Here is a 144179-nt window from a genome sequence, read left to right as displayed (position 1 = left end):
CTTAGTACAGTCATGCTAAGGGAGTGTGTGATGGATGATGCCAGTAGACCTCTCTTGCATCATTGTTCCTAATGCCCCTTATTTCTCAAACTGGTTGAAACCTGCAGCCAGGGAGGAGTTTTCGCACTCCCCTAGCCATTTACTCCTCCCCTCTCCTTCTTTTTTGCTCTCCCTAGCCAAGGCTCTCCCTCTTTCTCTTTGCTCCCCCTCTCCAACTCTTTGCCTCCTTCCCCTCTCTCTTTTGCTTTCTGTGTCCGTGTCGCTCCCTCTTTCTCTTCCTTGCTCTCCCCCTCACTTTATCCACCCCCTTGTACTGTCTCCCCCTCTACCACTCTCTCTCTCCCTACCTCTCCTTCCCTCTCTCCCTCTGTTCTTAGTGTCGTGCAAGACCATACAAGACCAAAGTACATATATCCAGGGAAACCTCCCTGTCATAATGAATCCAGTAAAAGCAGGAACGGTGGAAGCGTGGAACTTCAACAAGTTCTCAGTGTCCAACTGCACCCTAGCTCCCTGAAGTGTGCCACATTTTTGGGGGGTTGCACCTCTGAACCCTGCCCAGATTTCTCTCTCTGTCTCTCTGTCTCTCTGCTTCTGTCTCTCTGTCTCTCTGTCTCTCTGTCTCTCTGCTTCTGTCTCTCTGTCTCTCTGTCTCTCTGTCTCTGCCTCTCTCTCTCTCTCTCTCTCTCTCTCTCTCTTTCTCTCTCTCTCTCTCTCCCCCTCTCTCTCTCTCCCCCCTCTCTCTCTATTTCTTTCTCTCTCTCTAGCTCTCTCTTTCCCTCTCCCCCTCTCTCTCTCTCCCCCCCTCTCTTTCTCTCTGTTGTGTCTCTGCTTTACAGACTGCAGTGTGAGGCGGCCATTTCCTAACCTTTCAAAAGCTTAATTGAGTCTCTTAATTATAGGCCCTGTCAGGCCCTGTCTTTTCCCTCTCATCTCTTTGGAAGTTCCTTATCCCCTCTGAGTCATCAGTCAGCTATGCCAGACAGACAGAGCCCTCGCTGGCCTGGCCTTGTTCCGGGAGTCAGTGGGTTAATGGCTGAGCAGGATGGGTCCATACACAGCACCTTCATCGGACAGAGAGACAGATCCTCAGTGTGGAGATGACCCTCGTTGGTCAACCAGATCAGATTGAACTCTGTTTTATTGGCCTCCTCACTCTGTGGAATGGGGTGTGGAGCTTGATTTCAGCAGAATTGTTTACTAAAATGAATAATGCAACCAACAGGTCCAATGCATGAGTCATAATGCATTATAAAGCGTGCCCTAACCACATGTACTTTCCATGTAAGAAAAGTCCTAGAGTCTAGAAAAAGACGTCACCTAATTTCACCGACATATTATGGTTCTCATGATAAGGCATTATAAAGGCACTTAGATGCTTATAACAAGTAATAGTAACTGTTAGCTTTAGGTGCTATGTCCCAATATCAATAACTGTTTGCAATATTTATTGAGCCTCTTACTAATGCTAGCAAACCAACAAATATCAGGTATCAAAATCAGATCAAACAATTGTAAAATATGTCTTTATGCCAGTGATACTCCTCAAACAAAAACCTTTCATTGTTTCGTCATCAAATTATGGTTTAATGATTACATAAATGGAGTGTTTTAATAATTCACCCTCATTGTGTATGAATAAAGTTAATTGAATTCAAACCCCTCTGCCTCTCTCTCCAGCGACTCGTGAGTCGGCGTTCGTCCACGCCATTGCCTCGGCAGGCGTGGCGTTTGCTGTGACGCGCTCGTGCGCCGACGGCTCGGCCACCATTTGCGGCTGTGACACGCGCCACAAGGGGCCCCCCGGGGAAGGCTGGAAGTGGGGGGGCTGCAGCGAGGATGTGGATTTCGGCAGCATGGTGTCACGGGAGTTCGCCGATGCCCGGGAAAACCGGCCCGACGCACGCTCTGCCATGAACCGGCACAACAATGAAGCGGGACGCACAGTGAGAACCTCTTCTCTCTAGTTCACTAACAATAGTGTATCATCTATTTAATGTTGAAAGGCTGATTTTAAATGATATTTTATCTGACAGGCAAGCTTTGATAATCCCAGTCCTAGATCACCTGCTAAACACTTTCTAGTGTTGTCATTGCGAACATTCACTGTTACTTTATTGCTTTGACTTTCATTCAACCAATGGCGTTTCCTGTGTCGTCTTCCCTCTCCCCCATCAGTCCCTCAACGACAACATGTTCCTGAAGTGCAAGTGCCACGGCCTCTCGGGCAGCTGTGAGGTGAAGACCTGCTGGTGGTCCCAGCCCGACTTCCGGGTCATCGGTGACTACATGAAGGACAAGTACGACAGCGCCTCTGAGATGGTCGTGGAGAAACACAAGGAGTCCCGCGGCTGGGTGGAGACCCTTCGGCCTAAGTACACCTTCTTCAAACCGCCCAACGAGCGTGACCTGGTCTACTACGAGAGTTCGCCCAACTTCTGCGAGCCCAACCCGGAGACGGGCTCCTTTGGCACACGCGACCGCGCCTGCAACCTCACGTCCCACGGCATCGACGGCTGCGACTTGCTCTGCTGCGGCCGGGGTCACAACACACGGACGGAGAAACGCAAGGAGAAGTGCCACTGCATTTTCCACTGGTGCTGTTACGTTAGCTGCCAGGAGTGTGTGCGCGTCTACGATGTTCACACCTGTAAATAGGGCCCCCCCCCGCCCCCCCCCCTATTTGGCACTCATCTTGTCTCACCAAAAGAAACAAAAAGACTTACATTTATCGAAAGAAGCTACTTAGCCCAGGCTAGGGGACTTGAGAGCCTTGGATTAGACTTCAAACTTTAGCTGACTAGCCTGTGGATTCAGCTACAGTCACCTGACAGGCATACAAGATGACTTCTTGTTATGTGATGCTGTGGAGAGTCAGCCTGTGTCTTAGAATACTAAGGTAGTTGACCAGAGATAGACTCAAGGTGACTCCATTGATACAAACAGCATAATAAGGATGTCGATGAGGGTAAAGATGATGATGATGATGATGATGATGATGACGATGATGACGACAATGACTACCCTCTCGTCGACAGAGGCAAAGGAAAAGACAGTGGGTTGGGGGTAGCCAAAAGATGACTTACATTACCAGGGAGATTTTTTCAAGCTTTTGGTTTCCCAACACAAGAAAAGAGAAGAGATTGTTTTGTATATAAGCTGCTCTCTTGACAAACACCATATTGGTGAGTTCTCTGTATGCTCTGAGTAGTCACCTTCTTTTAGAGCAGTACAGCACTGTCAAAGCCTTTGGGGCACCATACTATCTATGAACATCATCTTTTTCAAAATGCTCAAGATATTCAGTCATATTCAGTCAAATCTCTGCTCTCCACCCATATTGTAATTTTTTTTAATTTGTATATTACATGTTCATGAGTTTAAAAAAGGAATAGCATATATGAGCATTTTCAGAACTTTGTATGACCACTATACACTCAAAAGCACACATTCTACTCAACATTTGTAGTATGTAGGAGATAAATAACCTTTTGACTGAGTGAATGGATGTTCTATGTTTTATAGTGTTAACCTGTTACTAATGTTTGGGTTAGAATGCACTTGCACCTGAGTGAATGTAGTTGTTACATTGTTTTGTGTTTATGTATTCTCAAATTCTCTGGCTTTTTAAAGAAAAAAAAATACTAGTCTAGTCCGATCGGAAAAAGAACATTAGCACACATCAACCAAACAACATGTTTGAAGAAAGAATTAAGAAAATGGATACTTTGATCCCTACAGCGGTTCATCACTGTCTCATCAAACCCCTGCTACAACTGGAAGCTCTTTGAACAAGGTTGCCAAGAGGTTTGGCCACAGAACAATGATACTGCGTATGTTTTTCCCAAAGACAAATGACTTTCCATTCAGTCTGAACATGAGTTGGACAGAGAGTCCTAACGGAGTATGAAAGGTCAGCACTTCTGTCTCGTCACTGAGGAATATGAAGCTTGTTCTCCTCGTTGTTATCAGTGTTAGTGATTGTCCACCGAAACACGCCACGTCGGGTGACTCAGTGTTGACAAACCATGCTATTTAGTATTTGAGAATTAAACTTTGTGAAAGGGACTTACCCACTAGAATCATTTTTTTGTTGTTTCATGCCTGTGCGTTTAAGGTAAATCCACTATTCTCTCTGTTTAAGCTATTACATAATTTGAAATGCTCCCCAGAAGTCTTCATATTATAACAGAACTAGCAGGTAACACTTTACTTAGAGCATACAGTTATAATGTGTTGATAGCGCATTATAAGACTTGTTATAAACATGTATGACTGAATTATAATGTCTTATGTCATCTAACAATGATCCTGAGCTATTATCAGACATTTTTTGTCAGTTGAACATAAATAACATATTATGATATATTACAAAGATATTAAGGAATCATACAGTACATGCCTATAACGAGTTATATTGTGTTGTGTGTGCCTCATATAAAGTGTTGCCAAATAGCAAATACAGTCGGTGAGAAGTGGCATCATCCTACAACACTAACCAAGCTGTCTTATATATATTGTGCAGTTACTGTAAAACGATGACCAAAACCTGTGTATTTGATTCTCATTTCTGGCTCAATTTTTTCCCTGCAACTATAAAAACAACTCAGCAGCACACATTGACACTATCAATACTTCCCTTCTGTGTATGCTGCTAATTAAAGATAATTTGTCTTTTTGTTTGTTTGTTTGTATGTATGTATGTATGTATGTATGTATGTATGTATGTATGTAAGTATGTATGTATGTATGTATGCATGTATGCATACATGTATTCTTTCTATGAAAGATACCGTTTAGACATAGTTTGAACAAAAATGTGAAGTTTTCTACTAATTCATTTTGCATGTAGACTGCATAGACATATACTGTTCATGTTGTTAACCAAATAGACATAATGTGTTGCCTATGTTTTGCTATTCTGTGTTTTGGTTATGGAATCATGTAATCACTGGTCCAACTGTGGATTCACAGTTATGATTGGTGTCTGCTTAGATGAACTACTGATTGCTTGGACAAATCTGACGTATCTTCTACACCTGTTTTTGTGAGAAGATCAAATACACTACAACTCATCCTTTTTTATTCATAATTTTGGGGAACAAAAATGAGACTACTGAACCTTGAATCAAAAGTGTTGTCATAATGAATTTCATTAAAGGGTATGTTAATTAGAACTGGTTAACAAGGCTTGCCAGTTTACAGTCTCAGGCATGTGTAGCTCATACCATGTTCATAGACTTACAAAACATGACTCATCTATTGACAGTGGAGGTTGGTGGAGATAGAAGTTGGAGAACGGGCTCATTGTAATGCATGGAATAGCATGAGGAATTCCTCATGCCATTCCATGCATTAAACACACGTGTTTGATACCATACCTCATGCCATTCCATGCAATACAATGAGCCAGTCCTCCGATTTCTACGTCCCCCAGCCTCCCCCTAGCACCCCCAAAATGATACATATCTCATGTGATACGACTTCTCAGCCGTGATAAACTACTGAGCAACAATCTTCAATACGAGATGTGCTTTTCTGCATTTATATTTGATTTAATGTTTGTTTGTTTGTTTCTGTTTGTTTGTTTGTGTGTTTGTTTGTGTAGAAATGTGCTTATGTTCTAAACTTTTTGTTATGGTCTCTTTAAAGTTTTCCAAAGTTTTGTACAAACTAGTTTTGCATTTTTATGGATTTCTAAAGTCTGATGTTTTTTATGATTATTTATTTTACCGTAAATGTATATATTAGTAAGTAAGAGTATATATTTGCAGATACATTCCGTTTTCAAGACAGTGTTGTTACTTGTAACACTGTAACAGTTTTACCTCAATGTCTGTTGTATCACTGACCGTACACAGGATATACTGTTTGTCCTACCGTCTGTACTAGATTAATAGATGTTAACTTTATAATAACAAAATAAAATGACATAAAAACATGATGTCACTTTATTTGCAATAAAACTGACTAGCTATCATTATAGAATATTCTGTCATTGGCACGACTCTCCAGAACAATTTTTGATAGTCTCTAAAGGTGCCACTGTGAACAACAAAGCACAAACAAACCGCCATATGCATGATCAGTCCCATTTTAAATAAGGGATAACTTTTTATCTAATTAAGCCATTATATACTCCCTATAAGGTCTACATACATGCTTCAGAAATAATTTGTGGGCAAATGTTATGGAAACAAGTTTGGGCCACATTGGGCCTTGAAAAATATTCTTCATTTAAAATAGGACCGAAGGCAAAGGCAAATAATCCATAATCATTTTCACATGACATCTGAGTCCAGGAGGCTTGTCATCGTCCTCTGACGAGCACTAATCCTAATGATGTCTAAAAACCATACAGCCTTATCTCTACCCATCCATTCTCATGTTGTTTACTCGTGTTGTAAGTTAAAGGTAAGAGTACAAGATGCAGGTAAGAACAGTAAAGGCAGTCACCGCCTCATTCCTTAGGCGTCCCCCAGAAGTCAGCCGATCTGGCTTGTTTTAGCATCCACTGACAAATGATGTTGACTTAAGCACGTGTAGATGTGAAATCATGCTCAACTCTAAAAACAGATGGAGTGGATTGAAAAAATATACCATAGCCCACACACTCCATTCCTTCTCCAGGTGAGGTCACACTGTTTTGTTTTTTTCTCACTCCGAACCCATATCGTGTGGAGGATGCAGCTGTGATATAGGAAAACACTCCCCCAAACACTGTCTCCGTGAAAAAGATAGATATTATCACTTAATGGCAGCCATTGAACACTTATTTTCCATTTGCAACATCACACTCTTCTGAAAGCAGGATCCATTCCAAGACTTTTGGAGCAAACTTTGACACCCTTTATAAAGGTCTTATAATGAGTCTGCAAATCACCAGTGAATCCACAGTAGTCATTTCCCAAGAGTGCTAAACACCGCAGTTATCACATCACTGCCTATCTCTGTACATCACAAGCATCAAAACAATGTCACACAGTTTCAACCAATGAGTAATAACTATATATCATTACTCCTTTATCTACAATCTATCAACATATGATAGACAATGCATTTTACAAATCCAGCAGAAATCCTTTAAAGGGTAACTATGTGGTACCCAGACATCAGTAGCCACTTTGGTAATCTAATAATGAGACAGGCATAATTATTGATTGTGCAGTGGTTAAGCAGAAATATTTGAAGGAATTGTTCACTTTTTGCTAAAAGCACCACATTTGCCACAGAGGTAGCTTTATTTACTTTGAAAAAGTAGCAGGAAATTTTCAAAATGACCGCCGACGGTACCACTATTTTACAAACCTTTCATTTTCAGCGGGTCTTTTTTGTGATAAGATCACCAAGTTTGGCGTAGAGATAGATTTGTGTACCCTGACAAAATGTATGTGGCGACCCTAACACTGGGGGCAACAGTACCTGCCCCTTTGCCCTGGGGGCAACAGAACCTGTTCGTTCTGTTCACAATTCGTATGGTTGACACTCATGTTGTGATATTGGCACAAGATCCATCAGGCAACTAACTTTGGCTAGCATTTGGAACAGGCAATCATTTCAGATACCTGGCAGCCAATGAGATTGCAGATCGTCTCCGTCCAGAAAAAGCACATGCACTCCCATTGTTTTATGCTTTGACAGGGTGTGACACACCGTCAAACTTTGTTGGCCATGGTAAAAACACTGGCCAACACGGAAAGTTTTGCCAGAGCTCACAGAGACATGACTAGAACTGTCCTCATGATGCAATGCACAGCATTGAGAGGTTTGTTATCCACGGTCCAACAGAACCAGCACACGCAAAGATGTCGGCATGGCACAAAAGAAACTCTTTGTGAGGAAAAACAATGTGCAACACATTTCACCAACTAGCGCAGCTCTGGAACAACATGTAAGCAGTCTACCAGGGAGGTCATGCGTGGGGCCAGGCACTATCGCCAGCACCTGCGTTACCTTCCCCAAACAACTGGGGATGTCCCCAAACAGAGGAGAGTCTGTACGAGCCTTTCTGGACCATACTGCCAGAGGCATTCAAAACCTGCTATGAGCCTGTAGCATGCAAGTGCATGTAGGGCTGTGTGAAGCGTTGCCAGTGAAAGCAGCAGCACTTGAACGCACACCTCTATGTGTGTAGGAGGGGGAGTGTTGAAAAACCTAAGAAGAACTGTAACAAAGTACACACACTTTAAAGATACGAAGAAACAAAACGTTTAAAGTTGTCCTTAGATGATGGGGTTGGGTTGAGGGTGTAGTGGTGGAATTAGGACACTCTTTCAGATGTAATTTAAAAAAAAAATAAAAAAAAATTAAAAACATACAAAGTTAAAAGGTTGAAACAATAAAGGTTAAAAGTTGGCACTGTCGGTGGCCATTTAGCTACGGCCCCACAGGTACCAAATCTGTAGTGACTCCATATCTAAATCTTTTTCAGGTACATAAATCCACCTCTGTGCCAACTTCAGTGATATTTTCACAAAATAGTCCTTCTAAAAATGAAAGGTTAATAAAATAGTGGTACCGTTGACCCCCAGGGGTCAAATCTCTGGCCATGTATGTTCATATTGTCAGGGTACAGAAATATACCATTGTGGCAAATGTGGTGCTTTTATCAAAAAGTGAAGGATTTATTGGCTTAACTATGAGGTACTATGAGGACAGAGCAGAGGGATGAATGAATTCACCCAGCTTCTAAAATCTTTTCCCTCAGCATCTTTTTCCTCCCTCAGCAGGTGAGAGTGCTCACATTGTCCAAGGTTGTTGTAAAGATGTGTGGGGATGTCATCATGCAGGCCTAGGTTAAATAACTACCCTAAATTCTCGAGCCACGCTTGATTTAGTTTACGTGGTACAATGGAACCAATGGAATTGTCACACAACTAAGACAGCAAACTGCAAGCTAAATCAAGTAGCTGGTATCTTTCAAGTATTTGGCATATGTGACCTAGGTCTAATATCTTGATGTGTCTACCCCTAACCCTTTTGCAGGCTTTGGATGACCAATCCGACTGGCGTGCCAACCTACCTGTTGACATTCAAAAGGGATGAGAGGCCTCGCTGCATCGCTGCACTGGACAGACGAATGGAGCCTTGGCAGGTCCGTCACAATAACTATCTCAACAGGCAGGCAAAAGTACAATTGATACTGAATAGACATAATCCCTTTAGCTGCCCTTTTCTGTGCCTGAAGGTCATTTTATCAGCCGTGCTGATCTCCTGCTGATGGGGAAGACTATAGATGACACACACCCTGACCCACCATGGATATGTTGGTTTGCAACACCCCTCACACACACGCACGTACGCACGCACGCACGCACGCACGCACGCATGCACGCACATACACACACACACACACACACACACACGCACACACACACACACACACACACACACACACACACACACAGACTATAGCATAATACTTAAAGTGCCAAGATTAAAATCCGGATGAGACCACAATTAGAGTTTGGGAACAGTCCACAAGGTGGGACAATGCTATCGTTATCCCTGGATTTGCAAGAGACACACAGAGAGAGAGAGAGAGAGAGAGAAAAAAACTGCAGAAATAATTTGATTCTTTTGAGAGAGACCCCAGAAGCCAGTTGAGCTCTTTAAGAAACACTAACAGCTGAGAGAAGTTCTCGGTGATGAGAGTTTGAAGAGCGAGAGAGATTTGGGAGGAGACAGAGGTGCAGATTAGGGGAGTTTGATGTGAATAGAGCCCACCAGTGTATGTTCATTCCAGACCTCTGATAGTCTTTCAGACCTGCAACAATGTCACCACCAGAGGCCACAGTCTCAGTACCATCTAACCCCATTATCAGAGAATAAGAATTCCAAACGGAGTGAAAGGTTTACAAAAAAACGATACCATTCTCATTCATCATGCAGATTCATTTGTCTACCTCAAAACTATATTTCAGGGCTGTCATTCAAAGTTGAAGTCATTCGTTAGCCCCGGCGGGGGTCCAGAAATAATTGAAATACAATACACTTCTCTCAGGGGTGGGAAAAAAGAGTTGTTGCCTCATCGAATTCCGTTCTACAAATATGTCCTACTCCTCCAGACAGGAGCAGGTACTCCGACAGGGAGATCTCCTGCTGGTAGCTCATTCCACACCTCCAGTTCCTCCTTCCACTTTTCACACCATCTGAAAGGGGGGTGGGGGGGGGGGGAGAAGAAGTACAAAACATGAAACAGATCACAGGATAGACAGAAACTCAAGCCCCTGCAGCAACACTCAGCCCCTCGCTGAAGGAAATGGGCCCTTCCCTTCAGCCAAACCCCACCTAGCGGCATTGTCACCCAAGTGAGACGGACATTGTTAGCAGATAGTTGCCAGGAGAAGCCTATGTCGTCTCCAGCATGGGAGATTGGCATCCTGACTGTGAGAACTTCGACACGGCCGGACCCCAAGTGGCACCACCCAATAACCATATAAATGGCAGACAATGGGGCTAATTGCAATCAGTGCCCTCCGCCTCCTTTTTATGTCCTGTTTTTTCGCTGTTGAAGGATAGGGAGAGTGAGAAGCCTGAGATTTTCACAATGCGAGTCCCCATGCATTTCAATAAAAGCTGGGTTCTTTAAGGGGAAAGACTGGGGCATGGTGCATAGCAGTGTGGTGCTGCAAAGCCCTCTCTCAAGTGACGGTAGAAGTCACACTTCTCTTTCAACAATCCCCCCATTTCACTCTCCCGAAACCTTTGATGTCCAAACAATGGAATATGGAATTCTTCATGTCATATTTACATACAGCTTGCATTGAGATATATTGGTGATAGCTGTGACTACATCCTATTCAATGTATGGCTTTTCTAAAGTTGGTTATATATTTTTTGGGAGTTGTTACAATTGTATCACTGTAGCATCAGATCGACCGATTGGTAATCTGAACAGGTCTGACGATACATATTGAATACATTATAACTGCATGCTCTAAATAAAGCCCAGACGTTTTTGTTTGATTATCTATCCGTGAAACATAAATCAAACAACTGTATAAACATAAACCAAATCAAGTCGGAATCCCGAACAATCAAACTAGGTGGAAAAGAATGTGGCTATCAAAGTGTTATTTGTGTGTCCTACAGCCAGAACATTTCCAGCAATAATGCATCTACAGAGCCACGTTTTTCACTGTGTGGGCAACTGAGCTTTTCATTATGTAACTGTCTTTGAAGAAAACCTTTTGATGTGCATGTGTCTCGGTCCAATATTACTGTACTACACTTTCACAATACTTCCACCCACCGACGGTTTGAGCAGTGCAATGAGCATTCAACTACTACACCACACTGAGAGACAGTCGATTATTTAATAGTTCCTACAATTATGTGGATGAAACACCCACAACAGTAGAAACGAGGTTTTCAATAGCATGTCAGTTTGTTTTATTGAGAAACACACACAAACACATCAAATTGAGCCCTAGAGGGAATGTTAGAGGGAGCCAGCTCAATTCTGATGTTTCAAGGAGTGTTTGAAATCACATGTTTGCCTGGTTGCAACTGGCTTTATATTCTTAGCGCCTTGCAAGTGATAATCTGTTGCACTTCTGTAATCTATAGCCAAATAACCTATAAGAATACTGACACCTCAATGATGTCCTACACTATGTTGAAGTGAAAATGAGACATGTGTTGCTTCTCACACAAACCTGTTTAATGATAGTTACAGTCATTTATGATAAACAGTTAGTTTATAACTCTAAAGATAGTGTCACTGTCGGCACTACATCTAAAAGTTTGTCGTTGTGTTGAATTTTGTTGACAACATACAGTTAGTTGCTTTAACCCTTTTATAGTACATCAGATCCTCTCCTAGTACAGTATTACCGCTATTGCTCTAAAATACAGCTTTATGGCTGCAGTAATCATGGCAGTATTTTCCCTTTTACGTCTGCTCAGGGAAATGTGAGAAGTGTGTCACCTGCCCTGAATGGGTACGACGGGTTATCCCCTTGGCTTTCTTAGATGACACCCATCATCACGAGAGCTGTGGCACCTGTGAAGCACTCTTATTTCTTTTGAAGTGCTTGTTTGTATTGTTTAGCGAACAAAGGGATTTTTGCCACCTTTGTACTTACAAGGGAACATTAGTCAAACGTGGAGGATAATAGCAGGGGGGTGCATGCTAATGACGAACTGTGAGGTGTGAGTGGGTGTGTGTGTGTGTGTGTGTGTGTGTGTGTGTGTGTGTGTGTGTGTGTGTGTGTGTGTGTGTGTGTGTGTGTGTGTGTGTGTGTGTGTGTCTGTGTGTGTGTGTGTGTGTGTGTATTCATGTCTCCCCCATGTATTAGTGTAGTACTCCCCAGCCCCCCTCTGCCTCATCACTGTACTTGACTGGCACTGCAGAGCAAAATGACTTTCGTAAGGGGAGAAAGGGACACGGAGTGACTCCTACTAGTGTCTCATGGGGGACACAGAAAAAAGGATGAGGTCAAGATTGGAGAGAGGTTTAGCCTCTGTTGTCTGGTGCTTTTGACTTGAGATCATGAGAAGTTGGATTGGACAAAAAAAATGGCTTTATGGTGTCTTATTGTTGCATTAATGGCATTTAGCAGACGCCTTTATCCAAAGCGACTTAAACAAATACATTTGTTTAAGTAAGTGAATCATCTATCCATCAGTCATCATAAGATAAAGTCATCAATGCTCGGACCAGGGGCCATAGGCAGTCTTATTGTTGCTTATTGAAAGGATTATATGCACACCAATTGTGATTGTAGTCACTACAGGAAAATGGAATAATATCATATGCCATTTAGACACCTTTATCCAAAGCGACTTACAGTACAGTGAGTGCATCCATTTGTTGTATGTATGGTCCCAAAAGGAGTTAAACCCTGAACTTTAGTGTTACAGTAGCACCATGCTCTACCAGCTCCCAATAAAACATTTTTCAGGTAACTATTGTCTTATGCCGCTGTAAAGGCAGCATGGTGAGTTGCGGGGGGAAGAGGAGAGGAGGGGGGCAGTCAGGCAGGGGTTGAAAAGAGGTCAGCCAGACCAAGATGGGACAGGGAACAGGCATAATCAGTCAGTCACCTTTTCACCTCTCTCCAACCCAAAGCAGTTCAACAGGTATGACATGCATGTACTTCCTCTAAGTTCACCTTGATGAATGTAGGATAACACATTTTGGTTTATTATTATTATTATTATTATTATTATTATTATTATTATTATTATTATTATCATTATTATTATCATCATCATCATCATCATCATCATCATTGTTATTATTATTATTATTATTATTAACATCATCATCAATACTTGTTGGTCATGCATTGAGCAAGGACCCTGCACAGTCTTGCGGCTGAATAGTTTGATGCTAATTGGCATCAGTAGACTGGAAAGGTAACCTAGAAAATCATGATTTGTCATGATTAGTCATGATTTGTGCTAAAATGCGCAAAATGGCTAACTACAGTATTACAGAATGACTGTATAACTTAGTGAATTTACTGTATATGGAAAGGAAATGTATAGCAATCCTCTATTTTTCAAGGATTTCTACAATTTCAAGGTTTCTGACAATAAGCAAATCTATAAGCAATTTCCTCCACCTCTTGCCTGGCGAGGTCTTGGACAAATATTCAGTATATTCAGAAATGATCAAGGTTAAGTAACATAAATCATTAAATGATGATGTAACTGACATTCACTTCTCAAACGTGTGTAGTATGTGTGTGTGGTGGGGTACACGTTTGTGTGCGTATGTGCACGTGTGTGTGTGTGTGTGTGTGTGTGTGTGTGTGTGTGTGTGTGTGTGTGTGTGTGTGGGCATATGTGTGTGCATGCACGCACAAGCATGCGTGCATGCGTGTGTGCGTGCAAGCGTGTGTGCGTACGTGTCTGTGTGTGTGAGTCAGGGTATATCAATTACAAGGTGACTAGCAGGGGGAGAGGAGAGGGGTTATCATTAGCAGGGACTGGCGCTGGCCTCTGGTAGTTCCAGTAATTACCTCACAAAGGGTGGTGCTTGCCTTCCCACTGCTTTTCCCACACTGCACTGCAGGCTCAGAATTCCAAGCGGCCCCAGACCTGCAATCTCCTTGGTTTTAGCAAGCAAATTACTGACAAGTCCCATTCTTCACAGCACTGTAATTGCATTTTAGTGCTGTTTTTATTGAGGTACCCCCCAGCCCAGTGGCTGCCCACCCCCTTTCAAACTATGGATGGTCAAGGAGGGTGGAGTTTAATATAGATAGCATTAGTCCCGTTTGGAGAATCTACAAATGGGAGAAAGTTGGAATGATTTTGGAACATTCTGGTCTTTTGTCTTGTTAAGCTTAAGTATCATGATCAAAATCAATATCTTCTCCTCAATATGTCATCACTTTCAGTTGTGTTATATTGTATATTGGACATCGATTCAATCAATGTTTTTGTTCAGTGTTTGGTATTGTATTTCAATAATAAATATGTTTTAGAATTGCATTTCTCATTCAAAGTAAAGAGATAGTTCACCCTAAAATAAAATGCTTTTGATCAACTACCTTCAATAAAAGAAACATCAATACACTATAAGACACTTTTTCAGTGTTTTAACTTGCTCTTCCTCGTTTTCCAACACAATGAAAGTGGATGCGGCTCACCTGATGGCCTTCAGGTGGACCCCCTCCACTTTAACCAACCATTTTATTTGCTGGAAGTAAAGGCGTCTGTCTACTCCCAAACATGTTCAGTGCTCATTGGACAATGAAAATGTATCCTTCCACCAAATCCATCCAGTGTATGCTTACTTTAGTGAAGTAATATTTAGTGATATTGAGGGTACTCCCGTCTCATAGAGTATAGAATAGAATATAGTGAGCATGTTGGCTTCTCTACAAGTTTAATCACAGCATGTTGTCTTTCCCACCCCTCCATATCATTCATTCAATGTCCTACTATGTGGAAATCATTACTCTCCATGTCAATACAAGCTCAGCGCAGAGAAAACATCTCATTATGGGACTTAAAGAGATCCAGTTGCATTCTTGGCTCTGTCAAGCTGCTCTTCTTTTCTTCAATATATAGTTACTTTTCTTTTCATGGAGTGGACAAATTCTCAACGTTCCAACGCCGGACAACCAAACAGTTGCCGTTTGAAATGAGAAAGGGAGAAAGGATGGAAAATGGAACGGAGGATTAGAGGATCTAAACAGGATAAAAGGATAAGAGATTCTTGGTGTGATCCAGTTTAGTTTGAAAGATGGAGGGTCTTAACAAGGATTTGAGACTTTAGACTGCTTTGTGCCATTATTTCCCTCCAATGCAGTTTCATCTAAATTGTCTGCAGTTTGGTGGTCCATACAAGCCTGCTTCAACCACCAACTCCTTTACACAAACGCACACACACACGCACACACACACACCCACACACACACACACCCACACACGCACACACACACACCCACACACACGCGCGCGCATGCGTGCACGCACACACACGCTCACAAACACACACACACACACACACACACACACACACACACACACACACACAGCAAGCAGCGCGCAGCACCTTGTTGTACCTATTAATTAGTTGCTCATTTGATTACCACCCTCAACTTAAAAAAAAAAAAAAAAACACAATTGCAAATTTGTTTGCATTGGACTTAGGTTTCTTTCCATTTGTTGTGTTTAATCTTTAATGTCTATTGAGATGCAATTAAAAGGCTGAAAAAAATTACAATAATAAAGAAATGCTGTGTTCCATCTCCCTATTTCCTTTGTTGAAAAGCACAAAGCCTTCAGTTTTCCTAGAGGCTGTGATTCTGTTAGATAAAAGGTTGAATAAAACAAAAGAGTGATTGAATTTTATTCATCAAACATACGTATGTCCAGCTTTACAGACAGCTCGGTAAAACAGCTCCCTTAGGGTAACACTGGTAATTGACCTAATTCGTCTGTGCCATAATGTGTCCATCCCTCTGTCAGTCAAAGCAGGTTGACACCTCTGACCCTGCCCAGAGTGTCAAATGGGTTGTCAGAAGGGTTCAATAAAGCACAAATGACAAGCCCTCTAATGCATTACCGCACGAGCTCCAGCCAGCAATGAGAGGCTATAGCCCTACATAGCCTAGAGGTAGACAGGTGCGCTCTGGAACAACACACAGGACAAAAATGCATCAGACAGCTCACCGGGAGTACAGGTGTTAAGGAGAAGCTCCCTCCGTCAAAACATTGACTTGACGAAACGGTAGATTAAAAATTCATAATTCATGATGATGTTTGAAAAATGATGTCAACGGTGACAATAACAAATAAAACATCGCTGTGGTGCGGATTGCATTTGATACACTGGAGAACGTAACCAACGGGACTAATTCAACTTCATGTTCCCAAAGATAAACAAGGGTTTATCCGCACTACTACAATGACATAGATTGCTTCAGTCTGAAGCTGTTGTGGTAATGCCTTGTGTAATACTCAAGTCGATTATCAACTTGACATACCATGTCTACTTTGTATAAAGGGAAAAATAGCTAACCGTGTGTACCGAACCGTGTGACACAACATAGATGGACATACACAACAAGAGGCAATGACTCTGAGAGAGGTGTCAGTGACAACAAAGAGCCATATCGGACCACCTCAGAGATGTGCTCCAAGCATGTTGGTTCTGTCAACGTTTGGCCTCATAGGGCCCCACAGGGGCCACTGTGAGTTAACCTGTCAGTCTCTGCCCTGAGATGCCTGAACTCAGCGTGCCCGAGACATGAGGAATGAGGGTGGGTTAGCTACAAATCATTTGGCATCGGCATGACAATGGCAGATGCCGTGCCAAGTGAAGGCACCTTTGATGCCACCGGTATTCAATTGGCGCTGGGTCTCTCTCCCTCTCTCTCTGTCCTCCAGTCTCTGCTCCGACATGCTGTGCATTCCAACCAATTATCTAGCCCAAGGTGGAACAGGTTAACACTTTTACCCTTTGATGTCTCCCTTAGTGGGATACAGAGGTTTGATTGAATCAAGGAACAAAAACAGGGTGGGGCATCCCTTACTCATGGCTCACAAGCTGAAACTTCAAACAGAGACTTATGAGGAAAAAAGAATATGTTTCTATTTTGGGAAGACAGGGGGCCACAGATGAGAGGATGGAAGTAAGGATAAGCAGCCTTGGGATTCTGTTCTCCTGCCTGTAGGGGGCAACGTGTGGACCGTAGGGGACAGCACTAGAGAGCACTCGACAGCACTAGTTGCTGTACCAAGTTTGGGTAGATGTTGATTGCATCGTGATGGAATATAAAATACCAGCAAAGTTTTGATATTACAAAAATGGAGATCAGGAGAGGCCTAAGGGCCTAACACGTGTCCATGGGAAGTTGGAGCAGTGAATAAAGGGTGGATAAAATATAGCAAAATGAGGCTATGGGAGGGTGGGGGCGGGGGTGGGGGGGGGGGGGGGGGTTATGTGCCCCATTCAAGAACCAGACCTTGGTAACCTGCTTCCAATTCAACCCAGACATCCTTTTCCCAGGAAATCAGACCCTTTGGCATGGACACAGTGTGCCATGTGAACTCTTACACCTCGCCAATGCACATACATCTTGCGGACCCACAATCCCTTTGGTTTGTACACCGCCCCCCTTCTCATTGGGGAAGGGTGTCCTCAAAGAGCCTCTCCACCATCCGTCACGCATGTCCCGGGGACATCCTGCTATGGTTCAGATGGCCTACATCACCACCATCCTCTTATTCACCATCAATGTGGCATCGAAGTGGGTTCAATTGAGAATGGCAAGGCAATGCTAATGATGAGAAGACTTGTTCTCTGAGGTGTTTTTTGCCTTATTGTTAAAGGGATGGCTAATTTATATGTATGTTTTGGTGAAATATCATGTTACTCTGAGTTGTCCTCTTGGCCAGTAGAGAAAGATTCTCTGGTTCTCCGTTATCTACTTTGCTACCGCAGCAGAGGCTAACAGTTAGCAGTTCTGTCTCCAATAGACAGGATTCCAAAGTCAGTTAGCATCATTTAAATTACCATGCCAAAATTTCCTCAGAGAACCTCAAACAAAGTTTGAAAGGATTTTTTAATGCGCATTCTACTGAAAATAAAACAATTGCAGTCTCTATAATCCATTTGCTCAGAACTGGAACTATTTCCTCTTCGTAGACTCACACACAGCGTCTTTGTTTTGGTTTTGGTTTCACCAGCCAAGCTCTACCCTCGCTGGACGGGCACCCGACCGCGGAGTGATTACTAGCTATGAACAAAAAGTTGCCGGTATCTTAATGGAATCCAGGATGTATATTTGAAAACGGATTATCGAATATTATTGCAAAACTTGTCCTTTGCGATTACATTAAAAGCATGTACAGTACAGGTTTGTCAAAAATTTAGCCGCTACAAAACTTCGTTTGACGTTTCTCTGAGGAGATTTTGCCATGTTATTTCAACAATCCAAAATGATATTTCATTACACTGTCATGATAGCACTCAGCAATTGGTCCAAAATGTCATCAGGTTTTCTTAGTAAAACCTCAAGATGTAAGGACATGGAGAACCTTCAATGTGGTACAACACATTTCCTTATGTGCCCAAAGCGGAGTGCAAAATGTTATGTAAATCCTCTTAACGACCTTTTCAGAGACCCGACAATCGCCGCACAAAGGTGATTGGCAGCCGACACCGTGGTGCACATTGAGCCTTTGCCCCGGCCCGTCTCTCTCTATAGCGCCCCCTACTGTGAGAGGCGTGGGGTAGGGTGCCCAGTGGCAGTTGTTGCCAATAGGTAAAGCCAGCATGGATCCTCTCATGGCAACCGTGTGGGTCGTTGTAATAATGTTCGGTTTGTTTCCTGCCCGCACCTCCTTCAGGATTTGGCCCTTGAGCAATATTACGGCACATCAGGCGCAGAGGGAGGGGTCCATGCTTGTCTGTCTGTGTTCTAGCATGGCTTGGCCCTCTCTCTGCCCATTGTACGGCTCACAGGGCGGCCTATTGGTGGCCTGTTGGCCCCTCCATAATGTGTGTCCATTGTCATCATTATTATGATTATTGTTATTTGCCCCCCCTGGCCTCAAACTCTGTCTGCCCCACCCCAGGAGGGATACACATGGGCTCCATACACAGACTGTCTCTCTCATGTATCAAACTCTTCAGGGCTAGGCATCTGCGACGATGACAAAATCCCCCGTTGACAGACACACACACACACACACACACACACAGTAACACAGACACACACACACACACACACACACACACACACACACACACACACACACACACACACACACACACACACACTGTTCCCCCAAGAGGCCACTGTTCCCAAGCCTCTTACTGAGCGGTTTTATCCTGTCCAGGCCTCGTCTCAGAGGGGAGTGCGGCTGCCCCCTACTGAGTCTCATAGCCACTTCCTACAGCGAGGCCTGTTCAGCCCGCTGGCGGCCGTCCTCCATTCAGCCACTGCCGACTAGCCCTACTCCCTGCCTGGTCACCCATACATTTGCTTTGATTTGGGCATGAATGACTCAGCTACATGAATAACACATCCGAGATTGATGACCTAAGCCACAGACATCGCTTCAAAATTTCCCAAGACATATTTGGAGCATATCAAAGACACTTACTGTCCTGCCTCTCCGGGGCCTAACTGTCAGTTCTTGGGCCTGGGTGGGTTTAAGAGGCCACTGATAGGTGTTTAAGGAAAGTGTGTGTGTGTGTGTGTGTGTGTGTGTGTGTGTGTGTGTGTGTGTGTGTGTGTGTGCGTGTGTTTGTGCGTGTGTCTCTGTGTGTGTGTGCGTGTGTGTGTGTGTGTGTGTGTGTGTGTGTGTGTGTGTGCTTGTGTGCGCATGAGCATGAGCATTTGTTTGTGTTTTGGTGTGTGTTTGTGTGTTTCGTAAGGGGGGGGGAGGGTATAAGATGTACACCTCCTACTGTCTCAGCTGTTATCGTCTGTCCACAAATCAGAACTGTCACTCCAGAGAGATATGAGGCAGAGAGGAAGAACCACATTGTACGGATTCTCCTGCGCTGACTGCCCCGGACTATGGAAGGGTGGATTTAGCAGTGTCTGCAGAACCTCTCCTTCTGAGCCCATGGTATGTTGCAAATGCGCATTATGATATTATAACGATAATCAGCTTGTTTTTAGGATCTCTGCCAGATGGCTATTAGACAAAAAGAACCTGTCATCTAATATACTGCACAGCACACATTGGTTTTAATCCTATCAATCATTTGTTGCTGTTTGCGATACCATTTTTTAATTTTTATATCTACAGTTCACTTAAGATTATGATAAATGTTGTCTGTCTAAACCCTTGTGTCTGCTGTTGTTTGACAAAACACAGCATTTATCTGAAAATATATTTGAAAAGTTGGAAAGGTTTTATCTTTAAACCTAATGACTTGAAGGCTAAGGCAGATTTAGAATGCGACACCCATGATGGTAATGCCTGTGTGCAAGTAAAGCAAAATCACCTTAAACACTATATTCCACATTTACAAAGAGTTTTTTAAGCATTGTTGACAGTGTGTTATTCTAAAGTGATGTCAAAAAAAATAAAAAAAAGGAAGAAGAAAAGTGAGTGCTCTCTTGTCCTTGTGGAACAACATTTCTTATTGAATCGCGTGAGGAAATAAAACACAAATAAAATGTAGATTTAACAGGATGTCATAGGTGTTTTCCCCTAACCCAACCTGTCAAACTTCATCACCTGCACCTGTGCTCTACTCTGTCTGTGACGCCGAGATCTGTGGGGGGTTCGACGGTCATTGGCTCCAGTTGGAAGTGAGTTAACTCTCCAAGTCAATCAGTGCTTTGTTGCTGGATTTGCCCCATTTGGTCTTGTTAACTGCATTTATTTAACGTGGCCCTCGGGCGTGGGTTGGGATGTGGGTAGGAAATCACCCAAACTCTCAGTGGCTGGGAGTCACAGAGTGTGCATTGTTAAGGCCTCTTGTTCACTGCTATCTAGTATTCACGCTCCAGCATGCGAACTCTGAGGACCACACAGTAGTAGGCTAACTCACTGTCTTATTTTCAGATTGTTTCAACTGTTTCACCCTCTTGTCAATTTTTACAGCCTTGTGTTCACTATGTGGCATTGTGGTCGCTGGCATGATGAAGAACCTTAGCTGAGACCTGAATACGTGCTTTAGCTTCCCAAGCCAGTGAGATTTTACATCTTCCACGCAGGACACCTAGGTTTGATTCTCACCTTGGTCAAAATTGCATATTGATTTTTTTTGTCTAAATATGACATTACCAAGGCAGTGTGATATTTCAAGAGTGGCATAGCCTCCTGCATATGAACTTGTGGATTTTTGCATAAACAGTTTTGTTTTTTGGAAAGAGGAATCTTGGATGCTTTTGATCAAATATAGCCTTTCTGTTATTGGTCTTACAGCATGGTTGAACAACCTGACAAATTGTTACTATTATTATAATAATTTGATGCTAATTATTTTAACTTAAAATAAATGTTCTGAATACAGCTACCACAGTGGCCAATTGACAGCATTGAATAACTTGCAGTCTGCAGACACATTTAGGTGGAGTTGATTTATACAATCCCCGAAAGAATACAACATTCTTTTTTTTTTTTAAAAGGACATCTAAAATTGTATCTGAAGCTGATGAAAGGTGGTTGAAGACCGTAATGAACACTATCAACCATTTATGGTTTCTAGTTTCCAGAGAAAAGAGTTACGACACTCTAGTAGCATCACCAGAGGCCCAATTGCCAATGCCTTCTGTACTTCACCTGTAGAGGGCGTTAGGTCACTATCACAGTTACTGATTTGCCTATGAGAGAGGGAATCCCCAAGCACGTTGCACAATGTGACATAGTCAACAGCAGATGAGCTTGTCCAATGAAATGTGTTTTGATAGTGGAGATGAATGTTTTCCAGTGTCACCGCCAAAATGTGTTACTGTGAAAAACACTTACGCTCTGATTATATACATCTGTGTATGTTAACCATTGAAATCATCATGTTTTTTGCTACATTTTGAAATGTTCCAGATTACAAATCTTGTTGGAACTGTCCAGGCATTATAGGGATTCAATGCAAGTGCAGGGCAAGTAGATATATATAACTTCAGTGCCCTTCTGTCGCCATATAATGACATACATCCCTGCCTATAGACGAAAAGGTCATGCACCCTGCCATTACTAGTGATACTCTTGCCCCCTCAAATGTGGCCTACAATAGTAGTGTGCAAGGGGAATGAGGACATAGTGAAAGGCAAATGAGAAAAAGATTAGATTAATTTGGCACGGGCTGCATAATTAGACGGTGAAACCACAACCATTCAAAAGAAAAAGAAACATCTTGCTGAGAAAACACAGCACTCCTTACAAGTGAGGACAACAGTTGCTGCAAAAATATGCTGAAAGCTTTCCCCCAGGCGTTTGGCAGGGCAAAACCACAAATTACGGTTCCGTAGTGAGACGGCATTATGAGCCTTCGCTGTGTGGTCCTCCACCAACCAAAGACCTATCTACCCCCCTGCTGTTCCCTCCTTGTGCTGCCCCCTCTGCTGGGGGGTTGCAGACGACACAGTTGACCCTAGTTAAAATGAGACTTGTTTCACATTTCATATGGTTAGATGTTTTTCTATTACATGGTCTTGAATCACGGGTGGAATTAATCTTGCATATTTATAGAACAAATTAATTCATTGGACATAAATAGATACTCAAACTACAGGCACAGGTTATTAATACATTTATCCCCTCTATTTTCCCATCCATGTCGGCATACATCTAGTAAAGATACTTTCTGTTTTGACTCAAAGCTAAAGCAAACATGTAAATTGGAAAATTAAGTAATCTATAATCAAACATCCTCATAAGTGACATCTTGACATCGTTCTTCTCACATTAGCCTCCATTGTCAATGGACACCTGTTATACTGGGCTGGCACACACAGAGGATATTGTGTTGTGGTATGGGCCTTGTAAACGATCTTAGAGGACGCTGGGTTAGCTAGGTCTCTGCCCTCCACCCTCACAGTGGCAACACAGCTATCCAGAGATCGTGAGAAGACATGATGAAAAGCCAGCTCTTTGGCTGCCAGTTGCCACCCCAACTGCCCTCAGTTGGCACTGCATATCTGCTCTTATGAATATGTGCCATTGTAATATCAAGGGGCATAGGCAACTCATTACACTCTTTACACCTGGGAGGCCAGACACAGCAACCATGTGGCCACAGACGTTTTGTAGTGAGTCACCACCCCTTTCTGAAAACCCGTCGTACGTACGCCTACGAGAATCAGGAAAGAGATTGCATTCATGTGTTATATTTGTCATGATCGTCATGCTTTATAAAAAGTGCCAGGTCTTGGTTCTATTACAGGATCATATTGCTTGGCCTTATCAGACAGTATCCTTTTTATAAGCAAGTGAAGAGGGTTGCAGACCAGAATGGCATGTCGGCCCCTACAACTGACACTGTTGGATAGGCCTATATGGACCTATATACTTCAACTGGTCTTGGGTCTTGTCTGGTTCGGGTTGCAAAACGTTTGGTCTTGGTCTGGGGTTAGTAGACTCCCTCTACTTTTTGGGGGGGTATCACAGCCACCCCTTCCAGCCAACCGTGGTGGAGTGTGACGGGCCTACGTAGGCTCCAGGGCCACTGAAAGCCCTTCTCACCCCGTCCACTCACGGCGCTCCTTTCCACGGAAGTAAAACTGCGAATTCTGACGTGGCCAAATAACAACCGCCATCTTGAGGAAGGAAACGCCTTGAAGAGGAAAGCCTAAAAACACAATTGTAAGGGCAAAAATTGCAGCTAATTTATACACTTGTCCGTTCCGTATAGGACACCGAATGAAGTAGCTTGTGATGAAACCGAAACACGGTCTTTTTTTTACAGGGTTTGGTTTTGCGTGGGGGGTCTAGTTGAGGGGGACAGAGAGGAGAGCAACATGTAAGAGGGTTAGCTCGGCTAACATGAGCTAACACGCTAACGTTACGGTAGCTTGCCTGGCTGGCTGGGGCTCCTTGTTTCACACACACCGTTATTAGCAGCGAAGAGGGGGGGGGGGGATACCAGGAGGTCTGCATCCTCTTTACTAGCAGTGACCTGGTCAGTTAGCTGCCAGCTACTGACTGTAGTTGGTGTCTGTAGCTGTAGCTGTTGTTCCAGTAGTGCAGTCGTGACAAATGTCCTTCTGCACAGCAAGACAACTTCCTGATGGGAGCTGAGTGTCTTCCAGTGTCGATGTAGCTCGTCTGTTTACGCTTGAAAGACGGATAAGGTTTTCAAAAGTGTCCAAAACATGTCAAATAGATCCAAGTACAATGTAAAGGTGTTTCTAGGTTTGTTAGAGTGTGATCTATGCATTTCTGTTGGTTCGATTCAGGACAAGTACCAGTAATTCACTTTTAAAACATGATTCTTGTGATTTTTCCCAATGGAAAATGTCATTAGGTGTGACTGGTTGTTTTTGAAAAGATTTCTAAGCCCAGTTGATAAGATGTTCAGTAGTTATACAGGCCCAAATAGGTTCCTCTCTGGACATTTTAATCAAGTGAAAAATCATACATTTGTGCTTTCAGCATGACAGCACGTAATCTATTGACAAGAATCGACTAACCTTGCAGTGAGAAGTGAAAAAAACCCTCAAAAGGTATTTAGAAATGCTTTCCAATTCATAAGTATAGATGATTATTGCATCTGGAGGTAAAAAAAACCTAAATTATGTTTTATTTTAGTGAATTATACTGTCATACTGAATGACCAATGTTGCGTTACACTGAATGACATACAGCGTGTTGTATCATTGCATTTTAATTTAAAATAATTATTTTACAGATGCAGACACATGTAAACACATTCACATTGTATACACATTAAGTCAGGGGTGAGAAAAAACTTATTTAAAACGTTTATTTCTCTATTTTATTGACTGTTAAATGCACCTGAATTCATTAACCTGAACTCATTTGAAAAACACTTCAAAATTAAATCATGGCGTGTCATTGTAAAACGACATTTTAAAACACTAACTGTAAACCATTACACATTCAATAGATTAAATACAGCATTGTTGGGTTCTCCACCTCTCCCTCCCCTTATAGCAGTAGAGCTCTGCATTTGTCTGAGGAATGATTTGTCTGGCCATCTTGTTTTCTTAGGTAGCTAAACCCAAGAATGATATGATCAGATCTACGGTACTGCGATGTAGACTATGAAAACCTTGATTAAGACTCTTGCCTAACTAGTTTGTTGCCTTCACTCACCTTGAACCGAGTGGCAGATGGTATCTAGAAAGCACATCTAGAAATATAAATGTGGCATCTAGAAAGTTAAATGTGTCTTTCAGCATCAACATTTGACGATGTATGGTATGCATGAATAGATATGAAATGTATTTCTGTGCTTAAATGTTTAAAAACCATTAATAACAAAGAATAAAGTAACTTGTCATTTAGTGTAACAGAAATTGTGATTCAGTCTAACACATTTTTGTTATACCAAATGATAGATAGTTGAGCAATTGCCTGTTCTTTTTCTATGTAAACTATTACCTTAATCTTTAACCTTTACAGTTATTGCTTACATCAAATAACATTGTAAAATACAATTTTAATAGCTTTTTCGGTCGTTGTAATGAATGACATTTGACAAGAAGGGTTTTGTGACAGTTGGAGTGTGAAAAGGTGTGAGTCAGGGGGTCCTTCACAGCCTTCCTTGTCAACAACAATCAATCATAATAAGTCTATACAATTGGGAGCAGTGTAAGTGGCAGATGCCCTGGCATAAGAGTTTTAAATTGACACATTATTCTGTTGTTTCCCCCTTCAGTTTCTCCCCTAGCCAAAGTTGTCTCCACCACCTTTCACGATGGGGAATATGTTTGCAAACATTTTTAAAATGTTTGGCAAGAAGGAGATGAGGATCCTCATGGTGGGTCTTGATGCTGCTGGTAAAACAACTATTTTGTACAAGCTCAAACTTGGAGAAATTGTAACTACTATTCCAACCATAGGTGAGTCCCATAGGTTGTAGCCTCAACCTTTGAGTGTTTGTGTGTCTGAGATGCTGTGTGTAGTTCTGTCGTTATTGTGGAACGGTAGATGCTAAGTGGGATCCTTCGATCCTAACCATAACCTTTTTCAAATCTCGCTTTCGACGGGGTGATGTCAGAGTCGGGTCGTCCCGAGCATCCCACTTAGCATTTACCATTGTGCAATGCTGATACAAAGTTTGTGTTTTTGATGTAATATCATTTGTTGTTGCACATGGATTATGTTCATGCGGTGTCTTTAGTAGCTTACATTACTTACGCAGCTCACATTGATGTCTTCCTCCCTCAGGTTTTAACGTTGAGACAGTGGAGTACAAGAACATCAGTTTTACAGTGTGGGATGTCGGCGGTCAAGACAAAATTCGACCGTTGTGGCGTCACTACTTCCAGAACACACAGGGTAAGTTGTGTTGAGATGTGTCCTGGTGGAAGTTTCACAAAATCGCTGCAGCCAAAGCTAATTCACGTGCAAACAAGACCAGTATGATGTCTCTGATGTGGCACAATAAAGCCTTTTAGACTGTTTGAAGCTTCAGTCAGTCAGTGTTGTCTTGTATTATTTGGTTATCTATTTAACTATCGCCATATCAGATGTCATAATGCTTGACAATAATGCTTTCTCAATGTAACTTAAAGCTAGTATATGCTGAACGTAGTATGTAACATTTAAAGAGAGGATTTCAAATGCAGATACCTTCGCCGTAGGGTGGTCAACTGAACCGTGAGCATTCCTCTCTTGACGTGTGTGTGTGTGTGTGTGTGTGTGTGTGTGTGTGTGTGTGTGTGTGTGTGTGTGTGTGTGTGTGTGTGTGTGTGTGTGTGTGTGTGTGTGTGTGTGTGTGTGTCCTTCCAGGTCTCATCTTTGTTGTGGACAGCAATGACAGAGAGCGAGTCAACGAAGCCCGCGAGGAGCTGATGAGAATGTTGGCAGAGGACGAGCTACGAGAGGCAGTGCTATTAGTATTCGCCAACAAACAGGTATGCTTCATTCTGAATGATCCACCCTCTAATGGGGCAACAAACAGGTATGCTTCATTCTGAATGATCCACCCTCTAATGGGGCAACAAACAGGTATGCTTCATTCTGAATGATCCACCCTCTAATGGGGCAATCAGACTCGGTGAGACAATCAGCGACTAAGCTTCCGGAAATTTCAATGGGAAGTGGGAGACAACCAGCGGCAATGAGCGATGTGACCGCTGGCGACGTGATCCCTGATTGGGGTAGGGGGGGGGGGATACAGTGGGAACAGCTCCTCCCTATCTGCAAACACTGTACAGTCCCTAAACACCAGCCCCTGGAATGAGCTTCCCACCACCGTCAGGGTGGCAGAGTCACTCCCTGTCTTCCGCTGTAGACTAAAGACCCATGTCTTTAGGGTACACCTGGGCTCTTCCTCCTCAGACTTCTCCACCCCATATTGCACATTACAAAAGCAAAAAATCTTCTTATTCTTCTTATTGATGGTTTTACTTACGATGACTGATTTATAGTTGATTCACTTACGTAGGTAAATGTACTTATTGTACGTCGCTTTGGATAAAAGCGTCTGCTAAATGACATGAATGAAACCCAGAGAGACTTCCAACGGCTAGATCGCTGATTGTCTCACCAAGTCTGAATCCCATGTAAAAAAATGCCATATCATCTCTATGAATATGGTTCTAATTCGACTCTGCCTGGTTGTCCATCTTTCTTACGATTCAAAACTGTCTCCGTTTTCAGGACCTCCCGAATGCAATGACTGCAGCTGAAATCACAGACAAGCTGGGCCTGCACTCCCTTCGCCATAGAAACTGGTTCATCCAGGCCACCTGTGCCACCAGCGGAGATGGTCTCTATGAAGGACTGGATTGGTTGTCTAATCAGCTCAAGAACCAGAAATAATCATCCACTGTCCTCAACTCACATACTGTATCTTCTCTACCCTTTGCTTTGTACTCTTCTGATGTTGCAAATTGAGCTACTTTGTCAAAAAGTACTGGAAGCTGCCCTCATTTCAATTTACAACACACAATATGGGCCAGGGTGGATAATCCAATATTGGAAAAGCTGTCAGGTTTCTTATTTAATGTAAATAGTATTGTTTTTGGGTTACGAGGCAGCTTGTTGCACACTTACAACTACCACCATGGTTATTTCTCTTCTTGGCCCATGGGCAGACATACATGCATAGTAAATGGAAAGGGGAGGCAAAAAAATATAACCAGCTGTCATGGTCTCAACCTCGCAATTGATGACTTATTTACATTATATGTAAGGTGGTAATTTGTACTGTAAAGAACATAAAGGGGTAACAATTCTGACGTATACATGTGTACAGATGCACTACCTTCAACAATTATGGCTACCTTCCAACGCAACAGTTTCCTGCCCCTAAATACCATTTAGCAAACACTGGCATTATCTAGTTGTACTGTGAGAATACTATAAGATGAAGCCCTAAAACAAAGCCTGAGCTTCTAAGATAACTCTTGTCAACACTTTACCAGCTTTTGTTTTGTGTCAGATGTTGTTTGAATTGAGATGTGGCTGCCGTGCAGAGTATGTTCCTCTAAGAATCTCATCCACCTGCTTTACGATTGACGGAGATGCTTGTCTGGTCAACAATCAACTCTTGTGTTTGTATGACAGTGTCTCAGGTTAATCATGTTTTGCCTTCGCGATGAGCCTGAATTAGCAAAAAAACGCATGATGTGGTTTGTTGGTCTTGTCGGACAAGTAATTGATTGCCTATGGGACTAGCTAATTGATTGTTTACATTTAGCCTGCACAAGCATTCTGTTACCCCACTGTCAGCTGGAGGCCAAGGGTTGGGGTGCATTGATTTGGGAGTCTCCTCCACATCAACATCACTATTACTTGACTTCGCAACAACCCTATAACTCGGCGTGTATGCTATGTGATGAACTTGTGTAACAAAAGCAGTTGTACATTCTGATGTCCTGCAAGTCCTTTTAATAGCCTCAATCGAGATTGAAAGACATTTTTTCATGCCTTTTTATTGAGAATGATACGTATATTAAGTATATTAATAGTTTTTGGAACAAGGCATGTCGATGGCAATACAAAATGTATGTGAGCTCCATATTTTTAACTAGTGCTAGTATTTCTTCCTTTGTAGCTCATGTTGTCCTTGGCTCAGTTCTGAGGGGATACTTCTGTCCTCTGGTCAAACCATGAATTTGGGGTTCCATACCTTTGAGCTTCTTATCAAAAGGTCGGGGGGTGTTATTCCACTCTTTAAAGCAAGGTGGTGCATTAAAAGCTAAACCCTTTTTTGATTGATAACCGATTGGCTGAACCTTTGTTGAAAACAGTATGTTAATCTCTTAGTAAACTTTGTCTAAACATGTTTTTTTTATGTAAAGTTATTTCCGCTTTCATTTTGTGAGAAAAACACTGTAATTAAAGCGATTAGTGAAAGATGCTTTGTCTTTTTTATGTGGTTATCTGTTATCTAGTAATTGAGGTGTACTTAGCTGAAAATGCAGCCTAATTAGGGACCTACCAACCAATAATTTGACACCTACCTTGGCTGTAGTTGATTCCCCAGGCAGATTTTAGACTTACTTAGCCTAGATACTTAGTATTATTCTTTTCCAAAAAAGTTTGATCAATATTGCCGAAACACATTCAACACTCCAGTTCAATATCTTTATTAACAGTATCCCCTTTTATTTTTTTATATATGTTTTTAGGGTGTTTCTGCTTTATTGGGATAGAGACAGTAGAGGTTGACATGAAGGATGGGGGAGAGAGAGAGAGAGGAGGGATGACATGCAAGATAGGTCGAGGGTCGGAATCGAACCAGGAACCTTGCGATTACGTGGTGAGCGCATTAGTGTGCTACGCCACTAAGCGCCCCCAACAGTATCCCCTTTTGCATTACAATTTTGAAAAGTTGCCTCATTACGCTATAGTCTGTTAAGCATGTGTTGTTATTATGCAGGGAAACATTAACATTTAAAAGTGAATTAAAGCTTAGTAAAGGAGGCTATTCAAAAAAGTTATGGGGATTTGAACATATAAAAAATAAAATAAAAAATAAACTGGGCCCTGATGTCATACCGACAACTAAACAAGCTAAAAATGTTGTCCCCCACGAATGATGTAGCGCCCCTATTGTATGAATTGGTGACAATTTTCAAACTTACATATTTTTGGATTAATGAGAGAGAGTGTCAAAACTCAAACTGGGAGGAGATATGCTTGTTCAAAGTTTAGTGGGCAACAAAATGTGTAATTAGCGATATAAGGTCCTTATGGCAAACTTGTTGCTCATGAGGGGCTGCAAATATGTACCAAATTTCCTGACTATAGCTCAAAATGGACAGGTGATGTGCTTGTTAAAAGTTTGGAATTTCAGTTTACTACAGCACCAATCAGTGTCATTTTGTAAATGCTATTCACCAAAGTTTTGTCAAAATTGTCCAATCTAAGCTAGGTTTTGATCCAAAATGACACCTTATCCGAACGCTAATAATCGCCCTGTGCATTGGCGTGTCAGTCTCCTCCCCCCCTCTAGCTCAAAATCCTCGATCACACGAAGCTACCGTCACCCCCTGACCCCAGAGGGAGCGGGTTGTCCCAAGTTAATGGCAACCACCCAAAGTTGCTGTTAAAAAGTGACAAATGGAGATAGCCGGGCCTGTCTGTTATGTCGGGCCTGCCCAGGCGCCAGGGTTTTGGGGGTTGCAATTTGGGGAGCAATCTAGGACAACGTTCTTTCAGGTTGATTAGGCTGCTATGGTTAACGCAGCCAAGCCTATAAAACATGGCAGGAGAGTATGGTGGTCGTGGAGAGGGGAGGGGGCGGGAGTCTCGGGTCCCTTACAGGGTGGCTTTGTCTCGCCCTCCTCTCCTGCTGGTCCATCAGCTTGGTTTGTGTGTGGCGGTCCTAACGGTACTCGGCCATATAAAGGACCAGCCTGGTTTTTTGCACTCTCCTTTGTGAACGCCTTGCTCTTTTTAGTGCACCCCCAGGTGCCGGCCAGCAGAATGAACCCCTTTCAGACCGATTCAGGGCAAATGCAAACACTACACTCCATTATGACCACTGGAGTGCATTCCAATGGTATCTCACCAGCCAGGGAAGCTGAACCTAGAACAGAGAGGGACAAAGGAGCTCTGGCAGGATAGAGGAAAGAAAAGGAACGGAGCTGCTGAGTGGTGCAAGAGGCACAGTGGGACGGAGGAGAGGTGTTGGGACCCAAAGCATCGGGGAGCATCTGCGAGGATTTTCAATTGAGGAGAGACACTGAGCAACAATTTGAATTGTTCAACCCCAAATTCATGGTGGCTGGATTTTGCTGATTGATATGGGCATTTGGGCAAGTCATTTGTGCCACCTGAATCAATAACTCGGTATCAGGAAGCATTTTTATTGACAGGAATTTCATTTATGTAGCAAATACACATTTACTCTTGCTCAGCACTCCCTGGTTCACTTGAAAACTACAGAAGCCAAGCAGGGAGTATTGAGCAACGCGTCAAACATTTGATTAGCCATGCCTCTGCCATTGCAGGTCAGCAGAAGTGACACTTGTAACCCAACAAAAAAACACACTAGCTTACATTAAAAAATACGACCAGTTGATTTAATAGTGTGTGGATGGGTTCAAATGTAGTCTCGTGTGCCCACCTCATACAAGCGGCTGTGGAAAGAGACTAGTTCAAATGGGGCCAAAAAGCCTGCTGGTAGTTTGAGGAGTGGAGATTGACCTGTTCTAAAACCACAGCCTACTGGGTCCAGGGCACATGAGGTTTATTACAGACCAGACCAGCCAAGCTGCTGTGTGGACCTCTCCCCTCCCGCGTGTCTCTGATTGGGGGGGGGCGGAGGGGGGTGGAGTAGACATTAGTCGTCCGAGTCTGTGTCGTGGCGCTGCCTGTGGCTTTGTGCGGAAGCAACAGGGGCCGCCTTGTGGCTGGCACGGTTACGGGGGACAGGGGACCCCCTGTCGGAGGAGTCTGTGTCATGCCGCTGCTGGCGTCGTTGGGAGGAGGGGGGGTGGCGCTCGGCCTTTGGCCCCCCCCTTGAATGGCTGTCATGGGGTCTGGCTCCACTCTGACTGCGGCATGATGGATTATGATGATGGTGGTCCTTTCTGCGCCTGAGGAGTATAAAAAACACACAAACAATCAATGATTGGGACTAGGTTGGGGGTCGAGTAAGCCGATGTGAGAGCTGGGAAGATAAAGCAGGGATAAAATGACAATGGCAAACCTTGACATCCATAGAGGATGCTAACTATCTGGCCTCTGTATGAAAACAACAAGTGAGACCTTTTTTTTTTTTTTTCTCTCCAAGAATAAGGGCTCAAATGAAATGACCTGGATGATGCGTTGACACAATGGGTCAAATCAATTCTACACCTTGGTGTTAAGTTTTTTGGCAATTCCTTCCTGTTGTTGAACGTCTGCCTTTTCTCAATACTTATTTTAGTCCTTAGATTAAATACCAAAGAATTATGCAGACTGCCCTTTAACGTAGCCAAACCACGGTATCACCTGTTCCATAATCCAACTTAGCATACACAGTCTAATGCTTCTAGACTTAAATGTAGTCTAGAAGCATTAGAATGTTTGAGGTCCAAAAAGCATGCGTCTTGCTGGGATGAAATCAAACAGCTACGATGAAACAACACAACAGTACTTTGGCGCCCTCTAATGCCAAAGGCAATGGGTAGCATTCTAAATAGTACCACTGTTGGGGAGGTTGGAGTTTCGCTCAGCAATTAGATTTTTCCTTTCCTTTCCTTTTTTTTTATTTACATAAAGACCTCCTCAAAATAGTACAACAGGACATACAAACGACCTGCATGTGTACAGGGACAAACAACGAGCTGACCTTTTACTCTGATCGTCTGATTCCGAGGAGGAAGAGTCTCTTCTCTCCCTTTTCTTCTTCTTTTCCTTCTTCTTTTTGTCTTTTTTGCTCTTCTTTTCCTTTTTCTTCTTTTTACTCTCATGTCTATGGGGTAAAAGTACAGTGAGTATTTTGAGAGTTCTGATTGAGAGCGTAATCAGAGAGAATTCACCCTGTTCTTGTCCATATCAATGATGCATCACCTCTGATCCTTGTCTAGTTTTTCTACATCCTCAGATGTCTTTTTGGTAGAGATTTCCTGGCGCCCTTCAGATTTATGGTGCTGTTAAGAGAACATGCTTACCATTAATATTGGCCTATAATCTTCAAAAAGCCCATCTATACTGTATTTAATATAGCTTAATAGATACAGTATATCAGTATATCCACTAGATGCAGTATAATTTAACAACTTTGAGACATGATTTTAGACATCCAGAGATAGAAATAAAGAAAGAAACTTACGGTGAAGACTGACAGGCCTATTTTAACAGCCTCCTTCTCATGTTGGGAGAGCACCATTTTCCGTGACCCTACGCTGGTGACGGAAAACATTGTTAAGAGTTAGAGCACAACACTCCCATCGAGATCCATTGAGAGGCTATCCCGCTCTTCTCCACTTGAATGTCAAGAGGAACTGCAATAACTCAGATAAGCTACTGCAAAAATAGAATATAGAGAGACCTGCTGATATAGATAATGGTTTTGCTAGTGGAATGCAAATCATGAACGCTGTGCACAAGGGCAGCTGTTTTGAAGATGGTTTTGGTTGCACATGACCACAATGCTAGATTAAATCATGGATTAAATCGGGTTTGTTAACCTGGGTATAGTTCAAGGCTTAAACTGTTGGCATCTGATGTTGAAGTGGGAGAATTTCAATTTTATCTTCTTTAGTTTCCCTTCCCCCGGAAGCAAACGGCTGTGAGCTCTATGGAATGTCTTGAGGTTTTAAAGGTGTGATGTCATCAGTTTAGATGTAATAAGATGAATGGTGGTTGGGTCTCCTTAGGAACAGCTAATTTAAATACTGTGGTTGTAAAATGATATAAATGGCAGAGGTCTGGGAAAAGCTCTTATTCGCCTTGTAATAGTTGTATAAGTATACAGTATTATTAAAGCCTCATTTGATTCATTCTATTTGACCTTTCTTGCACTAAACATGCACAAACTCAACAATTCTTTGCACATAGTGATAATTACATTGGAGTCAGATCATCAATATTAGATATGCTTTGCTATTAACAAAATATAGCCAAAAGTCTCTCCCAAACCTTTGCGTGGAAACTGCTATTATCTATCTACAATATCAAGTTTCCCCATCAACATTGTCTTCACAGCCTCTTGAGGAGCAGAGTTAGCTAGACCAATATGGAGTCAGAGCCTGACATCTGTGCAACAGCCACTTTCACACAGGGGAGACTGTTACCTGGAACTACCCAGGCCCGAGACACGGTCCACGTCTCTCTCCTCACCATCCACATCTTCCCTTCTGCACACATCTGCAAGGTCCTGTTAGGCAAATGAGAATGTGTGTGTTAGCAGCAACAATACCATTCCTATAGTCATCCATGCTGTCTACAATCATATTTGAATGGAATGTCATCATTTGTTATGAAGCAACAAATTCAGACTAATCTAAATATGTACTATGAACTATGTTTGTATCTAATGCTAAAGGGAAAAAAACCATGTAAACATGTCTCAAAAACAGTGAGAAAGTTGGACCTCTTTGGTCAGGCCAGTCGGTTGTCTTTTTATGTTCTTGTGGCCTCTGAAAAGAGAGAAAATGACAAGTTAGGGGGGTGTTTAGATCCAATAGTTTTGGATGTTCTCTGTTGCTGTTGGACATCTCACGTACAGGGCAGCCATCAGAGCCTCCTGCTCTGCCTCCTTCACAGCAGCAAGCTCCTCTTCTCTTGACAAAGGCGCACCGCTTTTTTTGTCTTTGGCGTACCACGTTAGGTCACGGCCTTTCTGCCATCTTCCCACAGGTGCCATAAGTGAGTTCCCTGGTGACATAACAAACACATGTCGAGGGTGTAAAAAGAAAGGAAAACACTGATTGTGCATCAATACATCAAGTGCGCCTCAACCCAGCCACCTTGCCCATTCAAGGTAAGCCAAAGTCTAGCGGCCAATTTCAAATACGTTGATATAAGCAACTAAGGGGTCAGGAGTCGATTTGGAGTTGTCCATTAACATTAAAACATCGTCAACGCAGCGAAAACGTTGCTCTGTTGAATGCAACACTTTTTTGGCTGCATTGTGTCACGGCACTGTAAAAAAAAAAAACACAAAAAACCCCCAATGAGAAGTAGTTATTGGAATTAGAGCAACCAGGTAGTCCATTTGATCGAATCTCAATCGTATAAACTTTCGTTCAGTCGCATTGCAACTTCGTGTTCAAGTATAATCGCCAGCGAACCCAGCTGTGCGCACAGTACGTCGGGTTTGGCGCTCTCTCCGCCGCCGTCGAGGGCGCGTGAAGGCTCGCCAGCACTGAACGAGGTGTTTCACTTTCACTGGTCCAGACAACTGACACACTCACCGTTTCCCCCCACCAAGTTTTCATTTCTCTCAACTAAACGTTTTTATTGTTTTTCTTTTACTTTCAGGCAGGCACTTAAGAGCTGCCGAAAAGCAATGTAATGAGGGACTACACTAAGCCTCAGGAAAAAGGTAAGAGACGTGGCACGCGAGTAAATGTTGTTAGCCGTCAGGCTAGCTTTATACGGGAGAGTAGCAAGCTGGCGACGCAATCGAATTGCATTTCTGACAACTTGAAAGACTCCGTTTGTTTTACGGTACGAACTCCATGAACTGATCGACGAGTTAGCATGGCAAGTGCATTCACTGCGCAAAACAGGACCGAACTCTGCTAGCGAGATAGCTAACGTTGCACTCCCAGTCACTCGTCAGTGACGCTATTCTCGCAGGGTCGGTCAATATTCTCGACTCACCAAGATAGTTTTCCCTGTGTTTGTCGCCTTTCACATCGTCCCAGTTGAACTGGTCTTGGCCTCCCCGTACACCCCCAGATCTCGAAGAGCCAAACATTTCTACAGCGTTTGAATGAGACTGCGGTTATGAAAACATTCGGTTATGGTTTGTTGTTTACACGTGTGTGCTTTAGGCCCTCGGTTCGCTGTCCATCCGGGGAGTTTCCTGCCGACCTCTCGCCTTGCCACCCTCCGCAAGAGACGACTCTTTAACGATGATGAAGATAGCAAACGAGATAGTCAATTCATATGCTTTTGGTGTTTTATTTAAAAAAAACTAAACCAAATTGTGGTAAATTTAAAACGAACCAACACCGCTTTTAACTGGTTACACCGCCATAAGTTTGTCGGTGTTTCTTTAGTGCGCTATGGCTGGCTAGCTAGCTGCTGTCACCGTCTTAGTAATGCGCACACTGCGCGCCACCATGGCAAGTCACTAACTTATCTTCCCGTACGCATATAACGTATGGCTCGAATCACATTGTAATACCACATTAAAAAAAAAAAAATCTGTTCATGGTTAAATGATTTAGTTTGTAAATCCCTTTATTGATTTGGCTGTAGGTTGACAAGGATATGTGGGTTTTTCTTCAAATAATATCATATGTTTTGTTTTGTGTATGGCGAGCGCAGTTTAGACGCTCACGAATGCACCGTTGGTTTGGTTGGCTCGGGATGATGACGTCTAGATACATTTACTGTAAATGGCTTTCACACTGAAGGTAGACAGAGGAGGGAGAAGACGCCTCGGAGACATTATTGAGATCTTGGACCACACTCATTGCAGATGTATATGAGGTATTTCTCCAGGCTGTTTTCAGGTAGGATGCTCATTTATTTTGTTGGCCGTTAGTCTTTGAAATGTGTGTCAGTAGCCTGCTACCGTGTCATCATCACCGGAGCCAACCATACAGTACTAGTCTGTAGCTGGACAGTGTGTATGCACGTTGTCGGCTAAAGCTGCATGGTTGAGGTCTCATGAAAAAAAAATATATATATTGATACAATAGCATGTTAGGAATCAATTTGGTTATCACAAACATCTGAAAATCATAGATATCTTCATGAGGTTTGTTGCAGAGGTGGCAGTTCTTGGGTAGCTCAAAATATGGCACACCGTCCGCTTGGAGTCTGTAGCTGGACAGTATATGCACGTTGTTTACCAGTGTTGTATTATTTGTTTTGACTGTCACCTGAAATGCTTTTAATGATTTGGAGCATTGCTGTGTAGTAAGTCATCATCTAGCTAACTCTCCACACGACTATGGTCAACTTGTATTAGTGGTGCCTGCTTACCCAGGCAAGTTGGATGTCAAAAGTACTTTTGCAGTATTGTGCCTTTATTATCTTATCAACTTTGATGTTTCTGGAAACCTGGGATAACATATGAGCTCTGGAAAACAATATGGAGAAATTGATTGTCATTACAGGTTATGGGTTGTCCTGTTATTTTAATACAGTTTTTGGTTTATTTGTGGCCTGTCAATTTTAAACTTTTCCAAGACAGCCTGGTGAGGTCTCTTGATGCAATATGTTGTTTTTTATTAGACTTATCCTACCTTATTCATATGCATGTGGAACTTGCTGACTGCAATAAGCAGTAAGCTAATCAAATGATTAACTAACCTAATTTCACATGAGGAAGGGTTGGTCAGAGGCAAAGATCGATCACATGTCACATGCGTAAGGTTGAGCTGAATGTCAAATCTGAAACGGCACGCAAGGCAACGTGTTCTAATTTCAATTAGCTTAACCCGTGCTTGCAGCAAGCTCACATGCCCCTCATTTTCTATAACACCAACACACAAGCCTCTCTCACATTTGAAAAGTGGAGCCATGTTGCGCGAGTGACACTGTGAATGTATGGTATTGTTAGACCCTAATTTCACTAACACAAGATTATCAAGGGCTGAGTTGCCCTTTTAAAGTGAAGCTCTAATTTTGTAAACGTGGGTGTTTTAACACTGTCTTAAAGATGTCACCTGAGCACTTAACTCAGTCACACCCAGACTTGTATTCACATTGCAAGAAAGGAACCTGAAAGGCCATGGCTACATGGATGGGGGATGGTGAGGTTTATTCGCAATTGTGTTTTTACTGAATATAAACAGGACTGGTTTCTGTTGAAACCTAGGCTGTGTGTTACTGTAACAACAGTCTGACCCTCCACACGCCAGAGTCAAAACTCTGGGTTCTGATTTTGACATGGAAAAGGAGCCGCTCAGTTGCTTGGGTTTTGAAACATTCAAGAGGTATCGGAGAAAAAGAGAATGCCTCTGTCACTCGCAGCTGCGAGGAAAGCCTCCGTGCATCTTTCTCAGAGGGAGACAGGACGGGAGTCGGCTAAAGCTGCATCGTTGAGGTCTCATGAAAAAAAATAAAACATTTGATACAATAGTTAATAATAATACATGTTAGGAATCAATTTGGTTATCACAAACATCTGAAAATCATAGATATCTTCATGAGGTTTGTTGCAGAGGAGGCAGCTCTTGGGTAGCTCAAAATATGGCACACCATCCGCTTGGAGTGTGTTATTTAGGGACATTTACCCATACCCTCTGACACCTGGCTTAAGTGGAAATAGAAGGATCTAACAGTGAGTGAGCTGCGTTGCTATTTTGGGAAACACACGATCTTCTCTTTAGCTTTTTGTATTGCAATGGAGGGTAATGTGTTTTAGCGACTTGAAAGATGATTTTCTTAGTGCCACTGCTGACTATATCTTAATTGATTGATTTCTTGTCTTTATGAGCAAAGAACTCTGAACTAGTTGTATCCGTGTTGTGTGGACAGACACAAAATGCCCTACTGTAATAATCTACTGATATTATGAAATGTTACGATCATTCAGTCAACCACTCACAGCCTTCAAATGGTCTTGTGTTGGCCACACACACACACACACACACAACTCACTGATTAGCCTACGTACTGAAAGCAGCATGGATTTTTTTTATACGAATATAATTAAAAACAGTCTCTGGGTTCATTATGTACAGGCCCATTGGGCTATTGAATAAAGCTGCTGTATGAGTGAGTGCAATGTTTTTTCAGTCAAAACATTGCCCTTTCACCATGCAAAGCAGAGGATGGAATAAGGCAGCCCAGCAGTTACCTATCATCCTGTAGCCTATGCTTGTTTTTGGGCCCATATACCCCAAGAGTCCTGTGTCCATTACAGGCGTACAGTATGGAGGACGTATCCCCCACTACTTCTGCTGAACATTAATGTTAATATTGTTTTGGCTGTTGTTGCAGTACATGTATATTGTACCAGACAGATAAAAGTGTATTCTGTTGTGCATGTGTAGTAGGTACATGTTTGATCTTTTCCACGGTCCTGACTCCTGACACTGGGTGTGGGCTAGATTTATTGCGCAAGATAGTTAGTAGCTATCGCATAAGATAATGGGCAGGTGTCAATGGCACGGCCTAGACAACCCCCTTGCTTGTCCAGAAAGGATTGGGTAGGTATAGGTAAGATGGTTGTAGTTCCACCTTGCCCTCTGACAGGCGAGGCGGGATTTTTTTTTCTTTGTCATTTAGCTCACTGTCGAGTCCTCTCAGATGTACACGTGCCTACCGCCTAGGGGAAGAAGCACCTGGACAGAGCATGTAAGTGATTAGAAGGCAGCACTGGACCAGTATTTCAGGCCACTCATGTTTGCGCTTGCGCCCACACACACACACACACACGCGCACACACCCTCCTACATATAATAGGTGTCATTAACTTGCTAATCCTGTCCGCTCACATTTTGCTCACTCAGCGCCCTTCCTCTCACACACACACACACACACACACACACTCTGCTGAGCGGAGGTAAGAAGAGAGACATACAATATCGGTCAAGAAGAAAAGGTTCTGAAATCAAGTAATGTGTGTATATATATATATGACATTATTAACCTCGTATAGACTGTATGTACTGTTTAATGGGACGACGCTCACAGGAGTAGGTTTAATGCTTCGGCTGTAACTAGCTTCATTGTGTATCATAGCTAGCGACTGTGTGTAATTGAACATTATCGAGGGACGTTTGAAGTCCTGTTGTGAAGCCAACGAAAGATTATTTTGTAACACGCTAGCTCCTTAACCTTCTTTTCGATTGATGTTTTTGTTATCTAGAAATCTGTATCAGCAAATCTGTACAAGTGGAGATGTGGATGTGTTGTCATGGGGGAAAAAAGAAGAGTCTTGGATGCCTAATGATTTGTTGCTAAAGCTGAATCATGCAATTTTTGTGGCTGCAGTATGTGCCTTAAAGTCAGTTTTGCCTACTCATGCTCTTCTGGCTGGTAATCACAGGGCAATTGTAGGCTCTCCAATTAGTGGATTATTCCATGACTGCACCTTGGTAACAGGAATTGCTAACCACTCTCTGTGTTGATTGGTTCTACCAGTCTTGTTGGAACATGTTTTACTGGTAACGTGCATGTACCAGCGTCCCCCTTTTGGAGAATTGATCTAAAAATCGAATGTTTTGGGCTGTAGAGTGGTGAGGAGTGGTGGATGACTGGGTCCAGAACCGAGTCGCCCTGAGATGCCCTGGAGGAAATTGCATATACTCTAATCTAGGCCATTCAAAGATCTATCCATGGTGCCTCCTAGAAATCACTAGCTAGTAATATTTGAGCTAATAGCATGTTAACTATCATTACTATATTCTATCCCAAATAGGTACCTTAATTTAACGGGTTAGCAGACCCAGATGGGTCAGCAGAATATGTTCAAGAGACCAGAAATGCATGTTTAGGCTTAAGCTGTCATGAACTTGAAATGATAATACCACTGCCGTGTTCAATATGAGAAAACGCTTTGAAACAAGAGGTACTTCCCTCCAGTCCAATAACAATAAATGTTTTTTCTGCCCTTGGGCAGTGTTTTTCTATATCGTGCAAATCTGAACAGAACCGAGTTTATACCAGTTGTGTAATGTGATCTTGTGTAACATGACTCATACCTTCCTGTGTGTATGTTACCACACCCTGTTCACTGTTGGATTTCAGTCTGTCTCTCTCTTCCTCTCCTCTCAGCCCGTCTGTGTCTCTCCTCCTCTCCTCTCAACCAGTCTGTCTCTCTCCTCCTCTCCCACAGCGATGGCTGGACCGAGGCCCGTGGTTCTGAGCGGCCCGTCGGGCGCTGGTAAGAGTACGCTGCTCAAGAAGCTCATGAAGGAGTACGAGGGCATCTTCGGCTTTAGCGTTTCTCGTAAGTGTCTCCCGCTTAATGAATGAAGAAAGATTTCTTTCGGTTCAATTGACTTACGTATGGTATCGATTAACCCGCTTTCCCTGTGCACTGTAATGTGGCTTAGCCTTAGACTATGCAAAGTAATATTGTGTTAAGCATGGCATTGTTACATGCTTCTTTTTTTTTTTATTGATTGTCTTTCACAGCTGGACCCACAAACTCAACCCTAGAAAGAATCCTACAGAAGCTGTGTTTTAGTAATAGAATTAAAAAGCGCTGGAGCAGTATTTCAGGCCACATATGTTTGCCCCCCCCCCCCCCACACACACACACACACACACACACCCTCCTACATATAATAGGTGTCATTCACTTGCTAATCCTGTCGTACCACATTTTGCTCACTCAGCGCCCTTCCTCAAACACACACACATACTCTGCTGAGATGTATTGAACATTTGAGGCTCTACATGACATTATTAGCCTCATAGACTGTACATACTGTTTAATAGGACGACACTCACAGGAGTAGGTTTAATACACTGTGTGGGTGTTGTGTGAGTGCAAACCACTAGATGCTATACCGACTATGTCTTATTGCAAGTCCCTCTTTAGTTTTTTTTCTGTTTCATTATATATGTGCCTTATTGTATTGTGCTGTTTTGTATTGTTCTCTGTTTGTTAAATGAACAAAATCCATAATAAATAAATGTTTATAAAAAATAAAAAAAAAGGAGTAGGTTTAATGCTTCGGCTATAACTAGCTTCATTGTGTATCATAGCTAGCTACTATGTAATTGAGCTGATTTCAAGGCACAATTGAGGGACATTGGAGGTCCTGTTGTGTAGCCAACACGAGATTATTTTGTACTTCTCTAACTACTCAAAATTGTATTTTTCAGATACGACAAGGAACCCCCGTCCTGGTGAAGAAAATGGCAAAGGTAGGTAATGTATTAAAGTCCTTGTGCAATCACTATTTAATTATATTTAATGTGTTCATTAAACCACAAGATAAATATGGAAACATAATATATCATAATATATTCTGTTTCATAATATATGAACAGAAGATTGACAGAATGTGCTTCTGTTTTTATTAGCTAAAACTGCCATTTGACGATAGCTAAATGATATAAAGGGTGGATCTGTTGAATAAAAAAAAAAACGGACATGCTTTTGACCATTGACAGCTCTGTAATGCATTGCACGTCCTGTCATTGGTCCAAAGCTGACCTAGGCTCCAAGTCTTTCTTCTCACCTTGTTCAGAAAGTCTGGGGAAATTCAAGACCTGTAACGTGCTTGCCACACTCCCAAACAGTCAATAGGCAGATGATCCCCACGTGGCTAGTGTTCCAAAAACCAAATTATAATTCCAGGAAAAATAAAAACGCTTTAGCAATGTCCATTTTAAAAAGTATAGCTTGCTAGTAAAGTTAGCAGTGGGCAGGATAACACATCTTAAATTCATGATATACTTATTATCAAAGCATTTGTGTCCCTTGGTTATTCAGATGTAATAAAGCAACTCTTTAAAATCATGATTTTGATTGCACAGGCTCTTTAAGACTTCCTAAATCCTTCTGTTACATCTGTTGTTGTAGCTTTTACCACGTTTGGGTGATCTAAAATAGTCCTGAACCATGTGTCTTATTCTCCTCCCAACGACCTGAACGTTATGTCATTGTGTTTCAGATTACCATTATGTTACAAGGGAAGTCATGCAGACGGGAATCGACAAAGGGGAATTTATTGAGAATGCAGTGTTTTCTGGGAACATGTACGGAACAAGCAAGGCCTCCGTTCAAGATGTCCAGGCCAAGAACCTCATCTGCATCCTGGACATCGACATGCAGGGCGTGAAGAATATCAAGAGGACGGACCTCAACCCCATCTACGTCTCCATCCAGCCCCCGTCCATGAACACCCTGGTGAGAGAACTTCATCCTGCCAGCACATTTACAAAATGGAGATACCCTGCTTCTGCTCGCTGTAGAACCAACCAGGATCCAGTTTCCCCAAAGCTTTGTAGCTGAAGTTGTACTTCCTCTGAACAAACCCAAACCGCACAGCTGTGAGAAAGTGACGATGGTAAAATGTATGTTTGACAGTCAATAGTCAAATAAAACGTGTTAAACAAAGCACTTTGATGTAGTACAAGTGGCGTGGGTCTGGGTATTCAAGAGAAGTACCACGTTAGCTACCAAGCTTTCCGGAAAGGGGGCCCAGACCTCTAATATCCAATCATGCGAGGTTTTAGGCAAAGATTATTCAGGTTTTAATGTTCTTGCCAGGCCTGTATGGGTTGGGTGACAATATGGCTTTTGTATGATAAATGACTTAAGACAGGGAATTTAATTGTGTGTTTAGATATAAGCCATTCAAGTGAATTCGTACCAAGTTAATCTGTTCATCTACTAATCTACATAGTTGCCGGATTCGTCTGATCTTCTTTCATTTGGCGCTTTCAGGAAAAACGTTTGCGGGACAGAAAAACTGAATCTGAGGAGAGCCTCCAAAAGCGTTTACATGCAGCTCAGGTGGACATGGAGCTAAGTGAGTCTTCTGTTTATCTATTAAATGTCCAAAAGTTGTTGAGAAAGTTGTCTAAAACACTTTCTCTAATCTTTTAGGCAAGGAACCCGGCATATTCGATGTTGTCATTGTCAACGATAATCTAGATGATGCCTATGGGATGTTAAAAGAGGTCCTTCTTGAGGTAAGTACCTATGGACTTAACACATCTTGGTGCGTTGGATTGAAACGCATGCATGCAAATGATCTTTTAAAACCAATTAATCGTATCCACTCAAACAACGCACCTGTAATGTTAAGCTAATTATGTGTATTGCTACATCAGGAATAGATCTTTATCGTTGAATTATAGTGACTTCAAAATGCCTTTTTTTTTCTCCTTACTTCAGGAAATCCAAAATGTCCAGAAAACCAACATGTCTTCTTAGGCAATGTGACATCCCAAACCCACCCTGAACACTCCTTACAAAATGGCAGACCTCCATTCCAATCCTGAACATTCCGTTGGTTTGATACCAGTCTGTGACATTAAGACAACATCCCTCGCCCAAACCAGAAATACTCAATATTGCCTTTGAGTGCACAGGAAGACCTACAGTTTACACTGTTGGGAAAATATAGTTATTTCAAGATGATAACATACTGTAAATAGAGGTGGATTCTTTTTGCTGTATTTATTCCTTGGCTGATGGTAGGTTACAAAGTGTTTGTTTGGATACTCCATTAATGGTTATGACTGAGATGGTCTGTAAGAACTTTTGCCTGGCTATTTTCATTGCTTATGAAGGAGAGGGTTTTTGAAGGAGAATTGTTTTTGCCATGTTTTTTTGTTTTTTTAAGTCATTCTATCCATCAACCAAGCCTGCTCATTCATTCATCATAGTTCATTCATTACAACTGTAATCATTCTGACCCTCTACTACGGAAGGTTGTAATAAGACGCATTCCTACTTGGATAACCCAGTCTGCTCAGCTCGGGCGTACAGTATACTAGTATGTTTGCAAATGTCACGGTATTCTGCATAGACATGCTCCACTGGTCACCTCACAGCCTGAGACAGTGGCTGTTCTGTCCCTGTCCATTAGATTGTCTAAAAAGTGTTGAACAGAGCTGAATTAATATTGGATTCAACATAACAGAAAATGGAAAATGACTCTTTAACAGTTAAAGCCAGCAATGTACAGAGGAGGGGAAAAAAATCAATGGTTCTATTTTTTATGTTGCCTTTTTATTCTGTCTCAGAGGGATTCTTGACTCACAAGCAGGCATTTCTGTAGTGTGTTAATAGGGCAGCTAACCACCACAATGTCGGGGCTTGGAGCACGACACACTCAAGCTACTCTGGATCTTCGGTAGTCACACAGGGAAGCAGATCTGCCTCATCACTATCTCAACTGATCTCAGGAACGTAGCTGCTGTTTGCTGCTTAGGGATCCATGCGAGTCACCTTATTAGTGGAAAAAGAACTATGTCTTGAACTTCACCTGTAGGTTGTACTCTTTACAATAGAGTGCACCGGCATGGTGGTACTATACTGTTGAAATGATTCACTATTCCAATATTGATTCACAAACATGATGAGGGAGCCATTTTGGATTTGCAATCATGTTATTAAATTGGTGCGCAACAGTTATACTTTCTGAGATCACATTAACAATAAAGCAGTCTCACCCCTAATAGGTATTTGATGTTGTTGACAGTTATATTGTACATTTGTAAAACTTTTTTTTATTAAATGTTTTTTTTAATTTTTTTTATGGTTATTTTACAGTCTCACTGTAGTCGTTTTAAGATATCCAGTTGATCTTATTTCTTTGGACAGGAAAGGAATTAAAAGAACTTGAATCAAAGCAAGAGAACCTATGGAGTTAATAGATAGTCAATAGATAATGTGTGTTTCACATGAACAATACAGAATAAGCACACAAGGCATCCGCTTTACTTTCTACTAAGTAGTGGCAGCCGCTCAAGGCTTTATACTGTCCCAGCTTTGTTAGTCGTTACGTTAAGGTGGACATGTTTAAAAAGGCAACTGTCATTCAAACCCTACCCTATTAACTCAATTCAGTAACTGATAACTATAACTAACTGATATCCATAACCCTGTGTCCCATAACCCTGTAACTTTTAAATATCCTTTTTCATAGTGTGTTCAACCTCCCTTTGAACATATAATCCGTCCTTTGCACCAGTACAGTTTTTGTTCAAGGATATTTCAGATATTTCCCCAGCCTTTATAAACAAGTCCATGTTAAACAACTATGTATGTCTTAGTAACATTTTATGTATGTATGTTTTTTCCAAGTGTATTAAAGTCAAATAAGGAAACTATTGCCTGGACATCATTTTGTAAGCTTAGTGATCCTGAGTTGGATATTCAAAATAACTGCATACTGTACATTACACTCAGTGATGTACAGTAGTGGAGGGTAAACGCTGGGGCGTGTTTTCAACCTTTAATTATTTTTACATTAGGCAGCCATTGTTTTTTCTGATAACTTGTTGCAGAATAGTTCAAGACCACGCACTTGACCTGGGATATCAACACACAGTGTGAGCCACAATTTTTACCATTTCTATATGAAAAATGCCAAAACATGTGAATGCAGCTACATACTGATGCTATTTGCGTGCAACATACCTCGGAATACAGGGGAGTATCATGCACGTCTGAGCTAGTTCTACCCTTCTAAATGTTACCCATTCAGATTAAGAAGATATAGTACACTATGCTAAAATATAGCAATGATATTACTAATTTATGCTTTAGCCAGGAGTGAATAAAACAGATGTTTATCAGTTGCAAATCATTTATTTTCTTCAGATTCAACATTTGAAGTACCTAAACATGTCTTCAAATATGTGCAGGCAGTCAAACAAGACATTTCAAAACAGAAAAAGAAAAAAATAGCACTAATCTTTGAGAAGCATTAATTAACTTTTGAAAACAAGATATAATCTCATCAAAGTTCATAATATCAGTGTCACAAATTACTCACACCTAACTACATAACTGTGCTCTCACCTGAACCTTAACATTACACGAGACAAGATTGTTATTGAATAAATGATCTGAATCTGGGGAAAAAACACTCAATCAGCTTTTTGCTGATGCATACCATGCTGTCACTTCTCTAAACATTTTCCACAAATACTTTCAAATTGTCTGCGGTCATTAGACTTTCCATTGCTCTGGATGATCAGACACATCTCAAGAGCAAGGAGTAGGCTTTCTATAAAACACATTTCTCTGTGCAAATTGAAATATCCAAGCTCTATGTTTTCGGGTGTATATATTCCCTATATAATACGAGACTTGTATTACACACCATGCCACACCACAAGTGACATACACAACACCATCTGTCAACTGGTGGTTAAACAGATGGACGTTGAACTTTAAAATGGTGTCAGTCCATGATGCAACACTGCATATAACGATTGAATTGTTTTGTCTTTTTCTGTACATCATATTTTTAGTAATGCAAGAACTTGAAGCTTGCGTACAATGGCTTTCGGAAATCATTTAAACGACATATTCCAACCCCTTTTTGATGTTTTGTCTTTTGATAAAATACTTTGTCTGACCAGAACCATTGACTTTCTGACAGGAAAAAGACTAACAGAGAGGAGAGGCATACAGTATCACCTTTCAGATCAGTTGCTTCTAAATGGAATGATTTGCCATTTGTAGTAAATGAAAGGTTAGAATATGCTTTGTAACATTTAAGTAGAAATGTTCCCGTTTAAGACTAAAAAGGGCTAACGTACCAAACAACTTCCGCTCTCTTCCACTCGCTCCTACCAGCTATTTTCACGGTTATTGGTTTTGATATGGGTTCTTCTTGGTAATTTGAAGAGTGACCGGCTTGCCCACCGATGTGTAGCCGCAGGTCTGCGCCGAGACCTTGGTCTTGTAGCTCTGTTGCCCCCCCTCGACTCGCTGCACCTCGGAGCAGTACGAGGGCTTGACTTCTAGCTTGGCATGGCTCTCTGAGGAAGTGCTAGCGCCCCCTTCTGGGTGTACAAACGCACCTGCTCGGCTCACTTGGATGGGGACCTCCCTCTCCCTCCTGGACTGGGCTCCGCTCGAATGGTAGGGGGCGGCTGGGTGGAAAAGGCTGCTAGAGAGGTGCTCCCGGAAACGGCTAAAGAAGCCGGAGCGCTGTCTTGGCGCCGCCGCCGCCGCCACAGGCCGGCCCACGTTGAGGAGCACCGGCTGGCCCACACTGGACCCCCCGATCTCCCTCTGGAGCACGGAGATCTCGCAGGGCTTTTCAGCGGGGGAGGGACGGGCGTCACAGGACCCGTACGTCTCCCCCTCCCCTGGGACGTAGTCCTCCAGGTCCTCCAAGGTGAGCATGCGTCCTCCTTGGATCAAGATCTTCGGCTCTAGCTTCTGGAGCGGGTCCTCGATGATGTCGTCGTCATCGGGTTCTGTGACGATGGCCACTTGCTCCTGGAGCAAGGTCTCGTCCTCTTCATCCAAGTGGTCGTCGGCTGTTAGAACAGAGGGGACCTCGCAGGCTTCTCCGCCGAATCCAGGGACCGCCTCAGACTCTGCCATGTTACCCTCGTTGTCGTCCCAGGACAGGGGCTGGCCTTCCCCCTGCAGCTCGGCCTGGGACTCGACTTGCTTCACCAGCTTGTTGTTGGAGTTGTTTGCATTGGGGTTCTCTGGGGGGGACCTCCTGGGCCTGGCTGCAAAGGAGGGGGTATGCACTCGATCCGACCCCGCTGGAGAGGCGCCCCTCCTCCTGGGCAGCTTGGGTGACTTGTTGACCTTGTACTCAATGATCTCCTCCACCTCCACCCACCTCTGCCTCGCTTCAGCACCCTGGGGTTCTGTGACGTAGAGGGTGGGGATGGTGGTCTTCCGGGGCTGGGGCGTCAGCCTCCTCTGCCTATCTGGGGTGGAGGTCTCTGAGCGGTAGGCCACCGTGGAGGACAGGCCTGGGGACTGACGGTGCTTCATACGGGCGTTCTTCACCACTGTGGTTATGGTCTCTTCTCTGGGAGTGGGACAAGAGCATAGCACATGAGTGAGAGATGGTATGTCACACTGCTGGATGGCATGCTGTTTTCACACTGTTGGCTGTAACACAAGGTGTTAGTGTGTGTGCACACAGCAAAGTGTTACAGAGTATTGTTTATCATACAACCATTTTCATGGTTGGTACATGCGCTAAGGACAATGTGTTGGCCCAAATCAAGGTATGAAACTGATACAAGCAGGTAATGCGGTTTAACCTATTTGTGCATGTATTACTTTAAAAAGAGGAATTAAAAGAAAGTATGTCAACAATTTTGGGCATTGGCTTTTTCTCCTTGGCCTTTTCTACAATCTCTAATTCACATGCTGTAGTTAACATTGTTTGGTGTTATCTTTTCGTTTGAGCTCCTTGCACTCAGGGTTTAAATACTACATGGCCAGGCCATGGGGAGGCCAGAGAGGGGAAACACATACACACGCATACACACGCACACACACGCACACACACGCACACACACACACACACACACACACACACACACGCTTCTTCTAGCCTGCATTATCACCTCACACTTACATGATGATGGTTTTCTTTGGTATTTTAGTCTCTTGCTCAGTGACTACAAGGAAAGCAAGATGGCAGTTCATGTAGTTAACGAGAAATTACTTGCTAAATGCTAAAACAAATGACTACAAACAGCATGTAAAATGTCTTCTTTTGAATTGTGATTCATGGAAAAAAAAAAAAAAGGACATTCTGGAAATAATGGACATAATGTGTGAATGGTAATATTCCTACTGTACCTTCGATGGTAATGACCTGCTCTCCTGGTCGAGCCACAGCAGAGAGACACAGATCCGCAGCACATCTAGAACTGCCCAGTCGGTTGGACAACTGGGAAGGGCAGAGAATATAGTAGGTTATTAACAAATGGTTTGTTTCACCAGCATGTCATTTGCAATATCTCAACAAAACATTCATTATTATCATATTCATTAAAACGCAGTGATGCTTACAAGCTTCCTTTTTTGGTCTAACATTTATCTAGGAGATGATTTATCTCTTCAGAAGATAGGTATAAACATGTAACTGTCATGTCATTCAAAATTAATGAGTCACAAACATTTTCACTCTCATTTCACCTTTACAACGATCACTTGAGCAATACGCTTGTGTTCTAAAGTGATTCAGGTAAAATGCCTTCCTGAGTGTGCATTGCAGTGACACATGACTGTGTACCCTCGTTGACTGTGTACCCTAGTTGACTGTGTACCCTCGTTGGCTGTGTACCCTCGTTGACTGTGTACCCTAGCTGAGGGATGGTGAATTGTACCTCACACTCGTAGTGTCCCAGGTCTCTCTCCGTAGGGCCTTTGATAACCAGCACCAGGACTCCACTGCGGGCCTCACTGTAGGTCTGGTACTTCTCCTGGTCAGTCAGCAGCCGGCCCTCCTTGAACCACCTGACCCAGGGCAAGTAAGGAACACAGTCAGAGGAACCACCTGACCCAGGGCAAGTAAGGAACACAGTCATAGGAACCACCTGACCCAGGGCAAGTAAGCCCCACCCCCTATGGACTTGTGGGTATCTGAGAGGACGAACATCAGCATGCATCATGCCTATCAGAGGGCAAGGTTTAACATATTGCTGATACATAGTCCTTTCAGATCTCCACAATTGCATTGGGTGTAGAGGCTTAGAAGTCAATTTGGGATTTGATGGTACTCAAAAACAACAAAGGTGGTATTCTAAAGGGTCAAAGGTATTTAGTATTGTGTCAATGTTTAAGGACGCTATGGATGCTATTTGAGAACAAGGAGTAAAACAAAAGTTGAGAACAGTAGTTGAAGAAGGTAAGTGATGTGAGACGTAGGGCTGCTGTGTACCTGATCTTGGGGCTTGGGGCACTCTGGATGATGCAAGAGAACTGAGTATCCTCACCAGCGACCAAGGTAGCATTCCTTATCTTGTTCACAAAACGAGGAGGCACTGTAGGACACATACGATTACCTGTCAATACAATCTACCTTCCTTATGAGAGTAATTCATCCCTGATGATTTTGATTCTTACGACCCATCGATTTGTCCAAGCAAGTAGTACATTGATCATTATGAGCAGTTAACTCATACTGTACTATACATACATGATTCTCATAAGAGGAGTGCACTGTATTCACAACTTGTGAATCCTACCACCCTTACCACCCCATGTGACTGACCTTGAACAGTGACCTTGCCCAGAGTGCTGGCATTGCCGGCTGTGCTGGTGGCGAAGCACATGTACTGGCCAGAGTCGTCCGCTGTCATGTTGTCCAGGATGAGGGTGCAGGAACCGTCAGGGTCCTCGATAATGATGTGATGAGGGTTTGCCTCTACCGATCGCCCATCTGTGTTTAAAAGAGAAAACAACATGAAAGGCACAATCTGGGGATTTGACATGAGCAGTGGATGGGAGCACTTCTTGGGTGAGAGACAAAAGAAGTTAGAAGGTGCTCTTTGGAGGGGCTGCAGTGATCCCCCTATTTTAGGAAAATAGAAAAAAAATCTTAAAAACATTTACATTGGAAACAAATATGGTGGAATGTTGCTTCTGCTGTGATACTTGCCTTTATACCAAGTCACAAGAGGCTTGGGGACTCCAGTCACCTTGCAGGCCAGTTTGACGGTCTGGCCCAGCTCAGCTGTGCAGTCGGCCAGAAGCTCTTCAAAGAAAGGGGGGCCTGGGTAGACAAGAGAATGGGAAGATTCACATTTCAGTGTGACAGTTTCCCGGGTTGGGAGGAACTACTACAACTATTCTATTACCAGAACTACTGTATCCTAGTCATCATAAACAACAAATCAACAGACAAATCAAATCATACACAGTTTATAATAGGGGTTATGGGAATATTTTCAGGTTAAATTGTGATTGAATAAACAGTATTTTCCAGTACATAATATTCCTATATTATCCACGTGTGTGGGATTAAATTCTGTGTGTGTGTGTGTGTGTGTGTGTGTGTGTGTGTGTGTGTGTGTGTGTGTGTGTGTGTGTGTGTGTGTGTGTTAGCGACACACTCACTCCAGGCAGGCATGATGTAACGCTGCTGCAGGTCCCTCAGGTCTCGCAGCCAGGAGTTCTTAATGACGACGGTGCGAGCCTGCAGAGTGTACTTCCTCACCGAGTCCTCCCGCTCGTGCCAGATCTCAAACGCACGGTCGTCACCCTCCACCGTCTCGTTCACGTCAATGTTGTTCAGCTGGGAAATCAAACTCAGTTAACTTTAGCTGTCCTTAAAAGGCAGGATGTTAAAACACTAATGATAACATTTTGTAAAATGTGGGTAAACACTACTCACCATTAAAGGTGTGTAAATGGAATTCACACACTTCTATACCCCTTACTATTCTTACCTTCATCATGTTCTTAAAGACGTAGGCCTGGGTGTCTGTGTTGCTGTCTCTTTTGGGTTTGCAGATGATGACATAGTTTTTGAAGAGGAACGCATGTCGATGGTGACCTCTGGATGATGTCCTGACCCCAGGAGCCCCCTCCCACACTGTGAAGGGTCCCTGTTACCAAAAACAAAGCACACTCCATCAAATACTAAAACTACCACAGAGGGCTAGTTTCCCGGACCCTTTTTTTTAATTTTATTTTTTAGACCCCCAGGTCCATGTAAACCACCAGTGCAGTAGAAGCTCTCTGACAATCAGTCAAATGTATGTTTATATATTGTATGCAGTATTTATATATTTTTACAAAAACAGTTTTGTCCCAAAGTGCTTAACAACATACACAATAGCCCAACCGTACACAATGACTCTCCTATTACCATTAAAAATAACTCATGAATAAGCCATGATAAATGTATACATGCTTCATTCATTATGCTAATTCCTAATGTTTGTACACTATTAACACACAGTTTATTCATGCATATTCATTAACGTTATTATAATATTAGTTATTACAATATAATATACCAACATCATCATGATAACCCTTGGATGGTGAGATACCTGTCTGATAGGCTCCCCCAGCATCTCCAGAGTGGCGGGGTAGTTCTCTATCATAGAGACATGGTGGGTGTTCTCTGAACGCTGAGGGAGAGATGACACCATGGCGTAGGCCTCCTCCAGCAGGCAGCAGTTCTGCCCATTCCTGGCCTTGTTCCTGATCAACTCCTAATTCATACAAAATTGGCACAATTTTCAGATTTCAGTGATCACATCCAAAAGAAATACACAGTAATTGAAACTCATATGGCATACTCTGTGTGGTAAAAAAAAGGGTAGAACCTTATTTTACAGTACCGGTGTATTTATCCAAAGTACTCACAAGGCAATTATGGAGCAACAATCGTACTTCTAGGAATTAAACACACTTGGTCACTAACTATCTACAAGTGGTGCTTGTTATAATGAATCTCAAAAAAAAAACTAAGTAATTATTGTGTAATTAATCACTATTTTACAATGTAACTACTACGTAAAAGCCTGACATTACTGTACTATAAAATGCAACTGTAAAAAGACTCCAAGATAGAGTACACTTAATGTTAAAATGTTCAACTCTCACCTTGAGCAAGGCCTTGTACTTCTGGATTCTCTCCAGTGGCCTCTGTAGGTAAGCATTGATGCTCAGTCCAGGGTTTGCAGGGTCTGCATTTGCCTGCTCTTTGTCAGTGTACTCCTATGACAAAGAGATAAGTCACAGGTTTCACATGTACACAACAATAGTGGAACAAGGCTTCACTAAGCCCTTATACAGCACAAAAACATGATTGTATTATGACCATTCCTGTTAGCAGTGGTCAGGGTTCATACGGGAGAGATCTGGGTCAGCTACATACATCAAACAAAAGTATTTGAGGTGTGCTTCATTTAGCTTGAGGTTTTTTTTTTTCTTTTACTATTGCAGTGGTTTCATTGTAGGCCTACCAACAAAAAACTAAACTAATATTTGACCTACTGTAAGTATTTGACCAATGGGTAGTTGCCTTACTTTGAAGAACTGGTGGACATTCTTGTCGCTGATAGTAGCCTCTGCCTGAGCGTGACCTACGAGGTACTGGAGGTATTTCTCAAAGCCCTCTGTGTTTCTCAGGAAGCGCATGGCTACGTCATCATCTGTGTCACACTCACTCAGCTTTGGGAGCATGGACCTGGAAAACACAGTACCGGGGTGAATTAATTCCCCCAAAAATAATACGGAAAAATAAGATCATTATGCATCAAAATCCCCAAAATGAATTATAATTATGTTATGAAAACAAGCTCTTTAGAAGGGGACATTGTTGTAATAGGGGTTGGATTGGTGTGTCTGTTAAGGTGTTTTTGACATTTTCTGAATAAATGACAAAAACAAAGCTATATGACAAACTAAAACATGTCTCCAAAATGTGTTCTGGTTAAGCAAAATACAAACCTAAAGAATGTATGGGAGAATCAACTATAGCCAAGATAAGCGTAAAATCATACTAGGTTTTATTTTGTGTGTGGACTACCGCTTTAATAGCTTAACAGGCTAATACAAAAGAAGCAGTCAGATGCACCCACTCGCTATGGAAGGCCTTGATCTCAGCGATGTTCCGGAATATTGCCTCCTTCTGGCTGGTGATATCAGCTGGAGCATCAGGGCTCTCCACGTGCTGGAGGTGGTGGGAGGTGAAGAAGGCCATCTCCTTGACAAAGTCTGCTTCACTACTGATCATGTCCTGGATCAGTTGACTGAGAAGGGCAGAGCATGATGGTTAGGGTCTGTCACTCATTGTTTTACCAGACATTAAGCCTAGTCTTGGACTAAATAACACTTTCAATGGAAAATCATAGGAACTCATAGGAACAATGGGAAACAGTGTTTGTGTTAACCATTCCTGGGTGTAATATATCAAATACTGGATATTTGGAATAGTCCCAAACAAACCCCATGCCAAATCGAGTACACCTCTAATACTTTTGAGCCTATGACCATGTATTTGATCCAGTTCGGGTCTTAACAGTGCTCACCAGAGCCTCCTCTTGTACTCTCCCTCTGAGACCTCTTCTCCACCTGCCTCTGGGAGGTCACCAGCATCAGCAGACAGCTGAAACACAACCAACCGTTCATGATGAGGGGAATGACTTTACAACCCAGTTAGGTCATTAGAATTAGCAGCAAACAAAGATTGGTGGAGGAGTTACAATGAAGACTATGTCAGTGGCTTTGCTGTTGAGAAACACCTTCAGTTTCTTGTCCAGGTAGGCAGGGGAGACCCAGCCTTGGCGCGACGGGGTGGTTTTGGTGGGTTTGGTCCGGACTAGCCATTTCAGTGGATGGTTTGAGTCCAGAACTTCAACATACTGGCCCTCTTTCAGAGAAATTGTTTCTTTGCTGGCAGTAATGGGATTGTAGTCAGCCGTTGCCACGTAGATGTCAAACATCTGAAAGCGAAGAGAGTCAAACGCATGACGAAAAATAGTTTGTGTATCTGACATGCAAAAGTGTGCAGACAATGGAACAGTGATTCGCCAGTCACTATAACACGATTGTTGTATTTTAAATCATTTTGTTGAATTGATAGCATTAAAATGGAATTGACCCCAACATGCAATTAAAGAGACACATTTTGATCCAGTGATATATATTTGCGCATTGACCTTAATCCACAATTTGAGCTAAAGTATTTTGCCACAAGTCCACAATAAAGGCAACAGTGTGGATCTCTGGTTAGGATTCTTCCCTGATAAGATAGGACTGAAGCATTGATAATTAAAGAACAAGGACTGAGGAGTGTCTTACCTCTCCCCTGGCGTCACCCTCGTCTGACTCTGAGGAGGAGTCTGCGATGAGGGAGGGGGGGCGGGAGCGGCCGTGATGGGGGGTGGCTGAGGGAGTCTTGGTCTCGTCGTCACTGTCCACCCCAGGAACCCCAGGAACCCGCAGCGAGGCTGGAGCAGCGAGGGGGAGGGTCAGGGTTCAGAGGGAGATAAGAGTGCATACAACACATACACACGCGCACACTCAACAAACGTACACACTCGACAAATATACGCACACGTACGTACGCACGCACACACACACACACACACACACAAACATACACACACACACACACACACATATTCACAGAAAGGGGGAAGTGAAACATCCACAGTCCACCTCAAATGCGTAGCAACCCTTGACACTAGGTGATGATAGTTCATATATTTTCCACTTTGTTGTTATTACTGTATCTCTTAAAGTCGGCATAGTTAATCAAGATTACTCATGAAGGTTAGATAAGCTACACATTAGTGCCGCTAACAATTTTGCAACTGCACAACAGTCATTACATTATGATTACAAGGGTGTTTACACTATTGTGATCTAGTTAGTATTCTCGAGGCATGCATACGAAAGATACTGTACAAATAACGTGTGGTCTTAGGTCTATCCATACATGTCTGAGTGTAGGCATGTATTCCAGCTGTATGTCAAAGCCATTTAAATCATACGCACAGGTAATTTGTCGTTACCTGCCTTGACGAGACAGAAAATAATCACTCTAAAAATGCATCAAATTGATATCATGGAGCATAGAAAATAAAGAAAGTGAGAGATGTTGACGGTGTATATATTCTGCATCATATAGACATGGCACAATGATGGAGACAGCTTTGCCCACCACTTTATAATTGAATCCTGCCTGCTTTGTTTCAGAATGTTTACAGTAAGTGTATTCAATTGTAAAATGTGTCATCTTAGACAAAATATGCCAGTACTTTGTTTCCACAAGTCATCACCTCAGGTGATAGCAAAGATAGCCTAATTTTCGTGCAACATGGACATACTAAATGTCATTGTCTAATCTAACCACTGTAGTGGCATGCTAAGAACTCCTTTTCAAGATATCAATCCAACAAACAAATAGGAGAGGATGCTGAGGAGGCCATAGCAAGATGACTTCACAAGAAACCAAAGCTTCAAAATCAGTCAAAATCAACAGATACAAAGCAACACTGTCTTGTGGAAAGAATGTACGGCTTTAGTGAGAGTCTGGTGGATGTACTGTGGATACATACTGGATGCTTTGGGCCATGATTTCATCCACTGGAGCACTTGATGGTTCTGTAAACTGTCTGAATAACAAATTAATGATTTGTATGAGGAACGTGAGTGAATGGATGGATGGATGGGGTGAAGGATGAAATGAAGGAGTGGCTGAGGGAGTGATGGGAGTCCATTACCCATCTGTCCGAAGGGGAAGGAGAAGTTGTAGGAATCCACACATTGCTCAAAAAACACACTTTTGAACACAAGTATTAGTAAGAGCAAAGGAACAAAAGCATTCCTAACAGGGTTGGGCTCAGTTCCATTTTAAAGTCAATCCGTTTTTGAGAGTGAACTGAAATTCCAATTCAAGAATTGAAAAGCTGCCTGAATCGCTCGATTACAGACACGGAATTTGAACAAATCCCCAAACCCTGTTCGTCAAACATATACAAAACAATCATGAGCAGCGAAGGCAATGTGCATGACAAGTTCTTTGAGCTGTTCATTTATAAAGCCTGCGTAAAGCCCTATTAGCAACTGACATAGCCATTCATGACAGCTTGTGTAGTAGCATAGCGTATGCAGCAGTCACAACGGCTGACTTGTTAGCTAGCCATTAGCTAACTGCATGTGTGACGACAGCGTCAACTCATTTGTCATAACATGACGTAAACTGCGATGAATTGTTATGACAGATAGCTTATAGTGTTTATGACAGCATTACGAAGACAATGAATGTTATGCCATTAAAAAATACTACACAAACTATTTTGTATCACCAGATATACTGGTGATAGACGCAAATTAATCTGATTATTTTGTCTACAGTAAAAGCACACACACACAAACTATCCAATACATCAAGACATATTCCACCAATGTATACCTCAATATGCATAATTATAAAAAGATAAACACCTGGAGTTGCTTCTATCTACTTCATAAGTAACCAGTAGCAAATAATAACATATTTTAGGGACACATTATAACGTTCATCAACTTATCTGAATAATGTGTGGAATATTTGAATAGAAAATCTTTCAGAGCTATTCTTTTTGGAGCATTGATGGAACAGTCTGTGACACATTTTTCTCTAACCTTGATTGAACTTGGCAGACACCATCTCTGTGATCTGGGAGGTGAGCTTCATCAAGAACTCCTCTGTACCAGCTTCACTTAGGAAAGGTACTCTACCCTCCCCTAGCAATGAGGAAATAAACTCTGTTAAAATGGAGAAAACAGCAGTCCTGTGTCAAACACATACAGTATATTTGAGGTGTGATGGATTGAGCTTGGAGTTTGCACTTTATCTAAGTAATTGAGTAATTAAGTAATCTAAGTATCTGAAAAAAGGGCAGTGGTCTCAATTAACCTAAAACTGCTGTTTATTACTTTCCACCCTCACCTTTTCCTCTGCTGCCCTCCTCCTCTGGAGGGCTGATAGTAATCCCCAAAACCCTGAATAAAACAGGAAAGCATCATAATTACTCACTGAGCACATACAGTATACATACAAAATTATGGATGAGGTTATGCAGGATGATTCGCTGTATAAATCTGTATCTCCAATGATAACTCACTCTGGGATTTTGGTCTCCTCCTTTGGTTGTGGCACTATGACAGAAAATAGACAACACGTCAGGAATTGGAAAATAAGAAGTGCTTTGGGGGGTCCCAACATAAACCTTAATGTTATCCTTCATTTATGAAAGCATTTACACCCTTTAAGGGAGGGAGACCTCTTTGTTGTGGTTTGAATCCCAGATTACCCCTTTAAAGGGCCTGTGTGGATACTTCAGAATTAATTTATAAGCAAATATCATGGTATATGCCATTTAAAGTGTGACCTGTTTTGGATCACATCACATACATTTTCACATGAGTGTTTTCTGGTCTCAATAGGTATGCATTTTACTGACCCGGCGTCACAATTCTCCATCCTTTTTCCTGAAGTGTACACTTGTCCACTACCCTACACAGATTAAAAAGCATATGTATGGTGTAAGCATGGGCTGTTACACCAATCCTATACTTGTATATCTGTTTAGGGGAGTGGACAAGTGCACACTTCAGGGGAAAGGGTGGAGAATTGGGACGCTGGGTCTGTAAAATGCATATTTCCCCATTCCTCACCATCTTCCACCTCCAGGTGGGCGGTGCAGATGGACTGGCCCGCCCTGTTGGTGGCGATGCAGGTGTAGGTGCCCTTGTACTCTGCGCCCACGTCCATCAGAATGAGGCTGTGCTGGCGCCCAGAGCTGGCCACCTTGTAGCCCTTGGTGTCTGGCTTGATCCACAGCACGTCCGTGGCAGACTCCTCTTTCAGCCAGGAGACCTGGGGTGTGGGAGAACCTGGGAGAGGAGAGAGAAAGATACTGACACTTGAGTCTTGAGTATGTGAGTGTACAGTGCCGTGAAAAAGTATTCGCCCACTGCACAATTTTCAAATGTTGTTACTTCAGAGCCTGAAATTGAAATACATCAAACTGGGATTTTTTCCCCACTGAGTCGACACTTTCAAAGTGAAAGAAAATTTCCCAAAAATGTAATTCATTTAAAAGAAATGACAAACAGAGAAGACCTGTGTGAGAGCCCTTGCTATGACTCTCCTAAAAGTAGCTCAAATGCAAACATTTCTTCAACAATTTAGTCAATATGTTGAATTGACTCCATTGAGTGCAATGATAAGAGTTACAACTTTTATGTATAACCTTGTCTTTGCAAGGTCCCTATTGGAATAGGAATCAATTACACACTCTTTTGATCGGATTGCCACTACAAACTGAACAAACGGGGAGGGAACAACACTGCTCAGGAATGCTGAGGCCTGGGGGGTTAAATGGCTGAGAGGAAAAAGCAGTCGATGGGACAACATCATTCCAGTCACTCTACAAAATTGGTCTATATTACCTCATGAAGAAAAAAAAATATCTATTTCAAATCCACTGTGTTTGCAACAATGAAGTCAAGTGATCCTGCAGTAAAGTGTCTGGAAATGTGTTTCTTTGGATTTACTACAAAACATTAAGTTTAGTGCAAATCCAGCACATGCATCTTCATTTTCACACCATGTCCCATGTGAAGAATAGTGGAAGCTGCATCATGTTATGGGTATGCTTGTCACTGGCAGGGACTGGGGAGTTTGTCAGGATCAAGAGAACATTTAGAAATTTGCTGAGTTAGTAGTGACAGGCTAATCAGCACAGTGTGTAATTGATTCATATTCAAATCAGGGACCCTACAAAGATATTCTTTCCAAAATCACACAAAATATTATCCTTGCATTCAGATGGATTTATCTTCACTTATTGAGTAACTTGGTGAAGACATTTTTGCATTTGAGCTAATGTTTGGAGAGCCACAGCATTTTATTTTATTTATTTGTATTTCACTTTGAAAGTGTCCAGTAGCCTGTGTAGATCACTGGGAAACATTCCCAATTAATGTATTTAAATTTCAGACTCTGAGGTAACAAAATGTGAACATTTAGCAGGGGGGGCCAAATACTTTTTCACGGCACTGTGAACCAGACCTGGGTCAAATTCATATGCAGCAGTGTCAAATGCTTGAAAGTACTTGATGTGTGTGAGGAATTTGGGACTATTCCATAGTTCCACTATTGTCCCCTGTGAACTAAATATGTCAGTAAGTATCTATCTATCTTATATTTGACATGTTTTTCACAGAGATTTGGTCTTAACATATGCTATTCAAGTGAAAGGAAAGAGAGCATAGTAATGAATGTTTGTATACTTTATCATATACATTACAGTATATTGAGTTTTTATATACCTTCCACTTTGACGGACATGGTGATGCTGGCTCCCTGCTTCACCTTCCTGTTGCTGAACCTCTCCAGGAAGCGTGGAGGCACCAGCGGCTCCTTGGAGTCTGTCAAACAAACAAGCACTGATGTATCATAGCAACACAGCTAATTATACAGAAGTGTGACATTCCATAGGTTACAGAGTAAGCCGTAAAGAACCTTTGATCTTTCCAGTATCTTCAGGCATTATCTCTCCTGGACCTATTAAAAGAGAGAACCAATGAACCATTAATTAGAAACATCCATGTTATTTTGTGTCCACCACCACACATAAAATCGACTCAAAATCAAAGACGCTTGGTAGCATGAAACAGTCTGAACAGACCTACCATGAACCAATCTGGCAGACCTACCATGGACCAGCAGTCTGACAGACCTACCATGAACCAGTCTAGCAGACCTACGATGAACCAGCAGTCTGACAGACCTACCATGAACCAGCAGTCTGGCAGAAGAATATGCCGAGCCGGCAGCGTTGCTGATGTAGGCAGAGTACTCTCCGGTGTCCTCCCTCTTCACCTCCAGTATCTCCAGGCTGTGGATGTCTCTCTTGTCCAACACCAGGATCCTGTCAGAGGGACGCAGCGGGTGGCCATCCTTGAACCAGTATACCCTGGGCTTGGGGAATCCTGGGGGGCAGGGGGTTGGGATTGTGTTAATAATAATCATTGTAGATAGATAATAGATAATGTAATAGAGCTTTTACAGTTGCTCGAACCAGTGTTGTGGCATTTGTGTTGGGGTGGCTACTCCGAAAATGTATTAAACTAAATGACCAATTACTTTAAAAGGGAAGAAGTTGAACTACACTAAAGCTACCCCTGAGAGAAATATAGTTAGTCAAACTAAAGCTCCATTGAAAAAGTAGTACTACATCTATCTACATTTGTCAAACACAGGAGAGTCAGTTACTGACAGATTACCAGTCTGTATAATAGAAAGTGCACAACTGAAATTCTCTGAGAGAGAAAACATTTTTATTTTCCTATTTCTATTCCTATTTAATTTTTTTTTGTTTTGGGGAAAAACTCACTGACAGTCTAACTGACTACACCGCTACATGGCAAAAAAACTACTGGAACGAACTACAAGGATTTGAATGTAGTTAACTACCACCAAGCCACTGCAAAGTGTAGTTAAACTAATAGATGAGCTACATGTGGTGAAACTATTTCCCAACACTGTTTACATTCTATAGGGGGATTTTCCCCAGCCAAAATCACCAATGGGGCACTTATTACTACATGGGTCACTTTTCTCTCTCTCTCTCTCTCTCTCTCTCTCTCTCACTATTTATTTAACCTTTATTTAGTTAGGTAAATCTTTCACAATAAATTAATAAAAACATAAATCTTTTACAATAACAAACTGTTATAGTCCGCTGAAGTTCCTACACAGAGAATCTAGGGTTTGGGGTATTGGTGTCTTAATAGTAAAGAGTAAAAGTTACAAACTGACAAACCTTTGATTCTCAGCTGCATTTTAGCAATGGGTGAGCCTGGGCTGATGTGAATGTCATGAAGCTCATCCACCACTTGAGGAAGCTGCTCATCCTCAGCCACAGACTCAAAGGCTTCCGTTTCCCTGGTTGGATAGAAGTCATTAAGTACATCGAGTACAGTCAGAAAATGAATACTATCAAAGTTCAAATTGTATAAAAAAAGAATGCAAGCAAGTATTTGAAATATGTGATATTCACACTCACAACAAAACCCGTAAACTCTGATCTGCTATAACAAAAAAGAATAAAAAAATGTGTTGTTCCTCTGTTCAAAAGCATAATCTGGAGAGTAACAGGCTCTGTTCCAAATCTACACGAGCATACAGTACTACAAAGAATGAAGCATTGTATTGGCTGAGTATTCTCAGTGATATGCTAGTGTGGACATTGGAATATATTAATTTAAGAAACAATTTGCTCACTGTGAGTGATGAATCCTCATGAAAAACCCATAGAAAATGAAAAATGGACAGCACTCCATGTGTCAATCTCATATCAATACTGTATATTCAGTGCAATGATTATGATTTAATATTGATACATTGGAGTGCTGTCCATTCTTCATTTTCTATGGACCTTGGAACATAGCCACAATCCTAGACAGAAGTGTAGCAGCTCACCTGGACAGGTAGCCCTTGGCACTGATATAGGAGGAGGTCTCAGTGGCGTCAGCCGCTGTGTCATAGTCAGAGCTGCAGGACACTACGCAAAGAGAGGGAGGATTACACACTCCACAACAATGACTCTTTGAAATTAAATATCTGTCATTCTTTGACAAGACAAACAGTTAGGCAAAATACCAGTATTGAGTGACAAATGACATGTGACAAAAAAGATATACCATATTAATTACACATTAATAACCTATGCATTCCTTGTTTTTATTTCATTTATTTAAAATGTTTTCCTTGTTTGTTTCTCCAGAATTTGTTCCGTAGCCGACAAGAAAGTAGGCTAGTAGGCCACCCATTGTTACCACAAAATTAGCCTACCTTGTAAATGCCTCAAACAAATAACAACAAACTACAAATGTATAATAAATGGAAATAAATTGTACAGTACAATAAAGTGCAACTCAGAAATGAGACTCCATAGACAGTAGACGCTACTGTACTCACTGTCCACCCGCAGCTCGGCTTTGGTGGAGGCGATGCCACTGCTGTTTTCAGCCATGCAGCGGTAGACGCCCATGTCAGTGGGCAGAACAGTGGTGATGATGAGCTGGTGGCAACCCTCCTGGTCCTCGTTGATCATATAGTGGTCGTTTTCCTCTAGCAACTTGCCGTCCTTGAACCAGCGCACGCTGGGCGGGGGCTTGCCGATCACCACGCAGTCAAAGCTGACCGGGTAGCCGTCGGGCACGTCCTGGCTTTGGAGCTCCGTCAGGAACACCGGGGCCGCTGGGTAACAGAGAGGGGGACATCAAGTTAGGGCCACCATCACAAGGCCCCAATTAGGTCAATTGTAGATAGTGGGTTTGCAAAAACGTGATTATTCCTGTGTGGCTATAATGAATGTGTGGATTAATAAAGACAATACCGTCTGGTATGTAACTGAAAGTGTATTGAACATACTTTCTGGCTGCTCAAGAAGATGAGTGTTTTTGCGTTATGCTGGAAACCCACTATCTGCAATTGATTGATTTGGAATATGTTAATGTGAGATATTCTGCCATTGGTACTCTCTGTTTATTTCTTATTGATCAGGGTATGGTATCTAGAGCTTTCCAAAGATGACAAGCACACATAATGAAAGGTTGTGAAGGCGGATGATAGTATGACATGGGGAGCAATGGATAGGAATGAATGTGTCAGTATTGGAAACAAGTTGGTAAAACACATCCATGAGTAAAGAGGGGAGAAATTAACAACAGAATCACAGCAAAAACATACAACCAAAAAGATTTGGAAAACATTGAGCACTGAAAACACCACACCAACATCAAAGGTGAGTAAAAACCACAAAATAAAAGACAGACAGAAACACAAACGTTTAGACAAAATCACTCCACACACAATGGTAGACAAGATAATAACAGAAAATACGCAGACTAGACTCACTAGACACACAAAACAAAACAACACAAGACAACACACCATGAAATGCAGGATAAAAATGGATGGATGAGGACAATGTGGACATCACACATTTATTAAACATATACAGACTTACGTTTTAGCTAACAAGCAAATGCTCCAGTTAATGTGTAAAGAGGTGGGGAATTAAATTAAAACAATGAAAAACAAATTACACTTAAGCCAACTTCTAATTCAACATCATAGACTATCTTAAAATCAATGTGACTTCCCTTGTATTAAAACAAGCATTAGTATATTTGCATTCTTCTTTGTTAATGTTAAGTACTGAATGGGGGACAAATTACCGACAGTACATACAGTATAAGCACTTTGTGACCTTGTTAGCACTTTGTAACCTTGTTTAGCACTTAATAATAAATACAAGTTTTAGTATTATTATTATTATTATTATTATTATTATTATTATTATTATTATTATATAATGTCAACATGCAAATACAGTTTACAATAATGAGAGACAGAGCTTGCGTTGTCCTACCGGGGGCTCCAGTCATGAATGCGGGTAGCTGTCTTTCCTGTGTCGGGGTCTGGGAGCCATCTTGTGTGTAGCCCATCTTCATGATGCGCAGCTCCACTTTGAGAGGCCCCGCCTGCAGGATGGTGGTCTCCACCGGAACGCCCTGGGCGGTGAACATCTCCTGGAAGCGCTGTGAGGCCACCTGTGCCTCTGCCTCTGTGTCAAAGCGGATGTAGATGTAGCGATCGTCCTCACGGTACGACTGGGGGTCGGGCGGGTTCAGTTCGGCACCCTCGTCGGCGCTGATGAAGGGCTCCTCCTCCACATCGGGTGGCAGGCGCGTGCGGAGGAGGCGGCGGAGGCGCTTGCTGGCCTGCCTCAGCGACTCGTCCATCTCACTGCCTGAAGAGCTCTCTGGCTCACTGTCGGCACTGTAGCCCAGTGTCAGGGGCCGTCGGCCGGACGACTCCCTCAAGGAGCCCACTGTCACCTTCCCGCTGTGGCTGGCGACCCCAAACTTGTTGGTGACCTCGCAGGTGTACACTCCAGTGTCTTTGGTGGTGACGGCAGTGATGACCAGAGAGCAGGTGCCGTCATTGTAGATGTCGATATGGTGGTGTTTGCCGTCCGCCAGTGGCTCCCCGTCCTTCAACCAGCGAACCTTTTCGGGCTTGCCCTCGGCCAAACACTCCAGGTGGATAGTACCGTTGGGCTCCTTGGTCTGGTCCTTGAAGACGTCCTTGAAGACGGGCCGCATGTCCTTCCGGGCCTTGTAGCCCTTGAAGGCTGCCTGGATCTTGATGGCGGCGTCCAGAAGCTCAGGTTCGTCCTCAACGCCGACCTCCACGATCTCTGCCTCCTGCAAGACTGCCGTGGACTGTTTTACTTCTGTCTGCTGCACCGTGGTCTGCTGGTCAATCATCTGGAACTGTGCGTAAAACTTCTCTGTGGAGATGGACTGAGCCTGGCCGCTCACAGAGAGACTGGACTTGCTGCTCTTCTTGAGGTACGAGACCAGTGTCGGGGTCCCTGAGACAGATTCATCTTCAGAGCTGGTGTACAGGTTGAGATCTACCTGCTTCTTAAGCTCCACAGCCTTCTCCTTCACCTTATCCGCCTCTTTCACCTCCACTTTCTCTGCCACTTTTACCTCCACTTTCTCTGCCACTTTTACCTCCACTTTCTCTGGCTCTTTTACCTGTACTTTCTCTGGTGCCTTCACCTCCTCCTTATTCTCTGCTGGTTTCTCCTCCTTACCAGGCTGCTTGGGCTCCTTCTCTTTGCCGTCCTCCTCAGGCAGCTCGGAAATGGAATCCAGGGTGGGCTCTCTGCTCATACGGCGTTTCTTGGCCAGGTCCTCCCACAGGGCATGGACGTCGCCTTCCGAGGCAGCTTCGGGGGGCAGGCTGGGCTGGGCCCCCTCGTCTGACTCTGCCTGCTTAACCTCGCTGTCTCCACCTACAACCAGGCCACAATGCCATGTCACATGGAGCAAAATTACATTTTCTATCATCTACACTAGCACCCCAAGGGATCCCATTGACGAAAGCCCCAAAAACAACGGTGGAGCTCGAATATTCCATAGGTAATTGGGGCAGAGCTCACCACACTCGAGATCTGCTAGAGGAACTATGACCATGAACCACTTACCTCAACTTACCCAGAATGAACATTCCTCCACCAAGCCAGTTCCATTTGAGGAGGATAGCTCACAAGGGGGTTGTAACAAATCAGTGTTGGCTAATTACATAATAAAATCAAGTCACTAAGTAAATGCTCTGGCTTGTTTGAGAGTATACCTTTGATATTGAGGTTAATGGAGCTCTCCGCCTCCTCTGAGGCCAGGCAGGTGTAAACACCCTGGTCGGCAGCTGCAAAGTCCTTGATCAGCAGTACTTGTTTCTTCCCTTCAATCGTAACCTGGTATTTGGCCCCAAACTCCAGCTCCCTGTTGTCTTTAAGCCAGGTGACAGTGCTGCCCTCTGCGGAGAGTTGGCACTCCATGCGTGCCATCCCGCCCTCCTTCAGGTCTGAGCAGGTCAGCTGCTCGGTCACTGTCACTGGAGCCTCTGTTGAAGAAGGATAGACAAAGTCGATACTAGCACACACACCGTCACGGTATCTCTTGTCTCTGTGGTGCTGTGTTACCTCTACATGTCTCGGTCCAAACTGAGATATACAAACATCTGAACAAAAGATATACATACATAACATGTGGCCCTCATATATCATAACTAACAAGGTGTAAACTATGATAGTCCATAATGGTTGTATTCCAGATGTTATTGTTAATCAGGCCGTCACTGTTAATAAGAATTTGTTCTTAATGGACCTGCCTGGTTAAATAAAAGTTAAATAAGTATTCAAATAGTGTACCAAACAAATAGAGTGTCAAAAGCTAATCAAGCATGCTGGGTTCATAGGCATCACACAGACCACTTACCAAGCTGTACAGTCTGAGGCAGCTGAACGGGCTCCCCAATGCCGGCTTGGTTGATGGCTGCCACTCGGAACCTGTACCCGCTCCCAGGGATGAGGTTGTCCACCACAAACTCAGTGTTGCACACAGGCTCTGCATGGCAGGGCAGCCACAGGGCGCTGTCAGCCAGCCTCATCTCCACCTTGTAGCCCAGTATGGGACTTCCCCCGTTGCTGAGGGGAGTGAACCAGGACAGGGTCACCGACAGCTTGCTCTTGCTCACGAGCTCCGGGTCCTCTGGAGGGTCAGGCACAGCTGGGGAGGGGGGAGCAAGGGGGAGTTATTTGTTCAACAGTGTGTAGAAGAGGAGATGGATCACAAGGAGAAGCAGGCAACTTGGGTTTAGGTGACTGAACCAGGAATTATAAGAGATTCTCCGGTTCATACACACAAACACGCACACACGCACACACATGCTTACTGATGATAGTGAGCTTGGCCATGGAGATGGCATCCCTGGCAGCGAAGGTGATCTCCTGCGGGGGAAGGGCTGGGGCCTGTCTCAGGACCAGGCGGTAGGAGCGTCCGTCGGCCCGCATCGCCCAGGTGTCATCAGCTTTTAGCTCAGCTCCGTTTGCGTACCATGCCACCTCCGCCGAAGGCACCGGCTCCGTCAGTTCACAGCAGAACTCCACCTTCTCACCCACCACGGCGACCTTATCTTCCAGGCCTTTCACTACATCCAGCTGCCAGCCTATACACACACACACACACACACACACACACACACACACACACACACACACACACACACACGCGTCACACACCATGTCACACACTTTAACAGGGCACTCAAAACTTGAAGGCATCAGAGACCAATACTTGGCTCCCCCCAATCTGAATGTTATGTTTCTGTTATGTTATGTGGTATCATTGTGGGCTATGTTGGTCTAACATTGTGTCTTTATTACTTCAACTTTAAAAGATCACTTGTAGGAGCAGCAAAGAGATTACTTCTTCCTACTACAGATGTCACCTTTCTCTTATCCAATAAGAGAACTGCCAAAAACCGACATTAACTGAAAATCAATATAATATCAGAAAAAAAAGAAAAATACAAGTAAAGACCCATATCTATATTGGTATAGACATGCATTCACTGTCTTGACCCACCTTTGACGTTGAGCAGGGCAGACGTAGTGGCTGATCCCGCCTGGAAGGTCACTTTACAGCTGTCCACGACATGGAGCTCCTTGAGCAACAGCAGGTGACGGCGCCCGCTCTCGAATGACACAATCTCCGCATTGGGAGACTCCTTTACTGGTTTACCGTCAAGAAGCCAGTGGCAATCTTTGGTTTCTGGACGAGAGAGGGCGCACTCGAACAACGCCTCACCACCGTCAATGGTGTCCATGTTCTCCAGCCCCTGGACAATATCGATGGGTTTGGCTGTAAGGAGAGAAGAGCGGTGAAAAAAAGAGAGATTCACTGTAGGAGAATAGCTTTGACCAGCCCAGGACAACGAATCCTCACACGCAAAGTCATGATAGGCTTTCTCTCGCTGTCATGATGATTTAGGGCACAGCGATCTGCAATGAGTGCAGATGCAGAGTGTCCAGGACTTTGGTCCAGCTTTATTTGTTTATTTAACATTTATGTATCCAGGCAGGTCAGTTAAGTTAATTTAACAAATTCTTATTTACAATTTATAAATGTTAGCGTTGTCACTCCTGATTCAACCTCAAAACCTTGATTAGCTGAATCAGGTGTGTCAATGCTGAGCTGGGACAAAAGCCTACAGTGCTACAGCTCTCCAGGACGATTGTGGATCACTGGTTTAGGGTATTTCATGTTCATGGTGGTCTTGGATTTGTTGTAACCCAAACCTTGTATAGAATAGGCTACTATTTGATTTGCAAGTGAGTTGCTGTTTGAGGTATCTGTTTGAGGCCACTTCACCCCAGAGCCTTTCCAAATGGAGCGGAGCTCACCTTCCACCTCCAGTGAGGCGACCACACAGGTCCCATCTGCCTCACAGGAGTAGGTGCCCCTGTCCTCGGCCGACACGCGGCTAATGTACAAGCGAGCCACGTTCCAGTCCTGCTCCACTACCACCCTGCGGCCGTCTGGCTGCAACGGCCGCCCGTCCCTCTTCCACTGGGCCTTGACCGGCCGCGAGTACTGGCAGATGAACTCAGCCGGCTGGTCCTCCACCACCCGCTGGTCTTCCATCTCGCTTACCACCTCTATTGTGGGGTCTGAGAGTGGGGTTTATGGTGAGGTCATCAGGTTGTGCACTTTGACATGCTGAATGACACTCATGCTTCATAAACCCCAGTACACCTTGGAGTAGTTGTTTTACTTTGGAGTTTTAATGGTGATATTAAAAGGGGAGGTTATTCCAAAGTACAGCTTATGAACGTGGCAGTCTTGTGCCAGTTCTTTCTTATTACTCCAAACTGAAGAGGGGGAGTCAAAAAGACCAACGTCTCAAGACACAGGGACTTGGTCACAACAGCCAATGAGAAAGGAGGACTGGGTGGAGAGAGAGAGAGAGAGATGCCAGACTGACAGGGAAGGATGTGGAGGGTGTTAGAGAGCTTTAGTGCTTGCACGCCAGGGGCAGGGGTGGAGCGGCTGGGTGGAGGTGAGAGTGAGGGTCAGTATGGAGGAGCAGCAGGCCTGGGTGGATGGATGGGTGGGTGGAGCAGCACTGCCCTACCTACACTAGATTTGACACTTTTCTTCTCTTGGCTCATGTACAACCACAGCATGGTTGTTTACGGCTAGAATCCAGGGTAACTAATAAGAGACCATTTGGTAACTACGTTGTAACAAGGGGTGCTTTTTACTTCATAAGTTCAGCACCATGTTTACTATCTGGTACTAAATGCCACAAAATGGTGCTTGAATCAGTGAATCTCAAAGAAACAGCAAGCGTAATTAATATGCATATATATATATATTATTTACTTTCTACAGTAATTCAATAACTACTACCGTGCTATAAAATAATGTGTTACCGAATCTAGTCCCACGGTAACCACCAAACACAATTAATACCAGCACCAAGTCCAGTTTCCATCAGAATGAACACAAAAATGACAAAATCCACTAAGTACATGTTGTCTCTTGAATTACTGTGCACACGTCATGTCTCCAGATATACTGTACTGCCACAGAATAAATATCACTACTCACTATACATATCAGTCTATATGTAATCCTATGTCAAATTTACATAATCTTCTTCGGTATATTTTACTAGGTTTCTATTCAGACAGATACATAGGTGTTTATCAGGACTGTATGTTATGATCAAATTTTTTTACAAATGTCTATTCTACTCTAGTCAAATAAGCGTCACTTATTTGTTGTAGATTTTGTGGATAGTTGTGGATTTTCAGGCTGTCAGCTATAGTATATGTGATTTTATGTAAATATCCTCTCTTTTGATGTCAACATAAATACAATTTACTAGAAAGGTCTATTGCTACATACTGTCATTACATTAAGGGCTTCTTTTGGATACGGATTAAGCTTAGTTCTGGACTAAAAGATCACTTTCAATGGAATTCCTCCATTGACATTTATTTTCCAGGGGTACGCTTAACTTGTGTCACACAGATTACACAGCCACTATTACAGTACATGTACTGTGATTGGATGAACTTCTTCTAGTGCTGCACCCACGTGTATGGTTTGGTCTTATCAAAGCATACAGCATGACAAATCTCTGTCTAACTAGATCTATTAGTAAAATAACCAACATGTATGCTCATGCATGGATGAGACACAAAATGTCATGATCTCTTCAACAACCGCTACTCATTCTCACTTTTAAGTGGGGTAGCGCTGAACTCTTTTGAGGAAAGCTGCAGCATACAGTACAGTCAACATAACAGTTAGCCTTGTAAACAAAGTGCAGATGCAACTATTTATCTGGCCATTAAAGTCACTTAATGATTTTTTAGTGCTTTCAGGAGTGCATTTGATTTGCACAGCAGAGGTGGGTTGATACTTAATTTTGACTCTGGCAGTGCTGAGGCGAGACCTATTCAGTAATGATAGCGAATTTGGCAGGGAAGTTGTTTGGTACATGTGACCGGACTAACAATTTCTAAATCAAGTATCAACAACACCCTCCATGCAGAAAACTGCAATCTGTCATTGATCAAATCCTGGCCTTAATTTTGATTGTTTCACAAGGTTCTTCCGCAGTGATTAATTTGTGTAACTGAAGCCTATTTGCTATTGACTAACCCCCCCTGTGAGGGCACTGATGCTGCAGGGTCTCAAGAAAAGAGTGGATGTATGAGGTAGGTAGCTCTCCTCCTCCTCCTTCTCCCTGATACCTTTGACTAAGAGCTTGGCGGAGGACAACAGGCTACCGGCCTTGAACGTGACCGTGCCCGAGTCGTCCTGGGCCAGGTTCTTTAGGGTGAGTGTGTGGATGTTGCCCTGGCTCAGCCCTATTTCGCTGAAGGGGCTGTGTTCCAGAAGGGTGCCGTCCAGCCACCACTGGACCTCCCCAGCCACCCTACGGGAGAGCTGGCAGGAGAAGGTGGCCCACTCGCCCACAAAGACGTCAGTGGTCTTTAGACCACACACTATGAGGACTTCTTTCTCTGTAGAGCGAGACACACACACACAGACACACACACACACACTCTCAGCTATGGGGTGCTTCCGGAACTGAGTCACACTTTTTCACATTTCAAAAGTTGTGCATCTGTTAAATTCCTCCCACTGACCTTTTAGAAACCAATCAGATGTGTCTGCCTAAACCAAGCTGATTCTTCCTGCCCTTTGAACACAGTTGACTACAGTTTATGTCAACCTAGATATTGCAAACTCTGTAATTACTTTCGTGACAAAACTGTATTAACATCACTGACATGTTGTTACTATAGTTTTATATTAGTTTTAATGTAAATAGCAGCATTTTAATTCATGTTAGGTGTTACTCACAACTCATACTGGCTCTCCCAATTCCTGGAGTGTCACACTCTTCATTTAATCTTTAATCTGCTTTGTTGTACTTTATCGATTTAAGCCACTGGCTCACAATAATTTACACAGAATTTGCCAAACACTGTTGGTGATCCACTCCTAAAAGCCGTTGTAGGTCAATGATTAATGATTCATATTATATATCAGCCCCATAGGAGCTACAGTAAAGAAGCTTATTATGTGATACACGTATCGCTGCCCCAATGATCGCTGCATGCTGTACTGTATAAATAAAAAGTTTGACTACTTTAGCATCCATTGTGAGATTTGACAAAAATGCTAGCTTCCAAAAAATGTTTCGAAACTATACATTTGCAACATAATATAGTATGAATCGCTCAAACCTTTTAAACTGACTATCGTAATCTTCATACTGAAAACTGTTGAAACCACAAAGGTGCTCTTTCTAAAATTGGTCAGAAATTCACTGATAATCTTCGGTCCTCCATCATCGCCCAAAGAGCAGACAGAACTCTCAAGGCTTCAACTTTTAACCGAGTTGTAAAAACCAGACAGATGCTACGTTGAAGACGTGATACCTTGCACTGCCACAGAGGCTGTGGTAAGTTGATCTCCCCCATCACAGGTGTAGAAGCCGTTGTCCTCGGGATGCAGGTTGCGGATGCGGAGCTCCTGGACACACCCCTCCTGCCTCATCTCGTACTTCTTACCCGCCTGGAGGACCATGCCTCCCTTTCTCCACTCCACATGGACGCCCACCTTGGAGACCTCACAGTGCAGGATCACATCATCCCCCTCGAGGGCTTCCTGGTTGTTCAGCTCCTTCTGAAAGAACACTGGGGCACCTGGCGAACGTAGAAGACAGGGAAAATATGACATCAGTGTGTAAATCTGAAGGGACTGTGTAGGTATAAGCAAGATGGCAATTGCTCTCTGACAGGCTAAGAGGGATTTTTTCACCATCTTGTCTATACCTATCCAATTATTTCAGATTTACACAAGTGTCTAGGGCGCAGGTGATAGGAGTTGTTTCCGGACAGGGCCAATGTCTGAGAAGAGAAGCTGAAACCAGAGGCTATTTTGGACAGCGGGTAACATGGGTCTGTTGGTGTGTGTTGATGGAAGACTGGGTGCGTGGTAGAGGGCAAGAGAGGGGCAAGAATGTTGTGGGGGAGGGTTGTCATATCCTGACTTTATCTTGATCCACAGTCTTCAATGTGAGGGAGAGGGACGGACTGTTTTCTAGCGCCTGCGTCATTCTTTACCTTCCACAATCAAGTTGACGGTGCATTGTGCGTCCCCTGTATCGCAGGAGTAGGTCCCAGAGTCCTCCACGTCCAGGTTGTGGATACGAAGCTGGTTGAGATGACCGTTCTTGCGCAGGTCATACTTGGGTCCTGCTTTGATGGCAACGTTGTTCCTGATCCAGGTCAGAGTTGCCATGGGGTCGGAGACGGTGCAGGACAGGGTGACTGTCTCTCCCTCTAGGGCCACCGTGTTATGGGGCTTCTCAAGGATTAGGGCTGCGGATATGGGAAACCCGAAACGAAGGACATACTGTAGTCTACTGCTATCATCCAGGTATCATCATCTCGCTGGTCTTGTATGGTCATTATTGTATGACTACTGTTGCTATCTGGATGACAAAATAATTTGTATCATATCTCTCTCATCTCTCTCATCTCATATACAGTGTGGTATTTCTATTGTACACCTTTTCTATTGGCTCTACTTTCACTGCGCTAATGCTTTATCAGCTGACAGTGGCATGCAAGTCATTGAAATTGGTCTTATAATATGTCCATTAGTTCTGCACTGGAATTAGCAATGTGATTTGTGTGTGTCAGTGACAAGCACCTTGTCACCATCATTTAATAGCATCTTTAAAACTAAAGATGCTATGAAAGGAAAAGCAGATTGAGAAAAGCCAACACATGTCTAAGAGAGGTTAGGATGGGATGAATGATGGCGTACAGCAGATTGGTATTTCCACTGGCCAAGGCAAAAGCATTTTGATGGAAGAGATGGAGAGGTGAGGAGGACTAAGCGGTTTCTTTAGTGGCTGCATCATCACTGTTACCTTTGGGCTTCTGCTCTACCAGCAGGCAGGCCACGGTCTTCTCCTCTCCCACCACGAACGCCACGTCCCCTGACTCATCGGTGGTGACCATCTTCAGTACCAGGCGGTGCACTCGGCCATTACAGCTCATCTCGTTCAGGTCGTTATTTTGGAGGAGGTTGTCCCCCAACCACCAGTCTCCGTTGGTCACCCCCGGCCGGGACAACTCACACTCAAAGACGGCGTCCTGGCCGGTGGTGACGGTGATGTCGTGCAGCTCTCGAGTGATCCGCACACTCTCTGGAGGTGAATGGAATTGTGGGAGGTGAGAGGTCTGAAGGTTACCGAGACCGGGACTTTGAAAGGAGGGGACCAGTAAGGTGATTCCCCAGCAAAAGAGTGTCATCATTGATACCCTGTGTCAAAGTGAGATCTAAAGAGAATGGGTACTTGTATTACAGATGTCACCAGTCCAGTAACTGGTATGGCTATTTTTAAGGGTGTAAGGTTTAGTATATACTTTTAATCCCTCACTTAAATAGTAATCTGACACAAGTAGAATAGTACCAAAAAAACATACTTGCACTTCCTACATACAGTATAATGGCTCAAATGTAGGAGGAACAATTTGCTAGTAAACAATTTGCGGTGACACAATGAAACAATAATGTTCTCAACACAACAACAAAAAACACACATTGTTATTGCAGCTCCCAACATCAGGCACAGATTATTGTTCTCGAGAAACACTGGTTCTCGGACCAAATACTTAACAATCAACTTCAGGTCTACAAAAAGGTTATTACTACCCCTAACACTATACAACTTATGAGTAAAAGACCCACAAAAGAAGTGCTTAGTCGTTGACAGACAGAATGAAGTTCTTAGCCTTTGATAGATAGGATGAAGGTTGAAGACAACACGGACAGACAATGGATAAAAAACCCTCAGGGGGACAGATGGAAAGATGAACTCCATTACCTTTGACAGTCAGGGCGGCGGTGCTTTGCTTGTCCCCGGTATCGCAGGTATACTCCCCAGTATCCTCCACCTTCAGCTTGTGGACCACCAGGGTGTATATGGTGCCCTTGTTCTCCATGGAGTATTTCTGGCCTTGAGTGAGCAGCACGGAGCCCCTCCTCCAGGTCACACGGCCGTCTGAGCTGGATGTCTCACATGACAAGGTGACACTGTCCCCCTCCACCGCCTCCTGGCTCTCCAGCTCCTTCTTGAACACTACAGGTGCCGCTGCCAGGACACAGTGAGGTACAGGTCACCAAAAGTGATGATAGCTTGTTTCAGCTTGTTTTCAGAGAGGACGGAGACATCAAATCACAGAACAGCTTAAAAGGAAACACTCAATCAACCAGTCATTTCCCATTTATGTTCTCAAAATGTCAGCCGTTCCATAATAGCAGATGCTGTAGTGAAAAGGAACACTTTTAAAGTCAAGTGGATTAATTTTCTTTTCATCCTGAAAAAGAAATGACTAAACATAAAACACACATTTGCTAAACATACTGTACATTAATCCAATGTCGGTGTATGATAGCCTAAATCTAAACGACAAGGAGATTTCTTGAGGAGCAACAAAGGAGGAAGTTGAAATGCATAAGGAATGAGAACAGACAAATGTGTTCTATGGAAGACAGGAAGTACTGATTCACACATAGAAAGTTGAATGAAAACAACAACATTGTCTGTTTGACAACTTTGGCTTGACTGAATCTGACTGATGCTACAGTAAAATGGAAACTGCTAAAACAAAATGACAAGTCTGCTAAATTATACTTATGCATACTATATATTATGCATACAGTATAGATGACTGAAAATAAGAGCAGCCCTATTCAACTTTTATAATAGCCAAACATGTTTAACTCCATTACTTTGCAATTACAAAGCAATGTAAAAACATGTTGATGCAATGTTATTTCCACAGAAATAACATAGTTGTAAGACAGGTATAAGGGCAATCTAATGTAAGGTGTGACTTTGTCAACAACATAAATGGCAGATGAGTATGAATGCTGTGATCTCAACTCAATGCAATCATCTCTATAACAAGATGAACACGAATTGAGAGACATGTTATTGATGTGACGGTATCAGAGTCAGAGAGGAGCTAGAAGTGGAGGCTGCCTGCCTGAAACATGAACAGGTAGCAGCTGTGATCGCCATATGCCAACAAACCTGACCGAGGATTATTGACCGACAATCAGAGGCCATGGAAACTGCTTTTGAACGGAAATAAATGGTAGAAACACTCCAAGTATTGGTTAGAATGGGATGAGTGACGGATTATCATTGTATTCATAAATATATGTATACACCGCTTACCTCGAACTGTTAGGTAGGCGGTGGAAGTGTGGGTACCCACTGTGAAGGTGACTGTGCCTGAGTCAGCCTGGGTGACCCCCCTGAGGGTCAGGCTGTGCACCCCGCCCTCGACCCGGATCAGGTTCATCTCGTTATTCTGCAGTGGGACGTCCTGGAGCTTCCACTGGGCCAGGGGAGCGTTCTCGTGGGACACCAGGCACTCAAAATGGACGTCCGCCCCCTCACGCACCACGCAGCTCTCCAAGAACTTCACTATGGTCACCTCCACTTCTGTTTTTGATGAAGTCAGTCATAGTTACTTATGAATCTCTGCCGTATTCATTCTAAAGAATGGATCAGTGTGGGCAAGTGTAGCCAAGTGTGCAAATGTGGAAACCATTTGGGATAATTCAATGGGAAAGTATGGCTTAGGGAACACACTAACAACAAGTCAACTCAATTTCTCTCATGTCACAGGATGACAGTTCTGTCACGGTGCAAAACCTTTGATTAAAAACTAGTGACTGTTAGTCAAACAGACTAAAAACAGTTAACCATACACACCCACTGTATATAATATAAGCACAGGGACCACTGTCAAGAAAGACAAAGAGTGAGGTTGAGTTCTGTGAAAAGACAAAAGGTTGCTCCCATGAAAACAAAGGAGTGAAAACGTGAAATGGACCACTTCACTAAAAAGCAAGGTTCTCAGGTGAAATGATTATGGATGCCTTGCAAAATGGCGGAGCTTTGAAAGCAGATAAAGATTTGTGAAGAGGACAGAGGATGAGGGAGCACATAGGAAGCATTTAATAGGTGAATGGAAAGATGAACAAGGGTCAGCAAAACACATAAAGAATCATTCCGTGCTCTTTATCGCTATAGGGTGAGGTCTTGTGTGAAATTCACTCGAGGATGGAAAGCGGAGGGGTGGGGATAGAAAGGGTTAAAACGCATTGGACAAAAACTCAAGAGGGTGAGGAGTCTGATTGAGAAAGAAGGACAAAACTGTAGAAGTCTCAACAGTATCCCTACCCTCCACAGTGAGTGTGGCTGAAGTCCTCTGGTGGCCTGTGTCACAGGAGTACTCTCCAGTGTCACTCCCTTGGAGTTTACAGATGTTTAGCTCTGCAATGGTGCCCTCTTGTTTCAGCTGATACTTGTTGCTGGACTCCAGGACCCGCTCGCCCATTCTCCAGACCACGCTGGCTCCCGGCTTGGTAAGTTCACAATGGAGAGTGGCGGTCTCCCCTGACACCCTCTCTAGATCATGTAGCCTGGTTGTGAAGAAGACAGGTAGGGCTGTGGAGGGTGAGAGGGTGGGGTGCAGTAGAGGGGGTACAGAGGTGGTGGGGAGAGGTGAGATATATACGAAAGGCTCTGATGAGGCAAAATTGTGCCCCAAATACACACTAAATGTTCATAATTCACGTGATAAGGTTTTGCTAAAGTGAGATTTTGATCATATTATTGATTTATTCAGCATATTATTACTAAGACAGAACAGGTCTCTCTCAGCCTACCCTTCACGGCTAGGTGTGCTGTGCTTTTACTGTCACCACTGTCACAGGTGTAGATCCCAGAGTCCTCTGGGTCTACATTATGGATGACTAGTCTGGCGCTGTGCCTTTCCTGGCTGATTTCATACTTCGCACAGGGACAAAGACCCACTTCACCCTTCCTCCATTCCACAGAGACCCCAGGTTTAGAGAGCTCACAGTGCAGGGTAACACTGGCCCTCTCCTCAGCCTCCTGGCTCTCCAGCTCTTGTGTGAAAATGACGGGGAGAGCTGACACATCCAAAATAACAAAACATGAATTAAGAGTCTGCACACGACAGTGGGAAAGGTTTCATAGAAGGGGGAGCATATGGCAAAAAACAAAAGATTTAGCTAGCTTTCAGCAAGCTTGAGCTGGCTTCTTAAACATAATTTCTGATTTCTAAAATGTAATTACACTGTCTTAAAGTTACTGATGTCCCAAGTCAAGCAACCAAGTGTAGTAGGAACTCTTCATTTGTTGCATGACTAAAATCCAAATCATGTCATCATCATCAAATAGCCCATTTGTCTGGTAGTGAAAAAAATATACTACCATTGACTTTAAGGCAAGCAGAGCTGTCTGTGTCTCCTGTGACACAGCAGTAGATTCCTGTGTCGCCATGCTGCAAATCACAGATTTTCAGCTCAACACTGCCTCCTGTCTGCTTCATCTGGTATTTTTCTCCAGACTTCAACGCCTGTGTTCCTTTCCTCCATTCCACAGGGACCCCAGGTTTAGAGAGCTCACAGTGCAGGGTAACACTGCCCCCTTCCTCAACCTCCTGATTCTGAAGCTCTTGTTTGAATGTGACTGGAAGAACTGAGGAAGGAAGGGATTACATGAGTATCTGCACTCACTGTGGTAATGCCTCAAAAAGCGGTGTCATAAAGCCACGGTTTTGAGCGACCCAAAATGGGTTACAGATCCAAGATTGGAACAGTTTCACAATGTAAAGAAAGATTTTTTAGAAGCATTACAGGAGCTAGGTGTATTGTCCTCTGAGTAGGTGTCCATCTGTCTTGCAGCTGTAGGAACCTTTGTGTGTGATCAGAGACCAATGAATGAATATGCAAATGAATATACCTGCATTTGGCATGATGTCAAAGAGAGATGCAAGATGAATTAAGGGTGACGCCATATTTTCACGCACACACACACACACACACACACACACACACACACACACACACACACACACACACACACACACACACACACACACACACAGATTTTGTACTGCAAAAAAATTCTAAATGGTGGCAAAAAAGGAACAAGCAGTAAAGACCTACAGTAGCTTGTCATTCAGGAGTGAGAAGACAGAAAAAAGAGAATGAATATTTATGTGACAAAATAAGTTTCAACAGACAGCTCAGCCTTTCCTACCATGGGCCTCTATGACTGTTTTCTCCTCCTCCTTTTGAGTCTCTGGTTTGGGGACGGCAGGAGCAACGGGTGGCTCTACAACTATAAGCATGAGCACAACAATCAACTGAAAGTCTCATGGTTACGTTCGATAAAGTAGCACCAAATTATCCGCATGGGCAAACCAGAAGGGAGCAAATACAAGACTGACACAGAATACAACATATCATCCATTTACACCAACAATTAGCCTATCAATGTGCATTTTGAAAAATACCATGAGCCAAACTGTTCCTCTTTACATCAATACTTCAAGTAAAGCCTGCATTGCCATTTAAACAAGGTATTGTCAGGGTACCAAACAAGGTAAAGTACCACAGAACTGTGCTATAGCTAACAACATATAAACAAAAGACCTGCAGCCAAAGGTTTGAACACAGTTGAATTCGCTCACGTAAACAGAAGGCCAGTGTGCTGCAGCTTAGTGACAAACTACACCGACTGTACATATGTAGATAAGCAGACACTCAGCAGATCATCTCCACGTACCCCTACCTTCTCCTCCCAGTTTGGCCTCCTGCTTTGTGGGCTCTTGTTTGGAGGTGACTGGGGAAACTGGGGACTCCTCGGCTGTGGTAATACATGTCACAAGACACTTCCAACACCTCTTACTTTAAATGCACAGCAGTCTGACATACAGCACGTACACGACGCCAGCCAGAAACCACTCAGGGACCCAAAGTGGGAATGTGCAGTGGGATATGAAATAAAGGAATCACTTAAAATCAACACTCAACAAGGCACATATAGTCAAGAGACGAGACATCCACCTCCATATCATAAAGCATCTGTGTCCCACATGCCGCACCCTTTATTAAAACAAAACTCTCACAAATAGAACTCATTGCCAAGAGATGCGAGACCACTCTTTTCCACAAACAACTCAAAGCAAGGACACAGAGCCAGCTTTCCAAGACTACAAGTACAGCCAACAATGACAAAATCAATTTATTGACAAAGACAGCATATTTTCTTCAAATAGAAGGCTTAAGCACAGTTTGCTGTGGTTGAATCACAAATTAAGCAGACTGAACATTTACAAACTGTTATTGGGCTCTTCCATCCCTACCTTCTCCCTGCTTGGTCTCCTGCTTCTGGGTCTGCTCTTTGGATTTGACTACAGCAGCTGGGGGGGGGTTAAGATAATGGAGCTGCCTTGAGAAATTGACACATTTTTCTCTAAACAAAGTATGTTACCTGACACAGACTAACAAGAACATACAGTCAAATGAAGCAGACACCTCAGAAATCTGTAACACAAGCCTAAAGTCAAGATAAAGACGATGCAAACAGAAAGGACAAAGTGAAAAGACAAAATGACATTTGCTTCAGTAGATCTGAGCGTCAGTTCCTGTGAAGTCTATCCACCAGTGAAAATATAGTCATATTGACTACAATCAGTATGTCACAGTCAAGCTTTTACATTTTAGGACAAACAATGCATAGGTACAGCATCGGCCCAGCAGACAACAAATAGCTCTCATCTTTTCATACCCTGGGTCTCTACTACTATCTTCTTTTCTACAGTCTCCTTCTGTGGTTCTGGTTTGGGGACGGCAGGAGCAGGAGGCTTCAAAACTATGACAATAAACAAAATACCTGTCACACACCTGTCTAGTAAGCAGAAACACAATCAAAAGAACTAAGAATTGCACTTTTCAAAATTGCCTTTAACAAGGCTTGTTTCTTTTGAAGAGACCAGTGACACAGACGCAGGGACAAATACTTTTTTACCCCAGCAAAACACACTGACAGTAATTACACTTCAAATTAGGGAAACAAAACCTACTGTTACCAACAATGATCTTATGACAAATCTTTAACTTCTGAGCAAAATGTTCTCCACAAAAGTGCCTTTAAAATGTCAGAATGACACAGAATGTCACAATGAGACAGAATAAATCAGCGTAATCCAGCAGCTTCTGTACCTTCATCTATGGTCGTTTTCTGAGGCTCTTGTTTGAGGATGACTGCAGGAACTGGGGATTCAAATATTGAGCCAATTGATCACCCTTGCACAGACTGAGCAATACGAAAGTGAAGCAAGAGGTCTCTAAAGGCCAGGACATGCATGCCATAACAAGGTGAAAACATACGCTTGCATTAAAAATGTTGAACACTGCATGTTTCAAATTGATGTATTTTATTTTCTAACCCTACTGAAGTAAAGGGTTAGGACAGGACAATTTGCTAATCTGGCCAATCACAGAAAAGATAAAATGAGGCCTGCCCTTGATTCACAACTAGACTCTAGAGAAGTAAAAAAAAAAACATGCACAATTATTTGAGAAGATTGTGCAACTAGACTCCCGAATAAATAGGTTGAAACGAAAAACCCTAGTCCATGTGAAAATGTTTTTTTCAGTATCGAAGCAATTGGTTTGTTTTTTTCATTTTGATCATTTTCATATCCTGTCTGGTCCAATTTCGTATAGCCAATAACTCACGTCTGAATCTAGAATACAAGTAATGTTCAAATTGCTGACATACTGTAGCTCAAATCATATTGCATATCGTCTCCTACCATGGGGTTCCACTATCTTTGTCTCTGGCTTCAGATGCTCTTCTTTGGGGGTAACAGGAGCTGTAGCCTTTGACACTATGTAGTGCATGAAAGAAAATATCAAGATGCATAACCTGAATAGGTTATCTTACAACTAAAAGGTCCTGTTACTTCATTCCACATGATTGCTCCAAAAACAAGGCAACTTCAGCCTTGCACTCTAAACCTTCAATGCATGAACACAATAACAGACAAATAAAGTGCAAGACGCATAAACAATATCGCCAAGAGATGTGACAAATCAAATTGCCTTCAAGGATGCTTATTTAGTAAAGGAAACCTGTCAAATGTATTCGGCACAAAAAAACTAAACAACTCAAGGAAAAAGCACATATTCAGCTTTCCAAGATTCCATCCCCTTACCGTCTCCCTCTTTGATCTCCAGCTTTGTCTGCTCTTTTGTGGTCACGGGAACCAGGGGCTTCTCTACTGTGGTAATACATTTCACAAGACACTTCAATGTTGCCTCTGCCTAACATACACCAGCCAAAAAGCAAAGGGAAGCTTAGAGACGATCAGAATGGATACAGTAGATATACAAATAAAGCTTTCACTCAAAATTAAATCAACAGTGATCAAAACAAGCCAAAACACAAGCTAGCATTACAAAATCCAAGCCAACAGTAGGCCTAATGAACATACTATGAATAACGTTCAGCACTTAAATGTAGGTCTACATTTGGTCTACATTTGGTCTACATTTGGTCTACATTTGCTGTCATATGAGACAGCCAGTCCCATATATGGTCATGACTGCAGAACTCGACAACCAGCATAAGAGGACGTCACACAAGCTGCACAGAGGCAAAGGTGGTAGTCAACTAAAGTTGAACAACTAAAGTTGTTCACTATTTTCACTTCTCTCCCTTGTCCCTACCTTCACCTTCTTTTTCGGTCTCCTGCTTCTGGGACTCCTGTTTGGGTGTGACTGGAGGAGTCGGGGGCTCCAGAGCTGTGATAAAACATTGTCAACCTATGAAACCTCAATAACTATGATCAGATGCATGGACGCCAGACACGGCAACACGTACACAGACAAGGCAAGCCTCCCATATAAAATGTCAGCATGACAATGGTAAACAAGTGACAAGGGCTTTGCTACTGTACATAGAGTGCTTCAAAGACGATATTGAGGAAACTGTGGGAACCGGGGGGGGGGAGGGGGGGGGTCTATGCTGTGGTAATACATTTAACAACACACTGCAACACCTCTTTAATATGCTTAACATACACTAGCCACAATCACAAGTGAAGCTTAGAGACCAACAGAAGGGAGACAGTAGATATATATACAAAAAAGCTTTCACTCAAAATGAATCAACAGTCCACAGTGAAACAAGCTTAAACGCAAGCTAGCCTCACTAAATCCAGTATCAGTAAACACAAAAGCACTGATATAGGACTACATTATGGACAGCCAGCCTGGCAAAATCATGTTTAGCTCAACAATTGACAGACAAACAACTTTGAGCACTTACAGGTGCAGACAGACTTTATAGACAAACAACGTGATTTAAGTCTTAAGCACATAGACTACTTCAATTGGGTATGACTGTACAACTCAACAACCAGCAAAACAAGATGCCACACAAACAGAGGGAAAGGTAAAGTAGTCACTGAAGTTTACATTTTCACTTCTCTCCCTAGTCCCTACCTTGACCTTGCTTTTCGGTCTCCTGCTTCTGAGGCTCCTGATTGGTGGTGATTGGAGGAGTCGGGGGCGTCAGAGCTGTGATAAAACATTGTCTACATTGTAGATTGTAAACAACAATGACCAGACGCATAGATGCCAGATACAGACTAGCAAGCAATGTGGACAATGTAGTCCAAAAAAAAAAACTGTACAAAATATCAGCATGAAGGCTTAGCTACAAGTGGACCTTAACATCAATAACGAGATAGCAAAGCAATGGTTGAATTGGGTACATTCCCTAATATTATGCTTTTATTACCATAAAGATTAGGCTATCTAAGATCATCTTAACTAATCATGTCCATTATGCGTAGCATGACAAACAGAGCGGACAGAAACTTTAATCAGTCAGCCGGAGAGTTCTCTTAATTCCCTCCCTACCTTCTCCTCCCTCTTCAGCCTCCTGCTTCTGCAGCTCTTGTTTGGAGGTGACTGGTGGAACGGGGGGCTTCAGAGCTGTGAAAAAACATTGTAGTTGTAGAGTGTGATCAAAAGGCACGTCTTTCATGGGGTTGCTGGGCCGAAAAAAGTCAAGATGGATTCAAGTCAAGTCAAAGTCAAGTCAAGTCAAAGTCAATGAACCATGAGGAGCAGAACCTAGTTCAAGGGAACTGCCCCTCAGTGCCTACATACAATGATCTTCTGAGTAAGCATGGATGATACTTTCACCACTATGCTTTCAATTAGCAATCAACTCATCAAATCTATTATACGTAGCATGACGAACAGAGGGGCCAGCAACATAAATCAGTGAGCTAAAAGTCCACAATCCTTATTACCTTCTCCTCCCACTTCAGCTTCCTGTTTCTGGGACTCCTGTGTGGGGGTGACTGCAGGAGCTGGGGGCTTCAGAGCTATGATAAAACAATGTACAGAACCTCAACACCTGTGATATGGAAAGAGACATGGCATGGCATGGCACCAGCCTACAAAGTGGTCACAACTGGTAACAAAGCCTTGCACATTTCAGCAAAAGGCTGAAGACAAGGCTCCTGCAGTCTCTATGTACCTGTCTCCCCCTCTTTAGTCTCCTGCTTCTGGGGTTCCTGTTTGGGGGTGACTAGAGGAGCTGGGGGCTTCAGAGCTGTGATAAAACACTTGACTTAAAATGACGAGCCTCACCACCTTTTACCCCAATAACACAACAATAAACAGACAGAGAAATGAAACTGCCATTTGCCGATGTGCCAGTCATATCAAGACGAACAAATCTTTAAAAACATGAGCAGACATAAGCAAAAAAACAGAGCCTACACAACATGGCATCTGACAGCGATTAAATGACTGCAACGTCAGGAACATAGAAAGCTCCTCTCCATTCAAAACAATCAAATATGTCAATATCCAGAGTATGCAACAAATAAAGCTATTTTTAGTTATAGACAACATGGACACTGAAAGACAACAACAATCCTCCCTGGTACAGTAATACTGTAACCTTTTTTGCACAACAGTGGTACAAACAATTGTAGCAACAAAACGTGGAATGCGAACAGATGTACCATAAGGACATACACCTTGGAATGAAGCAGCTTAATTGAATGAAAGAGGGCAATGGGAGAATAATTATTCAAGTAGCAGGGTTTAAAGCAGTTAGCCAGATTGCTCACCTCCTTTTCCCTCCCTACCTTCTGCCTCTTTGGTCTCCTGCTTCTGGGGTTCCTGTTTGGGGGTGTCTGCAGGAGCTGGGGGCTTCAGAGCTATGATAAAACAATGTACAGAACCTCAACACCTGTGATATGGAAAGAGACATGGCATAGCATGGCACCAGCCTACAAAGTGGTCACAACTAGTAACAAAGCCTTGCACATTTCAGCAAAAGGCTGAAGACAAGGCTCCTGCAGTCTCTATGTACCTGTCTCCCCCTCTTTAGTCTCCTGCTTCTGGGGTTCCTGTTTGGGGGTGACTGGTGGAACGGGGGGCTTCAGAGCTGTGAAAAAACATTGTAGTTGTAGAGTGTGATCAAAAGGCACGTCTTTCATGGGGTTGCTGGGCCGAAAAAAGTCAAGATGAATTCAAGTCAAGTCAAAGTCAAGTCAAGTCAAAGTCAATGAACCATGAGTAGCAGAACCTAGTTCAAGGGAACTGCCCCTCAGTGCCTACATAAAATGATCTTCATGATAGGAACGAGATAGCAAATCAATGTTTGCGTTGAGTAAGCATGGATGATACTTTCACCACTATGCTTTCAATTAGCAATCAACTCATCAAATCTATTATACGTAGCATGACAAACAGAGGGGCCAGGAACATAAATCAGTGAGCTAAAAGTCCACAATCCTTATTACCTTCTCCTCCCATTTCAGCTTCCTGTTTCTGGGACTCCTGTTTTGGAGTGACTGCAGGAGCTGGGGGCTTCAGAGCTATGATAAAACAATGTACAGAACCTCAACACCTGTGATATGGAAAAAGACATGGCATGGCATGGCACCAGCCTACAAAGTGGTCACAACTAGTAACAAAGCCTTGCACATTTCAGCAAAAGGCTGAAGACAAGGCTCCTGCAGTCTCTATGTACCTGTCTCCCCCTCTTTAGTCTCCTGCTTCTGGGGTTCCTGTTTGGGGGTGACTAGAGGAGCTGGGGGCTTCAGAGCTGTGATAAAACACTTGACTTAAAATGACGAGCCTCACCACCTTTTACCCCAATAACACAACAATAAACAGACAGAGAAATGAAACTGCCATTTGCCGATGTGCCAGTCATATCAAGACGAACAAATCTTTAAAAACATGAGCAGACATAAGCAAAAAAACAGAGCCTACACAACATGGCATCTGACAGCGATTAAATGACTGCAACGTCAGGAACATAGAAAGCTCCTCTCCATTCAAAACAATCAAATGTGTCAGTATCCAGAGTATGTAACAAATGAAGCTATTACTTTTTAGTTAGAGACAACATGGACACTGAAAGACAACAACAATCCTCCCTGGTACAGTAATACTGTAACCTTTTTTGCACAACAGTGGTACAAACAATTGGAGCAACAAAACGTGGAATGCGAACAGATGTACCATAAGGACATACACCTTGGAATGAAGCAGCTTAATTGAATGAAAGAGGGCAATGGGAGAATAATTATTCAAGTAACAGGGTTTAAAGCAGTTAGCCAGATTGTTCACCTCCTTTTCCCTCCCTACCTTCTGCCTCTTTGGTCTCCTGCTTCTGGGCTTCCTGTTTTGGAGTGACTGGAGGAGTGGAGGGCTTCAGAGCTAAAGTACAACACAACAACCAACTTAGAATACACAACTGTGGTGATGTTACTCACTTCCACTATCATCACAGCATAGCTAAAGCCAACTGGACAAACTGTTGTGTTTATTTTTGTGATTATGAAATGTAGCTAAAGCATAAAAATCAATTGAGGTATATTCAAGTTTCATTTCACTCAGTGCAAGAAGTGATTGGAAATTATATTTAAGATTTCTTGCATTGAGTTAACTGAAATTGGAATGGGCACCGATCCTGAAATCATCACACTAAAAAACATCTAGTCAGGTTGGCTTTATGCTCTGATATTGGCGGAGAGTGTGACATCAAGAACCTCAAACATGTTCTGAAAAACCACCCAGCGACATGGAATGACACTGAATAACAGCCAACAGAGGAATGGACCACACAAGTCTCAAATCAAGATGATTTTTGAAAACCAGGAGCAATGTTCCGAGCAAGCAACATGATAAAGCCTTTGCAATATGTGGCTTGACATCAAACAAAATGACAGAGATCTGCACAGAGACAGGGAGCTCCTTACAACGTTGATAAAATAAACAATAGCACCCTTTTTAAGAGCAACAGACAACAACAACAAGCAACAGAAAAGTTATGTACCAACTGTGAGGAGTTCAAAGCTGCCCACTTCAGTTCCTTAAGCTCAACAAACAGTGGCACAAACAAACCACAAACCACGTTTAGCATAGCAACTTCCACTAGAACTGCGGTATTCATCTGGATCACATCACTTGAACGAACAAAGACTCAACGAGAAGAAGCAGAACCAAGTAGCAGGACAAATTGAACACACGGTAAGTTAAATAAGTCACCCAAACTGTTCTCCACTTCCACTTCTCTTCCAACTGTACCTTCTCCCCCCTGTTTATTCTCCTGCTTCTCTGGCTCCGGTTTTGGGGTAACTTGAGCTGGTGGCTTCAGAGCTACAAAAAAAATGTCCAACTATATGGTGGGATGTAAAAGGCCAACAACATAACTAACATTATATTTACCTCTCAGTACTATGTTGTTCCAAAGACTCGCACTCAGCACCAGTTTTCATCATCCCACATGAAATTACCTCAAAATAATTAGCACTTCTTATGACATCAGAAGATGGGTACACTGTGGTCATAAAGGGATGGACATGGTCAGCAACAATACTCAGGTAGGCTGTGGCGTTTAAACGATGCTCAGTTGGTACTAAGGGGCCCAAAGTGTGCCAAGAAGATATCCCCCACACCATCACACCACCACCAGCAGCCTGAACCGTCGATACAAGGCAGGATGGATCCATTCTTTCATGTTGTTTACGCCAAATTCTGACCCTACCATCTGAATGTCGCAGCAGAAATCGAGACTCATCAGACCAGGCAATGTTTTTCCAATCTTCTATTGTCCAATTTTGGTGAGCCTATGCGAATTGTAGCCTCATTTTCCTGTTCTTAGCTGACAGGAGTGGCACCCGGTGTGGTCTTCTGCATCTGTAGCCCATCTGCTTCAAGGTTCAACGTGTTGTGCGTTCAGAGATGGTCTTCTGCATAACAAGTGGTTATTTGAGTTACTGTTGCATTCATCATCTTGAACCTGTCTGGCCATTCTCCTCTGACCTCTGGCATCAAGAAGGCATTTTCGCCCAGAGAACTGCCGCTCTCTGGATATTTTCTCTTTTTTGGACCATTCTCTGTAAACCCTAGAGATGGTTGTGCGTGAAAATCCCAGTAGATCTGCAGTTTCTGAAATAGTCCCCCTATTTCAGGGCACCAAAAGCAATGGGACAATTGGCTTGACAGGTGTTTCTTGTAAGTCACGGGTATTCCGTCATATCATTTGTGGAGGCATAGGAGAGCTGTCAATGTCTAGTATTTGGATCTAGGCTTTGCATTTGCCTTTTGAGTCTGCTATTGGTGTCTATCAACATGAGGACCAAAGAGGTGTCAATGAAAGTCAAAGAAACCATGATTAGGCTTTATAGCCAAAAACAAAGCTTTGCTAAAATCAACAGTTTGGAACATCATTAAAAAGAAAGAAAAAAGCACTGGTGAGCTCAGCAATCGCAAACGGGCTGGTAGGCCAAGGAAGACTTCTACAGTGGATGACTGAAGAATGCTCACCATAATTAAGAAAACAACTGTTCCACAGATCAGAAACACTCTCGAGAAGAAAGGTGTGAATTTGTCAGAGACTACCATCCGCAGAATATGTCACCAGACGAACTACAGAGGCTTCACTGCAAAACATACTGCCATAGCAATTAAGGGGTTTTTCAGGGCCAAAAAATGGAAAGTTATTGACTGGTCAAGTCATTCTTCAGATTTAAATCCAATTGAACATGCATTTCATTTCCTGATGATACATTTTCAGCAGAAAGACCTCAAAACAAACAACTGAAGATGGCTGCAATACAGGCAGACCATCATTGCAGAACTCTGGAGCTCAACAATGGCCCTTCTCACCCTATTGCTCAGTTTGGCTGGGCGGCCAGCTCTAGGAAGAGTCTTGGTGGTTCCAAACTTCTTTGATTTAAAAATGATGGAGGCTACTGTGTTCTTGGGGACCTTCAATACTGCAGACATTTTTTTGTACCCTTCCCCAGATCTGTGCCTCGACACAATCCTGTCTCGGAGGTCTTCGGACAATCCTTCGACCTCATGACCTGGTATTTGCTCTGACATGCAATCAATTGAATTTACCACAGCTGGACTCCTATCAAGCCGTGATTGTGTGTCGATTAATGAGGGAAAAAAATGATTGAATCCCTTTTAGAATAAGCTGTAACATAACAAAATGTGGAAAAAGTGAAGGGGTCTGAATACTTTCCGAATGCACTGTACTGTATGAATCTGTTCTATTATTTGTGTATGTATAAAAAGTATATAATATGTACACAAATAGTATCAAATAAAAGCTAAGAATCTCTAATTCAACGTCATAGTAATTGTTTGATTTCAAATCGAAACTTTTGGAGTATAGAGCCAAAAGGAAAAAAAAATGCTTCACTGTCCTATTACTTTTAGAGGGCACTGTATATTGGACATATCAGTGTTATTCAATTACAGTACATTTAGTGACAAATGCAACACTGAATGGAACGGCTCTCTCCTACCCTTAATCTTGAGACTGGCAGTAGTCTTCTGGTCTCCACACACACAGCTGTAGTCTCCACTGTCCTCTGGCAACACTTTGCTGATCAGGAGTTCACTCACAGATGCTTTCTGCTTCATCTGGTATTTTTCTCCAGACTTCAGCACCTGTGTTCCTTTCCTCCATTCCACAGAGACCCCAGGTTTAGAGAGCTCACAGTGCAGGGTAACACTGACCCCCTCCTCAGCCTCCTGGTTCTCCAGCTTTTGTTTAAAGGTCACAGGTTGGGCTGAGGAACCATTGGTGGGTTAGTAGAACATTGTAATCAATAATACAACCAGTTTATCACAGATTATACAATACCCACAAAGCTGCAATGTAAACAATGCAAATGCAAACATTCAGTCAGTCAACAACAAAATAACACCTTGAATCAAAGCAATATGAAAGCCACTGACACAACACTGAAACAGACAGACAGACAGACAAACAGACAGACAGACAGACAGACAGAGAGACAGACAGACAGACAGACAGACAGACCGACGACCAAGACCGAACAAAGAGACAGACATCAAATCCTCAAAGAAAATAAAGAGCCTTGTGTTTGTTCTAGCATACAAAAGTATACAGGTAAAATGACTTTTCAAAAAGCAACAGACAATAAATGAGCATCACGATCAACAATGAATAACTTTAAAACCCAAATGTGACTGTTTTAAAATGAATTCAATTGCATTTGAAACAGTAATACCAGGATATACCACTGGTGGTTGACCAATGGACATTGCGGGGACAAAGCAGTTCTGAATGTACAACAGAAAGTTAGACAACCCTCTCCTACCCTTGATCTTGAGACTGGCAGTAGTCTTCTGGTCTCCACACACACAGCTGTAGTCTCCACTGTCCTCTGGCAACACTTTGCTGATCAGGAGTTCACTCACAGATGCTTTCTGCTTCATCTGGTATTTTTCTCCAGACTTCAGCACCTGTGTTCCTTTCCTCCATTCCACAGAGACCCCAGGTTTAGAGAGCTCACAGTGCAAGGTAACACTGACTCCCTCCTCAGCCTCCTGGCTCTCCAGCTTTTGTTTGAAGGTTACAGGTTGAGCTGTGGATTTAAATGTATCCATATATCGGAAAATACATTTGGAAAAAAACACTGAGGCAAAAAGGCATCAGTGCAACTTGAAACTTGTGTTAACCCTCAACAACGATGTTTACCTCAGACCATACTGGATACTGACACAGCCAAAAACAAATGAAAACTCAGATATACATAATTAATAAACAGTCAAACCAACAAACACACACAAGTGACAAAATGAAGACATACTATAGACGACCACAAACAAACATTAAACAAACAGAACCAGAGATTAAAAAACATTGACAGACATAATTTATAGGGACAAATAAAGACTAAGCCTTAACGTTGGTTTCAGGTAATGCAGGAACTTGCTGCTGACAATGCAGAATATATGGCAATATCACAAAATTCTGATGAGAAATGTACAATTCTGACAATGATTAACTCAATCATAACAAAAAAAAAGTACAGAACAACAATATTTTGCACAAAGACATCCGTCTTCCTACCCTTAATCTTGAGACTGGCTGCAGTCTTCTGGTCTCCACACACACAGCTGTAGTCTCCACTGTCCTCTGGCAACACTTTGCTGATCAGGAGTTCACTCACAGATGCTTTCTGCTTCATCTGGTATTTTTCTCCAGACTTCAGCACCTGTGTTCCTTTCCTCCATTCCACAGAGACCCCAGGTTTAGAGAGCTCACAGTGCAGGGTAACACTGACCCCCTCCTCAGCCTCCTGGTTCTCCAGCTTTTGTTTAAAGGTCACAGGTTGGGCTGAGGAACCATTGGTGGGTTAGTAGAACATTGTAATCAATAATACAACCAGTTTATCACAGATTATACAATACCCACAAAGCTGCAATGCAAACAATGCAAATGCAAACATTCAGTCAGTCAACAACAAAATAACACCTTGAATCAAAGCAATATGAAAGCCACTGACACAACACTGAAACAGACAGACAGACAGACAGACAAACAGACAGACAGACAGACAGACAGACAGACAGACAGACAGACAGACCAAGACCGAACAAAGAGACAGACATCAAATCCTCAAAGAAAATAAAGAGCCTTGTGTTTGTTCTAGCATACAAAAGTATACAGGTAAAATGACTTTTCAAAAAGCAACAGACAATAAATGAGCATCACAATCAACAATGAATAACTTTAAAACCCAAATGTGACTGTTTTAAAATGAATTCAATTGCATTTGAAACAGTAATACCAGGATATACCACTGGTGGTTGACCAATGGACATTGCGGGGACAAAGCAGTTCTGAATGTACAACAGAAAGTTAGACAACCCTCTCCTACCCTTGATCTTGAGACTGGCAGTAGTCTTCTGGTCTCCACACACACAGCTGTAGTCTCCACTGTCCTCTGGCAACACTTTGCTGATCAGGAGTTCACTCACAGATGCTTTCTGCTTCATCTGGTATTTTTCTCCAGACTTCAGCACCTGTGTTCCTTTCCTCCATTCCACAGAGACCCCAGGTTTAGAGAGCTCACAGTGCAGGGTAACACTGACCCCCTCCTCAGCCTCCTGGCTCTCCAGCTTTTGTTTGAAGGTCACAGGCAATGCTGACAAATAATCAATGGATTCAATACTCAATTATTAATGTTAAAAGTAGTTCACTTACTGTACGCAAGATAACATTGATAACAGAGTTGTGCACCATTGAAAAAAAAAGCAAACAAACAATAGGATAGAAATATGACCTCTCAAACTATTTTTTAAAAAGCTACTGTACTTTCCGGCATATTTGAACATCATAGCACTGGGTGCCACTATGTAACAAAAATGACGGCCATATAACACAACAGCAATGTTAACTTGAGTAATCACAGAGTAATACTGAGAGTAACAGCAATGTTAACTTCAGTAATTACAGAGTAATACTGTATTCAGTGACAAACAAAAGGTTCCACTCATAACTGTATCTGGAAAACAACCAAATAAATGTCTCCCTACCATTGACTTTTATTGTTGCTGTTGTCTTCTGGTCCCCACACTCACAACAGTACTCCCCACTGTCTTCCACCTTCAGATCTTGTATATGAAGCTCAAAAGAGGCATCTCTCTGTTTCATCACATACTTGTCTCCTGCTGTGAGATTCTCAGTCCCCTTCTTCCACTGAACTTTGGCCCCAGGTTTTGATAACTCACAACAAAGAGTGACACTCTCCCCTTCCTTGGTCTGCTGGTTCTTTAGCCTCTGTTTAAAACTGGCAGGTAAGGCTAGAAAAAGATGAATGGGCACAACTCAATTAACTTCAGCTTCACCATTAATCTCCAGTTGTCATGAATCATGAAATGGTGGGAAGGAATGGATGGGGATGGTGATCCAGAGTTCTCAAACCCGCCTTGGGAACCCAAATATGATTCGTTTCAAAGAATGAAATCCTTCCAAAGTGCACAAAGGATTAGCAACATTTGAGAATGGAGTATGTAGGTGCTTTCAGTGACAATTAAGGAACAAAACAAACACATCTTTGCAATGACAAACTAATTTACACATTAACAATAATCACTGTTGGTCCTGGTAGGAAGAGTTTAGATGGGATCTTTGTAAATTTCCCAACAAAACATGATACAATTCATTCTTTCTTCTTTCAGAAACAAAGACACGGAAACTATGCAGTGACTTTGTGGAAAACATTTGCAGTGAAAAAGAAAATACTAGGCTAATGTTAATCTAAAAATGAAAATGAGTACCATGTAAATTGATTATACAAAACAAATACATAATAAAGCAAATAATTGTGCATCTCACAATGCATGTTACAGACACTAAATAAAAGTAAGGGACAACTTGTCAATTTCAGAGAAATTCGAGACACAACAATGCACTTCTATTTACTACAGCTCTAGTGCAATCATAGATCTAGATTTGAGTGGGGTCTGGGGGTTACCTTTGACCACAAGTGAAGCATACCCAGCCATTACAGAGATGGTGTCTGGGTCCCTAGGGCTCAGCTCCCTCACAGTGAGAAAGTGGGAGCCCCCCTCAGACACCTGGATCTCATTGAGTGGGCTGGGATGCAGCAGGATTTGGTCAAGGCACCACAGTACAGTACATGGGGCAGGTCACTGGGGGTGACGCAACACCTAAATGTGACACAGTCCTCCTCAAAACATTCAACATCCTGCACAGCCTCCAATATCAGCACGATCTCACCTGAATGGGACAAACTCTAAAAAATAAATGTTTTAAATATTTGAGGTGTGCATGATTTCGCTTGCCAGGCGCAACCTCAAAGCGTACCTCAAATATTTGAAAAAATACTACTATTTCAACCAAGGTTTGATGGAACATAACAAGAAAAAAAAGGAAAAAAAAAAAAAAAAAAAAAAAAATATATATATATATATATATATATATATATATGCTCAACCAACACAATGGCAAATATGAACGTTGTAATCATGAGCATGAGGCATATGGAGCAAACGGCAAGATTGTGCTGAAGGAGACAAGCATTCAAGTTAACCTTTAAGGAAATGACTAAGTCTTACAATACCAGCTAGGACAGACACCACAATGGGAACTTAGTGACTTTATAATCCCACAAAACGTCTATATAAGTGACGTGCAATGGGTCCTGACACTTTTGATAACTAAGACAGTCACTAAGAGTTACTATAAAGTATACAGCAAAATCAGCTACAACTTTCCAAAGGATATTAAACCAACAACACAACTCTCTACACACAAACAGTCTGGAAGGATTCGGGAAGATTGGAAAGATTGGAAGGTTAGCAAGATCCAGCAAGTGGAGGCCTTACCTTGACCCTCCCTTAAAATGGTGGATAAGGCACCCACACTGAACTCTTTCAAAATGTAATGACAGCTTTGAATAAAGCATTCAAAACTCAACATAAATTTCAAAGCACTCTAGCTATGCACAGCAACACTCATGGTTCTTTTGTTTTTACAGTGCTTTTAACTACTACATATTGGGTATAACAAGTTATTGTGTAGAGCTGTACAATGATTTCAATTACCGGTAATAGACCTAGTAAATGTATCACTTGCTTAGTGATCTTCTAGTAATTGTAAGCACTGTAAAAGGAAAAAGAGAGATGTCTAAGTTCTTACCTTTGACTGTCACCTTCGCCGTGCTCTTGGCAGTACCCACATCACAGGAGAAGGTGTCGCTGTCTTTGTCCTCCAGCTGTTTGATGATGATGCTGAGGACAGTCTCCTTCTGGGTCATCTCATAGCGACTCCCGGCCTTGAGTTCCACACTTCCTTTGTACCAGGTCACCTTGGCAGCAGGCTGAGCCGTCTCACACTCCAGGGTCACAGAGCCCTTCTCCTCTCCCTCGCTGTCCTTCAGCTCTTTGGTGAACTTGTGGACGGGCTCTGAGAGGAAGGGATCAAAGAAGAGGGCTTTGAGGCTATGCTTCCAGGTCCCATTTGAAAGTTGGCTCAAAGATCAAATACTTAAATTTGCTTGCTTGATTCAAATTTGCTTGATTCATTATTTTTATTTTTCCTTTTACTTGTTATTGGACATATAATGAGTTGACAAGTGGTAATTTTCTTTGTCAATTATACCGTAATATAAACAATTTGCATTCGACTACTGAAAAGGGGGAAAGACTGTGGAGGTCATTCGCCAGGCCTTACCTTTGATCTCTAGTTTGGCCTTGGTGGTGGCCCCTCCAACGACCTCACAGCTGTATTCCCCAGAGTCCTTGGCAGTGACGCTGTGGATAGTCAGTTTCTTGACCCTCTCCTCTTGACTTATCTCATACTTTTGGCTCTTCTTGATGGCCTTCCCATCCTTGGCCCAATTGACAATAGCACTGGTTTGTGTGACCTCACAGCTAAACACAGCATCTTCCCCTGGGTCTGCGCTGACGTTCTGCAGCTCCCGTGACACAGATAAGGCTTTGCCTGGAACAGCATTTGTATTGTTTTACTTTTTGTGAATGTTCAATTACAAAATGCTGAAGGTCACAGAGAGAAAAGTCAACGTTGAATGTGTGCAGGGATGATATTGTGTGCAGTATTATTTTCTAATGAATTAACTGATGTATGGAACTGTTCCCTACTCCACAAATATGAGACACTCATAACACTCGTCAATTACAGCAACACGGTCAATCAAGGTTTCAAAACTCAACCATAGGCTTTCTTTATCGCACATTTGTCCATAAAAGTTCTGCCAACCTTACTAAAACCATTCAGATCCATGCCTGAAGCTTTAGTTCACTCTCTTTAGCAATACAGATGGCTAACCTTGGACTGCTAATGTAGTCTCTGAGTTCAGGTCCTTGATGTTGAAGACCACCTTTCCAGCATCAGCTGTGGTCACATCCTTGATGGTCAGCATGTACTTGCGTCCTTTACTGGAGACTTGGAAGCGTCCTCCATTTGCCACAGTTTTGCCGCTCAGAGTCCAGGAGCACTCATCTGTGCTCTCCCTTGATAGGATACACTCAAAGCTGCATGTCTCTCCCTCATTCACCTCTGCTGACTTCAACCACTTGGTGATACCGATGCTCAGGTCTACATCAAGACCAGAGGAATAACTTAAATCATTTGTCACAAGCTATTTTATACCAACACATTAACTGCTGTACAATATTAATATAGAATTACCAATATCTGACAGTTGAGAGCATAAGAATAAAAACAAAAAGCTGTCAGTCTAAAAATGTACCCATTACAAACAATAAAACTGCCATTGAGGTCCCAGTACACTGTGCATCTTGGGTCACGGGTAATATGCATTGACATACCTCTCACAGTCACCTTTGACTTGGAAAGCTCAGTTCCGAGGTCGCAGATGTATTCCCCTTCGTCGTCCTTTGTAACATCCTTGATGATCAGACCCAAGGACTTGCCTGTGTGCAGTATCTCATACTTAGGACCAGCAGCCAGGACTGTAACATTTTTCCTCCAGATAGGTGAGATTCTGGGCTTTGAGGCCTCACATGCAAGTGTAATCATGCCTTTCTCCTCTCCCACCACATCGTCCAGAGACTTGAGGAACACTGCCCGCTTCTCTGGAGGAGTCAAAATGAAAAACAAGACTGAATCCCAGGACTAGTCAAATATGTTTCATACATATCCCTTTTGTCCCACTTCTACATATTGACCAGTAAAGATTAGGCCATCTTCTAAATCCTTACCTTTGACCTTTAAGGTCACCGCCTCTTTGACCTCCCTGACTTTAAAGGTGATGGTTCCCCCATCTTCGGGCGCTAGGTTCTTGAGTGTGAGTGTGTGCACTTTGCCCACATGTGTGATGGTGTTGACCTCATTGGAGAAGAGTGCTTTGTCGTTCAGCAGCCACTGCACCTCTTCATCAGCGTAATTAATCTCACAGGTAAACACTGCATCACTGTCCTCATCCACCTCAGTGTCCTTTAGGTGCTTAGTGATCTTCACTTCACGAACTGCATTAAACCATAATCCATAGAAAAAAACACACCATTAGACTAGGAAATGGGTTTGTTTTGATATGGACGTTTCTTAAGTGAACCATCAATTCTCACCAAAGTGAATGCCTCACACCAGTCAGCAGTGAGTATATGGATATCTGAACTTGAATCATCACCCCAAAGTGCTAAAAAAACGTACCTTCAACTGTTAGAGTGGCTTTGGTCTCAGCAGGACCTGACTGACAGCGGTACTCCCCAGTGTCTTCTCCAGTCAGCATCTGGATAGTCAGCTGAGCCCGCACAGCTTCCTGCTTCAGGCTATACTTGTCTGACATTGCTAGGAGTGTTTGGCCTTTGAACCAGCTCACCTCTTTGGGCAAGACAGAGAATTTGCAGCTCAGGGTGGCTGAGCCCTTCTCCTTGGCCTTCACATCTTTGATGGGCTCAACCACTTCAAGAGGGCGCTCTGAATCAAAAGGAAAATAGCAAACGGCTCAGATTTTGTGTTATTAGATTTGACTGAATTATGGTTTTGTCTCTCAAGCCGTATTGTAGCATGTTGCTATGGTAGTCTAGAATAACCATAAGGTTCCATGCAAATAACCTGGCTGGAGAGGCCTCTCACCTTTTACGGTGAGCTGGGCCACAGTCTTGCTCTTGCCAGCAGTGAACTGCACAGGTCCTGTCATGGAGGCCTTGGTCTTCTTGAATGTGAGGCGGTGCATTGTGCCCTCTTTCTCCATCTCCACGTCGGCGCTCTCCTGCACAGCTACCCCGTTCAAGGTCCACTTAGGAGGCTTGACTGACTCCAAGCTGATCTCCACTTCGAAGAAGGCAGCAAAAGGCTCTGTTACCTCCACATCACTTAGCCCCCGCACTATGCTGATGGCTTGCTCTGGAAGGACCATAGATACAGAGGGTTGTATAATTAATGTCAAAAAGATTTTTACTTTGGTCAACTCTGTTCCATCACAGATGATATGTATCTATGATGTTGCATATTGTAATAGTTCATCAGAACCAACTTCAAAGACCCACTCCAAAATAATTTTGGGATAAAGTCCTTTTGTTCCACCAGTCTCTTTACCTTCCACCAGCAGTTTACAGGAGGTCTTGTCATCAATTGCATCACAGGTGTAAGTGTCCTCATCGCCATCGTCCACATCGTTGATGGTGAGTTTGCGGTACACGTCTTCACTGATGATCTCATGCTTCTTGCTGGGCTTGATCTCCTTCTTGTTCTTGTACCACTTGACCTTGGCACTGGCACGAGACACTTGGCATTCCAGGTGCCCACGGTGTTTATACATGGCTATCTTATCCCTGAGTTTCTTCACAAACTGGACAGGCAACTCTACAGTGATAATAACATCAGCATCTTAGCAATGCAAGCCACCATTAAGGATACCACAAAATAATATCATGGACTATGACAAATGGTGCCAAAGCCCAAAACAGCACTAATAACAGTCTACACAGAACAGAAAGCATTGGAAAGCTTATCTGATCATTTGCTGTACAGCCACATCCAACATAAAAGCTTAATAGCAGGAGACAATTAGCAAGAAGACAATAAAGGCCTGCATTGGGGAGCTTTTTTTCCTGCACTGATTGGTAAGTTTCACCATTGTGTTTACCAAGTGTTTGAGCATTCTCTAAAATAATCTTTTTCTACAGTGACTTCAACTTCACATCTGTCAGGAAATGATGGTACCTAAAATACTATTAAAGGCTACCCCCAACAACAAACCATGTATAGCTAACAAAATGGGCAAATAGAAAGGGGCAAATAAAATGTTTGCTCTGAAAGAGAGAACATGAGGAAACAGCATTGTGAGCACATCATCAATAGTGGGAACCTGATTGCCCTTGAAGAGTAAAAACCGAGAGTGGTCCTACAAAGGGTGGACCCTGGCAACACCCCTGGACTTGATCTCATCAAAGTAAGGGTACTGAAAAAATGCATGAGTGAACGTTTTGCTATGTAATCCTTTGAATCCCTCTCTTACTGAACTTAAAGTACACATTGTTTAAAAGAGCTCCAGAATAAACACCAAATACAAAGGGTGTGGCATCCACATCAGTCAAGGTCAAATGCCAGGAGCCTCTGTACTATATTGCACCACAACTCTGGTGGATGATTCCATTGATCCAAAGCTTACATTTGCAGAAGATGATGCAGCTCTATATCCTTTGTGTCAAGCTGCAGTTGGACCCCAGCCTTATCTGGTAGGTCATGGACATCTTCTTACCAGAGGTTGCCTCTCCCAGGGAACCGGTTTTTCCTGTACCTTTATCCATCTACCTCAATGACCTAAGGAGCTCGGATTGCCACTACTTGGTTGTGAGGACCAAAGAGCTACTCGTTGACTTCAAGTAAAAGAGCCTGTACAACATCTGGTCCTCAACAATGATCAGGCGGAAAGAGTCAACAGATTTAAGTGCCTTTGAACCAGTAGTGGCTTTAACAACCGTGACAATAAAACACACTACATCTACAAAACATGTGCCTGCAACAATGACCAAAACGCCTCAATGTAGACCCCAAGATACTGCACACATTGTGTGAATCTGACCTCATTCCTGGCCTGGTATGGAAGGCTATATGTGAGCAAGAAGAGAATGTTCCGGGGGATTGTCACCTTTGGGTCTGAGGTCTGTAGAAAGCAGTATGCAGGTCTCCAAAGAGTCTCCTCACTCATGAATGAGTGAAATGCCTATAGAAAACAACTTTCTATACAACCTCTTTGGATGCTTTGAGATCATGCCCTCTTGGCCAGGGACGCAAAATATCAATCAAAACATGTTAGACCACCTGTTAACCAACAGAGGCAGTTCTATACCTACAGCCATCAGACTGGGGAAACAAAATAATCCTTCAATGTAGATTCAGCGATATGATGTAGTCATAAATAGCAGGGAGACTTCCGCAACAGTCAAAGAAAGCTTGAACAAGACAGTTCACCTATCAGCCTTATTTAGCACACACGTATCACATTGCATTGCTGTGCCCATGCGCAGATGCCAATGGAATTTTGCTTGTTTGTATTGTTTGAGTTGCTCCACTACTTGTGGTAACATATAACTATGTTGGCTCAACACAAAAAATATATATTTTGACAGCAAATTATTGGTAAGGCCATGCCTAATGTGTCTATAGTGACTGGTGCTACTGAATTCTGTGAATTGTTGCATGTTTTTTTCATGACCAAAGTTTTACCATTGAACTTGTTATGTTTATAGTGACGTGCTGGCCTGAGCAAGATTACTTTCCATGTGAATATGTAGTAAAGGTATTGTGCATTGTCTACCATGTATTGTAGATTGTGTCATATGGCCATAACATTTGTATGGAGACCGCATGCTGGAAATGTACTAATTCCAGTACCTTTCACTTTCAGTTTTGCCGTTGAAGAGGTTTTCTCAGCTGTAAATTTAATCTCTGCCACATCCTCTGGCGTCACAGACTTAAACAGCAGCACATAGGTCTTACCTTTGATGGAAAGAAGAATAGCACACAATGTTGATACATTCAGCTACAGAATAAGACTTGATGTTGAACAATAATGATATTATGTATATAATGTTTTCTGACAGTATAGCTAAAATTGACTGCTAAACATATACATGAGTGGAAGTTGAATACATATATGTGTGACCTCACCCTCTTGTCTCATCTTGATGTTGTCACCGGCTTTGAGTTTGGTGGTGCCTTTGTACCACTGACAGTCGACCTCATCGTGAGAGATTTCGCAGACAAACGCAGCACTCTCCTTCTCCATCACTTCCACATCCTCCAGCTTTTTAATGACCTTAATGTCTCTGGCTGTGGGGAAACAGGCCAGACTTTTAGTGAGCCTTTCAAACAATGCTACGAATGCTGAATGGAAAAGTAAGCTATTTTACACAAATGTTGATTCATGAATATGATTGTAGGATGACAACCATCTATAGAATTTGATTGTATGGTAGATATATACAGTAGATAGATAATGCAGTATTGTATGCATCATACTGGGTGACTCATACCGTGAACTGTGAGCTTAGCTGATGTGTTGTCATCTGAGGTGCGGCATAAATATGTGCCCTGGTCCTCTGGGGCACATTTGTGGATGAGCAGGCTGCGCTTGCGGCCCTGGGAATGGATACCAAGATTCTTGCCCGGTTTCAGTTCTGTGTCATTCTGGGGAACAGTGGTCATTTCGTTAGGATGGTTTTACTATTTCTTTGCTTTATGTACCCAGTTATGTAGAGCTGACATTACACATGTATATACTTTAGAGTTAATTTAACAATGCAATTTGCTTTATTTTCTCACCTTGAACCACTTGACATCTGCATTGGTTCTGGACACTTCACACTCAAACGTAACCTTCTCCTTCTCTGGAACTTTGATATCCTCCATTGGTTTGGATATCAAGGCAGCAGGTTCTACAAGAACACCAACAGGTACAGCTTTCAAACAACAGGTGCATCTAACAGCATTTAAAGTTGACACATTGATTAAATATTCACTAATGGATGAAAATTGATATACCTGTCACAATCAGCTTGCCAGTGTTATGGACCCCCTCCGCTTGGAAGGCAATTGTTCCTGCGTCCTCCATCTTGAGTTGGGACAGTGTAAGGGCATGCTTCTTCCCCAGAGCCGTGATGCGGCAGTTTGGCCCTATCTTTAGCTTCGCCCCATCCTTGGTCCAGGAGCCCTCCACATCAGCTTGGCTGAGCTCCACCTCGAAGGTCACTGTCTCCTTCTCATGTGCCTTTACTTCCGCCAGGCCCTTGACCACCTGGATCTTCCTCACTGTAAAATAGGGACAGGTGTGATTGTTAATTTGTTTTGGAATCTGCATTTGTACAAAGTATTGTATATCCATCCTTACTTCTCAAACTCTGAGTACCTTGGTTGTGATCAATGTTAAACTATCAAACTACCAATATGCATATCTGTTTGCTCCAGTATCCATTGGTCAGTCTGTGCTCAGAAGGAGAAGAATGTGCTTAAAGGGGCTATCTGGGATTCAAACAACAACAAAGTGGTCACCCCGTCACTTTTTGGGGTAAACAGCTAGGGGACGCAGGCTGGAAAAAGCACTCTTAAATTCATAGACTGAGCTATGAATACAAGAACTGACCATCCAAACGATCAAAATAATATTTTTACCTATGTTTTGAAGCTATACAGTGGCTAACAATTACATAGAGTAAAGCAAGCTTATATTTTGGGTCCTGAATAAGACAGTTGAACTAAGCTCATGAGGCATCAAAACATTAAGTTATATTCTTCAAGAATTAATGGCTATGTATCATTAAATATATCATTAATAAAAGTCAAAAGAATGTATATACCAATCCCCTCTTTAAATATAGTACCAGAAATTGCCTCTTTAACTATAGTACCAGAAAAATATAGAACTGTTAATTTACACCATGCTTACTTTCCACAGTGAGTTTTGCCTGGGTCTTGTCATCCAGAGTCTCACAGGAGTAGTAGCCACGGTCGGCATTGGTCACTTCCTTAAAGACCAGGGTCTGCTTGGCCCCATCAATCCGGATCTCCATGTTCCCTCCAGACTGCAGCACCACGCTGTTCCTCATCCACCTGACCTCAGCTGAGGGCAAGCTCAGCTCCACCTCTAGCTTCACCTCGTCATGCTCCTGCACCGTCAGGTTCTCAAGCTTCTTCTTGAATGTCACTGGCACCTCTGTCAGCAGGCACATGGCATAAACAGCTATTATAACCCCTTCTACCCATAAAACACACATGGCATTTTGGATATATTAATCAAAAGGTAACTTTTTTTTATCAAAAGGTATCAGAAGCTATCCTTCTATCAGCCCTTTGTGTCATTTTGACATGACTTGGTAAATTGTGCTAAGAATACATATACGATTTGACATATATGATATGAAAAAAAACAAGGTGTTGATAACATAAGACACTGTGGCTTACAATCATTTCTCAGTCAAAAGTCACCAGATCATTATCAGGCCATCCATTGCAAATAAGAATTTGTTCTTAAACTGACCCAAATTTTATATTTATATTATTTTACAAATAAAATTATACAGAAAAATAACGCATCCACTGGAAATGAGAATAGACCATATTGTAAGTGTTGCAGTGAACGCATGTTGGTCCTTACGCTGCACTTGAAGGGTGGCTTTGGAATCTTTGCCCTCGGCGTCTACACGGTACTCTCCAGCGTCCCCCTGACTGACAGAGGTGATGGTGAGGGAGTGGCTGGTGCCCCCCTGCTCAATCTTATATTTGGGTCCGGCCGTGATTGGCAAGTTGTTACGGAACCATTTGACTTTGACATCGACCGGGGTGACGCTGCACTTGAAGAAGGCGTCTTTGCCTTCCGACGCAACCACGTTGTTCAGCTTTGAAGTCAGCCTCACTAGTCGGGGAGCTGAAATGACAGATTTTGATATATCACGTGGAATCGGGTGTTTTTGACGAAGTGTTTCAATTGAATACCTGTAAGCTCTGAATCAGTTGAAAAGCCATGCCGCAGCTACCTTTGATGGAGACCTTGGCTGAGGTCTTGTCGTCTTTGCATTCACAGCTGTACTCCCCTTCGTCCTCTTTGGCCACGCCTGTCACGGTGAGGACCCGCTTGGCAACGTCGGTGCTGACACAGAACCTGCCACCAGGTTTGACCTCACGGCCATTGTGGTGCCACAATACGTCTCCAGAAGCTCGGTTCAGCTCACAGGCAAGGCTAAGAGTACCACCCAGCTCCGTGGCAACAGACTCCAACTGCTTCACAAACTTCAGAGGTTCATCTGAGTGGAAACATGGTCAGTGTGTTATTGACTGGATGCATGAGTTAATACATTTGTTTCAAACATAAGGCAAGGCATTCAGTAGTATGATAGAAGTATTATACCTGAGACATACACACTCATCAATCCATTGTTCTCATGAATGAAGAGATAACTAACCTTTGACTTGAACTTTAAATTCAAGTTTGTCGTCAGCTGTGTGACAAGAATATATTCCGCTATCTTTGACCTCGGTGGACTTCACTACTAGGGTACGAGAAAGTCCCTCTTTCTTCATCTCATACTTGGTGCCCATCTTCAGCTCCACTCCATCCCTAAACCACTTGACGCTGGCACTCTCGGATGTCAGCTCAGTGGTCAAAACTATTTTCTCACTTGCTTGAACAAAGCATGTATCCTTCATAGCAGACCTCTTCTGAAACTTGGCAGATGAATCTAGACAAAAAAGGAGACATCCACAATGTACAGTCGTTCCATAAAATGGTGGGAGAGAAATCATTTGAGCAAAACAAACATAGTTGGAACTGACAATCACATCCTACCTGCAATCTGCAATATAAAGACCAGCTTCTCAGCTCCAGCCTCACAGGTGTACTCTCCAACATCCTTCTTCTCCACCTTTTCTATCACCAGCAGACGACTCTTGCCCTTTGTCTCCATGTTGACTGTCCTACTGGAAGTCAGCAGCTTGCCATCCTTGTACCATTTCACCTCTGTTTTGTTATCGGACACCTCACAGCTCAGAGTGGCTTTCTGGGAGAGAGTGGCTCTCACCTCCTTCTGTACAGAGTCCTTGTTGGTGAAGGCAGCCTGGGCTTCTGAGGGAAGAATTATGGAGTAGTGTTGTGGAATTAGAATCCATTTAGGGTTCCAAACCAAAAACACAGTAAGAACCATATCTCTAGACTGGACAGACATGGGGTATTGAGGCATACAATGGTCAGAGTCAATGCATAATGACATACATGTAGACAGACAATGCCACGAACAAGGAGACGGAGTATTTAAACATCTTCATGAGCAAAACAGCCTACATATTCAAAAAGCATCTGCTTGAGGATATAAAATGACAAAGACTCACAGAAGCATACATTTGTCAAAACGATATTACAGTGAATTTATACTTTTTGGAAACTCAAAACCATATCTCACATGACTTCCAGTACATGCAGTAAAACTGTTTAATTGCCTTAAAGGATGCAATCTCTTTTCTTGAGAAAAAAATTGTAAAATATACAGCACAGATACTGTACTCTGACAACCATTCAGCCATTGAAGCCTTGAGTGGACCATAAACACATAGCTTGGTTCCATATTCTTCCTACCTGCCACCTGTAACTTAAAGACCAGCTTCTCAGCTCCAGCCTCACAGCTGTACTCTCCAGCATCCTTCTTGTCCACGCTGTCCAACACCAGCAGACGACTCTTGTCCTTTGTCTCCATGTGGACTGTCCTACTGGAAGTCAGCAGCTTGCCATCCTTGTACCATTTCACCTCTGTCTTGGTATCAGACAACTCACAGCTCAGAGTGGCTTTCTGGGAGAGAGTAGCTTTTACTTCCTTCTGTACAGAGTCCTTGTTGGCGAAGGCAGCCTGGGTCTCTGAGGGGGAATCATGAAAGGTCGCAGGGCCACATTGGGATGAACATCAGGGATTAACAGTATCAACATGAAACACAGAGCTACTAGACAGACATGAGGATGTAGAATGATAGAGAGGACAGTAGGAGTCAACCATCAGCCAATCCAATATGGTTTTGAGACACAAACTCTGCCACAAACAGACAATCCGGACAATCCAGACATTAACAACAGAGCCAAAACAGATTGTAGAGGACACTTGGGGAAACCAATGGTGAAACCAATCAAAATGGTGAAACCAATCAGAAAAAATAAAACATTGAATTAAAGCTGAGAATCTGTACTTTAACCTTGTAGTAATTGTTTGATTTCAAAAGTAGAATAGAGCTAAAAGTAGACAAAATGCTTCCTCTTTCCAATACTTATGGAGGGCACTCTATTTGCAGACATTTGGACAACCAACAATTGTAAGATCTCAAAACAATTGACATTGACAAATACCCTTTCTTTCAAAGAGTACACTTTATGATTTGCAACATTACTTTACCAGCAATATCCTAGAGCCAGAGAAAGTCTACCCCACTGTATTACATACAGTAAGTAACCGATTTCATTATATTTGCAGACCTTTGGACAACCATCACTGTCACTAAACTCTGTAGCAAACAATTGACATACAGTAAGCCAGTAGATTCTTCCTACCTGCCACCTGTAACTTAAAGACCAGCTTCTCAGCTCCAGCCTCACAGCTGTACTCTCCAACATCCTTCTTCTCCACGACTTCCAACACCAGCTGACGACTCTTGCCCTTTGTCTCCATGTGGACTGTCCTACTGGAAGTCAGCAGCTTGCCATCCTTGTACCATTTCACCTCTGTCTTGGTATCAGACACCTCACAGCTCAGAGTGGCTTTCTGGGAGAGAGTCGCTTTCACCTCCTTCTGTACAGATTCCTTGTTGGTGAAGGCAGCCTGGGCTTCTGAGGGAAGAATTATGGAGTAGTGTTGTGGAATTAGAATCCATTTAGGGTTCCAAACCAAAAATACAGTAAGAACCATATCTCTAGACTGGACAGACATGGGGTATTGAGGCATACAATGGTCAGAGTCCTCCACCAGCAATCCAAATGCATAATGACATACATGTAGACAGACAATGCCACGAACAAGGAGACGGAGTATTTAAACACCTTCATGAGCAAAACAGCCTACATATTCAAAAAGCATCTGCTTGAGGATGTAAAATGACAAAGACTCACAGAAGCATACATTTGTCAAAACGATATTACAGTGAATTTACACTTTTTGGAAACTCAAAACCATATCTCACATGACTTCCAGTACATGCAGTAAAACTGATTAATTGCCTTAAAGGATGCAATCTCTTTTCTTGAGAGAAAATGTGTAAAATATATAGCACAGATACTGTACTCTGACAACCATTCAGCCATTGAAGCCTTGAGTGGACCATAAACAGATAGCTCGGTTCCATATTCTTCCTACCTGCCACCTGTAACTTAAAGACCAGCTTCTCAGCTCCAGCCTCACAGCTGTACTCTCCAGCATCTTTCTTCTCCACACTGTCCAACACCAGCAGACGACTCTTGTCCTTTGTCTCCATGTGGACTGTCCTACTGGAAGTCAGCAGCTTGCCATCCTTGTACCATTTCACCTCTGTCTTGGTATCAGACAACTCACAGCTCAGAGTGGCTTTCTGGGAGAGAGTAGCTTTTACTTCCTTCTGTACAGAGTCCTTGTTGGTGAAGGCAGCCTGGGTTTCTGAGGGGGAATCATGAAAGGTCGCAGGGCCACATTGGGATTAACATCAGGGGTTAACAGTATCAACATGAAACACAGAGCTACTAGACAGACATGAGGATGTAGAATGATAGAGAGGACAGTAGGAGTCAACCATCAGCCAATCCAATATGGTTTTGAGACACAAACTCTGCCACAAACAGACAATCCGGACAATCCAGACATTAACAACAGAGCCAAAACAGATTGTAGAGGACACTTGGGGAAACCAATGGTGAAACCAATCAAAATGGTGAAACCAATCAGAAAAAATAAAACATTGAATTAAAGCTGAGAATCTGTACTTTAACCTTGTAGTAATTGTTTGATTTCAAAAGTAGAATAGAGCTAAAAGTAGACAAAATGCTTCCTCTTTCCAATACTTATGGAGGGCACTCTATTTGCAGACATTTGGACAACCAACAATTGTAAGATCTCAAAACAATTGACATTGACAAATACCCTTTCTTTCAAAGAGTACACTTCATGATTTGCAACATTACTTTACCAGCAATATCCGAGAGCCAGAGAAAGTCTACCCCACTGTATTACATACAGTAAGTAACCGATTTCATTATATTTGCAGACCTTTGGACAACCATCACTGTCACTAAACTCTGTAGCAAACAATTGACATACAGTAAGCCAGTAGATTCTCCCTACCTGCCACCTGTAACTTAAAGACCAGCTTCTCTGCTCCAGCCTCACAGGTGTACTCTCCAACATCCTTCTTGTCCACGCTGTCCAACACCAGCAGACGACTCTTGCCCTTTGTCTCCATGTGGACTGTCCTACTGGAAGTCAGCTGCTTGCCATCCTTGTACCATTTCACCTCTGTCTTGGTATCAGACAACTCACAGCTCAGAGTGGCTTTCTGGGAGAGAGTAGCTTTCACCTCCTTCTGTACAGATTCCTTGTTGGCGAAGGCAGCCTGGGTCTCTGAGGGGGAATCATGGAAGGTCGCAGGGCCACATTGACGTGTTATTCAGCGATTAACAGTATCAACATGAAACACAGGACCACTAGACAGACATGAGGATGTGGAATGATAGAGAGGACAGTAGGAGTCAACCATCAGCCAATCCAATATGGTTTTGAGACACAAATTCTGCCACAAACAGACAATCCGGACAATCCAGACATTAACAACAGAGACAAAACAGATTGTAGAGGACACCAGCTTGGTGAAACAAATACACCAAGAAACCAGCCAAGAGCCAATCAATTCTAAGATCTCAAAACAATTAACATGAATAGAATACCCATTAACCTTTAGCAAAAGATAGCGCTTAATGATATGCAACAATATGTATGTTCCTAAGCAATATTCTAAAACCTGTCTACCCCACTGCATGATGTAAGTAACGAATTGTGTTATATTTTCTGATATTTGAACAACCATCAATGCCATTTAACTGTGTAGCAAACTTCCTGTAGATAATTCCTACCTGCCACCTGCAACTTAAAGACCAGCTTCTCAGCTCCAGCCTCACAGCTGTACTCTCCAACATCCTTCTTCTCCACGCTGTCCAACACCAGCTGACGACTCTTGCCTTTTGTCTCCATGTGGACTGTCCTACTGGAAGTCAGCAGCTTGCCATCCTTGTACCATTTCACCTCTGTCTTGGTATCAGACAACTCACAGCTCAGAGTGGCTTTCTGGGAGAGAGTCGCTTTCACCTCCTTCTGTACAGAGTCCTTGTTGGCAAAAGCAGTCTGGGTTTCTGAGGGGACAATCATAGAGCAGCACAGAGGCAAAATGAATTCAGGGTAAAATAACAAAAACAGTGATGATAGATTCAGAATGGACAACAATAGGAGACATTGAAGCATATAGCACGCTGAGTAAATGAACCAATCCTGGTATAGAATGTAAATAGATTGCACAACAGAAAGAAGGACCATTCAGACAAGGAAAGACAACAACAAGACAATAAATATTCAGATGCAGTCAGCTGTAAGCAATTGAAATGCAGTATGGGACAGACCCAGGCAACTCAAACCACAAGGAACAGACCATTCAGATGTCCCTATGAGCAAGAAAAGCAACAAACAAACTATTCAAAGGACATGGCCGTGAGGAATCAAAACAACCAATAATATAACTTTAAAGCCCAAAATCTATAGCATTGTCTGTTGTCATACATACTAAATTATGATGATAATGAAACAGCTATATGTTTGCAATAAAAAAAAGCAGAGCAACAGGAATTGAACTATATATTTTCCAACGAAGCTCGCAGCGCAAAAAAATCTATCAAAATCAATCAATCAAAACAAACTTTTCAAATTTGTAGGACAGACGTTTGAAAACTATTGCAGCAACCAGGCCAAAAACAGACAGTATACTGTATATAAGCAGAGAGCAAATGCATTCTTCCTACCTGCCACCTGTAACTTAAAGACCAGCTTCTCTGCTCCAGCCTCACAGCTGTACTCTCCAGCATCTTTCTTCTCCACACTGTCCAACACCAGCAGACGACTCTTGTCCTTTGTCTCCATGTGGACTGTCCTACTGGAAGTCAGCAGCTTGCCATCCTTGTACCATTTCACCTCTGTCTTGGTATCAGACACCTCACAGCTCAGAGTGGCTTTCTGGGAGAGAGTAGCTTTCACCTCCTTCTGTACGGAGTCCTTGCTGGAGAAGGCAGCCTGGGTTTCTGAGGGGAAAATCAGCAGTTACAATACAGTGTAAGATAGGGACAAAAAAACAAACCAACCGGAAAACAGAGCCTTTACATATCCGTAAGCCACAAGGAATAATAAAATATAATTTTGTCAGATAATACAATTCATCTTTAAGGTCTCATTTATGATACATTCAAAATTATACAATATATAAATCTCCACAAATAGTCTTCAATTAAAGAAATAAGACTTAGAATTCGCTGAACTGCCATATGGACAACCACTCCAACAACTGAGGCTGAAAGCAGACCATAATGCACAGTGAGCTGATAGATTCTCCCTACCTGCCACCTGTAGCTTAAAGACCAGCTTCTCAGCTCCAGCCTCACAGGTGTACTCTCCAGCATCCTTCTTCTCCACGACGTCCAACACCAGCTGACGACTCTTGCCCTTTGTCTCCATGTGGACTGTCCTACTGGATGTCAGCAGCTTGCCATCCTTGTACCATTTCACCTCTGTCTTGGTATCGGACACCTCACAGCTCAGAGTGGCCTTCTGGGAGAGAGTGGCTCTCACCTCTTTCTGTACAGAGTCCTTGTTGGCGAAGGCAGCCTGGGTTTCTGAGAGAAAAAATTGTGTTTCTTTTTAAAGTGAAACAGTGAAACACAAAAACAACTTTAGGCTAGATTAAGAGCTGAATACAGGGTTTGTCGAATGTGGTCTGGCTATATACACTGCTTGTCTTCATTTGGCCTGGCTACAGGTACGGCTTCTCATACCTTTGATCTTGACCTGGAATGCGATTTTGTCCTCCGCTGTCTCACAGGAGTAGTATCCCTCATCACTCTTCTTGGCATTCTTGATGACCAGTCTCCTCTGTGTCCCTCTGGCGATGATAGAGGTTCTTTGGTCCTCCGTGACTTCCTTCTGATCTTTCCTCCACACCACCACCCCGCTGGCGGACGAGACCTCACAGCTCAGCTCGAGGTCCCCTGTGAGGGCAGGGGCCACTCCCATGGGACCACGAGACTTGTTGAGAAACTTCGCTGGTTCATCTGTAGCAGAAACAGTCATTGGATTTCATAAATTGTCTACTTTGTCTTCATTTATAGAGGTGTGTTTGATACCTATTAATACCTCTGTCATAGTGAGAGACTGTGGTAGTCTGTGACAGGTAGCAAAGGCCCACAAAAATATTGAAATGAGATACGTCAAATATGGGAGATACAGGATATATACAAGATACCAAAAGGCCAATAAGTTGTGATGATTTCTTGCTGCATCATTTGATATGTGTCTGTGTGTGGTGGATGGTGGGGGTACATGGGTGACTTGATTACATGAATGCTCTTTCCCAGGCTCCATGGCTCACAACCACCTGCTAGCAGCCATCAGGGCATGTCCTGTTCCTGTGTGTCACGTAGTGTGTGTGTGTGTGTGTGTGTGTGTGTGTGTGTGTGTGTGTGTGTGTGTGTGTGTGTGTGTGTGTGTGTGTGTGTGTGCGTGTGCGTGTGTGTGTGTGTGTGTGTGTTTAACCACCTGGGTCAGTTCCACTGGACGTTGGGTAAGAAAAAACCATGTGTCAAATGCAGATAAGTCACTCAATGATGGATGTGAGAATCTGAGGCACGCTTTATATGTTCTAGACATGGACTCTTTTAATCTGGTTTCTAAATGAAAGTATTTTATGTTTATGTTATTTCCTTGATCTTTATAATCTGCTGTTATACCTTTTAGAGAAAGCTGCAGTGACATTCTGTCACTATCCAAGACACACTCATAGACGCCCACATCATCTTCTGTGACGTTGTGTACCATCAGGATCCTCTTGCGGTCTGTGATTACACACTCATACTTCTTGCCCATCTTCAGCTCTCGACCATTCTTCATCCAGACCACCTACAAGTGCAGAGCACACAAATAGACTACTGAATATTACATTAATCAAGGAAAATGTAAACTGATTGAATTGTATTTGGACAATCAGATACGACTACACTACACCACAAAGGGTTATTCATTTGTCCCTGTATGGGCATCCTTTGAAGAACCCTTTTGGGTTCCATTTAGAACCCTCTGTGGAAAGGATTCCAAAGGATGCCCTTATAGGGACAAAAACAGTCAACCTTTCGATCGGTCATTGACAAAGATGCAACTCCGATCGAAATGTTGTCTGTTCCTCGTCTGAATTAAATCACCATGGGAGCATACCAGAGTTACAGACATTCCTTTTTTTTATCTGTTCTTCTGTCCTGCAGCTGATAAATTGGATGTGCATGTCTTTACATTTTTTCTACAGTTTAGAATTTCCCATTACACACCTGGGCGTCGTAATCTGACACCTCGGTGACCAGCTGAGCAGAGGACTGGGCACTGCAGGTCACCACCTCCATCTGAGCTGATTTGCTGGTGAACCTGACAGTTGGAGCTGGAATTAAAGGTTCACACATGAGCTACGAGAAGTGTGCAACATACTGTATGGAAAATGTACACGTATTGTACTGTGCTTTGTTAGTTTTCTCACACTACCATGCCAACCTAAACCGTGCTCTTTTCAGACAACACACTACAGTATAGGGTCACCCTAATTTAAATATCAAAATGTGTTTATTGCAGCTGGAACATAATATCTTATCAGGCCAGTTAGCTCGCTTTTAAAGGCTTTACACACAACAGGGCCAAAACGTATTCCGTGGGCATGGATATTTTATCTTTATATTGTCCTTGCCAGCACTGTTACAGCAACTACTGTATGGTGAAAGCGTACAGTAACCTGCCAGGCAAGTACAGAACAGCTCAATTTGGTTACAGCTCTGTAGTGTGATTACAAGAGAGCCAAGCCATGCTGGATGTAAAGAGAAAGCATTGGAGCCAACACAGTATGGTCTGCAGAATAGTGTGAAAACCCTATACATGTTATCCTGTGGTCTGTAGTCCAGTCCTTACCCTTCACTTTGAGTATGCAACTACTCTCAGAGCCACCACCCACAAATTTGATCACGACTCCATCCATCTCCATGGTGATGATGCGGATGAGAAGTGTGTGTGTGGTCTTGGAGCGGGTGATGAGGTACTCGCCGCCGCTGCGCAGGAGGCGACCGTTCAGAGACCAGAAGCCCGAGCACACAGCAGACAGATCCACAGAGAAAGAGGCCTCCTCGCCGGAGAAGGCCGTGCTGTTCAACAGGCCCGTCGTCACCTCTGCCGAGGGCTCTGAAGGAGTGGAGGGTCAAACTCAAACATCAGCGCAAATTAAATGATACGATTGAATAGTCATGCTCAGGTTCCAGAAACAATTTAAATATCACAGAAGCTTTGCCAGGATTACATTAAAAGACGCATCTGTGTATCTTGTCATGCACTCTTTGGCAGTATTCCTCAATCTTAATTGGCATGCAGTGTTTTTTTCTCTTATCAGTAAGCAGTAACACATCCAATACAGCATCAACAAACTGAGAAATATTCCATTGCAGTAAAGCCACTATGAATATCAACCAATCTTAATTCTCGTCTCACCAAGGTAGAAAGTCCCCGACAACTCCAGTCCGGGACTCTGACCGTAGTCGTTGACAGCCGAGACGCGGAACTGATAGCTGGCCTCTTCAGTGAAGTTGCTGATGGTGATCTCAGTGAAGGGACTGATCTCCATAGCGTTGCACCTCTGCCAGGTCTGAGCGCCCACCTTCTTCCTCTCCACTATGTACCCTTTGATGGGCACAGGGCGGTCACTGTCCGGGGGTGACCAGTGGAGGGTGATGGACGATTCGGTCTTGTTTCGCATCACCAGGTCAATGGGGGGATCTGGAGGATGCTTCCTCGCAGCTAGGAAGGGTTGATGTTAATGTTGAGTTTAATCTAAATTAAGGTCAATTGGGAGCTACATATTTGTGTTTATTTTTGTGTTTCTTGGATTTCATGATAATCCAAGATGACTTCAGATAATGTGTTCATAACAGGCATGTGTGTTTGGGTCTCACCAGTGACAGAGAATCGCGTGGAGGTCTTGCAATCTCCGGCCACGAAGGCCACCTCCCCCGAGTCATCCGCCTGACAGTCTCGGATGGTGAGTGTGTACTGTCGGAGTGTGCAGGCGATGGAGATGCGTGAGTCCTGCTTCAGACGCTCGCCGTTGCGTGTCCAGTACGCGTCCTGGCAGGGGTGCTCCAGCTCCACACAGAAGATCACCGTGTCGCTCACTGGCACCACAGTCCGCCGAGGAAGCTTCTTAGTGATGTTGCCTGCAATACCAGGCACAAGGTTCACAAAAGTCACAAAACAGTGTGAGCGGTAGTCTACCTATCAAGTTTAAATGTTTTTAGACATACAATTTGGTCACTGTAGAGGTCATAAATTAAATTTGACTCTAACTTGTTGAAATGTTGACATTATCTCAATGAAACCATGTAACATGATGAAACTGCACAACATAGCATTGCTATAACTATAGCACAGCGCGAATTGAACACATCTGATAAGAAAACACTGTTACTTTTACACCTTAAAACCTATGGTGTATCAACTTGTGCATGAAAGCTTTACATACATTAAAAAGCCATTAAAAAGGTGATAGTAATACATCACTGGCAGATACTGCTACATGACTGTAGTTCAGTATTGTGTTAGGACATAACAAGCAGGGCTAATCGCTAACGGACATTTCCAGTGCCTAGTTTCGACATTTCCCCCATCAGACTAGCTGCAGGACAGAACATGGTGTCCCTCTTGTGAATGGATGGATTTATGTTGTCAAAATACATATTTACACATTTAGGCTCATACTATATGTGATATTGATATTGTCAAGTGGCTGCCTCCAGATGATTACACTTAGTGTATATCTGGATAAGAGTCTGCTAAATGACTAGAAGGTAACAAAGTGAGTTGACGCGGAGAGGACAAGGACCAGAGCCAAAACACAGCTCTCTCTCATACCCAAGACGGTGAGCTCAGCCACGGTGCGACTGCCCTCCTTCATCTCGCAGATGTAGACGGCGTCATCATTGGTGGTGACGTTGCGGATGGTGAGGCGGCGCACGGTGCCCTCCTCCTCCATGCGGTACTTGGCGTTCTGCTCCAGGCAAGTCTCTTCCATGAACCAGTTGGCCTGGGTGCCAGAGAGGGGCACCTCGCACAGCAGAGTGGCCGTCTCCTTCTCCTGCACCTCCACATCCTGCAGCTTCCTCCTGAACGGAACCTTGGGCTCTAAGAGAGAAGGATTGTAAAAAAAAAAGGCCATCAGAGGTGGTGTGAGTAACTTTACTAATATCAACACTGTGTGTGTGTGTGTGTGTGTGTGTGTGTGTGTGTGTGTGTGTGTGTGTGTGTGTGTGCGTGTGTGTGTATGTGTGTGTGTACAGTCGCATAGCACCATCACTTTTGTTTGCAATGTGTGTGTATTGTAAGCCTGTGGCTTTTTCATTTCCCCCTGAGATCAATAATGTCCAATTCAAAGTCAAGTTATTAGATAAGTCAATAGCTCAAAAATACCACCTTTTGTAGAGACTGAATAAATCTGTGTGGTTTATCATTCCTTTGACTCATGCCGCACACAGCATATGCTCCAAACCCCCATGCCATATACTGTATTATAGGCCTACACCACTTTTAATTACTATTAATCAATCACTTCAATCACTTATCTGTGTTTCATCTGTCATCCATCAACAAACTTACTCTACATCCAAGCCAACACTTGTCATGTCCACTTCAAGAAACTTCAAGTGCAAAAACATGTGACACAGACACATGAGTTGATCACTGATGTCAACTGGGTCCAATAAATCATTTGGAGTATTCAAATAAAAACAAACTAACATTTACAATCCTTAGACAGCAGACACTTTACAGAACTGCTGGTTAATTTCAGCAACAAAATCAATAATTTTAGTTTTCTTCCATTTAATGTTTATTTACATTGTAATAAAATTATCATGTGATATATGAGAATATTTTGATTTACAACGAAGCAAAAGTCTCAATCTGGTCCCAGGCTAATGTTCTTCATCCAAGACTTTGACTACATCACCTCTTTTGACGTAGACTCAAAGACTAACTCAAAATGATCAACTATATTTTCACCATTTCAAAATAGGCAGTGCTGATTGTGCCTTTTGGAAACACGATAGAGGGTAAATCATATTCACTTACATTTTGGATCATGCTCTCACCTTTCCATTAAAACTTATCGTCTGAATCTGTGTGTTTTGGTTGTCTGCCTGGGGGTTGCCCAGGGAGTGGGTTTCTATTATGACCTTTCTCAGAGGTGCTTATTGCGTACTGGGGGGTTATCAAATGATCTTGTGTTAATAGGAATGCTGAAATAGAAAGGGCAGAGGGGTACGGCCCTCACAAAGCCTCCAATGAGATCCTCCAAAACAACATACAACAACACAGTCATCCTTGGTATCCTTTATCTTGTGTCAATAATCCCCAGAGGTACTGCACTCACTGTCAAATTGAGATGAAGATTAACAACCCCCATTGATAATTTGGCCCTAGGCCAATCAGCAGTGGCTCATGCAAAGTCATCCTAGCTTTGGCGCCTGGGGGCTACAGTGGGCTAACAGCAATCAAAGCAACTGTGAACTACTCATCACGAGCAGAAAATAGATGAAACGCAACACCCCCCTTCATATCGCTGCCAGCGTTCGACCTAGTTGCGCAAAGTCTATGTTGGGGTAAAGTAAAAACTCTCCTCAGGTGTAAGTTTTGACATACTTTAGTTAATTTTGGTGGTGTGGAAAAGACTTGATGAGTCTACTTTCAGAGGAATACAGCTGTGTACAGTATAGCAAACCAGCTATTAGGCATAATCCCTCCTCTATGGATTCCATAAGCTGTAGCATCAAGCTTGAAAGTCTGTCTAAAACCTACAGTATGCTTTGAAGTATACAAGCCCAGGACAGGACCTTACTTTACAAAAATGACAAACTCTACTGTTATGCAGGCCTGCATTGCACAGACACCAAGACACGCTACATTTAAACAAATGTTACATAGAGCAATGAGAGACAATGAGGGTATATTCATACATGACAATCATCAGTAGGTCCTGTCATGGAAATGGTGCAAAAAGTACTGGTAAATAGGGACTTCTTGTACCATGTAACATATACTGTGAAATCAAAGTTACCATAAAGAAAACCAGTGTTTCTCAATCTAGAAACTATAGTTTCATAGGGTCTGTCCGTCATCCATTCTCAAACCAATAATCACACCTGATAGCCTAGGCATCGCTGTTGCAGCTTTCTGGCACAAAATGGCCATGACATCACCAGTGGGTAAGAGGCGAGTTCCCCCTCCACTTATACAACGTAAAGTACTTTGAGCACTTTGAGCAAAGTGCTACATACTGTATATATATTCAATTCATTATTATGATAATTATTATAACAGATCTAGCTTGTCAAATGGTGCAGAGTAGTAAAAGAAACATCTGCTTACCTTTGACAATCACCAGCACAGCACTGTAGGTCTGCCCAGCCATATTGGAGGCATTGCAGGTGTACAGACCATTGTCGCTTTGCTTGCAGTAAAGAATCTTGAGGATGAAGTTCTCAGCCTGGTCTTCATACATGACGTGCCTGCGGCCCTCGCTGATGTTCGTCCCGTCCTTCCTCCAGATGATGTGGGGCTTGGGGTGGCCCGTCACAAAGCAGCTGAGCTTGGCGTGCTTGCCCTCGGTCACGTTGCAGGTGCGGGTGAAGACGCCTTTGGGCAGCATGGTGGCCAGTGCCGCGGCCCGTTGGTCATGGTCCAGCCCCAGTACGCCCAGCCCATCTGTGATTTTGGTGGCTGTGGAGGTGGAGGAAGAGGAGGAGGAGTTGAAAGCGGAGCTAGTTTCAGAGGTGCGATAGACGGAGATGTCCTTCTGCATCTCCTCCTTGCGCTTCTGCAGGTGAGAGAGGAGGGAGGTGCTCTTGTCTACGCCCAGGTGACGGGCATCCTGGAGGTCCACGACCAAAGCAGCAGCGGCGTGGGAGCGGCCCACCGAGTTCTTGGCCCGGCAGGTGTAGGTGCCGCTGTCCAGGCTGCGCACGCTCTGGATTCTCAGGGAACTGCTGTCGCTGTCCGAGGCCATCTTGATTCGATTAGTCTCGCCCAGGTAGCGGCCGTCCTTCTCCCAGTCAAAGTTAGGCTGGGGGTAAGCAGCCACCCGGCAGTGGAAAATGACATCCCCCCCCAAGCCCACGCGTGCAGAGGTCGGCTTGACCATGAATACTGGAGCCCTCTCCACCATCTCTGTCGGCAGGCCTACTTTTAGGGTGACGGCGGCATAAGCTTCCCCGACGTTGTTTTTGGCCCAGCACATGTACTGGCCACTGTCTTCCAGGGTTAAATCATAGATGGTCAAACGGTACACATCGCCATCATCCACTGTCTTGAAGCGGCTCCCAGATGTTAGCCGCAGCTTCTCCTTCTCCCAGGTAATCAGTGGGGTTGGGTTGCCCACAATGGTACAGCTCAGGGTGGCATCCCTACCCACGCACACTGCAAAGGCCTTGGGCCGGGTGAGGAACCTGGGGGCCCCTCCAAACAGGTTCTGGTCCATTACTGGTTCCTACCAAAGAAACCATGCAGAATGAGGAACACAGAATACAGATAGACCATTAACAATGGCCAAAACTATTCATGATGGTAACAGAAAGAATGCATGATTATGTAAGAAATCAAAACAATAGCGATATTCTGCTACTGTTGTGTGAGTTATTCGCATGACTTTATCCTACTATGTCATACTTGAATGACTGTATATGACATATGTGGCATATACTCATGACATGTGACATTAATCTCTGACACGAATGCTTATTGATGCAATAACTTTTCAGGAAATAATGATTGAAGGTTTTGGAAACGTTTATGGAGAGCTCTACTTGAGTGGGCTATTGTGTTGTCAATGGTTTGCTTTAAAATGTAGATAGTTTGACCGAAAGTGATTCAATGTCACACTCTTGCATAGATATCTTGAGAGGCATATCTCCCGAAAAAAAGGCATCCTCTATAAAACGCAGGATTCATTCAATTAAGCTATGTATCAGTATACAGTATAAATATTATATACTTCCAATCTCATCAATCAAGTTTTTGGAGTGCTACAGATTAAGTCTTATATCGTCATTGCAGAATGATAATATTCAGAGTCTATTGAGGGTATATATGTCATAGTATTTGTATACAATCAGAGTCTATCGACTTCAGATGAAAACAAAAGCTTGTAACTCAATTGGTTACTTTAAAGGGAGACAATGATTACAATGTTTCTATGCAGGATTATAACAATCATATTAAGAGTAGCAAATAGCACAGCTTGTGTCATAAGCACAACATCCTGTGCGTGTAACCCAGCTAACTAGATTTCCAACAAAGACAACTCACAATTTTCATGGCAAAGTAATATTTAAATCACATTGATTGATGACTAACTTTGCAATGTATTCTGATATAACAGTATTTATGAATATCCAGCATCAAAGCTGAGGGAGATTATATAGTGGGCAAAAGGATGTATTGACAATTTATCCTCCTCATTCTATTCCAATTTGGTCTACTGTATACTGTACACACCTACTGTAAGTAATTCAAATTGCCTGTAGTAGACCAACAACTGAAATACATCTGACCTGAATAATTTGTAATGGGTTGGCCACCAACTAGTCCTCTGCCACAGGTCAAATGATATTGGACATAAAAAATGGGGGGGGGGGTGGGCGGGGGGGGCAATGGATATTATAAAAACTGAAGCAGTGCACCTCAGTTTAAGCCCAATTCCATTTTAAATGGAGCAGATATGTGCCTTTCAAAGGGTGACATTTGGCATCTTTGTCACCTCACTCCCCTGAGCTGCCTGTCCCAAAAATAACCTCAGCTGTCAGACCCTGTCTCTGTCCATTGCCATTTGTAGCAGCAAAGAGAGATCAGCTGTTTGATAGGGCACCCGCACGAAAAAGAAACACTTCTTTATTCAATATTTGCCTAACTACTTAACAAATTGAACAATAAGCCTACAATACATTTGCCAATTAATCGAACCAACTAATTAATGCAGTTGGTAATTGCTTGACAACGTTTTTTTCTAGAGTTGTGGGTGGCCTCTGAAGTCATTGTAACTAATAGTAAGAACAACATAGTCCAACATTGTGTATTTAAAACTGTGACCAAAATCGTTAACACATGATGTAAATGCCATGATGGTTTCTCTAAACAGATGGCACAGCATCTGGGTTAATTTCTGTTTATAAAGGCCTAATATGTTTATTCAAGCATAATGGTACCTCTTAAAGGCTTACCTTGAGTCTTCAGCAACTCTCTTAGAAAACAGGCGCTGTAACATGTGGACTAGAACTTCAACAGAGCCGTCCGAAAAATAATCCAATATTTGTAAATGAAATCGAACCAAATGACCTTCGGTATGGTTAAATATCCCTAAAATGATTGTATATCCAGAAAAATATAATATCCCCCCAGTCTCCTGCGGTGGGTGGTTGACTACGCTATGTTTTTTTTTTTCTTTGGTACCTCATGATGCCAAATAGCTGACGTTCCTATTTCGGTGCAGCCTCCTTTCTAAAATAGACTTGTCATTTCGTAGAGATAGCCTGGGTGCTGGTAAAGTGGGCAAGGCAGGCTGGCCTGGCTTCTCCACACGATAACAATAAATGAAAATTGTGTGCATATTCAGTGGTTATCGTACTGTTTCTTTTTTATTATGCTTTGGATATCGGAGCGCTCAGTGCGCTTTTGTCTCTGTCCGTCGGGAGCAATGCTCAAGCAATCAACGGGGCAACTAAGCATAGGGATAACTGATATAGAAGTCAACAGTTATGTGGCACCACTGTGAAAAAAATATTTGAAGTGTGAGGTAAATTATACATATTCCATATAGGCATAACTAGCTATGATGACCCCCATAAATATATTGTATTTTTATTGCAGTCTAATAAATTCCCATATCTGATTTTACTTTTAGATCAACTATATGGTGACCTTAGTAGTCTTATCAGCCCATGAGGTTGTATTGTCCAGAAAAGGTTGTGATGGAAGCAGTCATCGATTGTATTGTTTCTCTATAGAATAGATAAATATACCAAGGGCAAATGGGTCCTCAAAATTAGGAATGACGACAGCAACATCACCCTTTCCGGTCCAGCAATAGGTTAAAGCTGCAGATCTATTTTGAGAATGAAGACGATGACATAATAGTCATGGTAGTGTTCATTCATATGTAGACATGAAGTGGATCGAGAAGATAATAGGAACCATTATAATCACTGTTTAACATCCATTCATTGTTCTTATAACATTACAGTGCATTCACAAGATGTAGTGGATAAGCAGGGAAGTTTATTAGAAAAATAAAGAACACATGTGCAAAGGACTGGGGGTGATGCAGATCATAAGCTTATGTAGCCTAATGTTAAGAAAGTTGCAGCCCCTGTTTGTCTTTAAGGCATTCTGTGATCCTTCCAATGTGGGCTTCCCCCCACTGCCTCTATGTGACTGACAGGAGCAGGCCTCCCTGAAACTCTAGTGCTTGGTAATCCTAACATAACTAATGCACGGCTTCTAGGAGCAACTTTGAGTTCTGACTTCTGGTCTTTACTTCATGTCCTGGGACAACTTGAGAATCATCAGTATTTTTATTGAGTCTTATTGTAGACAGTCATTAAAATTAAGAGAAATACACAGGGCCAGTGGCCAGGAATCAGATGGGAGGCTTTCATGCAGCTGAATCACAAATACGTAAAACAAAAATATATAATAATACATATGTGAATTTGTTCAAATATCTCCTGTTACGATGTAATTACAGTACATAAAGTCACCATAGTTGTCAGCCTAGTTTAGCAATCTATGAATGACTGCATTATCAATGGGACATCCTAACATAGTGGTCTACATACACATATGTTGCCAAAAGAAGATTCATACTCTGCATTGGGAAGTCAAACAATTTATTCCAAATTAAGTTTCAATACCGTATCTCCATCTTTTTACTATACAAATTATAACCGAGTGTGTATGACACACATAACGCATATTGTAGTAATGGAATGTTCCATGATGGTACCGTTAGTAGTTAACAATACAAAAATATGTTCAGTGCTTTAAGTCCTACTTTAAGTGTGTGTGTGTGTGTGTGTGTGTGTGTGTGTGTGTGTGTGTGTGTGTGTGTGTGTGTGTGTGTGTGTGTGTGTGTGTGTGTGTGTGTGTGTGGCTTCACTGTCCATTCAGAGTTGTTGGGAATGGGAATACTATCAGAGCATGCATCTAGAGGAGAGTTGTAAATCCTTTCCACACCCCTTGGTAAACATCCGAAAAGTATTCCCAGCAAGCGGCCACCCTCTTACAGCACCTGAGGCACCATTTGTTCCTTTACAATGCTATACATGCACATCAGTAAAAATTAAACAGTTCTACAGCAGCTGTTATAGAAATGTAGGCAGGCATAGAGCATATACATAGTGTGACAGCTGCTCAAAACAGCTGAGTCAAAACTATTTTGCAATACCCCTTAGCAACTACTGGTCATACCCCTTAGCAACGACTGGTCATACCCCTTAGCAACTACTGATCATACCCCTTAGCAACTACTGGTCATACCCCTTAGCAACCCCTCATCATCTTTTGAACCTATTTTTTACCCTGTCTGAAACAACTGTTGATTTGCATGTCATGTATCTATATGTGAAGATTGAAATAGTAGGTGTGTGTGTGTGTGTGTGTGTGTGTGTGTGTGTGTGTGTGTGTGTGTGTGTGTGTGTGTGTGTGTGAATTGCTTAATTATCAGATAAAAAGTAAAGAAAGGGTAAGAAAGAAAGTATTTCAAAATGCATGTCTACAGAGTATTGTACCTGACTTGCAATGGCCTTTCACTGGACTTAACAACCTTCTACAGGGAAGTCAAGTCCATATCATGTTGGCGGCTCAGACATATACACGTTCTCGACAGGACACAGAATGTGGAGGTTCTCAGAATGACCAGGAGGAGGCGTGAATGGGACGTCTACATTGTTCTAGATATTAGAACCATCGGTCCCAGTAGCATGCTACAGAATACTTTTGAAATCAATTGTTAAAGATTATTTGTAAATAGTGGAGATGCTCCAATACACCACTAGACATGCAACTATATCATTTTCTATGAGAGAAAACATGTGCAACCCTAACCCTACTCCAAACAGACAGGTACCACTTGCAAGTGAAAGTTTGTAAGACTTACATAGGCCAGGATCACTACAATTTTGTTAGCAATCGATGTTTTACACGTCCTACTGTATCAACATTTTTGCACTCAATTGACAAATTATAGCAATTTATCAAGCTGTTTTTAGAGGAGCCTTTGGGACTTATCCCGAAGAGAATATAGAACAGCACTGCCACTGTGCCATAGGTGCCAGGCTCAGTTTACGGACATAGATAATGTTACATTTATAATGTGGAGGACTGTAAGTTAGGTTAAAGTTCAAGGTCAGTCATCTAAGGACATTGTAAAACCTGAGACTTGACCCCAGGACCTCAGTATAGAGGAGTAGTGGAGCCCATTGAGGTAAATCCTGTGTCCTCATGATAGAACACAAATACTTAGATTATGGGAATTACAAAAGAGGGCTTTGTGAATGATGAACTATATTGTGCTTCATAAAGATTTGTTCTAGATTTCAAGGAGGACCAACAGAGAATACACAGTATCTCTGCCTTACGGGGCCAATTCACCAGGTCCAATTTCAGATGGCTATAGATATCGCCTCCATTCATTTTCTATGGAAGACACGCAAGCTGATGTGCAGTGCATGATGGCCACTTGTGTGAGAGCAAAGTATGCGGATGAAAATTGTTCTCTGGCTGAATATTATTTAAATGACTGCCAACTTCTCTGTGTGATGACCAATCAAGTGACCAATCAAATGGCTTCAGTCTAGTTGCCAGGCAGACTGCTTCAACAGGCCTAGTATTCCAACAGGCATGGTGGCAACGTCAGGCGATGGGCAGGGTACCAGTCAGGGTACCAGCCATTACCAGTCTTGTAATAATGAGTGAATTAATGAATCATGAAAACTGTGTGTTTTCAATTTATTTTAATTAAAACAGGGTCGATGTACCTGTTGTGTATGCCTTATGTGGCAAGATAACTGTTTAACTTGATTAAAAAAACATTCAAAACTAAAACTTAGCAACCTGCTTTGTATGGGGCCACCATTTAACCCTAACCCATTCATTGACATGATAAACAGCACTAGACAGTAGACCCTTTGCTAAAATATGCCCCTCTGATAAGAGCTGGGAAAACTCTGGATTGCTCAACTCTGGCTTTTCCTGAGGGAATAGACGATAAAATACCAGAGACTCAGTGTTCGACACACACACTTGGAAGATGAAGGCGCAGATGAAATCATTTCTCCTGCTCGCGGTGGCTATCTTGCTGGTCAAGGGTAAGATACGGCTGCAGCAGAACTATGCAGACTTAATCACAGATTTGTTCATGAGTCCAAGAGAAGGGGGCCGGACTTTCCGTCCACTTCTGGAATCAGTCGAGGTTGGAGCTGTAAGTATGACAGGAGACTGAAAACTGTCCTATAATCACACGTAAGACTGAAAATAACTACAAATTGTTATATATTTGTTTCATCCAGGTATCATTTTGGTCCGGGCATGTTCCAACATTCAGCATGTTTTGCATTTCCAAAAATTTGTTGTAACAATGGGATGTGAGTACTGTATATTGTGATATTCGGAGGAGCAGTACAGACCACTTCACTTGGTAGATCCAGCCGTTTGTGCGATTGTTCATATTGAGTTTCATCTGGCCTTGGAAATTAACAAGGCCTTTCAAAAATAGAATACAGCCAGACCAATCAGCTTAATCTAAAAATGGATGGGAGTGGTCCGGTTTTCTGATTGTTTGAAAGACAATCCAATCACTACAAATTTGTTTTGTGTCACACCAGCAGACTCAAGGGGGAAGGTCAGACTGAATATGGGAAGTGAAACAGAGTGAATATACCAATCAGGCCTATTCCACCAGGCTACAAACCACTGACACTACTACACACAGGACTTTACTGAAATGACTGAATGAAAGTACAGTAATGTTTTTGTCTCTGTTCCCAGCTGGACACCGAGGATCCGGACCTCTCTTCTATGTCAGAGAGAACTCTGACATTCCCTGTTCAGGAGACCCTGTGTAATATGGAACAGGGGCAGCAAGACAAACCATGCCCTCTGAAGAAAAATGGAGTAAGAGACAGTGAAAGCCAATACAAAAAGTAATAAAGAACCAATGTCACAGTATTTGTTTTCTGGATTTTCACTTCCCTGTCAAACAAAAAATCACAGCATTTGCCTTGAACTGTGTTCACCATGTGCATCTTGGTTGTTCATAACCCTTCTATAAAGAGATTGACCAAGGGCTTTGCTTGGTGCGTGGTGACCACACCTTTTTAATGCAGTAGTGAAGCACTCTTAATTCTTGGCTAACTGTCAATCTCTCTTTATAGGAACTTAAGTTGTGCAATTTGGATGTCACTCATCCAGTCCAGGATCTCAGGGACATTCTCAACTGGAACTTGGTTTGTGAAACCATGAAGCCAAAAGAGGCTTTGCAGGTACGGACTGCATTGGAAATCCTTGTGCAACGTCTCACTATATTGGTTAAATTATGTTATAATCTCAGTACAGTTGTTTACAAAAAAAAATGTTAATTTCATCCTGATAACAGCCGAGGACTCGGACAAGAAGAAGCAAGTCTAGCTCCAAGTGTGGGAAGTAATGTTCCTGTGGGGGGAAAAGGGGCTCTTGTCCTGGGCCCCACGCTCTTATTGGGGGTGGCTCTGTCCTTGCCTCTCCTCTTAGAAATAAAAGAGGGGAATGAGAAACAACACAGCACCTGCTGTCAGAATGAGTGGAGGAGCATGTTGATATATACTCACCAGCCTATTCTACTACAGTATGTTGCTGTTAGCTTTTTTCATACACTTTCCCATCAAACAAACAAAGATCTGTCTGTTTGCAATTTGTTTAATTCAAAACAGGGTTGATGTACCTATTGTTTAGAGTGGCAAGATAACTTTTGAACTGTTTTCAATGAATGTTAAAGACTATTAAACTATAAATTGAAGGAAAATACTTTCAAAATGTTACCCTATTTGTTCCCATTTTTTATCCAGACATTAAACTATGCAAATGATATGCTGTTAGTAACTCTTTAACATAATTTTTTAAGAATTCAATGAAATAGTATGTGAAAAAGTAGCTTTTGTTGGTGGTCACAATTGTGATCGGTGTAAATAAGCATTGTCCCTACCATTCATTGAATAAGTTTTAATTTACCTAACCTAAATATCCATATAACCCTGCCCACTTACTCACACACCTAAACCCACTAACTAACACCCTAACCTTGTTACCCTATTGCCCTATCCCTAATACCTACATGCCAAAACCCTAATATTGATATAATGATGTCTTGATTTTTTATACTGTACCATGTCTAATATATTGCATAGAGCCCCAGCTCATTTCCAAATACATCTCAACTGAAAGATACTCTGCAGGCAACCATGTTAAACACTTTTTCTATCCTTCATTCCATATATTGTACCTGTTAGTAGTTACCTGTAACTGAACCGTCGCCTGCACACTCCAACCCTGCTATACAGATATACCTTGTGACCAATGAACCCTAACCATATAATAGATACATACTCCAAACTAAATACTACTGTGTTCAAGTCCCATTCACTAATCCACCACAAATGTATAACCACAAAGGGTAAAAGGAGGGACACTATTCTTTATACCATTATACCTGTATGATCCAGGAATACCCATACGCTCAATAACTAATACAAACCAGGTGTATCTCTGAACATAAGGTCTAATACTCATTAAAAACAGGCATTTTGACGTTCTTTTAGCTCTATACTCCAACAGTTTGGATTTGAAATCAAACAATTACTATGGGGTCAAAGTAGAGATTCTCAGTTTTAATTCAATGGGTTTTATTTTCAGATTAGGTTCATCATTTAGAAAGTATGACCTTTTTTAAACATACTCCTCCTATTTCAGGGCTCCGAACGAATTGCAAAAAAATCATATAATGTCTCAATAGTATGGTCATAGTCTTATTGTATGATGAAGAGCCATCCAATGAATTTGGAGGCATTTGCTGGTACTCAAACAGACAAGGTGTTTCTGTACAGTTCAGAATACATTCTGCTGCTGCAGTCAGCAGGAACATCATCAATTAAGACAAGTTAGCCAGTTTTTGTGGCCGCTATACGTGCCCAAACCATAGCACCCCCTACACCATGTTTCACAGATGAGGTGGTATGCTATATATATCACCTTATTCTCTTACCTTTTAGCAAACTGAAACCTGACCATCCTTTTTGAGGATAACTAGTGGTTTGCATCTTGCAGTGAAATGTCTGTAGTTTGGCTGGATTTTATGTTGTATTTTGCGGATGGTAGTCTCTGACACATTAACGCGTACCTCCTAGAGAGTGTTCTGTGGAAGTCATCCTTGGCCTACCAGCATGTTTGCGTTTGCTGAGCTCACCAGTGCTTTTTTTTCTTCTTTTTAATTATGTTAGAACCTGTTTCTATGTTAGAAACTCGCAGCTCGATCATGTTTTGCCAGGTTCCATATCTAAATCTCACTGCCTATTAGCATTAGTTCCTTGGAAACCATTGTATGCAAAACTTCACATCTTCACATCTTAATTTTAGAAGCACATACAGTATGTACTGTATTTATTTTGGCATGTTGGTCTTGTATAAGCATCAAGTACATAGAGGGAATTGCATTCTAATATTGTGGATGAGGCTCATGAAAAATATGTACTTCAACAGTCAAGAGGTTTGACATCTCGTTTGACATCTCGTTTGACTGAGTCTTTGGTGTTTTATAATCTGTTCCCTCAGGAAAAGTTGAGCAATCCAGGGTTTTTGGGAAACCTTTGCCTGGAGGTAATTCATGTTTACTGTGCTAGAGTAAATAGTTTAAAAGTGGGTCAACGGTCAGCATTCATGGGATTGTTTCCCGGCTGTTATGAGAGGTTTTTAGCAAAGGGTCACTTAGAGTAGCCTACTGTTTATCATGCTAATTAATCAAATGGTGGCTCCATACCAAGTGGATGACAATATACCCATTTATAGTGACAGACAAAAACGATTGTTCTTTTTAGGCTCTTCAGAGATTATCAACACATTTGTCATGTACTATGTATAATCAATGTGTCTAGGATCATTTGGATAACTTTCATATCTTTTCTCAAAGTGGTCACAATAAAAAAATGCATTGTCTCTTTTAAGGATGAATTTGGCATCAGGTCTCTTAATTTAACTCTTTCAACAAATACATCTATGAAATAGAATGATATTTTATTTGTAGATATACTGTTATACAATTGTGACCCATGGGATAGTGAGTGAAGAGCCGTTTTATTACATACAATGAGAGAGGCCATTCAGGATGGAGTTGTGGAGTTTACATGATTCTGTAATTACATGATGTTGTAATAGCCTCTTTTCAAAATTAGGCCCAAAAATCCTGGATTGCTCAACTCCGGCTTTTCCTGAGGGAATAGACTATAAAATACCAGAGACTCAGTGTTCGACACGCACACTTGGAAGATGAAGGCTCAGGTGAATTTGTTCCTCTTACTCACGGTGGCTCCCTTGCTGGTAAAGGCTCAGACACCGGCTGAGAACTATGGAGACTTCATCACAGGTCTGTTCGCTAAGAGACATGGGGATGACAGGACTTTCCGTCCACTTCTGGACCAAGTCCAAGTCCATGCTGTGAGTATGACAGGCGGCTGAATGTTGCCCTCTCAATAAGGATACACATAGGGCTCATGGAAGCAAAATGTTTGATTGTCATGTTTTTTTTTTTTTTTTTCCCAAGAACCATTATTTCCGCAGCCGTAATTTAGCAAAAAACACTAAGGGCTTAAGCCTAAACCTAGACTAAAAAGCATCCTCAGTGGCAATTTGCCATTGAAAGTGTGAATTAGTCCAGGACTAGGCTTAACCCTTGTCTGTGAAACTGGCCCTCAATGAATCATATCGATTTATATTAGGGATGTAGAGATGAATCTATTTATTAAAACAATTCATCAAATTATGCTTTAGTTTTTCGCATTATTATTCAGATATGATTGTGTGAGACCAAGGACAAGGATTAATAAGAGTTAGAGTTGACATGTTGCCAAGTAAATAAGTGTGTTGTTATACAAGAAAGCTTAGTTTAAGCAATTAACAACCTTTTGTCTTTGTCTATGGGAATGATAATGAACACCTTTGATTTATAGGCTTATCATTCCATTGTTAGGTTGTGTACCCAAGTTGTGTACCCAAGTTGTGAAGGCAGCACTCTGGTTTTAGGAATTTTTCAAAAATCTGACCACCTCAACAAAGACCAGCATTTCTCTTATCCACACCCTGATTTTTATGAATGATATCTTGTGATATTCAGAAGAATGATACCGACTACTACAACACATTGAAATAACTATACTTATTGAAATTACTATAAGCTTTTGCTGTTTGTTGTGTCTGATCCTAGATGTACCCGAAGGATGTGGACCTCTCTACTATGTCTGTGAGAAGCCTGACCTTCCCTGTCCAGGAAACCCTGTGTGATATGGAACAGGGGCAGCAAGACAAACCATGCCCTCCCAAGACAAATGGGGTAAGAGCAAGTCAAAGTTTTGATAGGTTGATACAAAAACCATAACATCAAAATGTTTCGTTATTTTCATTTACCTGTCAAACTAAAAACTACAGCAAAAGATCATTTTCTAACTGTGTTTATCCTATGCGTCTTGATTTGTCATTATAGCAGATTAATCTATCTAAAGAGATAGAAGGCTTCACTTGGTGCATGATGAACAAAATGTTTTATTGAGATAATAAACCTTCTTCATTCTTGGCTAACTGCAGACTCTTCTCTCTTTAGCAACTATCCTTGTGCAAGGTAAAGGTCACTCATCCAATCCAGGAGGTCAGCAACATCCTCACGTGGACTCTGGATTGTGAACCCGGGAGACCAGATGAGGCTTTGCAGGTACTGAGAGCATTGGACATCCTTTCTCCAAGTCACTCTAAATTGGTCAGGATATTGTAGTGTCAGTACAGCTGATCATACAGTAATATTAGATTAGATTAGATTAGATTCAACTTTATTGTCATTGTGCAGAGTACAAGTACAGAGACAACGAAATGCAGTTAGCGTCTAACCAGAAGTGCAAAAAACCAGAAAAGTGCAGTGTGAACAGTATATACAGGTAGTGCAGTATATGCGCAGTATAGTAGTGCAGTATAGTATAAGTAGTGCAGTGTAAGCAGTATATGAATTAGCAGTAGCATTATAAGCAGAATAAATAGAATGCAGTAATATGGTCTGATCCTGGTCTGATAAGCATCAAAACATGATGACTGAATTGTTGACCTGAATTTTCCTGATTCCAGCAGCGGATTAGGCTAAGAAGAAGCAAGTCCAAAGGTGGCTCAAAGGGTTCCAAAGGGAGCAAAGGTTCCAAGGGGGGTCGTCCTGGTGGTGGATCCTCCATCGCCGGAAGGGGTAACACAGGAAACAGTGGAACTATGACAGCATAAAAACAACACAGCACCTGCTGGATAAATGCAAGAAAGTCAATTTTTCAAACCTACTGCAAAATACATCTGAAGAGAGCAGGGGGATACACAGTAGGCTGTTAATAACTGTTAAATGCTACTTTTACCACTTCCAAAAAATAGTTTTGATTCTTGCACTTTCTTACCAAACAAAAACAATTGTACATTTTGTATTTTGTTGGAATGAAAATGGTGTTGATATAGCTGTATTATTCCCAATGTATGATTATAATAAACAGCACAAAAAAACAAAAAAACAACAACCTACAAATGCTTTTTCACTGATAAAAACAGCCATTTGGAAGATAGCTAGTAGTGCTAGTGAAGAATTAGCTAGCTAACTAGCTATCTCGCTAGCAGGTTTCATGTCTCTGGCTAACTAGCTCTGTCTTTTATAAATAGAGGCCAGATAGCCTGTTGCCCATCAATCTGAAGTCACTAGCAAGCCAGGAATACAAGCTGTTTTCTCTGTGCGACATGCAAATTCACCCAGTGCTGACTAAATGCCCAATTTCAGCAGCCAACACTATCTTTTGCTCTATGACAATGCCTTCCACCCCTACAGACCAGGCTTCCCACCAAAATATTTTATCATACCTTTTTACTAAAGGTTTAATTGACTGAAGACTCTCTTCTCTCGCCCACTGCTCCACTGTTGAAGCTAGGAACACCAAACCAACATCATAATTACCTGTTTCAGATCCAGACTTTACATTAAGAACCCTGAAGAAATAGTTTTGACACTGTTCATATTGTACAACTCAACATGGATTTTAATGTTCACCACAAGCTTATTGATCTTACTTGAAGATATCTGATATAATTATCTCACTACTTATCTAATCTTCTTCCACTACCATTATACACATAGCCAGCTGAGCACACAAAGTTTCTGCTTCAACTTCCCTTTCTAGTTCAGAATAAAAATGTGTTGAAATGTTCAATGATCATCAGCATTCAAAAAGGAAGTGAAATGTGTCATTTGTGTAAACATTCTCTGCTACCGAGACAACCGATTACCATTACATACATAAGGCTATTCTTTTATTGCTCTTAATTGCCACCAAACATTTTCATGCTTTAGCTTGAATGGTTCAGGGATTTTAAAGTATGTTTCATAAAACAGTATCAAGCAGACACTGTACATAGCAGTCTACCCAAAATGAGATGCACTTCATTTTGCTGCATTTTTCTCATTGATAACCTCTTACTTTGCTGGGCTTTTCCAAAGAGTGAGCCATGGGAGTGCGGAGTGAGCTACATCATTGCTTGCAAATGTTTTCACTGTCTATCTTCTCAGGCTTCAGAAACATACACAAAATAGACCATATAAGATCAATAAAGTAGGCTAAACTGTATGGTTACTGCATCTACTGTATGGGCCGGTGGCATTCTGGTTAAGCTAGGTGGTTTTTGGGGAAAGGAGGGTAGCTCTTGCTTAAACATGCACCTCTGACGAGAGCAGGAAAGAAATGCTGACTCTAGCACAGAAAGCAAACGTACAAAGGATGAAAATACATTGCAGGAGAGGTTCCACAGAAGCCTGTGATTGCTCAACACTGGCACTTGACAAAGGACGATGAAAAAAACTTGAGACTCTCAGTGTTGGACACACAGACTTGTAAGATGAAGGCGCAGATGAACTCATTTCTCCTGCTCGCGGTTGCTATCCAATGTCCAAATGAAGTACTCATGTTTAGTATTTGGTCGACAATCCTTTGCATGCAATAACTGCCTGAAGTCTGCAACCCACTGACCCCACCAGACACTTGGTATATTTTCTCTGGTGATGCTCTGCCAGGCCTGTATTGCAGCCATCTTCAGTAGTTGTTTGTTTTTAGGTCTTTTTGCCTTAAGTTCCCTCTTCAGCGAATGAAATGCATGTTTAATTGGATTTAAATCTGAACATTGACTTAGCCAGTCAGAAACTTTCCACTTTTTGGTAGCACCCCCTCCACCATGTTTCACAGATGAGGTGGTATGCTGTAAATCTTGGGCAGATCCTTTTTTCTCCAAACATTCCTCTTGCAATCACTTTGGTACATGATAATATTCGTCTTATCTGTCCGTTTTCCAGACCTCTGCAGGCTTTTTAGGTACTTTTTTAGCAAACTGTATCATCCTCTTTGAGGATTTAGTGGTTTGCATTTTGCAGTGAAGTGTCTGTAGTTTGGCTGGTGACGTATTTTGGGGATGGTAGTCTCTGACACATTCACGACTACCTCCTGGAGAGTGTTCCTGATCTGTGGGACAGTTGTTTTGGGGTTTTTCTTAATTATGGTGAGTATTCTTCAGTCATCCACTGTGGAAGTCATCCATGGCTTACCAGCCTGTTTTTGGTTGCTAAGCTCACCAGTGTTTTTTTTTCTAAGGAGGGCAGCTCTTGCTTAAACATGTACCTCTGACGAGAGCAGGAAAGAAATGCTGACTCTAGCACAGAAAGCAAACGTACAAAGGATGAAAATACATTGCAGGAGAGGTTCCACAGAAGCCTGTGATTGCTCAACACTGGCACTTGAGAAAGGACTATAAAAAAAACTTGAGACTCTCAGTGTTGGACACACAGACTTGGAAGATGAAGGCGCAGATGAAATCAATTCTCCTGCTCGCGGTGGCTATCTTGCTGGTCAAGGGTAAGATGCGGCTGCAGCAGAACTATGCAGACTTAATCACAGATTTGTTCATGAGTCCAAGAGAAGGGGGCCGGACTTTCCGTCCACTTCTGGAATCAATCGAGGTTGGAGCTGTAAGTATGACAGGAGACTGAAAACTGTCCTATAATCACACGTAAGACTGAAAATAACTACAAATTGTTATATATTTGTTTCATCCAGGTATCATTTTGGTCCGGGCATGTTCTAACATTCAGCATGTTTTGCATTTCCAAAAATGTGTTTATTTGTGTAACAATGGGATGTGAGTACTGTATATTGTGATATTCGGAGGAGCAGTACAGACCACTTCACTTGGTAGATCCAGCCGTTTGTGCGATTGTTCATATTGAGTTTCATCTGGCCTTGGAAATTAACAAGGCCTTTCAAAAAAAGAATACAGCCAGACCAATCAGCTTAATCTAAAAATGGATGGGAGTGGTCCGGTTTTCAGATTGTTTGAAAGACAATCCAATCACTACAAATTTGTTTTGTGTAACACCAGCAGACTCAAGGGGGAAGGTCAGACTGAATATGGGAAGTGAAACAGAGTGAATATACCAATCAGGCCTATTCCACCAGGCTACAAACCACTGACACTACTACACACAGGACTTTACTGAAATGACTGAATGAAAGTACAGTAATGTTTTTGACTCTGTTCCCAGCTGGACACCGAGGATCCGGACCTCTCTTCTATGTCAGAGAGAACTCTGACATTCTCTGTTCAGGAGACCCTGTGTAATATGGAACAGGGGCAGCAAGACAAACCATGCCCTCTGAAGAAAAATGGAGTAAGAGACAGTGAAAGCCAATACAAAAAGTAATAAAGAACCAATGTCACAGTATTTGTTTTCTGGATTTTCACTTCCCTGTCAAACAAAAAATCACAGCATTTGCCTCGAACTGTGTTCACCATGTGCATCTTGGTTGGTCATAACCCTTCTATAAAGAGATTGACCAAGGGCTTTGCTTGGTGCGTGGTGACCACACTTTTTTAATGCAGTAGTAAAGCACTCTTAATTCTTGGCTAACTGTCAATCTCTCTTTATAGGAATTTAAGTTTTGCAATTTGGATGTCACTCATCCAGTCCAGGATCTCAGGGACATTCTCAACTGGAACTTGGTTTGTGAAACCATGAAGCCAAAAGGGGCTTTGCAGGTATGGACTGCATTGGAAATCCTTGTGCAACGTCTCACTATATTGGTTAAATTATGTTATAATCTCAGTACAGTTGTTTACAAAAAAAAATGTTAATTTCATCCTGATAACAGCCGAGGACTCGGACAAGAAGAAGCAGGTCTGACTGCAATTGTGGGAGGAAATGTTCCTGTGGGGGGGAAAGGGGCTGTTGTACTAGGTGCTGCCGTCGTATTGGGAGTGGCTCTCCTCTTGGCTCTCCTCTTGCCTCTCCTCTTTGAAATTAAAGAGTGGAATGAGAAACAACACAGCACCTGCTGTCAGAATGAGTAGAGGAGCATGTTGATATAAACTCATCAGCCTATTCTACTACAGTATGTTGCTGTTAGCTTTTTTCATACACTTTCCCATCAAACAAACAAAGATCTGTCTGTTTGTAATTTGTTTAATTCAAAACAGGGTTGATGTACCTATTGTTTAGAGTGGCAAGATAACTTTTGAACTGTTTTCAATGAATGTTAAAGACTATTAAACTATAAATTGAAGGAAAATACTTTCAGTGCAATCTATTATTCATCTAATGGCATTCTCCTGGCAGTATACTCCATTTGTAAAAAGAAATCTGTGAAAGTATTGTCACTGCAAACAATATCATGAAAATATACATCTTAGGACACATTTCAATGATTTAAACACACACAAAATACAACATATTTGCCTCAAACAAATCAAACGTGTATCGTAAAGCTGGCTCAAAAACCATTCAAGACTAATAACAAAACTTAGTAACATGTACCAGTCAAAATGTTACCCTATTTGTTCCCATTTTTTATCCAGACATTAAACTATGTAAATCATATGCTGTTAGTAACTCTTTAAAATATTTTTTTAAGAATTCAATGAAATAGTTTGTGAAAAAGTAGCTTTTGTTGGTGGTCACAATTGTGATCGGTGTAAATAAGCATTGTCCCTACCATTCATTGAATAAGTTTTAATTTACCCTTATTACCTAACCTAAATATCCATATAACCCTGCCCACTTACTCACACACCTAAACCCACTAACTAACACCCTAACCTTGTTACCCTATTGCCCTATCCCTAATACCTACATGCCAAAACCCTAATATTGATATAATCATGTCTTGATTTTTTATACTGTACCATGTCTAATATATTGCATAGAGCCCCAGCTCATTTCCAAATACATCTCAACTGAAAGATACTCTGCAGGCAACCATGTTAAACACTTTTTCTATCCTTCATTCCATATATTGTACCTGTTAGTAGTTACCTGTAACTGAACCGTCGCCTGCACACTCCAACCCTGCTATACAGATATACCTTGTGACCAATGAACCCTAACCATATAATATATACATACTCCAAACTAAATACTACTGTGTTCAAGTCCCATTCACTAATCCACCACAAATGTATAACCACAAAGGGTAAAAGGAGGGACACTATTCTTTATACCATTATACCTGTATGATCCAGGAATACCCATACGCTCAATAACTAATATAAACCAGGTGTATCTCTGAACATAAGGTCTTAAGGAACATAATACTCATTAAAAACAGGCATTTTGACGTTCTTTTAGCTCTATACTCCAACAGTTTGGATTTGAAATCAAACAATTACTATGGGGTCAAAGTAGAGATTCTCAGTTTTAATTCAGTGGGTTTTATTTTCAGATTAGGTTAATCATTTAGAAAGTATAACGTTTTTTAAACATAGTCCTCCTATTTCAGGGCTCCGAACGAATTGCAAAAAAAATCATATAATGTCTCAATAGTATGGTCATAGTCTTATTGTATGATGAAGAGCCATCCAATGAATTTGGAGGCATTTGCTTGTACTCAAACAGACAAGGTGTTTCTGTACAGTTCAGAATACATTCTGCTGCTGCAGTCAGCAGGAACATCATCAATTAAGACAAGTTAGCCAGTTTTTGTGGCCGCTATACGTGCCCAAACCATAGCACCCCCTACACCATGTTTCACAGATGAGGTGGTATGCTATATATGTCACCTTTTTCTCTAAACTTTCCTCTTGCAATCACTAGTCCATGATAATATTTGTCTTATCTGTCAAGACTGTTTTCCAGACCTCTTCAGGCTTTTTAGGTACCTTTTAGCAAACTGAAACCTGACCATCCTTTTTGAGGATAACTAGTGGTTTGCATCTTGCAGTGAAATGTCTGTAGTTTGGCTGGATTTTATGTTGTATTTTGTATTTTCTGTGGAAGTCATCCTTGGCCTACCAGCATGTTTGCGTTTGCTGAGCTCACCAGTGCTTTTTTTTCTTTTTAATTATGTTAGAAACTGTTGATTTTGGCAAGCCTAAGGTTTTCGATATGTTACTGGTAGTTCCTTTCTAATTTTTCAGCCAAAAAACGGCTACCATGACTTTCAATGACAACGCGTAAAAAGTGTTGTAATTTCTGAATGGTGAAACCAATATGTACACAAATGAGAAAATCAACTTTAACATCATAGTCATTGTTTGATTTAAAATCCAAAGCTTTGGAGTGTAGAGCCAAAAGATGCTTCACTCTCCCATTACTTATGCAGGGCACTGTATGTGCATAGCATTACCATGTGTAGTATTGTTAATGTCCACACCAGACCCTCTGAGGCACTGTGGCCAATCACAGACCTCTGCTCAGTAAAAGTTCATCCTGGAGGGGGAAATGTCTGGAGGCTAAATGGTTCAGTGACATTTTAGACCTAGTCAACACTTTACATTATTCATGGTTGTTATCCATTGGTTGTAGCCCATGTTTCACTGATGTAATGAAATGTAGTTGTGGAGACATCGCAGCTCGATCATGTTTTGCCAGGTTCCATATCTAAATCTCACTGCCTCTCATCTCTTTTTGTGTTTTACTTTAAGCAGTGCCTTAGAATTAGCATTAGTTCCTTGGAAACCATTGTATACAAAACTTCACATCTTCCCATCTTAATTTTAGAAGCACATACAGTATGTACTGTATTTATTTTTCCATGTTGGTTTGTATAAGCATCAAGTATACAGAGGGAATTGTATACTTGTATATATAATTCTAATATTGTGGATGAGGCTCATGAAAAATATGTACTTCAACAGTCAAGAGGTTTGACATCTCATTTGACATCTTGTTTGACTGAGTTTCTGGTGTTTTATTGTCTTTTTGCAATCCAGGGTTTTTGGGAAACCTGAATTACCTTGGAGGTAATTCATGTTTACTGTGCTAGAGTAAATAGTTTAAAAGTGGGTCAACAGTCAGCATTCATGGGATCGTTTCCCGGCTGTTATGAGAGGTTTTAGCAAAGGGTCACTTACAGTAGCCTACTGTTTATCATGCTAATTAATCAAATGGTGGCTCCATACCAAGTGGATGATAATACACCCATTTATAGTGACAGACAAAAACTATTGTTCTTTTTAGGCTCTTTAGAGATTATCAACACATTTGTCATATACTATGTATAATCAATGTGTCTAGGATCATTTGGATAACTTTCATATCTTTTCGCAAAGTGGTCACAATAATAAAATGCATTGTTTCTTTTAAGGAGGAATTTGGCATCAGGTCTCTTAATTTAACTCTTTCAACAAATACATCTATGAAATAGAATGATATTTTATTTGTAGATATACTGTTATACAATTGTGACCCATGGGATAGTACAAACCTGTTATTTCCTTTAACAGAATTTTTAGATTAGGACATATTATGGATATACATTATCTAAATGATTCTACACATGATTTTACAATTACCTGAGTACAAAATGTGCTTAAATCTTTTGGGGAAACTCTTTTTGGGTTGAAGGGTTTGGGTTGAGGTGTGAGTGAAGAGCCGTTTTATTACATACAATGAGAGAGGCCATTCAGGATGGAGTTGTGGAGTTTACATGATTCATGTTGTTATAGCCTCTTTTCAAAATTAGGCCCAAAAATCCTGGATTGCTCAACTCCGGCTTTTCCTGAGGGAATAGACTATAAAATACCAGAGACTCAGTGTTCGACACGCACACTTGGAAGATGAACGCTCAGGTGAATTTGTTCCTCTTACTCACGGTGGCTCCCTTGCTGGTAAAGGCTCAGACACCGGCTGAGAACTATGGAGACTTCATCACAGGTCTGTTCGCTAAGAGACATGGGGATGACAGGACTTTCCGTCCACTTCTGGACCAAGTCCAAGTCCATGCTGTGAGTATGACAGGAGGCTGAACGTTGCCCTCTCAGTAAGGATACACATAGGGCTCATGGAAGGAAAGGATCATTTCTTAATTATAATTAAGCATGTTCCACATTTAACAAAATGAATTCTTTCTATTTATATGAATTATATCACATGATATTCGGAACAGTGATACAAACTACTACAACATATTGAATTAACTATATTTATTGAAATGACTCTAAGCTTTTCCTGTTTGTTGTGTCTGATCCTAGATGTACCCGAAGGATGTGGACCTCTCTACTATGTCTGTGAGAAGCCTGACCTTCCCTGTCCAGGAAACCCTGTGTGATATGGAACAGGGGCAGCAAGACAAACCATGCCCTCCCAAGACAAATGGGGTAAGAGCTAGTCAAAGTTTTGATAGGTTGATACAAAAACCATTGCCAACGGCAATTGTTATTTTATTTGTTCACTTATCTGTCAAACACAAAACTACAGCAAAATACTATTTTCCAACTGTGCTCACACTATCCATCCTGGCTGGTCATCGCACATACTTCTATCGAAAGACATAGACCAAGGGCTTAAGCTTGGTGCATGAGGAATGTATTTGTGAGATAATTCACCTTTGTCATTCTTGGCTAACTGCAGACTCCTCTCTCTTTAGGAACTATCCTTGTGCAAGGTAAAAGTCACTCATCCAATCCAGGAGGTCAGCAACATCCTCACGTGGACTCTGGATTGTGAACCCGGGAGACCAGATGAGGCTTTGCAGGTACTGAGAGCATTGGACATCCTTTCTCTAAGTCATTCTAAATTGGTCAGAAAATGGAATAGTGTTAATAGAACTGACCTTACACCAATAGGATTCGGCTGATCTTACACTGACTGTAAATGTTGAAAATATTATCAATTTACATTTACTTGATATAGTTTCTCTGTTACAACGGAACCATGGAATAGTCCCACAGGTGCAAACTTTAAGATAAATTAAATAAGATTAAATAAGTACATACCAAGTACTTCAAAGTTCCTGACACAGGGCAAATTGCCAAAAACAATGAATTTTCACACAATCTTTTTTTCTCCCTTGATCACAGCAGAGGATTCGAACAAGAAGAAGCAAGGGCGGGAAAAAGGGAAGGAAGCCAAAGACACGTACTGGGAGTAGGTCCTCCACCAGCCACCATGGGTAACAAAGGATAACTCCAAGATGGCCCAACTATGAAACTAATTGCATTAGATCTTAAAGTGATGGCTAGCAGGTTATTGTATGCATTAGAAGGTCCGAGGACAGCAGGACATGGGCTCTAAATGTTACCTTTAACTTATTTTCCCAAAAACTTTGTTTACAATTTGTTTTATACCTTTTCTTTATGCCATTTGTTACAGTTTAATACTGAGTATGTTTTTGTGTGAAATGTTTGTTAAACAATGTAATAAATGGCACAATAGGTACAAATAGTCTCAGTGCATTATGTAATATCTTTCATGTCTTGGCAGTGGATGAACTGCTTTGGAGAACAACCTGTGAAAGTAGTGCCAATAGAAACAATATCAAGAGAACTGAAAAATGTAAAGCAAATTCACCTTTTTAGAATGTATATTACATTTTTATTTCAAATCAAGTACATTACATCTTGGGACACACTTCAATGATTAAATACACACAAAATAAGATTCTTTTGCCTCTATTCAGTTACAGAAAAACAAATAAAATGTGTATGGTAAAGCTGTGCTGACAATAAGTTCTTTTGGCATGGTTCATTTTCAGCTAGTGTTTCTTAAATTAACAAACAAACCAAAAAACTAAATAAGAAACCTAAAATTACTCAAAAACTATTCAACACCAGAATGTTAAAACTTAGCACCTTGTACCAGTCAAAATGTTTCTTGGACTGGTTTATAGTGGATAAGAAGCTATGATATTGAGTTGGTGGGAACAACTAAAAGAATTATCATTCAACATAGAGAACAGTTCCCCTACCCAAAACTGCTTCTTGGATAGGGAAGGCAGACAGTGCAAAATTAAAAACACTTTCATAAGATGAATTCTGTCATCAGGTGAAAGTGATCCGTCAAACGAGATGTCAAACCTCTTGTCTGTTGAAGTTGATGTTTCATGAGCCTCATCCACAATATTAGAATACAATTCCCTCTGTATACTTGATGCTTAAACAAGACCAACCTGCCAAAAATAAATACTGTACATATGTGCTGCTAAAAACAGTAAAATGAAGGTATCGGAAGTTTTGCATACAATGGTTTCTAAGGAACTAATGCTAATTCTAAGGCACTGCTTAAAGTAAAACACAAACAAAAAGAGATGAGAGGCAGTGAGATTTAAATATGGAACCTGGCAAAACATGACCGAGCTGCGATGTCTCCACAACTACATTTCATTACATCAGTGAAACATGGGCTACAACCAATGGATAACAACCATGAATAATGTAAAGTGTTGACCAGGTCTAAAATGTAACTGAACCATTTATAGTCTGTTTTATAGACATTTCCCCCCTACAGGGTGAACTTTTACTGACCAGAGGTAACAACAAGCAGGTTTGTGATTGGCCACAGTGCCTCAGAGGGTCTGGTGTGGACATTAACAATACTACACATGGTGATGCTATGCACATATATTACATACAGTGAGAGAGGCCATTCAGGATGGAGTTGGACTCTCTGTCCCTTAGCAACCTCGTGCCATCTAAATTGTAGTTGATGCAAGTATCTTTATCAATACAAGTATTTTTTTTTTTTTGTCAGTGCAAAACGCTGAGTTCATCTAAGCTTAGCATAGTTAAACAGATGTCTCTCCACTCACCCCTTCAAAACACACACAAGCAAAACAAGATGAAGGAAAAGTCCTGCGCTCTCTTACGGTAGTGTGGAGGATAAAGAGATTTACAAAGGTGTGGTCTAGGTTATTCAATCAATGGGGCATAGCACTAGTTGAGCTGTTGTGTAATGTGTCAATTAGCAAGGTTTCACAAGGATGCATGCCACTCATTTCAAGGGGTAGGTTACATTCAGTGTTGACATGCAGAGGAGTTTGCTTTCTTAGAAGTGTACTGATGACACAGCTAGGGGGAGCTATACCACAGAGAACTGTTTCTTTTCAAAGTTGTTTACCAAAACATTGTTGTCAAAGTATAAAAATACAATAATTCTAATAACGACAATGAAATCTATTTTGTTCAATGTTGTATGAGAAATACTTTCTGAAGAAAATTAAAAATGTTTTATTTTTTTCTAAAAGAAGGGGCAGCTTTAAGGTTTCTATTTTAACATTCTAGTTCATATTCATGATAGATTCCCATCATATTTGGTATGGATTTATATACTAAAATTGTTTCTTTTCAAGAAAACAAATAAATATAATTTGATATTTAAATACTAAAGATAGACCCATTATTTAAATATCTTGGGGCAAAAATTTAAATAAATTGTCACAAAAAGAGGATAATTGTCTGGATCTAACATATAGGACATACAAAATATCGTGGGCTGTTCTCCTAAAAAAGGGAAATAAAATACTGATCTGTGATTCATTCATCCTAAACCTTAAAACCACAAGCTTAAATTGCTGTAAATGCAATGCATGCTTTAGGAACAGCCCTTGCTATAAAAAATGCAATTATAGTGTGTTCATTTGGGGGATAAGCACAATTCTGAAAGTATACAAAATCAACTCATAAAACACTTAATGACTTAATGACTACATAAATGCCACCTTTGATTGCTTCTATGAAAATCCTACCAACCCACAACAATGTTGTTTTTAGTTTGGGCAAGTGTGTAATGCTTGACTCACATACATAGAGATTACACTCCTGTTGATGTTGGAAAAAGAACATGGAAGATACTTGAATACGGAATAACCCTGTTACACCCCCCCCCCCCAAATACTTGAAAGAGAGTGAAAGAAATTAATACTGAAGGGAAAACCCCCATTCAATTCACAAACAGCAGCTTTCTATGAGTATGTCCAGTTTAAATATGTGTTTCAATCTAGCCCACCTGGGCTTTTGTCAGGTTGTCTCATGGTGTCCTATTGGTGACTCAAGTAGTGTGGTTGTAGCCTGCTTCATATCACTTCAGTACTTCTGATCTTCCTCAAACATTAAAACTCGCGGTAAAACAACATTCAAATATTTATAGAGAAGTAAGACGCCAAAGTGTATTTACAAATGACAAGTAGCAAGTAAATAAGGGGCGAATGTAGAAATGTGTACTCTCCTCAAAAGAGAAAATGGTGAGGCAGCTATGAAACAACTCAGTCTTTTCAGCACCAGATAAGACACCATTTCCACCATGAGAAAGCAAAATCAAACTCACATTGTAAACCTCCTGGATGCAAAAAAACCCAACAACCTCAAACCACACACGAAGAAAGAATTGTGATGAGTTTGTTGCGTGCCATGCTCAAGCCTGCCCTGCAAAGTTTTGAGCGATGTCACCCCTTTTCCCCGAGTCCCAAACACATAAAATGACAAATACATTATACACGCAGCTTTCTCACACACATACACACATACATACATACGTACATACATACATAGACTCCAGTCCTATGAGCGATGTATATATACATTTATAACAAAACGATGACAAGGAGAGGGATGGAAGACATACGGTTTCCCTGACGCCACTTCCCTCCCTCCTGATGTGATAGGAGGAGGCATGAAGGGGCGGAGACAGAGGTTATCCAATGAGCTCCTCCAACTGCAACACACTGTGTTGTCCTGAAGGTCCTATCTATACTCTCCAAAAAGATCATCTAAGGCCACAATGTTCGTTGAGAAAGTAAAGTGTAAACACTGCAAACAAAGACACAAGAAGGCTGTGGTTAGACTAGTTATTGACACACATCCTTGTAGAAAAAAAAGAAACTGTAAATAAATAAATACTGGATGAATAACAACTTTCTGACAGTAACGTGGTCATGGAGGAGTGTCAATGTGTAGGAAAGAAAGCGAAAGAGCACATTACATACCCCATGATTTAAGGCACTTCAACAGCTACTCCTGGTGTCCTGTTTAGGAGTAGACCCGCTGTTGATCTCCTCTTCCTCTTCATTATCCTCCTCCTCTTCCTCCGTCCAGCCTCCCAGCCGGAGAGGGGTGGGCAAAGAAAGGCTGGCTGCATGACCGCTGTGTGTCTGAGAACCTGATTTGATAGATACATTATTGGGGGCGGCACAGAGAGGTGGTTAACTGGCTGTTGTATAAAACCTTTACACTCAAACTGTCCAAAATCACCTCATATAGCATGTCTCATTAGCCTTAATACCATAAGGTGGACATATCTGTGTGCACTGGATCTTGGGAGTGACAGCATCTATTAGCTATGAATCACTCTAGAGTTAATCTGGTGTGTATTGTTCATTGTTCATCGATTTAGACCTAGACGGGTGGACTTGAAATCTCATCTATCTTGTGACTAGGGTTAGGGTTAAAGTTATTGACATGTCCTGACCCGAGGCTTTAAAATATCCATCAGACACTGTAT

General features: G+C 42.2%; 7 protein-coding genes across 14 annotated transcripts in view; 4 read left to right on the top strand and 3 right to left on the bottom strand.

Moving 5' to 3' along the window:
• wnt3a (wingless-type MMTV integration site family, member 3A) overlaps window positions 1-2658 on the top strand; it is a gene marked incomplete at both ends in the record, with an annotated part of 15033 nt that extends 12375 nt beyond the window's left edge. The window contains 2 exons of the mRNA XM_083689777.1: window positions 1681-1946; window positions 2179-2658. Coding sequence (XP_083545903.1) covers window positions 1681-1946; window positions 2179-2658 — 746 coding nt within the window. The remainder of the gene's footprint in view (window positions 1-1680; window positions 1947-2178) is intronic.
• A 21023-nt stretch (window positions 2659-23681) lies between these two features.
• Window positions 23682-29428, top strand: arf1 (ADP-ribosylation factor 1). 3 transcript variants are annotated; one of them, XM_083689924.1, is made up of 6 exons: window positions 23699-23736; window positions 24526-24596; window positions 25775-25958; window positions 26287-26397; window positions 26851-26975; window positions 27724-29428. In XM_083689924.1, the coding sequence occupies exons 3-6, from the start codon at window positions 25814-25816 to the stop codon at window positions 27883-27885; spliced, it is 543 nt and encodes a 180-aa protein (XP_083546050.1). In that variant the 5' UTR covers window positions 23699-23736; window positions 24526-24596; window positions 25775-25813; the 3' UTR covers window positions 27886-29428. The 3 variants fall into 3 exon arrangements, with proteins under 3 accessions (XP_083546052.1, XP_083546050.1, XP_083546051.1); XM_083689926.1 differs by lacking the exon at window positions 24526-24596 and having other exon boundaries at window positions 23682-23736; XM_083689925.1 differs by lacking the exon at window positions 23699-23736 and having other exon boundaries at window positions 24079-24596.
• A 1406-nt stretch (window positions 29429-30834) lies between these two features.
• cUnh1orf35 (chromosome Un C1orf35 homolog) lies at window positions 30835-36255 on the bottom strand. The gene is made up of 8 exons (XM_083690134.1): window positions 35833-36255; window positions 34731-34881; window positions 34598-34643; window positions 34299-34381; window positions 33335-33407; window positions 33073-33152; window positions 32852-32974; window positions 30835-32114 (listed from the first exon to the last, which is right to left on the bottom strand). The coding sequence occupies exons 1-8, from the start codon at window positions 35927-35929 to the stop codon at window positions 31859-31861; spliced, it is 909 nt and encodes a 302-aa protein (XP_083546260.1). The 5' UTR covers window positions 35930-36255; the 3' UTR covers window positions 30835-31858.
• Window positions 35159-45590, top strand: guk1a (guanylate kinase 1a). Of its 6 annotated transcripts, XM_083690137.1 has the most exons (8): window positions 35159-35380; window positions 35488-35551; window positions 40973-41086; window positions 41971-42012; window positions 42765-43000; window positions 43541-43625; window positions 43703-43788; window positions 43994-45590. In XM_083690137.1, the coding sequence occupies exons 2-8, from the start codon at window positions 35521-35523 to the stop codon at window positions 44030-44032; spliced, it is 633 nt and encodes a 210-aa protein (XP_083546263.1). In that variant the 5' UTR covers window positions 35159-35380; window positions 35488-35520; the 3' UTR covers window positions 44033-45590. The 6 variants fall into 6 exon arrangements, with proteins under 6 accessions (XP_083546263.1, XP_083546262.1, XP_083546261.1 ...); XM_083690136.1 differs by lacking the exon at window positions 35159-35380 and having other exon boundaries at window positions 35389-35551; XM_083690135.1 differs by lacking the exons at window positions 35159-35380; window positions 35488-35551 and adding an exon at window positions 36484-36692.
• Window positions 45591-46475: 885 nt separating this feature from the next.
• Window positions 46476-120406, bottom strand: obscnb (obscurin, cytoskeletal calmodulin and titin-interacting RhoGEF b). Its single transcript, XM_083690667.1, has 81 exons — window positions 120346-120406; window positions 117500-118616; window positions 114989-115258; window positions 114034-114294; window positions 113573-113878; window positions 113003-113269; window positions 112378-112484; window positions 111787-111955; window positions 110836-111111; window positions 110401-110676; window positions 109813-110088; window positions 108877-109152; window positions 108092-108367; window positions 107135-107410; window positions 106336-106611; window positions 105379-105654; window positions 104596-104871; window positions 104213-104488; window positions 103787-104053; window positions 103408-103677; window positions 102700-102966; window positions 101799-102065; window positions 101580-101692; window positions 101291-101444; window positions 100926-101087; window positions 100650-100754; window positions 98349-98615; window positions 97887-98156; window positions 97461-97727; window positions 97010-97276; window positions 96617-96883; window positions 96114-96383; window positions 95499-95768; window positions 94965-95231; window positions 92837-93103; window positions 92179-92445; window positions 91368-91634; window positions 90613-90879; window positions 89791-90057; window positions 78348-78614; window positions 77777-78043; window positions 77289-77555; window positions 76275-76544; window positions 74916-75182; window positions 73956-74234; window positions 73141-73398; window positions 72454-72720; window positions 71257-71529; window positions 68893-69159; window positions 68075-68350; window positions 67383-67655; window positions 66926-67216; window positions 66282-66551; window positions 64504-65934; window positions 63045-63326; window positions 62547-62628; window positions 61888-62009; window positions 60857-61054; window positions 60585-60626; window positions 60392-60490; window positions 58733-58951; window positions 58180-58213; window positions 58005-58057; window positions 57698-57799; window positions 56629-56685; window positions 55367-55515; window positions 54808-55008; window positions 54595-54671; window positions 54145-54315; window positions 53591-53750; window positions 53165-53278; window positions 52606-52770; window positions 51997-52155; window positions 51665-51842; window positions 51207-51320; window positions 50820-50987; window positions 50487-50589; window positions 49933-50062; window positions 49403-49493; window positions 49176-49218; window positions 46476-48617 (listed from the first exon to the last, which is right to left on the bottom strand). The coding sequence occupies exons 2-81, from the start codon at window positions 118605-118607 to the stop codon at window positions 47426-47428; spliced, it is 20061 nt and encodes a 6686-aa protein (XP_083546793.1). The 5' UTR covers window positions 118608-118616; window positions 120346-120406; the 3' UTR covers window positions 46476-47425.
• A 4024-nt stretch (window positions 120407-124430) lies between these two features.
• Window positions 124431-130921, top strand: LOC310819295 (uncharacterized protein; the record flags this gene model as incomplete). Its single annotated transcript, XM_083690538.1, has 8 exons — window positions 124431-124601; window positions 125168-125293; window positions 125554-125661; window positions 125775-125821; window positions 128662-128860; window positions 129627-129752; window positions 130020-130127; window positions 130532-130921. The coding sequence occupies 8 exons, from the start codon at window positions 124431-124433 to the stop codon at window positions 130676-130678; spliced, it is 1032 nt and encodes a 343-aa protein (XP_083546664.1). The 3' UTR covers window positions 130679-130921.
• An 11674-nt stretch (window positions 130922-142595) lies between these two features.
• Window positions 142596-144179, bottom strand: part of atg9b (autophagy related 9B) — an 11609-nt gene continuing 10025 nt past the window's right edge. The window contains exons 13-14 of the mRNA XM_083689795.1: window positions 143665-143837; window positions 142596-143488 (exon numbers count right to left, since the gene is read on the bottom strand). Coding sequence (XP_083545921.1) covers window positions 143683-143837 — 155 coding nt within the window. The 3' untranslated portion in view covers window positions 142596-143488; window positions 143665-143682. The remainder of the gene's footprint in view (window positions 143489-143664; window positions 143838-144179) is intronic.

The sequence above is a fragment of the Argentina silus genome (genome assembly GCF_951799395.1).
Source record: "Argentina silus genome assembly, chromosome: 18".
Taxonomy (NCBI): Eukaryota; Metazoa; Chordata; class Actinopteri; order Argentiniformes; family Argentinidae; genus Argentina; species Argentina silus.
This window is presented reverse-complemented; position numbering and strand designations above follow the sequence as displayed.

Coding starts and splice junctions, on each gene's coding strand:
- arf1 (XM_083689926.1), top strand. CDS start 25,814: ATGGGGAATATGTTTGCAAACATTTTTAAAATGTTTGGCAAGAAGGAG. Junction 25,959..26,286: donor AACTACTATTCCAACCATAG/GTGAGTCCCATA, acceptor TTCCTCCCTCAG/GTTTTAACGTTGAGACAGTG. Junction 26,398..26,850: donor CTACTTCCAGAACACACAGG/GTAAGTTGTGTT, acceptor GTGTCCTTCCAG/GTCTCATCTTTGTTGTGGAC.
- cUnh1orf35 (XM_083690134.1), bottom strand. CDS start 35,929: ATGTTTGGCTCTTCGAGATCTGGGGGTGTACGGGGAGGCCAAGACCAG. Junction 34,882..35,832: donor ACACAGGGAAAACTATCTTG/GTGAGTCGAGAA, acceptor TTATGTCACCAG/GGAACTCACTTATGGCACCT. Junction 34,382..34,597: donor CGACTGGCCTGACCAAAGAG/GTCCAACTTTCT, acceptor TTTGCCTAACAG/GACCTTGCAGATGTGTGCAG.
- guk1a (XM_083690135.1), top strand. CDS start 36,659: ATGTATATGAGGTATTTCTCCAGGCTGTTTTCAG. Junction 43,626..43,702: donor TCAGGTGGACATGGAGCTAA/GTGAGTCTTCTG, acceptor CTAATCTTTTAG/GCAAGGAACCCGGCATATTC. Junction 43,789..43,993: donor TAAAAGAGGTCCTTCTTGAG/GTAAGTACCTAT, acceptor TCCTTACTTCAG/GAAATCCAAAATGTCCAGAA.
- obscnb (XM_083690667.1), bottom strand. CDS start 118,607: ATGGACCAGAACCTGTTTGGAGGGGCCCCCAGGTTCCTCACCCGGCCC. Junction 102,967..103,407: donor AGCCACCCTTCAAGTGCAGC/GTAAGGACCAAC, acceptor GCCTGCTGACAG/AGGTGCCAGTGACATTCAAG. Junction 61,055..61,887: donor AATGCAGCTGAGAATCAAAG/GTTTGTCAGTTT, acceptor CCTGCCCCCCAG/GATTCCCCAAGCCCAGGGTA.